A 144,179-nucleotide genomic window follows, 5' to 3' on the forward strand; every position below is an offset into this window, starting at 1 on the left:
TCTTCACACTGAGAGATTGTGGTAGTTGGAAGTTGGTGCAACAGCTGAGGAATGATGCATCTCACACATTATACAGCAGAGCTGCTCCCACGGAAGTTGATGTCCCCACCATGCGATGATGACACTCAGTGCGGCGTGACATATGATGTGTGTACAAACAGTAAGCACAAGGGCTGGGCCGTCGTTCCTTCTGACTGTTTTATGTGGGTCACACGCGGAGCACTGGGGCGCAGCGGGGGAGAAAGGACGTTTTTCATACAACCCATAAAGGAAGGAAAAACAATGCCCTTGAGATGTGACTTCTCCTCTCACAGGAAATCACCACGCAGAGTTATGTGGTACACGTCCGTGACATTGAACCTATGAGAGGAGTTGTGCTCTTATGTATTTTCTACCCATGCATTTAGTTACATTTTCCCCTCTTACTGCTCATTGAATCTAATTTCACTAACCAGGAATGTTACGAGAGTCATTTAACAAGGAGGAAAATGGTGTGTAAAGCAAAAGCTTTAGATTTTCCTGTCATATGGTTTGTATTTCTCCCCAGGGAATGAAACAGGGCTAGGAGAAACTGATATGTGATACGCTGTGATCACAACTTCACTTTCATCACTTGGACTGTGACTATCAAAAAATGGTCAGGAAAATGTGGTCATGTAAGGGATTTTGAAAAGAAGTAGTTCCTGAAAAATGGAGAAGAGAAGAGAATCTGAAAATAATCAAAAACAAAAAAGGGAAGAGAAAAGAAAATAAAAGACACGTGAGAGAATAGAGACATAAGCAGAAAAAAAGACTTTGAAAAAATAATTTAAGAAAAAGGTCTGGTCACACCAGCATTTCCAACGGTGAGATTTTTCAGCAAAATCAATTTCATAGGAATCGCCTTGATTAGTGGATTCGCACACCCAAGTTATTCATGATGAGTTCAAATTAAGTGAACTTCACTAACTTTTGAGGGGATAGAGAGCCAGAGAGTCCTCAGTTATATTTAACCCTCCTCTGTTGGAGTAGAAACTGCTCCATAAAAGCAGAATGGTTTGCAGACAATTGAAACTGGAGTGGATGATAAAAATTGTTTTAATGGACTGTGTGAACTTTGTGTCCTAGTTAGTGACCAAGCTAGCTATCTTGCTAACTGACTGATTTTTTGTCTATATTTTACTTATTGTCAAAAAACCCCATTAAAAGATCAAAGGCCAAAGTCTACTACAGCTATTGCATTGGGTGACATGTTTCTTCATGAACGCAGACACTTATTTAAAAAGATCCCACAAACACCTTCCTGTTGCTGTAAATACTCACCAGCGCACACAATCCTTGGCTGAAAATAGTCCCTAATAAATGCACGATTTACTCCTGTTTGTGTACAGTTTGCTAAAAACTACAGCGCCCGGCTGTTTTAGGAAATTATTAAGTCTTTTTTTGAAACTGAAAGTAAATATTTGTGTCCTGTTTTTAAAGATATTTTATTCAAGAGGAAAAAATTGGCTTTGGGTGCCACAGCAGAAAGGGGTAAACCATAAAATGCTCACTTTTTCTAAGTAATATGACTAATATGATGAGAGAAGAGAAAAGAAGAGAAGAGAAGCTGAAACATAAGATGAGAGTCGGTTGTTTTGGACAAAAAAAAAACCCCAGCTTGACTGAAGGGGAAGAGAATTTCACAGTACGGAGGAGATGACAGTAGATATCAAGGGAAGGAGGAGATAAAGTTAAAAAAAGAAAGCGAGAAGATGGAGAACCAATGAATGCTCAAATTCATTCGTTCTCTGCCTCTCTCTACCTGGTTGCGCGCACCTTCTCTCCACTCCACCAGTCAGTGTTCACAGCTATAAATCTTGGAGTGACATTTTGGCCGGCGAGTCTCACGTAAACACGGCCGGTGAAATGTCAGTGCGGAAGGCAGACAAGCCTGACTTAAGAAGAGGGAGAGTAGAGGCAGTAATGTCACCACACTTTAACACACCCGCCATCAGTCTTCATGACATTTAAGAGATCTATCGCTCGATCCTTCTGGCCGCAGCACGCGAAGGAAAAAAGTTTGGAGAGCATGCTGCGAGGACCTGAGTCAGGGGATTTAAATAGTTTGATCTGATCACAAACAACACACATTCCTCTCACTTATGTGTAAATGTTCTTGTCACACCAGTCAGCAGCTTTCCTAAAGATACGCGCTCTGGATGGTAAACCCATGATGCATTTTTACAACCGTTTTTTTTTAACAACCCTCTCCCTAATCCAAGCAGGTCATTCGAGAACACATTCCTCACACACGCTCATGTTGTTTTGTCTTTCAATCGTCAGCCTCCCAACAGCACCGAGGACATTCTGACCTCTCAGTCCAAAACATCCACATCCTTTTCTCTAATGACTTGTCAGAAAGTACGGGCTGTTTGGAAATCACACGCATCGAAAGCTAAATAATTGATTGCAAATTTAAAAAACGAAATCACTTGAAATTCTACCGCTCTTCTCCGCTGACGTTGTTTCTTTAACCTCCCTCGCTGCTGCTGCTGCTGCTGCTGCTGCTGCTGCTGCTGCTGCATGGGGGTTGTATTGATTTCTAAATGAATAATTGAGAAAGTCGGCTTAACTGCCCTTTTCAAATCTCCCCGGCCTCCTCTCTGACTTACTTCGCCTCCTTTCTTCTTGTCTTTCTTCTCTGATCTTTCCCATATCATGTCATCTCCTCCCCTCCTACCTACTCCTCCTGTAACCATTTCTCTCCTCCTCTGTCCTTCCTTTTCCCTACTTTTCCCTTTCTCATCTCATCTCATCTCTCTCTCCTCTCCTCATCTCTTCTCTCCTCTCCTCTCCTCTCGTGTGCTGCTGATGTGGATCCTATTCTGTGACGGGTTGTTCAGGAGGGAATGGGTTGCTCGCATGGCTGGCCAGCCGGCCTCTGTGTATCATCTGTCAGCAAGACACGCTGTTGTTTTAGAGTTCTGCTGGGAGCTGTCTCCTTGTCTCTGTCTCTTTCTCAGTTGCTTTACTCCTCCTCTTTCTCTCTCTCTGTCTCTCTCTCTCTCTCTCTCTCACACACACACACACCTTCCCTGTCTCCCTGCGCTGACTTATTTCCACTGTACATCTTAACTCAAACACACAGCTGATCAGCATTTTAAAATCGACCTCGGGGCTCTTTGCTCTGAGTGAATCAATGGCTGTGTTAGACTGGGGCTGAATAATCCTAATATGTTAATTCAGCAGAGTGGGCTCGGGGAAAATACCTGCTTTGTTTCAGGATAAAAGCTGCTGAAAAACAACATTCTCTGCTCTATCTTCTGCACAGGTGTTTCAGTTTAATAAGCAGCAGCATTTTTATTGATTTTTGTCAGTCTATTATTGTGTTTCAGTGTCGTCTATAGAAGGCTTTGTCTTCTGCTTCTCCCTCACACCAGGCATCAGGCAGACATGGCCACACTTCACAATAGCATGTATAACTCATTATAAACTCATTATCCATTAATTAATAAGCGTCTTATATGTAGCTCCTGAATGACTGAATCAAGGACTGAATAATTGAGCTAAAATAGTAGATAATGACAGGTTACGTAAGAACAGAATTATTACTGTATGCATTCATGAACAATTCCTCTAACCCAAACACCTGAATCACCTCATTAGGACGATATTGTTCGACGGTGCCTTATAAAACCTTTGTAAATGACTGTTATACCAATTCATTTGAGCATTTTCCAATCTGTCACCTCTGGTTAGGTTCAGGCAACTGCAACAACTCGGTTAAAGTGAGCCTATGTAACTTTTGCTGAACACTGTAGCTACAATGGCAATTTTGGGATAATAAGGTGAATGCTGAGACATGCTGTAACAGTTGCAAAATTAGAGAGGAGTCATGAAGTCAGCGAACTGACTAAGTATGGCAATAGTCATCTTAAGTTTACCAGCATTAGCTGCCAAAAGATACTGGTCATACCAGACAAATGAGTGTTATTAATTTAGCATGGGTGTGTTTTTTCTTTCTTAAAAAATTTTTAAAAAATCATATTTTCATTTGTAAGAATAGGAATGTGTTATTTCTTCTTTTAAAATGTACATAGTTTTGCTTTAAGTTCAGGGAAAGATTGTGGTTAATTGACAAAATGAGCTGTTGATAGTCCACTGTTGATTAGTTCCTTAAAACTCTTAAAGATTATACAGTACGTGCTTTGTTAATTGTTCCTGATAAACTCTAAATCAGGCACTAAATGCACAAACCAATTCCAAACCATTACTTCATTACGTTAGTTACCTTTAATGCAACCACTCAAGCAAAGTAGTGTATCATCCTACCAAACTGAAGAAGCTACTGAATTACTGATAGTCCAAGAATGACACCAGCCAGCTTGAATTCTCAAAAAAAATTCAAGCTGGCATCATATTCAGCACTAAGCCATGTCTCAAGGGAAGGATAGAGCTTTACATTGTTTTTATTGTATGTCTCTCCATCTTGAAAGAGAGCTTTTCCATTACAAGGTTCTAAGAATAGCGTAGCCACTGGTGCTTAGCTGCCATGTAGTCAGTAAACTAGCCAGTGTCCCTTGTAAATTCTATGCAATTGTCGAAAACTGCAAAATCACTTATGTGTTAATGAAGTGTCACTTTAATATGGAAATCTCTCAAACCCTAACTGTGATGTCTTTTTTTCCCCCAGCCTGGAAATAACCCAAATATAACAGATCATAGTGCAACATAATACATAACACTTTACTTTATATCTGTCACCACTGTCCACAGGCAGACTTATTATAGGAATATGTCAGGCACAAATATAAATGTGTATTTTTCCTTCATCACAGAGGTGCAGTTCAGCAGACTTCTCACCCTGTTGGAAAGAAAGATCATCCCAAGATTAAGGTGGCACAAGCTGGCCTCCCTGGACTATGTGATGATGATCCAGGTAGCATGTGTGATCTCTGCATGTGTGAATGTGTGTGTGTGTGTGCAGGCCAACTTTGAACTTTCTGGGCTTTCATGGGGCACACAGGGCCAACTCTGAGTGAAGGATTGGGGCGGTAGGGGGAATGAAATTACCAGAGATGTGTGTTTGTGCTGGCTTTCCTCACTTGTTTTCATGATTTGGGTTCAGAGTTAGAAATGTATGACTAGCACTAACCCAGCCAGCATGAAAATAAACGTCAGTTGCTTGTATTCCTTCAAAGAAAATAGGATCTTTGTCCAATATTCATAAACCTTCTCCACTGTTTTTTTTTAGATTTCATGTCTGCTTGATGTACAGCAGATATCGGCGGACACTTCCCATTCTTCTTTTCCATACATACATTTATGAATCCCGTGTATGAACTCACATTATTCTCAGCTGGGCTTCCTCGCTTGTGGTCATGTTGTCTGTGAGAATAAGAGCTTGTTTCTTCCTACCTCTCTCTCTACCACTCGCACACACCTTGTACCAGCAGGTGTGTAAGTGGAGACTCGATGCTTTCTTCCCCCAGCCTCTCTGATCAATGTACCATGTGACCTTGGCTCACTCCTCGCTCTTAATGTTCCTGGTGTTGTTATCCGTCCGATTGCTGATGTTTTCGGACAGTTCCTCATGTAACACCGGCACCAACCTGTCACCTCTCCCTGTTGCTCCCACAGCGTCTAGCACCAAGCAATGCTGCATCTCATGCTCGCGCTCTCGTTCTCACTGTCTGTGAGCTGTTATTGAAATATTTAGTACCCACTCCAGCTCACAAGCATGTACTGCCATTCTTCTGCCTGGCTGGAAATATATTGGCTCGGCAGTATAAGTTGGATCTGTGAAGCATGGAGGTGCTTGAAATCGGATTTGACTGTTAAGGATCTTTTTCTCGCATTCGGCTTCTCCACAGAGAAGCAGGAGCATGCTGGCCCTGAAAGATTATGTCATTATTCTGTCCACTGGGAAGAAGATAGGAGAGATAAGTGTCATTACCAGCCAGCTGGTGATCAAAGTCTAACCATTTCCATTTCGTTTTTTAGTGGCTGATGATAGCTGCTTCAAATAGTAGTTTCCCCAACCCGCAGTTTCAGATCGATTCTCATCTCAGCTTGAGTGTTTCACTGGCCTCAGTTTAGATTTTTAAAAGTCACGAGGAAACAACATTTTCAGCATTGCTGAATGTTGCAAGGAGCGATTGTTCAAGAAGGCATAACAATGGGGTTGGACCATAACCAAGACGCAAGGAGAAAAGTCAGTGAAGCTCATCGCATATTCGGTGTAGCTGATGAAAGAATACATGCATACCCTTGAGCTGTCACAAATTCTCCAAACTGCATACATTTCAGCCACTGGGATGCATCAGTGGTGTCCTTGGAAAAAGAGCACAGGTTTTTTGGGGGGGGTTCAGTGAAAAATGCAGTGTCACTTTAAACCTGCAATAACTGAGTTTTTGGCCAATTTGGGCAAAAAAACAACAACAACAAAAAAAGCTGTAAACACAATCTTGACATACAGTATGATCACCTTTTAAGTTGATATGGCAGACGTGTTTTTCACACACACACACACACACACACACACATACAAAAGCTGATGCAGGCTGGGAAACCATTAAGTAGAGCTGAGAGTCAGGTGATGAGTTTCTGTGAATTTATCACATTACACTTAGTCTTTTTATGGGATGAGAGGAACAAAGAAGGGACTGTTAGTGGGAATGACGTTTACATTTACATTTACAGGAAGTTAATATAAAGGTATTTTGATGAAATACAAGAAAATAAACATTTTTATATGTGTTATCATTGTTAAACAGGCATACTTTCATAGTTGGGTGAATAGCTGGGTTAACTTTATAAGTTAAACTCATTTAAATAGTGTCAGATGTTCTACATTTTGTAGACCATAAAACATTTTTTATTTTAATGTGAACCTGTAATCATTTTTTTTAAAAATGTATTATTACCTTGTTTTAAACTTTGAACTTTAAACATCTTTTCTCCATAAGTTATAGATGTTGGCTATTTGATGAGGAAATAAACTGAAAGCGCTGTGAGTGTAGTTTTCCACCTTCACTCCATCCACTCTCTGTAAATGAGTTCTATATTCAATAAGTTTCATTTCATTTTCAGAGTGTGTTGGTTATAATATGAGGCAGCATTAAAGGTGCACGATAGAAGAGTTGACCACCTGCACCAAACAAATAGGGGGCAGCATAGCACCAGAAAGCACAGTACCCCCACCCTTCTACCCTTCCCCTTCCCCCCACATACATCACCCCACCACCAGTCTGATAGAATTATCACTCACTGAATATAGCCTAAAGCTTACTGTTTTCAGTGAATCTGTGCTATGGTGTTGTCAAAATATCAAAATTCTATGGAGACATTAGAGTCAGCAGTAAATTACCAAAGAGCAGCACAAATCAGTTCATCAGATCATGCAGCTGAGCTGACCAGCTGTCTCACCCAGCCAGCAGCTGCCCAAATTTCCAAATAAGCATTATTTGGATAAACTGACCACATATTGGGAATTGAAATGGTTATTTTCAAGCCTGAAAAAATATCAAAACTTAAAAAAGTGACATATTAACAGTCCTACAGTGAAACACCTCTCAGTCCACCACTGCTGCTGTGGTGACTTAGCGCTACTTCTTTTTCCTCTCATGTTAGGCTGAGGGCAGACTGGATGCTAGTGACTCACTATCACCTCTTAAGGTACAAAGTGGTATTACGAGACAGGATGGGCCAAGGCTAGCTGGCTAGCATGCTAACTTCAGTAGATATCTCTGCAACACAATAAATAGCCATCTTTGATATAACGTCAAAACTATGACTTCTTACCAATCTGTCGATAACCCTAGCATTCTGTAGTTAATCTTTGAATGTTTTACAGTAAAATTCTAGTCGAATTTTACATAGTACACCTTTAATATGCAGCTTTGTGCGCACCGAGGTACAAAGTAGGACACAACCCAAACAGAGTCTATGATTGGTATGCATGTGTGTGCGCTTTGAGATTCTGTCAGTTATTGTCATGCAGTGTAGTGAAGAAAAAGGAATCTGTAATTTGTGTAATGTAAATCTGTAGTTTGGTAAAAAAAAACCAGTAAGGTCAAAACGCAAATTATCAGTTGTTATTAGTAAAAAGAAAAAAAAAAAGAGGAGAGAATCTAGGATATTTGTTGGGTTTGGCATAAGGGGTGAAGGACTCTTCAAACATGGAAAAGCTTCAAAAATCGACCATCTGTGTGTTGGCAAGCTGACTGCAATTAATGGCCAGATGGACACTTGATGCTTTCTTGGATTGACACTTGACTTGGCTGTGAGCTTCAAGGTTAGATGGCGGCAAGCTTTTCTGATAAAGTCTTCATTGTTTCCAAACACGAAATGGCTTTTTCAAGTCTGGACATCAAGCAGACCTTAATGTCTGTGCTAGAGGCAAAATAATATTGGAACACTGCAAACTAACTTACCTGTTCGCCTGTTAGTTATTAAATTACAAACACTTGTTGCACCACTTAGCTTTGTTTCCATTGAAACTGTGGGCTACTGTACAGTTGTTTACAATAAATATTACAATAAACATTGTGCTACTTTTTTGCCATGAAAATCCAATTTGTAATTGTTGTAAGCTTGTGATATTTTGCATTCAGCATACCCTGATGATCCTGGTGTGGTTTAAAGATAACTTTCACTGCAAAATAGATTTGCCAGCTGGGATGTGAAATCTTGATGCTCAGTATCTCAGAACTGCAGGCTACACAGAAAGGAGGGAGGGATGAGAGGTGAAATCAATCATCAAGTATCTTACAATTAGAAGGAAATGAGTGAGTGAAGAGACATGCAACACATAAGACTTCATCGCTGTAGTCCCATGCAGACTGCAGTTTAAACTGGTTTACAAGTTCAACATAACAGTATGTATGTATTTCTATGTTAAAGTCAACTTCTATACTGAAAACTGTTTTGATAAGAGGATGTGCTGCACTCTGAATACAGTATCCCAGTGCCTTCACTTTTCCTAAAATATTCAAACACACACTAATAATAATAAAGACCAAACAAAATACTCATAAAAAAATAATTTGGGGAATTTACACCGTCCACTTCAAAGAGTAAGGCTGGTGATCTCCTATATTTTTGTTATTGTCAACAAATCCCATGAATAGACCAAAACTGTCTCTCAATACTCTACAATTTCCCCAGCATGTCTGTGGCTCTATGCCCATTGAGTCCCACTGAAGACTAATATCTTTAAAATGGCTCAAAAATATATAATTTCTTTCTTTAAAAAAAAAAAAAAAAAAAAAAAAAAAGGCTAAATAATTTCCTAAAACAACTGGGCACTGTGGTTTTTACATCACTCAAACAGCAATAAACTGTGCGGAGTAATACACACTTGGTGTAGTAAGTATTTATGGAATCAGGACATTGACTCAAATAATCTACAGTGTCCATGTTCATCACAATGAAGGAACAGGTCACCCAGTGCAACCGTGTTACTCACTGATGTGTTTTCAATAGCTCATAGTTGGACGATGGCCTCAGGAACAGGGGCGTGAGCTGTGTCTGGCTCTAACATTTGACAACATCTGGCAATTTTTATAGGATTTGTTGACAAAAAGAAAAATATACAATATCAGACTTATGCTTTAACCAACTGTGAGAGAAACATATTTTTTCTTTGTTATGAATAAAAAAAATCAGAATTTCTTAATTCTAAATACAAATTTTAACACTGAAATCCTTAAGAGTAATAATATTGGGTGTAATACAGATGTAAAATGTACAGCTGATTCATCAGTATGGCATTTTTTTTATAATGTATTGTGACTTAAATGTATTCAGTGGTGATTCTCCTGCTCTCCGTGTGCAGATGGCCGTGTTACAATAGTGAGAGAGATGCCTACTATCACTGTTATTACAGTCTCTCTTCGTTTCAGGGGTGCTAATTAATCAAGCAGCATGTGTGTCAGTGAGCTAGAGTTAAAAGCTGAAAATGATCATCAGTGTGTTTATCTGCCATTAATCCGAGTCATTTCCTTCCAACATCAGCAGGATAGCTTTTAGTGTTTCACATCACACTCCAACAAACACCATGCCGCTCATCCTGCAGTGGGTGAATTCAGCAGCAAAAGGCCACACATTTCTCTTCACATCTGCCTTCACCCACACACGTAAACCTGCACGATATTTTTTCTTTTTTCTTTCTCACTTAGTGACTCTCGCTTACTCAGGAAACACACGCACACACAGCTAACATGACTAATTAGGCTGCTTGTCCCAAGTCTTATGGGACAGTAGATGGGATCTGTTGGCACTGTAGTGTTCCTTTGATCAGGACCTGTCAAACACTCAACAGTGCTGCCTTGTGTGAGGGAGCCTCTGGGGAACACACACATAAAGAGTGAAAAAAAGAGACTTATTTCTCTATCTAGGTCTCGTTTTTGTTGTCAGATACTATAGTACTTAAGTAAAATATCAGCTACATAGACTTACAATATTTCTCAGTACATGTGTCACTGTCCATAGATGTGTTTATGAGAGCATCATACGATTTGGATCATCTCGTTTATTTATCATCATTTATTTGAAATGCTTTAATTTTCCCTGTAGCCGCACATTAAAGAACTCTGTTACGAAGTGGGTGTTGGTTAAGAATCTCTGTGAGAGGACAATTGTTGAAACTAATTTGGTGGAAAACATGTGGGAGCAACTAGGTGTACCCGCAGTTAACGAGTCAAGTACTTCAGTTTGACTGAGGAAAATACTTAGAGCATGAAGTGATGGTTAAAGACCAACATAATTTCCAACTGTGACGCATATAGGGATTAGAACATCTTTCAAGTGTTCAGTTTACTAGAAAATCCTTTTGAAAGAGGTTTTTTGTTGTTGTATAATTATTGTCATTACTATTGTTTCTGCACTAATGTTTCTTATCCTCATCCTTTCTTGCATTAATAGATTTTTTGGCAGAATGCTAAGCTAAAAACACAACACTGACATATTATCACCTTATAAAGTTGTATGGCAAACGTGTCAGCAAAAAGTTGATATACAGCAGATATGGAACAACATTAGCATCAATTTGGAGTCGCGTTTCAATCTTAATCTATATTATATAGATGATATATTATATTAATCTATATTTTTTTTATAATAAAAATGTGTAAGGTCAGAGGTGTTGCTATCACCAGACTCTGCTCCCCCACTTGGCTTTACAGAGCTTTATAGCGAGTTTCAGAAACACCACTCCAAAGAAATGCTAATGTTGCTCCATAACTAATGGATGTGTGAATAAGCAAGTATTTGTTAACAACATATCAACTTAAAAGGTGATGAAATGACAGCCTTGTGTTCACAACAAGCTGGTAGTTCCGGGTCTGAAAAGTGACGGCAATGGGGAAGTGCCTTAAAGCTGCATTCTCTCTAATGGCCAGCAGGGGGCGACTCTACTGGCTCCAAAAACAAGTCAGATTGTATGGAAGTCTATGAAGTCATTTGGTTGTACTAAAAGACCCTTGAAGGAATCTGATGTTCAGTTTTCCTGGTAAATACATTTTCTTTTAATGGTTTTAAGTGTTCTTGCTGGTGAAAATTGACATTAGCACTAGTATTATCACAGTTAACTATGGACTGTAAATGCACCGTGCTAACCAAGCTAGCAGCTAGCGTTAGGGTCAGCTCCACCCTCTCGTCCAAGTATGGTCACTTCTCATCACTTCTGGCTTCAGAAATCCAAGATGGCGATGGTCACGGTGGCTTTGTCCACTATTTTTATACAGTCTATGGTTCACAACTTGTTTCTGCTGCCCCCATGTGGCCAAAAAAATCAGTTAATGCAGGTTTAAATTATTTCAGCTTATAGCAATTTATATACATTTTCTTGAAATTAATATGATAAAATAACATTAACATTTAATGATCAATGAAAGTGAATAAAAATATGCTGTATTAAATTACCCAGTTAAATAGACTTTGGCTATATTTACTAAGCTAAATGTGTTTAATGCATAACAGGAGAGTAATAGTGGAAAAAATCTTCAGTAGTAACAATTTTTATCAACAATAACATGATCACTAGTATGTCACTGCTGTAGCACAGAGTCAGTATGTTGCTGTTTTTCCATAGAATTTTATTTCCAAAAAGCAGTCAGAGAAAAGTAAAACAAGCCAGTCAAGTACAACAAAACAAATCTCCCAAAGGGAAGAAAAAAATAAAAGCTGATAAAGACAGAAGGCCTGATGATATATACAACAGCAGACATCTTTTTGGTGTTGCAGTACCAGTGAATCACTTGACAGACTCATGGTATTCTTCACATAAGGTCAAAACAAATAACAAAATAAGGATTTTTTTTCCTTAAATGGACAGAGAAGGTTCTAAAAGTCAGCTAAGGCACACAGAGCCTCCCCGGGAAAAAAAAAAAACAAGAACGGGGGAAACGTCAGTTCAGAGAAATTTGTGCAACAGTTGCTCGACAATACATTCCAGCAAGAACAACAACAATCTGGCATGAGATTTTCTCTGAGAGGCAAATATGACAAGGTTGTTGTCACAGCTGTCCAAAACACTGAAACAGGTTATGTACTTTAATCAAGAAACACCATCAAGTCACTCTTTGTGCCCAGTTATTGACACTTCAAAAACTCTGAATAATTCAATATCATTTAACCACATTTGTATTTACATGTACAATACCTTTTAAACAATATTTCAATACAAAATACCTATGTACATTTTCTTCATTGTTAATCATTTTGTTACAAAATAGGACTTTCACATTGAGTTACATTTATTTAATTCACCTTTTTCCAAAACTGTCATTGAACTTACATAATAGCATGTATTTTGTGAAGTAATTGTTCTGAGCACGGTGGCACTATAAGTTAAAAGATGGCAACAGAAGCCGTCCACTGGGGAAACAAATTGTCCTTTACAACCCGACCCCAGAAACAGTGTATGTTTGAGAGGGAGGGAGTGGTAGCAATCATAATAGACACATCCGACAGAGAGGCAAGGTGAACTTGACATTAACGAACAGTAATGTCTCTTAATTAGCCTTTGCAAAAACACTCACTTTGCTCGTGTGGTGGCTAAACAATGTTGACAATCGAATTAAAACAACTGAAACCCTAATTGGCTTCAGACAAAACTTATTTCAAAAGTAAAACAAATATCTGACCATACCTCTTGTTCAGGATGTGCTGTGGTGCAGTTCAGTGCTACCCTCAGTGTAATTAACTTGTTTGAAACGTCCAGAGATTGTCTTGATGGCAGAAAAGATACTTCAAATGTAGATAGAGTTGAAAAGGTGCCATAGATCCGATCTAATAAATTATGCATTTTGCAATCAAGACACAATATAATATTCACTTGAAATTGTACATTATTGTCACAGCATGAAGAGCACTACCACTCACTATCACTCTGAAACTGACAGGAACCATAAAACACCGAAAAGCACAGTTTCTCCTCCGATCCCAGACGCTGTCCGGTGTGTTCGATGTGAAGAGTGTTTTTGTTCACCTTCTCTGTTTGGTGAGGTTGTTAGGTAGCTGACCTCTGACCCCACAGGTCAAGGTGGCTTTCTCTTGTGATGCACTTGGCAAACAGCCATGTAGGAAACCAAGACAAGAAGATCTATTCAGACAGGACAACACTGACTAACACACACAGGTGCGGGCCATAAAAAGGTACAGTATAAGTTTGGGGTGTTGGCCTTTGTAAATAAAGGCGGCTTTCTTTACAAAAAAATATTTATCATGCTGCCAAGGCAGCGTTGCAGTTATTTAGTCACTGACTAAAAATATCAGTATTAATATAAACGTATAAATAAATAGCGACTCATGGACTCACCTCCTCTCATTCACACAATTTTGAGACTTTTTGTATAATTATGTACAACATAAAGTGTCATTGAAATGACTGGAAGAAAGTAAAAAAGATGACACTGAAAGCAAGGGTGAGAATTTTAAGGTCAGCTTGAAATAATGTGTTTCAAGTTTGAGGCAGGTTGGTAAGAAAACCGAGACGGACAAAACAACTCTTTCTTTGTCCGCTGCCTGTCACAACATCTGGGTTTTTATTAAAGAAAACTACACTATGTGAATGTTAAATCTCAAAATACTATTGTACAACAACCACAGATGAAGAATTTATAAATTTAGAACACTTAAGTGTCTATGTTAAATTTCTATTATAATCCAAATAGTTGTAATTATGCTGAGAAGGCCTCTGTATTTGCATTTCTCTTTTTCCATATTTACGAGATGTGACTGCAGCAGATGGTTAGCCCAGCCACCAACAGTTCCACATCCTGATCAGGCACTGAACTGAAAGAAGTTGTGCTGCTGTTACTGATTTAATCTACTGATTTACAAACTGAGTCACAGAACTACCAGAAACTCAGAGTTTTGAAGTAATTGGCTTTAAAATGATAAAATATTTGTTCAAAATTCTTTCACAAACACTGGAATAATTTGCTTTTATTTTTTCGCTGCTTTTGAGTCGTATCAAAATAATCTTTTCCGTTGTTTGGGTGTATCTGAACACACAGATATCATGTCAGTTTGTTTATGCTGACATAAACCTAAGGAGGCACATCAGTTAAATCAGTACCAGGTTGCCTCCTCATATATATCTTACAGCTAAGGCCTTTTTGCAGCAGAGGTTCGTCTGCTACCAGTGTCGACAACACACGCTCACATGACCGCCGTGCCCCATGCAGGGCTTTAAAAGCTGACTTCATAATTCATTCAGCAGCAAAATAAATGCTCGAAATTGCAACGTTTGATCACAGTAAAACTCAGCCATGAGAAGAAAAATAAATACACTGAGAAACTGAAATAGCAAAGCCAGCATAATCCCCTAAAAGGTGGAACCCTGTGGGAGGACCTGAAAATCATACACTTTGCTTTCTGTCCAGACTCCCTCACCAACCTCCGAAAAAATCCAATTTTTCTTTTGTTTCCTCCTTCCTCTTAGGAAGAATGCTATCCCCTCCCCCACCTTTAACCTTAAATAAATAAAAATCAACAGTGAATCTCTCTCTGTGCCGTAGCCTCCTGTCCAGCTGGAGGCCTCGCTGCTACCTGATGCGCCCGTCTGCACGTGGTGCTCCCAGCTGCGATTTGGGGTCTGGGCTCAGGGAGCTCCAAGGGTTCTTGGGGCAGGCCTGCATGACAGGGCAGGCAGTAGGGCCCACGGCGCACACGTCAGCCGCCTCCCACAGCTCGCCCACCAGGCTGTCTAGCCAACGCTCGAGCTCCAGGCCAGTTAGGGCTGCGTTTCTCTTGGCTTGCTCCACGTAGCCCAGGCTGACGGGGATGTTGAGCACCGGGTTGAGGCCGTGGAAACTCTGCTCCATGTAGCTGTTCTTCACCGGCCCGTTGTGGAGCCTTAGGGTATCCTCTGGAGAAACGTGAGAAGGAAGAGAGAGAGAACAGAGAGGAAGGAGATGATGAGGAGGGGTCAGAAAGAGAAAGAGGATTGAAGGGGGAAAAGATAGAGGAGGAGGGAAAGGGATAAAAGGAAAAAAGAAGGAAACATGAATCAAAGCAGGGAATGTGATTTGCTTTATCATTATCTGAAAACCTGCTTGCTAATTTGCTTGGGTTGATTTTCATGATTGGGCTCCTTAAATCCATTTTCATGATTGGGCTCCTTAAATCCCATTCATTGTAGTGATTTGACATAGCACATGTCAAATCACTAACTTTTTAGTCAGAACATACTCAGACACACCCTCATTCTTTCTTCCCATGATGGTCAAGACCCGCAGAAAGACAGAAAATGTAGACACAACTTCTCCTTAAAACACCCTCTCCACCCTGAGCTCCAGTGAAGCTGTAAATTCCTCACTGGTCCTCTAACTGGGGCGCTAGCCATCCCTTCTAAGCGTGGCTGTGGAACACAAACTCTCTCGCACCCAGATGTGAGCAGACATAAGCGCTTTTCATGCGCTGGTGACAAAAAGATGCAGTCAGACACGAGGTGCTCCACCAGGCGAAGAGATGTCCAACCCATGCCAGCTAGCCTGTGGTAGCAGTGCACACACTATGAAGTAATGCGTCTGTGTAGATTTTTGTGTTTGTGTATAAATTTGTGTAGTTGTGGATGTGAGTGTGTGTATGTGTGTGTGTGTGTGTGTGTGTTTATGCATGCGTCTGCTGCTGCCAATGCGGGAGGAAGGGAAGGCCACGTCATTAAGTTTTACTGGCACTGCATGTAGGAGGGAAACCTGGTGCCAGACATGGCGGTAAATTATAGTCGGTGGACGGAACAGCTTAGATGAAAGCATGCATTACAGCACGCACACACACACACACACACACACACACACACATACACACACACAAGCACACACACACACACACACACAAGCACACACACACACACACACACATACACACTAATATTTATGTATCCATACAATGGATATAAATATATATTTTGTTTATTATTTGTGAGTTAAAGGCACAAGTTTTCAATGTCTTTGATGCACTCATGTGTGAAAAGACAGCAGTAAAATGAGCCTGTTTTTGGACTATGATCAGTTAAGAAAAAAATGCCATTTTGAGTTACTCGTACTTAGTTCAGTATTCAGTATTTCTCTGCTGCTTTATAGTTATACTTGACTACAACTCAGTGGGAAATATTTTGCTTCACTACATTGATCTGGCAGCTGGAGTTAGTGGTTACCTTTCAGATCAAGATATTAAAAACAAAACATATAATCATCTAATAAAACACGATCCACCGCTCTAGAGAAGACAAACTGTTTGTACAAAGTAGTCAAAATTAGCTCCACTTTGACCAGATAATTGCTGTTAATGCATTAGTAACAATGATTCAGTAGCATTTATATTATTACAACATTCTGAAATGAGAAATTCTGCATAATGGCTTATTTTACTTTTGATACTTTGAATGGATTTAGGTGATAATACTAAGATAGATGTATTTTGAAGAAAGAGCTTTCAGTTGTATTTTTTTTTTTTAAACTTAATTAAGGGATATGAGTGCTCTGCCAGCAATAAATCCTACTTTCATGAAGGTTATAATGTTCAGGTTTTGTTGAAACAGTTTTAATATGTGGGCAGTAGTTTGTGGTGGTGTTGAATTTTATTGCTTTATGAGAGGTTTTTCTAATAATTTGTCCATCCCATTTATATCAGTGAATCACCAATAAATTAGCACCTCTCTGAAACAGTTTCAACAAAAACAAGTGGGATTTATTACAATGCTGTTGTATCAGAATGCATTAATTTGAGCTAAGTTGACTTAATAAACTGGCAACTGAGGTTATCTGATACATCAATAAAGAGCCAGAACATTGTGCACTTGAAACGAACCTAAAAATCCATAAACCAGTGATGAATACTTTACCCACCAGAGTCCTGATGAGACTCGGGTTAAAGACAAAAGCTGTACCTTTATTTGTTGTTTCTCCTCATCATCTACGGCTCAGTGAGATTATTAAAACGCAGAAAGACGTGAATGTGCTCGAGCTAGTGTCTCAACTCTCATGTGACTTTCAGAGCAAACTGGCTGCTTATGGATGAGAACAATGCAGTCTCGCCTCTTATCCATGCTGGCTGATTGATTTAATTGTGTCATTGTTTTTGGAGGGCTAAGTGCGCTGTTGTTTAACATATTGTTTAGTATGTATGAGCAGCTCGCTGGGTTATTAGGGTTGACTTGATGACAAACAACCGAGGTCTGTGGAGGCCCAGAGGCTTGATTAGAAAGGGCATCACTGCAAATACAAATTCTCAGTGTGTGTAAGTGTGTGTGTGTGTGTGTGTGTGTGTGTGTGTGTGTGTGTGGGCGCAGACATTTTAGAACACTTAAACAGGCAATTGTTGCTTTACAGTGAGGAACAAATTCACAAAGAATGGATAGCACCATGAATTGCGCATCATTTGCAACTGCTTTCTGCCTCATCTCAAGGTCTGATTCATAAAAGATTTTGCGCTAAACACTCATAAAGTTTTGCAGCTGAATGCACTTTGCCCTTGTTTTGCATCTGATTGAGTGAGTGAAGCGGTTTCCAGTGTGTCAGGCTTTTCTCAACATTTCAGCACACAGATTGGTCCATAATGAAAACTGCACAGAGCACAAAAGCTTCAAATTGCATGTCTTTAATTAGCACACAGTCCTCCACACTCACAAACCAACTTTGATGTATTTTTGCTTCTTTCACTTCTCTAGTATTTCACATCTATAACATAATCTACTGAAATGTCCATCAAAACAGGCTACAGGTATTAATGTGACTCAGGAAGGTCTGAAATGTGTTAGATTAAAGTCTGAATCTTACAATAATGTTATTCAGGTGTCACTGAATGTATCCGAGATTTCATAGAAACATCAGTACTGATGTTCTCTTTGTTGCCCACAGCTGGCTGTGTGTCACAGCTGGCTGCAGCATCACACAGCAGCTGAAACGATAAGTGTGTCTCCGAACTGAGAGAGAGGCTGTGTGCATTTATGCTCGCGGCACAGCAGCGGTAACTTCATTAACTCCGGATCGGTCAGGATCTGGTGATAATTAATGTTCTGTGTTCTGCTACACATCTACACAGATCAGCTGTTACACACAGATTCCAGCTTTATATGGTGGAACTGTGTGTAATAATGCAGCTCTTATGGATGAATCCTGAGCTCCACCAGAGCTGTCAGGACATTTTTATTTTTAAGTAGCTGAAAGTCCAAGTTAAGCCTATGTCTGATTGAAGATTTCACCCTTGATATCATTTAATATCAATTCAATATCATTTAAGCCTCACAAACTTGAAGATTTGAAAAGACAGAGAGAGAGAGAGAGAGTGAAAGAGTGAGTAGGTGAGTGAGTGAGTTGCCACCAACTCTGCAGAAGCTAATAATTTCACTCTAACTGCGTGTGGCTATTATCGCAGGTCATTGTGAATTGGACTGTTTTTGCAATGAGGCTCATTTGCATAGAAAGGGGCCAATATTGTGCAAAATGTCTGCATATTATCCAATTTACATATGTGCAAATAACAAAGGTTTAGTGGCTGCAAAAGCCACACAATCCTCAATCTAATCTATAATTGATAAAGTTGGACAGTTGGTGTTTCAAAGCTAAAAATGAGCCAGCCTGTCCATCATGGATTTATCAGAAGTACTAGTAAGAGGGTTTCTTCCAATGTATTTCAAGCCCAGCGGCCAACCAGGCCTGCGTTGACCCCCCCGTCGGGCCTAAGCATTGGGGAATAAAATTTCTTTTTTTATACAAGTAGTGTAGCTCCCTTAAGGAAAAACAAATCCCATATGTGGTCATGAGAGAGAGCGAGAGAGAGAGAGAGAATGTGTGTGTGACGGTGAGGCTGCAGCGACCCGAGCAGAGAGTATGAAGTTAGTATCGCTGTGAACAGTGCAGTGTGTGCAGAGTCTAGGCTATTTGTTTGTGACTACATCCTACAACTCTTCAAGACCCAAGCCAAGTTCCCGTGTCCTGCTTGTTTCTGCTGAAAACAAGCACCGAGACATGAGAGCAGCTGCTCACTAACAGCTACGTGTGTTTACAGCGGAGAGCAGGAGGGAGGACAGACGTCTTTACTCTGTGCTACGACTCTGCTGCTGCTGCCGACAGTCACGCAGCAAACACTTTCAGTTTATAATTGTAGCATCAGATGTCTGACTAAGTATTGATAACATGCTTAATGTTTTACAGATTAGAGTTTTTTTTATTTGATGAACATGGGCACTGATATGCAAAAATGAACTAAATGGGTTTTATTTCTATTTAAAGAAAAGCAAAATGACAGTGGGGGCGGTGGGCAAGTAACCAAGTAATGTAATCGGTGTACAACACACACTAAGACATTACTCTCACCCCCCCCGCATGTAGTGGCCTCTGCTCTACAATAACCCACAACAAATACTTCCTCTGTGAGGCTTATAATGCTCAATTTGCGCTCAGACTGTTGTGGATTCATCTCTTAAGAATTTGTGAAGTCTTAGTTTGTGGTGTTACAAGAACCACAAATTACAGCCTCAAAAATGACCACAGTGTTGGAGCAACTCCTCTGTGACACAGCGTCAACAGATAGTCAACAATTATAAGCTTCCCAAATATAGGATTTATTGCAGAGCTGCTGTATTAAATTGCACTGTGCACTGTGCAGATTTTATTTTACATGCCATGCAGGAAACCCATCAAATCTAGCAATGATGAATGATTATCTACTGAGGAATGGCACAGCAGTGCAATAACTTTCGCAAGGCTATTTGTACAAATAACACCATCAATAGTAATTTTCTGTTATGCTAAGCTAAAACGAAAGGCAAATGCTAGTTACAAATATGCCTCATGAAAATCACAGAGGCAATTTGAACCTCTTCCTCACCTTGTCGTATGGGCTGGTGCTTATTAAAGGCCAAGGGGGCAATAAGGAAGCGCATCTCAGCCACAGGAGTCCAGTGGTGCAGGATGCGGACACTCCACACGCCGGGCCGCAGAGGCTGGTTGAGCGGCGGCCGGTAGTGGGTGAACTCAGCGCTGGCGTCTATTAGAATGTCGTAGGTGGCTGCGATGACGTTGGTGGGGTCGATCCACACGACTGTGACGGTGACGTTAGGCCCCTTAGCCCACTTCTGCATGCCCACTGTCTCGTCCATGGGGCCCATCAGGCCGCCGAAGTTTCGGAACATGCGTTCTTTTGCATCCCACTCTGTGCCAATCTGTCAGTGGAGAAGAGAAGGAAAAAAGATAAGAAAAGAGTGAGTGACAGAATGGGGTAAGAAGAGAGACAAGCACATGAGATGATGATATATAAATTCACTCCAGCTGTTGTATATAGTGCACAGAGAACATAAATAAGTAACACACTCTGTGCACGCATCACCATTTGACCATACTATGAAGATAACCAATATCTGCACTGAATTATCATGGGAAATAATCTTCGGCATGCATTTTTCATCAAACAGCACCACACTCTAGCCCAGCCCTCCACACAGCCGTTATATAATATTGTATGCAGAAGCTGACAAGCCTGATTGTTTCGTCCTGCACATTTGAGTCTCTTTGTCCACGGTCGCTGGTATGTCTGAGTTTATCTTTAACAAGGAATATGAGAGGCAGGCTGGGGAAGGCGTATAACTAGACCCCAACCATTATCCCCTTGGGGTGAAGATCAAATGCATCCCGTTTGCTCTCTGAACACATATCATAGAGAGAGAGAAAGAGACGGATGGCAACCAGTATCCAGTGTGAACAGTATTTGTTCAGAATAGAAACTACAGTGGAGGAGAATACAACCTGACATCACAGGAAAAAATCCCAAACAGAGGAACACACTGATTATATGCAGACGCAGTGACCACAACCGTTTGGCAGAAAAAAGGGAGTCTAGGGAGGAAACCTCCAGGAAAATGAGGTTTCAATGCTTCCACAAAGACAGAGCTGCATTCTCTGAGAAAATGTTGAGCTAAATAAATATAAATATAAAGATGTAACAGATAATATATAAAATAAGTAAAACATGCAGTATCTTTGGTGAATTATGAGACATATAGTGCCTCTGGCTACAGAGCATGAACTAGCTGCTAGCCTGCAATAACGAGCCAATTTAAGATCATTATGGCCTGTAAGGTTACATAATAAACATTTAGTATACACGTTTATTTGTTTGACTGAACCCACATGTACTGGTTATGTCTTTTGAAGTCAGAATTGATTCAATCACTCTGCAAAGCTTCTTGAATTGGTATGATATGAAGCAAAAAAAAAAAAGAACAGGAAGAAAGAATAAATCACAAGAACACACAAGGGCACACAACAGCTAATTGACTTTAATGTCTTCATTGTGGTCAACACTGTAACTGAAGAGGTGTGATGTGTGTTGGGTTGCAGAGATTGCAAAACTGTGCTGTATGCAAAATGAGAGGCGCAGAGTGATCGAGATTGATTGGGGAGACAGAGTGATAGAGGAGGAGGCAACACACACACACACACACACGCACACATGCATACATTGACAGTGAAAGATGTCTGGGGTGTTGGCAGAAATGTGAGAGGGATGGCGGCTTTAGGAAGCGCTCATCCTTACAATGGTAGCTGATTAACACAGCCTCACCCTGCTGGACGATCAATGGCTGACTGGAACTGACTCTGTATTACATCCTTTGAGAATTGAGATTGCGACGTACAGTATAAATAGACGCAACTTGCATAAATGAGACAGAGAGAGAGTGTGTGTGTGTGTCTTGGCCATCCGTAAAAGACACCTCACTTTTATCTCCATTATTGGACTGACCTCTGCCATTTCTGCCCCTTGGACCTTGGTTCTTTTCTCTTTATATTACTAATCAACTCTCTTGTCTGGCACCGCTGTAGCTCATTACTTTATTCAAGGCTGACTCGCTGGCACACACTACATCCCTGATTGATTGGCAGCACTCTCGCTCTAAAGCCTGTGAAAGAAATGAAGGGAGTATTGACAGAGGAATCTCACTGTAATCCACTGGGAAAGAGCCTACAGACGTCCGACTTAAGTTGTGCGAGGGAGATTCTGACATTGTTCACATGCTCTGAGACTTGCCTCTGGTTCTTGCCTATGGTTTATTCAGCAACAAACATCGACTAAGCGCAACATAAATTATGTACCACTGGTGCTGCCGTCCAAGGTTCACTTTTTCGAGGTTCAGTCTGAACAGTCAGCGTAGGAGCAGCAGTTCCAGACCAGACGAGTGGGCAGCTTCCCTACTTCATTCCACCAACACACATATATGGTACACACGCACAGGGGTTAATAAGGTGCACATGCACTTGTTGACTGGCTGACCTCTCCTAGCTGGTGCTACATGTCCAATCTTGTTAACTACAGGGATGCTGGGCAGAAGAAGGCAATTCGTACCAAAAAAGTATAAAATACATACCACTGTATATTGACCTGCTTATATTTATGCAGTGAGCTTGGGGTGGTCTGGATCCAGCTGTCCTTGTGCCCACACAAATACATAGTATAGTTTCATTATGAGCTAACAAAAAACACATTGTTTCAAAGTTTGCTGGAACATTTTAAACACATTCACAAAGTTTATTACTTTAAATATTGCAATATTCTGTGATTAAGCTTCTTGGTGTAGAAACTCCAGGTATCTCTGCAGGTAATGAAGGAAGCCACCAGTAGCAAGAAACTCTTTCTTCCAGTATGAAAGTGGGCCAAACACGGATTAACTTCTGGCCTATTTCAGCTTCAGCCTATGGCTTACGATGACCTCCACAGTGAACCTGTCCCTCGGTGCTCCTACCCAATAAGCTTTGGCTTAAGACCAATACCCAATCAAGCCTTACGACTGCTCACCAAGTCGGAGGCTTATGACCTTCTTTCACTTAGAAGAACATGCTTCTGTGGAACTAATGCTGATCTGGCAACCTCATCGTGACCTCTACCCCCTTTTTTTTCAATTGCTCCCTTTTTTTTCTGCAGGCTTGGCACAGTGTTTACTCACGCTTTCCACTCACTTGAAACAATTATTCAGATTTTCCATTCATAACCGCCAATTATTAACAGACACCATTTATTTCAGCAGGTTTAACCCTCAATTATCCTCTGCTGTAGACGGAAGAAGCTCCTACTGTCTGACCTACAGTGAGAGCATCTGCTAATGACTCGTACATTATACGTTTTACTTTTATTACTTTTCCTCACATATGCCTCATCACTCATTTCTATAACCCATATTACTTATTAAATCCTGCTCAATTCCCTATCTGACTTAATAGAAAACATAAAATGCTCCCATCTCGTAATCCAGCTCTGTTCTATTTCTTCCTTGTGACCCCGCGACCCTGCAAACCTTTTCTCCATGTCCCCAGCTTGCCGGCGCCTGCAGGCTGACACCTCCTTTAAATACAGCAGGTCAGTTTGATCAGGCAGCAGCATGGTCAGTCCCAGTCTACATCTGGGCCGACTTAAAACCATAGGGCATGAGTGCCTCTCAGGGCTCCATTCGGCAGCTTATTAGTGGTACTTTTTGTGGGTGTAAGCAAACACAGGTGTTCACCGCAGCGCCACTGCAGTTAACCTTGTTAACATGTCCATGTGGTGTTTTTCATATGCTACAAGACATATCAGGAGCGAAATAAGCAGTCAACGCTATGGCTGAGTGTTTCCGCTTTAAAACTGCAGTGTACCAAGGACAGTCTCAGAAACACGTATTCAATCAGGCAGGATTTCATACATAAATCTAAGGAACTAACCCCTCTTCTGCTTCCTTACACACCGCTTCCTCTTGCCTCTGAACCATTGTAGTCTGCTACACCAGTCCTGTGTCCAGGACCTGCAGTCTGCTGAGCGGAGCTCTGAGCTTCGGTGGAAGTGAGGCGGGCGAGTTGTTGATAATGTTCAGAAGTTCAGTTGGGCTGTACCTTCTTGGCCTAGTTGCACTGGCTGTGTTATCTGCACACTTACTCACGTTAAGAGGAGAATCCCTAACACTCTTTACACCACAACCGGGAGCCAGAGAAGCTGTTGCACTGATTCTCGCCGCCATGAATATGTTTGTATACTCATAGATTCTGGAATTTTTAATGAGGGAGAAGGAGTAAATGTCATTTTAAGGATTTTAAAGTGGTAATTATACTTTTTTATGGAAAAACATGATATGATGACACACATTATTGTTCCATGCAGAGTATCTTTATACATCTTAATACATGTCTGGAGAGGATCTTTAAACATATTGAATATATACAGATATCAGAAAAAATATTTGTATTGATATTGTAATATTACATTTTAGTTATATCTCAAACCCTTAAAGATATAGTCTGACCTTTCAAGTAATACCTCATTCACTTTCTTGCCCCCTGCTCCTTGTCTTTATGCTAAGCTTAGCTAACCAGCTGTATGCGGTAGCTTCATGTTTACCAGACAGACATGAGAGTGGTATCGGTCTTCTCCTTTTAGCTTTTGGTGAGAAAAGAAAGCGAAAAAGTGTATTTCTCACAATATAAGTAAGTAAGTTTTGAGGTTTCTGTTGTTCTGGAGGTGTTTCTGTTATTTTGTTACCCCCTGTACATCTTCTTCCGCAATATGCATGTGTATATACAGCACACTGTGGTGGAGTGAGGACTAAACCATCGGGCAAAGTCAGTCGTTCTACTGTATAAAATGTATCCAACATACGGTAATATACCTCTCAATGTCAAGTCTGACTTGAGGTGAAATACTAATTTTAACTGTGTGAGCTGCAAGTAGTCCTACACTAAATCATGCTGTAAAAGGGCCTATAAAGGCAGCAAGGAGGCGGCAGTAGAGGAGTGAAAGGAAAGACATGTCTGTCTTTCTTAGGACAGGAAACACATTGTTAAACCAACCTTATGGTTTATCTTGCAAACTCCTGCGTATAGCTTTTGTATAATGGGTCATATCTGCTAAGATGACAAAAAGCACAGAGCTACTGCTGCTACAGCCGCGCTGTCTTATTTAAGCTCTTTCTGCTCTCGTTTTGAATGACATATGGACAGACTGACTGACTGACAGCCACTGCACAGTGCCAGACAGCGAATGCTTTCTCAGGCTGCACATCCAGATAAAAGCCACAGCTCACATCACTTCTCTGTCACTCACAGTTTCATAGGCTAGGGCTTAGTGAGAGGGAGCTGCTGCATGGCGACTGGGTGTCTGGGTCCCACTGAGACCTCTGGAAAAGGTTAAACGTAAACGGGGGTCAAAGTGTGTCCAGGTATGTGTGGTCTACAGACACAAACAAATTTATTCACAAACTTGATGACATTTCCGACATTTAGAAAAAGCCACGTGGAGAAAAAGGTCAATTTACATTCACTCAGTTAATTTTGTAAAAAGTCTGTGTGGCTGTCGCATCACAGCCGAGCTGCTGTATCCTAAACAGGCATTGTGGTAAACAGAAACACAGATTAACATAACAAGACAATCAAGAGAAGCATTCCAGTGTGAAGGTGAGAAGACGTTCTATTAGGAAACAACAAATAAGCAGCACATGAAGCACTCATCCCTATAAACTTGGATGAATTCAATCAATTTACATTTTACAAGGCCATTACAGACACCGGTTTAATTGTGTGGAGATCCGCTGCTATGAGTCTTGGCAAGGTCGCCATAGCGATGAGTATAAGGTCACCATGGCAATGAGCTGTATATCTCACCTCTAATTATATGCTGAAGAGCTGTGTTTTTCCTATGTGGTTCTTAGGCTTTTAATAGAACTCATTTCCTGACACTGGCTATGGCTGACTGATTTGTGTTTTCATGCCAAATAAGTGACTTCAATATAAGTGAAATGAAAAATAAATGCCAATATATTGACTCACCTCCGCAAACTGCAACCTGCTGAATGTACCGGCGGAAGGATTGGTTAGCTTGAAGTGCTTCTTGGGTGCCACCCAGGTTTCCATGGTCTCCAGCTTGCTTGTGGCCAGATTAGTGGCATGATGCTTGACCAGGTAGCCCTGGAACTGGTCTGCCTGGAAGTAGAGATGCACTGACACCGGGTGGCCCATGGGGAAATACCTGGCAGAGCATTGAGGGAGAGAGAGAGAGTATTCATTAACAAACCTGATACCTGAACTGACCTACCAAAGCTGTGCCGCTTTTAAGGGCCAACAATGTAAGAGGAGAGGAATATCTAGATTCATCTGGATAATGTGTGGAAGGGCTCCTGCTTTGGACATGCTAATGTAGCTGGATGTTAATGTATGCTCGCAGTTAAGGTCACTGGGGAGTCAATGTGCTCTGCAATCGTGTGACACGATGGGCATTAATTCAATGACCTTTAACAGGAAAATAATTGTTCAAAGACATGTGTTGACCATGCTGATGATTCCCTTTCCTAGCTTGTTGGTTGCTATGTCAGTGCTTAGGTAACTGGAGTTTTTAACTATTTTTATTCTTGTACATGTGTATTACAGTAGATCAAAGAAAAGTAATGGACATGTGAGCAGCTCATTAAAGCCCAAGTACCTTTGACAGCCTCTAAGTAAGTAAATAACACTCTTCTTGTATCTTAATTATTGTTTTCACATGTGCTGCTTGCTTCAACATGTGCTCTGGTTCTGAAGGGGGATGGTTAACGACGACATGTGACAGTTGAGACCACAGCAGTCAGCGAGCTACAGAAAATTACAGAATAGTCATGGGCTGTATTGGCAGCGGATTCAGATTAGTCAGAGCTCTGAACACGCACGTACACAATCTAACTAAACACATTACAAGTCTGCGGAACAAAGTTGAACTGGGTCACTCAGTCAGCCTGAGCCGAATGAAGGTCTTGCCCCTCTGATTAGTCTGTTGTTTGTTTGTGTGTCTCTTCATACGTGGCAGAGGGCTGGCCCTCGGGGCAGTCAGTCCGAGTGACTTCTGGAAAAACAAAAAAGGGGCCAGGGTGGGCACTGCTGGGAAACACTTTGCAGCTGCTCTCTGCACTCCTTCTCGCCCAGATTTCTCATCCTTCATCTCTTCTGCTTCCTTAAACTTCTCTTTATTCCTCCTCTTTTACATGTGCAAGATTAACACACACACACACATACACACACACACTGTCTCTCTCCCTGCTCCCCTGTGCCCATGGCCTCATCAGTATTCCACTAGAGGACCAGGAGTCAACCCGTCCCGGTAAATGCTACCCTGACAAGCAGAACAGCAAATATTTACACCCACAAGGATAGCAGTGTGCACTCTTTTCCACTGTCTCTCTTCCTTTCTTTCCCCTCTCAACTATTTTCCCATCTGCCCTTTCCTCTTTGCTCCTCTTCTCTCCTCTCTGCTCCTTCTATCATCCCCCTTTCTGTCTTCGTCCCTCGGTTCTCATTCCTCCCTGCCCCATCTTTCCCAAAAGAGACGTGGCTGCCAGTGTGAGACACAGTGAGAAGGGGCTGGGGCGTAGCCTGCACAGAAGCTCCATTCAAGGGCTGCTAAAAGAGCCAAATCCCCCTCCCCGGCCTTTGCCTCTCTCTTGCTCCAGTCTCACACCGAGGCTGCCACATCCATCTGTTGGTAGCACATCTGAATTCTACATGCATGCAAGATATGTGGCCATTCACACACCATATGTGGCTGTACTTGAGACTTCAGGCCAGGACTTGAATTTAACTGAAGTTACTAACTGCTGTGACTTAGTTTAGACTAAAAATCATAAACTTGATTGGTTTTAATTCCTTGGCTTGATCGGTGAAATTCCAGATCAATAAAACATAAATACAATGGCGCCAGGCCCGCCTGTGTTCAGCCATGCTGCACACATTATGTATTTCATCATTAGGCCTATAAACCAGTGTGGCAGAATTAAGAAAATCACAAGGCACATTTTAGTTTTTATTTCTCCTTTTTGTTCAGCATGATGTGAGAAACGCCTCACTGCAGCTGTGTGACTCATTGTAGCTCACATTATTTATCTGTGAGTTTCTGATATGGTGTCTGTATATTACACCAAGAATTATGAGAAATAGTGTATTATTCATGGCTTCCAGCCCATAATGCTGCAGTGATCAATTTATGATGGAACAGATCATACTCCAGGCAGGACTAGTGCATCTGTCTGACACTGTCTGAGTTTTATTATTATATCCTACTAGGCCTTGGAAAATGTAGATTACCACATTATGTCATGCATATGTTGGGTAAGCTAACGGTCTATTTTCCCTAATTCTGGCATTCACTGTGGAAATACAGTATATACTGCAAGTTATTGTAACATTTTTTGAGCTGTATCATTTACTGAATATAGTCCTAAAATTATATACCAATACGTAATATCTGCTAGCCACTAGAGGTTGGCCCCATATTGTCAAATATTGGCTTATTGCAGAAATATTGATATACAGAAATGCGTAAGATACCGTACGAGTCAAAAGTTCAGACAAACCTTCCCATTCCCTTTAAGTGTGTCCAAACGTTTGACCTGTTTTGACTTAAGATGCTGACCATGAATTGTAATGTAATCTTTATTGCACCTCTCTCTCTCCCTTGTTTCCTGTCATCTCTCTACTTCTGTCTACAACACAGGCTTAAAATGCCCAAGAAATACTGAAAAATGTTTGTTTTTGGTTAGCATTTATGTGAAAAAAATACGTAATATCATTAATATTTTTTTAAACATCTATATCAGTCTCAGAAGACCAGTATCAGTCAGGTTATATTATCCACATATTCTGCTGTGCTATTGGTCATTGCAGAAACCTGTGCACACACCATCTCTTGTTTATTGTGAACTCTTCTTCTCATCTGTGTTCAAGTGCAAATAAAATGTGTTCAACACAGTCAGCTTTGAACAGCGTTGAAATAAAAAGTTGCAATCCACTAGAGGTGCAAGTATTCAGACACCTTATGAATTCATCTTGACTTTCAGTTTGCATTTGAGGGCTTGAGACTTGCCCCAAAAGGCTTAATACAACTCACAAACATTAAGCTACACTTATCTGTGTGCAATAACTGCATATCATAGACTGTAAAAAATAACAGACGTAGCCACTGTGACATCACCCAGTGGTTTGTGGACTCCTGTTTCGAAGCCTCGAGTTTGCATTTTGACCATCGCCATCGTGGATTTTTGGAGCCAGAAGTGACCATATTTGGACGAGAGGGTGGACCCTAACGCTAGCTGCTGGCTGCTAGCTGCTAACTTGGTTAACCTGGTGCATTTACAGTCTATGGTTAACTGTGATGATGCTAATGCTAATTTTCTCTGGCCAAAAACAGGCTTAAAACCATTGAAACAAAATGTACCTACCGGGAAAAAACTGAACATCTGACTCCTCAGAGGGTCTTTTAGTACAACCAAACACTGAACAAGACTTTTTTAGGCGATCGAAATGTTACAATTAACCTTCATGAACTGAAAACACACTGAAATAGTGACGGCTACGCCTATACTCTATAAATCTAGGGTTACGCCATGGTTATGTTACCTAACCAACATTGTCGCCATGGTAGTGACTTGCCTGTGTACACACCTGTCACTCAAAGCGGCCACAGCCTTAATTTTGCACAACTTTAAGCTTTAATAAAATTTAAACAGGTGAGTTATATAAAAATTCAACCCCTGTACAGTTGTCATGAATGGGGAAATTAGCTATAGAGACCAAAACCGTTTTTTGTACAACGCTGTAAACATGTTTATTTCTGCTGTAAAGTTGGGCATTTTAACATGGGGGCTATAGCGATTGACTCTTTTGGCACCAGCCTCAAGTGGCCATTCGAGGAACTGCAGTTTTTGGCACTTCTGTGTTGGCTTCATTTTTCAGCCCAGGAGGTTGCCGCTTGGCGTATATAGATCTGAACAATTGCAAAAACACTCATCACATAACACAATATGAGCAAACATACTTAATAAGAAACAATAAATCCATATGTATACAGAGACACAATAACGGGATCACTCCTACACACTTTAAGTAGTTCTCTCTGTTTTACTGCTTTGTGACCTTTGGCCTCTGAGCCATCTAAAACTTTTACTTGTACAGTACCAGTCAAAAGTTTTCTCATTCAAATGAAAGGGAAAGTGTGTCCAAACTTTTGACTGGTACTGTACATGTTAAATGTTGAGGTTTGCTTGTTTGCCCTGAGGAAATGCTTTTTCTCACAAGCTCATTTCCTGGCAATGACAGAGATGTGGACACCCCCTCTCTACTACACGCACACACATTTACACACACACACACACACACACACACACATACGTGCATGTCTCCACCTTCTCCTTGGTGTGCTGTTGCTCTCACTTTAAACAGATGCAGGGCATGAGCAGAAACAGCTGTAGGCCATAGATGGTTCTGAGGTTTGACAGATGGAAACATGCTTCCTTTCTGTACTCTGCTTTACCCGCAGGACTTTACAGAACACCCACAATGCAGCAGGGGAAGGAGCACTGGCACCGGACGCCCTGCCAGACTGGAGCCCTGCTTATGAGGAGTAAACCATCTCAGCTGGCGGACTGCGTTCCAGCTGAGACGCTCAGTTTTATGTTGCCTCTAGATTTACTTTATAACAGCAAGCGAGACTGCTCTCAAAGATGTCATCAGTCGGTTTACTTGATGATTTTTGAAACTTCCCTGAGTCGAAAAAGATAGATGGATGTCAGCTTGGATGACAACCAACGGAAACTACAGCAGATTAGATCACAGTGTGTATCCAGACACAGGTGAAACTGTTTTCCTCCACTCTGTGTTCCATTTAATTTCTTTTAACCCGTCTCATTGTCGGGGGTCATATTAACTTTTGCTGCAGTCATTGAGATTAACACAAAGATGTCATCTTGATATTTGTTACTATTGTAGGTGTTTTGTTTGTTTATCAGCATGGCATCAGCCTTTCTGTCACACTGTACTCAAATTAGCAATTTACACCTCTGCTTTCTGTTTTGCATCCAGTCAATTTATTTATTTATTAAGCAGCATATTTAATTGTCACTGTTTTTTAATAACCTTCCTTTCTGAGTTTCCGTGCAAATAAACTAAAGGAAAACTAATCTAAAATGCTCCTGCACCAGATGCTGCTGAGAACATATGCTGTTGAAACCTGTAATGAAGCACACAAAGCTGAAATGTTCCACTTGGCTATTAAATATGAAAGCATAATGTGGTTTTCCCCTTTTCATTTTAACCACATACTATGTTAACAGCACTGTGGAATTCATACATTTCCACCAATAATACACTGGCTTGAAGGGAAGGCTTTCAATGCTATGACCTATATAGCCTCATTATCTCAGGGCTAAATTGACAGAGTGTCATATCATGTTACAAAATGAATAGCATTACCCAGAGTTCCCAGCTGCTGATTGGAACTATCCATTGTGTTTCCATGTCGTGTGACCCCAGACGCAGACGTTGCATGATCAGAGATACAAAAGCTTTTTATATTTTATAACACGGGCGTGGCTAGAGTAAAAACAGCCTGAACTGCACCTGTGGATGTAGCTGCAGGTGTGTGATGATGCTGTGATGTTAATGATGTGTATCTGTGTTTGGAGATAAAGAGTGGAATAGATATATAAAAAGTATTTGCATATGCGTTCGAGTACATGCGTTTGTTTTTAAAACTAACCTGCAGCTGTGATCTTTTGGGTTTCCTTGCAGCGAGGCAGCAGCCCTGGCCAAGCCCAGTCGTGAGAAGGAGTGGTAGTACGTGAGCTTTGTGTCCGACAGACTGGCCACACCATCTGGCTCATCATACACGTTCTCCCAGTATGAGTTTAGGCCTGGCGTTCCCTGGGGGAACGGTCCAAACAGGTAGGAGTCCAGCTGGTTCACTATCTCCTGGTTCACGCTGGCTTCAAACTTCCTGGCAAAGAAGGTGGGCCGCACCGTTTGCTGCAGAGGCATAGTGAGGAGGGAGGGAGGGAGGAGGGAAAAGGGGTGCGTGCACGGGGGGTCGCAGATCGGCAAAGCAGGGACGGATAAAGAAGAGAAGAAAAAAAAGGCAAAGATTAAGAAATGGTGGTGTGTCAGGTTGGCAGCGGAACAAATATGACGAGTGAGATGTGTGTGGAGGTGATGTGTGGGATGAGGAATTAAAGACGCAGAGGCTAGGGGAGGTAACAACAAATAAATATTTAAGTCTTTGGTTGAATTGGTCAAACTGGTAATGAGAAGTCACAAGCAGACATTGCTTCATTTTAAGGTGTCAGCTTAAAAGGTTGGAAAACACCACTCTGTTCGGTTCCTATGTGTCAATTACCCATATATTACCCAGTCCAATGTTTGAATTAACTACCCATCTTATATTCTCTGTCTTACTCTGGCAGACAGGATGGAGGAAAAACAAACTGTACATTTTCTGAACTTTGAGAAAAAAAAAACAAAACAACAACAACAACTGGGGATTTAGTCAGATTTTGTGATTACAATCTCATATGCAGGGCAGGGTGTCAAATGAACAGGGGAGGAGGTTGAGGAGAACTTGGGGATATAATAAATGAGAGGCCTTTAAAAAGTTAATCACATCACAATGCAACTTTTGATGAAAGGATTTTAGGGGCATCGCTGGAGTTGCAAGTCACTTCAGGCATCTGTGTCAAACAGCCTTATTACAGGAATTACAGTCAATGTTAGTGCCCAAAGGTACTTGACTAAGAAAGGTGATAATATGGCTTAAGATATCTTTGGAGGCATAAAATGATACCTCACAAGCACCTACATGTAAGTGGATACAGTAGCTGTATGATCTCTCAGTCCTTTTCTGTATTCTTCCATCATCTCTCCTCTCAACAGTTCTTTGTATTTGTCGCTCTGTCTAGCCTCCTACTTTCCGCCCATGTCTTTCTCACCCTCTCTGTCCCTGCCATACTGGTGATGCTTGTGTGGTTGAAGGTGCATCATGAAATCTGCCGCCTCCACAGCTTGGCGTACACACAAAGACATCTTTTCAGCCCCAGACACAAAACTATTTACCGATAGTTACCCAGCACTGGGCACCTTGGTGCTACCTCCTAAAAAAAAAAAAAAGGAGACTTAATCAATCTGCGGCACATTTTTGTGAGTTCAGCTTTTTTCGACTGTGTGATATTAAATGAAAGGAGGGAAATTCTAGTGTTTACACATGCCCAGATGTTGTGCGTTCTGACAAGCCCTTTGGTGTAGTTATCTGAAAGCGCCAACCTGTGACAGCCTGTCTTTACAAAAGCCTTTCTCATTCTGAAACACATTACTAAACAATGATGCACTAAGACAAAAGATGCATCGCTATTCTTTGTCTCCAGAGTAACTTCTACTCTGTTGAGGACACTTCAAAATCACCATGTGGGAAAATCAAAAGTTGTACCTTGAATTATTCGTCTCATCTGCAAACCAAATTGACGCATACTTTCCTTGTCTCTATCTTACCCTCTGCTAAGGTTCAAAGGGAAATTCGGATTGTATGCTCAATGGGATATTAAGTCCTATTAATACTGGGGCCTAGCTGGATTCTGGAAAGGCTGCTTTGTTCCCAGGGTTGGACTTCACTGATACCAGGGTGCCAACCAGACCCAGCAACTGTGCCAAGGATCTGTGGTAATGTGCTGGCACTGAACTGCAAGAGACTGAGGCGAGACAGACGGCAGTCGGGTCTGGCAAAGGGGGAAGTGAGGTCGGTGTGACGGCTTTTACTGGTATGTGAAGGACAGGAGAGATGAAGTGAGTCACAGCACTAAAAGGATATGACTTAAATAGATGTTTAACTTTGGCAGAGCCTTTTCACTTGGTGCTGAGACTTTCACTTTTTAGGAGCACATTAAAAATCAAACTGCCATACCGACTTTCTCTGGAGTGCTGGAGTCACTGCCACTCATTCACTTTCATTTCACAAAGCTAACTAAGCCTCTTCTCCCCCTCATACCCACGGAAAAGGATCTAATTACTATTAATATTTTTTCCCCCCTGTAAGGGTCATATGAACAGAGACATAATTTTGCACGTATTGATTGTGAAAGCTGTGGGAACAGACTGGATGCTGAGGTCGAGAGGACAGACCTTGAGGGCAGTGAATTAAGAGATTGACTGCTGCTAATTTCCCACAAAACTCTGATGTGTGTGAGTGTGCCGCAAACATCTGCCAAAAATGACTTTTCATTTTCATTTTGTATGTTTATAGATATACTGGCCTTTCTTGTATCTTCTTGAAGAGACAGCCTTTCATCTAAACATTTCAAGGTTATGCCCGGGGCTCAAACTTATCAAAATGATAAAAGTGAAATGTTGGTTTTTAGCGAAAGATACAAGAAAAAATCAGAGACTGAAGAATAAAACCTGTTCTACATATTTCATTGGCTTTAAAAATCATCATAAATTGAAGCAAGCTTCAGGGTTCAAGTTGCTTAAGTTGCCTTTTAGGGCTCCAGTTAGCTGTGATACAGAGATAAAGGAGAGCACACACCAATAATAATATATTATCTGAAACAATATGTGTGTACTTGTGTGTTTGCCCTAAAATTGGGACATTATATTAATCATTTCCTATCTTGGATTCTTATTCTTTATATTTATTTTTCCTAATTCATATTTATCATGCTAGTGTTTTAATACAGTCTGAAGGCCACATTGTGTTTCACTACACATATTGTTTGTGTACGTAACAAATAAACCTTTCCTTGAATCCGGGGGTGTTTCATGCAAATAACATGAATAAAGCAGACATTGATTTTCTTTTCTATCTCTTTCTGTGCATCTTGTTTGTTTGCATTTGCCTATGGATTTTCCTCATTATATGTTTTCTCTGATGTACCTTGTTGACCAGCAGCAGACTTTACTCAATGCTCAAGTTAAGCTTTCTTTTTGTTTCCATTTTGTTTCCTTTAATTTCATTTCTTCCTTTATGGTTGAAAGGACACCAGTTGTTAATGTCATGTGCTAATAGGTGCTGGTGATATTAAAAAAATCACACAAATAAAATTGACTTTCAAAAACATAAAAATCATAAGCTTTTGCAGCATAACATTTGACTGAGAAACTGTAAGGAATTTTTTATAAGTATGAAAAATGGGATAAAGGAATGTAAAATCCACGTGACCTCTGATTGGTTGTTCCTCTCTGAACATACTTGTGATTAATCATGTGATCACTTGCTCTTAAATTTTACTCCAACACTTAACTGCCAGTAGAAGTAAGCAGCTTGCTAAATGTGCCTTATTCTTTGCTTTTAGCAAACAACTTTTTTACTCCTAACTTTGCTCTTGAGAGCATTAATATGTGTAAATATGAGCCTGACCTACTAGCGCCACTATTTAGCCGTCTGTGGCTAGTTGGTTAATCATAGAGCAAAAAGAGTATTTCGCCATGTTAATGTTGTGTGTCATTATTACCTGGAAACGGTGGAAGTCTGCGGGCTTGAAGTCATTTGGTGAGCATCCACACCAGTCGACGATGTGCTTGTACTGGCACTTACAGCCCAGTTTACGGTTCCAATTGGTGATGCGCAGGTTGTTATCCACCATGCTCTCACAGTGGGCACTGTTTTCCAGCACTGTGTGGAAGAACGACTGGGGATTGAGAAACAGGAATGGATAGGGAGAGAGAGAGAGAGAAAGAGGGAGGGTGGGGGAGCAGAGACGGAGAGATGAAATTAGAAAATTGTATACCTTTTATTTTTTACACCATCCAATTCACGAGAGGAAATAGAGTAGCAGCGCAGAATGGAGATTCACAGTAGCTTATGATAAACATTCAATTTCCCCTCAGAGATCATTCAATTCTCATCCAATCCTTGTATACGGGTGGAAAGTCAGGCTTTACATCTTGCCTTCACTTCATGATTTTTCTTTTTTTTCCCTTATACAGTGATGAAAAGAGAACAGTGTATACTGTTTCTATAAGCGATGCAGTGTGAGTACAAAGCAGTGCTTACTGTCAGTCAAAGGTTAAGCAACGCTTGAATGTGTGAAAACGATGTCTCTTTGTGTGTGTGTGTGTGTGTTACCTCGGCAGGCAGCAGAGTGTAGGCGTAGAAGCGCTTCATGTTGGTGACCAGATTGTCCTTGGAGTTGATGACATATTCTACGAACATGCGGTTGAGAAGGAACCAGTCGGACCCGCCGTCCACAGAGATGCCTTCTGGGATTTTACGGTCACCCAGCCTCCACATGTGGGTGTCGCACTCATAAAACAGACGATCCAGGCCTTGCTTACGGATAAACCTAATAAACACACACAAAAGGTATGGTTATATCACTGTCTATTGAATACATTTAGATATACACAACAGTCAGGGCTCATTTTTTCAGTGAATTTATCAGTATTTATTGAGAAGTCTTTAAAAAAACAAACACAATCATACAAAAATCCAGGTGGAAATCCGACTTCGCAAAATACCATTTACATAAAAACAAGCACTCTGTGTTTCTTGTTTTCATACTTAGAGGGACTCTTCTGCATAATGAGCAGCTCATTTTAATTTTTTTTCTTTACTTTCTCTAAACAAGATTTTCCAAGCTGTGCTTGTCACAAGAGGACCTTGTTTACTGTAAATTTCAGTGAACATTGTCTTCTTGCAGTAGGAAACACATTGTGAATCCGTGTAATACAATCTGGGTAAAAATCTGCTCAACAAAATCCATTTGGTAAAAAAAAATTGCTAAAAATTGAAAAGATGAGCTAATAAAAGACAAAAAAAGCCAGAGTACACATTGAAAATATGCTCTGCTAGATGTAGAGACAACAGCTTCAACAGCTGACTAAATCAGATGAAAACAGATGAATCTCTTTAAATAATATTCATCATTAGTTTAGCATTTAAAAAAGTTATAATTCCTAACACTGCTTTCCTCTGCATTACAGCAGAATAGTCTTCTACCTTTTCCTTAAACGACTCGACAAATGTGTCGTTCGCACTTTTCACTACACACTTCTATCAGCAGCAACAAGAGTGACACCCCGCATACATAATGGATGGTGTTACTCTTGTGAACGTATCGAGTGTTAGATGGAGGGAGTCAAGTTCAGGTCAACCAGGTCAGACTGTTCCCTCTGTTCTCGGAGCGATTGTTGGTGTTTTGACCTTGTGGCTCATACACACGCGTGTACATGGATGACATTTTAGAAATATACTTGTGCGATTTTTATGACTCGTGTAAATAAAAGAGCCCAAATATTTCAGTACATTTCAGCCGTTCTAAACATATGTATATATAATAGTGTATTTACAAGATTATTATAGTTAAAACTGAATTAAATAAGAACAAAACAGCTTCACTCTCATAAAACAGCACTGAATAAAATACTGTGGCTGCAAATACACAAAGGTACTGCTGAGTCATGCTGAGTCATGCACCCATGCAGGGAGTTTTTTTTTTTTTTTGTGTGTGTGTGTTATTTTTCATGTGTTTTTGGATATTTTCGCTCAGTGTTGAGTGATGACTGGTTCGCCACCGGGGCGTGATGGGGCAGAAAACACAGGGCGGCAGGGTGGCGGCGGCAGCAGCAAAGACGGGTGTTCTGGCAGCGACCTCGCTAGCTCACCCCACCAAGAAGGTTAATTAATGAAGCCACAGATGGGAGCTAATTGTATTATGATTCAGTGACCACGCCGAGCTGGCAGGAGTGTGCCGTGTGTGTGTGCATAGGTGCTGCTGTGTGTGTGTGTGTTTGTGAGTTAGAGAGAGAAACAGAGAGAGCTAGCCAGAGAGCGAGAGCCCGGGGTGAGGTGTTGAGTGGGAGATTAAAATGAAGATTAAACATTTGCATCTTACCTGGCGTTGTCTCTGCCATGGGACTTGATGAAGTTCATGTCTCTGTATTTAGACAGGAAGGCCACCAGCTGGTTATTGGTCCTGAAACGGGGGGAAAAATTATTTACTTTTAACAGGAAATTGGCACATTATTATAGGTACAATATGATTTTTGCAGGAGAACTATCACCTGTTAACAGATGCTGTTTTGGTTATTTCACATGAGAGGTTTTCTGTACTTTGGCTCAGGTGGAAAAAGGTTTCAGGCGTCACGATTTAGCGAAATTTAAATAAAAATGAAATGACATCTGTAGAGATCACTGTCAATCAAATATAATCAAAGCACACCAACAGAGTCCTGATGGAGCAGCTTAGCTGAGCTTTTTTCAGTGTTACATTTTTAATAAACAATAACTAATGATCTTTCCAAACTTTCAACTGATTGTTTCTTATTTAGTCATGAATATTTAAAGATCCCCTCCAGGCATGTTTTAAGTGAAATATGAATTTGTGCCTGATAGGGTTTTCTCACAACAAAGTTTAATTAACTGATTAAAAATTCTTAAAATGTAATCAATTCCTTCTTCCTCACTGGAACATCCAGGATCTATGAATATGCATATACTTGGACAACTATTGGCTTCATGCTGGTAAGTATAGTATATGTTTTAAAGTCAGATTTAAGCAGGAATGTGAAAAAGAGCCAAACGGAGAAATACTTCCAATGTGAAAGTTCTCGGGGGCTTTAAGATCAATTAGAGACCTCAGCTGCTCTCAGTGTCAGTCCCTCAGTCCTTACAATCCATTAAAACTATTTAGGATTATACAAAAGATCGTGCCATCCATGAATTTGATGAATGACTTCATGCTGGTCTTACATTGTAGAGGAGTCTTCTCCCTCATACACAGGCCAGACAGGCTAAAAGCTTTGCTCTGCAGGCTACGCCCCAGTCAATGGCTCTAACATTTCATCTGTGGTGGAGCCTTTCATGATGGCTTGGCTTGCCTTTCTAAAAGAGCAGTGAGGCCCTGGTAAAAAGCTCAAGGATCAGTTGGGGGTGGGGAGGAGGGACAAGCGCATATTAATGTCATTTTCTCTTGAAGGAGCAATTTCACAGCCTGGGGGGCTTATCTTAGGAGGTCCTGAGCCATAAAGCCTAACTGATGATGTGCTGTACAGACACATGCAGGCGTCTCTGTCTCTACTTCCAGCACCCCCCAACACACACACACACACACACACACACACACACATGCATGCTGCTAGTATGCACACTGATAATACAATATACATGCAGAAAGATGCACAAATGCTCACACAGACATGCACACACACACACACACACAGAACAAGGGGAATTCATGTCAAGCTCCAGCTTTGCCACCTGAGTGGTCACCCTGTCCACTGGGTCTAGTTTGCTTACTGTCAGCCCTGTGGCTGCTCTGTCTCGCCGTGGTATTCACACGCACACATCAACACACACACACACAGGCTTCTCTGCTTTCAAACCCCACCTGAAACCCCAAAATGTGCACCTTTTCAGTATCAATTACACTTCATCGTTTTGCCGCAGCTTCACTTCTATGGTCTTACTGTTAAATTCATAACGTGCCCTTTTTATAACAAGGACTTAAATATATTATTCCAGCGGGGAATAGTTGAATGCTGTGGCTATAACACTCAATCAGATGAGAAATGGATCATGCATTCATTATCTCTGTCCTAGAAAAAAAAACCCCCAAAAAACAAAAAGTTTTGTAGCTTCAGTATAAAAATGCTGGTGAAGTTTAATGTGAAGTTTTTAGAATGACTTTTCTTTTTTAAATAATTTGATGGAGGCCTTTTTCACAGCAGGAAATGACAGCTATCACTTACAGAACAAAGGGTGACAAAGTGAAAGAGATTAGAAAATATGAAGTATACAACTATTACTATCATTGTCTCACAAAGCTCCAACTTCTTAAAAGCTGCAGTAAAGTCTATGAAAGGGGCTTTAAAGAAAAAAAAAAGAGGTGAAAGCAAGGAGACCGTGTAGATAAAAGCTGGGAAAGAGGGTTGTACTCTCTTGACAAAGCAAGCGTGTAACTCATCCTCTGGCCTTTTTGGACACACACACACACACACACACACACACACACACACAAACACACACACATAGTATATCTCCCCCTGGACACACAGCCCCTCTGCTGGTGTGAGGGGCTCTGGGTTTGCCTTTGAGAGCCATCCATGCGGCAGGACAGACATTATCAGGGAATTAGAGGGGAAATAATGCTTGTCTCCAGTCCCACTGATAACAACAGCAGTAGTCAGGGCAGTGCGGGGCAGGGGAGCCCCCTGCATTCCTGCCTGCACCAATGCGGTACGGTCACAACGGAGAGACTAGTGACCAAATATATTCTAACTTAAAGCTAAATCAAGGGAAGCCTTGTGCGGGTTATTTTTGTTGGCGGTATTATCTGAATAAATTGAATAGGATCAATATAAATAATGAGTTTTAGCTTGTAATCAACTAACAAAGGAATTGGAAGAATAACACATGTGCTTGCAGGGGTTTGCAGCCTGGCAAAAGCTAGCCATCTGCTTACTCCAGGATGTTTTTCTGTGCTGCTGCACTACACCACAGTGTGCTGTAGTAAGTCCATACTGATAATGTAATGCTGATGTGTTTATTTCTGAGGGAGAATGTCTCTTTTCGCCTGATCCCCTTCCAAAGAGATCAGAAAGGATTGTCAGCTACAAAACAGCTGAATGATTTTCAGTTTCCTGCTCGAGGAAACTCAAGTAGCATGCATGCTCCCTCTAGCAGGGGCTCCAACCAAGGCCAAGCACATAAAAGGACCATACTTGCAAGTTCAACTTGGTCAAGCCGTGGTTACAAATGCACTTGCTGAGCAAAGATACAAGAGTGCAATTTACATATTTCCACATTGCATGGATCCAAAACATCAAGTTCCCTCTCGTTCCTCTTTCCTAACTGCTTATTCTCGCTCGCTTCTTTCTCCCTGTCATTTCTGCTTCTCGGCTCCCACTTTCGCTCCATCAGTCGTTTCGTTTCCCAACAGATGGGGCTTAAAACCTCCACTGTCAGCCCTTTTCTCAACAGCATCACCCTCATGCAAATGAGGATGCAAAAAGAGGGGAAGAAAACAGCGTCTCGGGCACATGCACACGCAAATACCTTTAATCATGCGCTGACGGACAGTCAGACAGCACAACAGGCGTACAGGCAGGATAAATATGCACACACATGTACAAAGACAGGTGCTTTGAAACACTGAGCTATGCAGACGGCAAGACATAAATTCAGACATGCACACACACTGGCGCAGAAACACAGACACACACCTGCACAGACGGCATGTCAGCAGCGTTCATCGATATGCTGAAGACAACTAAATACAACAAGACTGAACAGACTGAACCTGTCTATGAACAAAATCCACATTTGCCCCCGCATCTTGGCTCCAGCTGTGGACACATCAGATCCAGCTTCCTTTTACCCAGTGGCCATTACAGCTTGTCTAAATTCAACTGGTGGACATCTGGCTGCGCAGAAGAGATAACTCTCTCCTTAATAGGAGGATTTTAATTGGCTGCTGCAGAGCTACATCAAAAACCCAGCAGACCCTGAACTCCCAGAAGGATCATAAACTCACATAAAAAAAAAAAAAGAGTTGAGAAATTTCTCCGCCAATAGCCCAGTTCCATGACTTCATGTCCATTTCACGTAGACTTTGTGGCTTTTAATTACCTTTTACAGCCTCTTAAAAGGGATGTTTTTCGAGTGGAGAGATGACTTTCGGACATACAGTACACAACAGGCCTGGAAAGTCAATAGGTATTGACCCTGGGCAATTAAATTGTAATCAGTTCACCATGTAACCCATTCAATGGAGTGCAATCAAGGAAACAAGGACTTGGAAGAGAAGGTGTGAAGGAATAGTGTTGTGGAGGTTCTACTTCATTGATCTGTTTGGTTTGGAGTGACTCTTTATTTAAAGCTCACAGTTAACCACAGGCGCCCAGACCAGTGTGTATTGAATTTCCTCCATGTTGGCTGAGAGCCGTCTGTTATTGTTGTGCATGTCTGGTTCCTTCCTTCTTAAGGAGAAAACATTATCCTATGTCACCTAAATTGGATGCTTTCCCCTAAATCTTACTTCATTTCCTTATAGGTCAATTCTTTTTTTTTTAAAGATATGTTTTTGGCCAATTTTTGCCTGAATTCAACAGTGGAGATCAGATAGGAAACAAGGGGGAGAGAGAGGGGTATGACACACGACAAGGGTCCCCAGGCGGACTCGAGCCAGGGATGTTGCAGTTATGTAGCATGCACTGTAACCATTTGGCCACCATGGCGCTTCCTTACATGTCAATTCTTCCTCCACATACTCTTGCGATGAAAGAAGTCACCTGACTGCCCTCCCTGCAGGCCTGCCCCCCTCCCCTTTACTGAACTCCTCTATTACCTGATGGGGTAGTCGGCGGCACTGAGGTTAATGAAGAAATCCCAGTTCCAGTCCCTCATGGCCAGCAGGTCAGCCATACTGCGAAGATACATGGTCAGCAGACTGGCACCACCCCAGATGGTGGCCATGCGCCACGGTGTCACCCTCACATTGGGATACTGTGCAGCCAAGGCATGCACCTGCCTGTGCAGGTAGTTGGAGCGCTGAAACGAAAGAATTGATCAAACACTGATTAATGTCTCCATCGTGTTAATTGGTGGATCGACTGTGAAAATATCAGAGACAACAATGGAAGTAAGTCCAGCATCTTATTGTCAATCCCTGACAAAGTCTGATATTTTGTATTTTATAATATATCAGAGTGTTGTCAAGAAACCTAAACCTAACTATTATGTTTGACATCAAGTGATTTGCAAGTTAATGAAATCAGAAAAAAACCCAAAATGGGAATATTTTAACACAGCTTCCATTGATAAAACACTGGATTTAAAGGGCTTGCCACGTTTTGCAGTAAAGGTACCCAATGTTTTTATGAGTTGGTTCCAGTTTTGTTTGTTCTTGTGCATGCACAATATATGTGTAGGTGACACAATGATTTCACACTATTCCACTGAACCACAGGTGGCAGTAATGCACCAAAAAACTCAGCAATGCACCTACAAAGGCAGGAAAAAAGAAGACTGCAAGCAAGCAAACATGGTTGACAATGCAAAATGTTTAAAAATGGCTTTGAAAATGTTTTCTGATGAAGGAAAAGCATTCAACACCTTTGTTATGCCTCAAGGATACACACAATGTGTTATGGTGAGTAACACTGAATGTAGAGAGAAACTCCACAGGGCGCCTTTAATTACATCTTGTTTGTCAGCTCTCTGTGGCTCACCTGATCAACATGTATGTAGTAGTAGTGGGTGGTGTGGTAGATGGCTTTGAAGAGGCGTTGAAACTGGCGCGAGGCTCGTCCATGGACCACCAGGACAAACGCTATTCTCACTGGTTTTGATGGAAAGCTCTCAGCAGAGTCCTCATCCCACTGGACATTAGCATTGGCTTTACCTGTGCAGGTATAAAGACAACATCTATATTCATGTACTCATTCCAGTGAATATAAATCTTATATTAACTGCATTTAATTAATTTAATTAAATTCACACAATATTGCATGGATTCTTCATCGGTAATATATTCAGTGCTTATTTGCATGTTTGATTAAAAAATCAAATCTGTTATTCATTTGATAAGCTATGAGAGGCTGCACAAACAGCGCTATTAGTCACTATACACTATATGATAGGGAGCTCCTATAATGCCTTCGAGGCAGAAAGAAAGCAAATGCAAAAGCATAATGAGCATACTTATTAATGATAATTAAATGATATTCTTTTATTAAACAATGAACTGAAATAGCTAAACAACAATGTTGCTAAGCAACACAGCAAGTAGCCATTTGAGGGGTGATTAGCATATTCATAATAACCGACTGCTAAGAATCAAATGAGAATTCACTGGGTATTTTACATTGTCTGAGTGTGACTCTGAACTGAGGAAGTACCTGTTTTATAATTACCAATCAAGATGCTTTCTTGGTGACAATATTTGACTTTAATACAACCATTATGCCTTAAACAACACTGATTGCAACAGGCAGAAACAGCTTGCTTTCCACTGTGTCATGAAAATACATCCGAATCAGGCATTCTCGGGAGGCCAAATTGGTCAGGATTATGCACAGAGACAAAAAGCCACGCTATGGCTGACATATTAATAAATAACTGAATAAATAAGAACAAAAAAGTCACACAGCTACTTAAGCCCTGCTGTGGAGCAAAAAACAGAACCACAAAACCATGACTCACTCATCCATTTTCTCATGTGATTGAATTGGAACTATGACAATTTCAACCAGACGCTACACACAGTGCAAACACTATCCTCATTGAGACAGGAATCCTATAAGTGATTCCTCTGGGGCTTTCAGGGTGGAGCACAACTTGACAATGTACTATCATTCTTCTTAGGCACAGGCCCCAGAAGATGCCTTAGATTTCACACAAATGACGCGTGCCCGCAAACACCTCCCTGATCATGGCCTGCAAAGCCAATATCAAATTAAACAATTCCAATCATCTCTGGAGAGCCATTGGTAACCACACATAACTCCATTGTGTGATTTTGTACCACCCTTAACCGCTCAGAAGCAAACACTTGCACAGCAAACCAGTTCTGCACCGTGAGGTCCCCTAACGTTATCACATACATTGTTTGTTTTTAAATCTTCAGTTATTACAGGAAATGTGCACACGCAGCTTATGAGACATGTTTGTTCACACAACGTGCCTTAAGGAGATTAATGACTATAATTTGGTACTTCCTTTCCCAAGAGCCTGTCTCTGCTGAAGAGGTAGGGGAAGCTGAGGGAATACTGAAGTGGGGGCTGTTCATTCCCCTGAGGTTAGGTTTCTTAAAAAATGTCCCTCCCGGCTCCAGTCTACGTCTGGCCCTGAGGTCCTATAATTACTCAGATTTAAGGGTAAGTGACCAACTTGTCTTCTCTTTATGAATTGTTAGGGATGGGCTAAGAAGCCTTCATCCCTCCCATTTAACTAATCTCATTCATTCAAATTTAAGGGCAGGTGTCCAACATGGCTTTATTTAAAGGTTGACCACAAAGGTGAGGTTAATGACACGCTCCCTTGACTCCAATTGGCTGTGCCTCCTGTCAGTCACTCATACTTATTTCTGTGTGTGTGTGTGTGTGTGCGTGAGACAGCTCAGGGGGGAAATCTGCTGCGGGCTGTATCAGATTGAACGGTAATTGGTAGCCAGCTAAGAAGGTTCACTGGTTTGCTTTGCACACGGATAATTGGCCAGTCGCTTCACAAAGCACTTTGAGAGTGTGCGCTATACTAGCTAGCTGAACTAATGAGCACTGCTGTGTGTGTGTGTGCGAGCGAACTTAAATTTTACTGTCAGTTTTGTTGAGCATGTGTGTTTATCCGCAGAAGAGCTTCATGTGTAGTATTTTTTTGAGCAGACTGTGCACCTGTAGAGACCGCAGGCCCTGTCGCAAAGAAAAAACAGAAGCCCTCCTTTTGAACTCATCACTCTTCATCATCCCTCCCATCGCCATCAGTCTTTTAAACTGCCTCTCCCTCATCTGCTATCACCCCTCTCTCTTCCTCTATCATCTTGTGTAACTTCGGGCTCTTACCCACCCTCCATCTCAACTGCTCATATGAGAGGTTAGAACAAGAGCTGAGCCATATCCCAAAGGGCTTGTACCAAATCGCATTAGAAAATGTCTCAGAGATGGTGTCTGTTCCTTGAAACCATCCACAAAGCCAGGTTTGCAGACATATAAATCACTGTTTGATTTGTATGAATGCGATACCAAATCTCATTTCCTCATAGTAGGAGATGTGTGTGACCTTTTTTTAAACCTGCAATAACAGATTTTTTGGCCACTTGGGGGCAGCAGAAACAAGCTGTGATACAACGCTGACATGTTGTCATTTTTCAAGTTGATATGGCGAGCAACGGAGCAACATTAGCATTCGTTTAGAGTCGTGTGTCTGGTGAATATTCACTCTCCTTTACCGCTGGTTTAGCCTCCACCAACTCCTAAATATCTGGCTCTTTAGCTGTTACATGCTTTACTATGTTCTAGTTGCTAACTTTTGTGTTTGTTGTTTAGTGCTGGGCATGTAGTGTACAGTCAGTTTTTTAGAGCTTTTTCTGTGGCTGAAACCGATGCTATGAGACTGGTGAGAGTGAACCAAAACACTAGATGTGGGCCAGAAAACCCAAACAATGAGCTAAAAGATGCTAGCTCTATAAAGCTGGGGAAACTTTAGAGTTGTTCAAAAATTTTGATTATTGCTACTTTAAATATGATTTATATACAAGAATTTTTCAGTACAAGGCCATTAGGTTAATGCCATGTGGTGTTCAAGGTCACTCAGTGCCAGCTAGAACCCCTGCTGGAGCTTCACAAGCTGGCCAAATCATACTTAGCCAAGTTAGCATATGGGAGGCAAAGAAATTGAACATGTTCCTCCTGTATTCAATGATGCTAATGCCAGAGCTAACACAATTGCTAATCTAGCCAAGGCCTCAAGGACAGAATACCGATCAAATCAAATTGGACAACTTTCAGCTAACAAGGTTAGGACTTGAATTAGGATGGGGAGCAGAGGAGGGAAGAGAGAGAGAGAGTGATAGAGAGAGAGAGAGGGAGCGAGACAGAGAGAGAGAACACATTGGCAGGCAGCAGGCAGGCAGACGGAGAGTAAGAAAGAAAAGTGATTTAATTTAGCTGTCGTGTTGTTACAGCCCAGCCACCAGGGGAAAGCCCTTTTCAATTTCTTTGTCTCTTTTGATCAAACTGTCAGTTTGAGTGGGATGTTGAGTTGCTGTTGAGATGACAGGAGCTTAGGCACAGACAAACGATACTGCTTCTCTTGGGAAGGGGAATGTACAAAAGTTGCTAAGTCACTGTGCCTCCTTGAGTTCTAATAACATGAGCGAGGGCCGGGAAGGTATCTGACTAGAACAGGCAGGATGTATAATAGCTTTCTCCTCCTCCCCTGCTGTCCATGCTGCATTCAGTCCACTCCCATGTGTTTTAAATGCATGTGTGTGTGTGTGTATATGCGCTGTTCACTTAAACACGGTTGCTGATGCGTGCTGCTCACCGATGGCGGCAGCCACAACAGATTTTGTTTACAAAATCCACAACCAGACTGCAGATGCCCATAAATTCTTAGAAGAGGAAAAAAGAAGTGCACACGTGTGTGTTTGTTTGCGTCTGTTTGAGGAGGAAAAAGGAGAACCGGTGTTCTGTGGCCAGTTTGACAAAACAAATGAAAATTGGAAACCAATTGGAGAGAATACAAGCAGCATCCCCATTTTCTCCAACAATTTACTTCACCAATTACACATCAGCAAAAAAAGGCATTTCTTGGCTTTGACAATAACTGAAATTACAAGAACAGGAAATATTTTACCATCTGCTAAAGCCTGACTGGTCAGACTTGGTCTGACTGGCCTTTGTACTTAACTTTGCGGATATTACTTTTCTTTTCCTGTAAAAAAAAAAGAAAAAAAAAGCTTGAACAGCGGAGAGCAGAAGGAAATAATGTGGAGAAAATAAATGTCACTAAACTAAAGTAAGGACACTGACAACCTGTCAGCATTATTTATAGGTTGTTTTGTACTAATAGAAGAGTAATCTCAAGCAAAAATCATGATTATAAACCACATGATTTTGAAGTTATTTGTGAAGATGAACAAATGTTTAAAGAACACTGCACTCCTCACCAGTGCTTTCACATACAGTACCATACTGCATACTGTACCACATGGGCATACATACAGCGTTTGGTAAGGGAGGACTCAGGACTCAGTGTGACACAACCTCTATCCCAGGGTTCCTTCATCCACTGAGCAAAGACCAAACAGTCCAAATCTGCTTTTCTACCATACATAAGTGTGATAAAACTAAAAAACTAAACTAAACTAAAAAAACTAAAAACAGCGAGATACGAAAGCATCTATGTGGCACCAAGCATCGTATAAAAACATTAACAACAACACAACCATTTGGAGCCTACTCAACAATCTTAATTCATGCTGGGAAGCTTGATAGATATCGACCCATTCAGTGAGACCGTGTTTGCGTAGAATACAAAGTGACTGCACTGACTCCACAGATAACAATTTGTATTAACCAAAATCAAATAATCAATCAAATTAATTATAGTCACGGACTCACCCTCAAGGGGGCAGTAGCGAGTGACCTTCTCAGGCATTAATTGGCCCTCCTTGTGCCTGCAGTACACCTCTGCGATCTGTTGCCGGCACTCCTTGCTCTTGGCTCTGGACAGAGCAGAAATGGCTTCCTTCCCACTGATCTCGCACTTAGGTGGCTGGTCGTAGGTCACCTCCAGCGGCGCTGCAGTGGCCTGCTTCCGGTGGGGGTGCTGATGTCTGTGCTGTGACTGGGCCTGCTGGACCTGCTGTGAGGCACGATAGTGCTGCTGCGGCCCTCCTGCCACGCCCTGACCACCTACGTAGGAGGCGTTGTTGCTGACCGCCAGCGGCTGGTGCCCTACAGGCAGCACTTCGTTCGAGCTGCGGCCCAGACTCGGGGAGCTGTCCCGCCATGTTTGCTGCTGGGCGTGGGCCTTCTCCTGCAGGTGCTCCCGCTGCTGCTTGCTGCTGGTGGCCCCTACAGACTGCCGGTGTGGCTGCGAGCGTGCACCAAAGTTACTATTGTCTATGTTCTCAAAGTCTTTTGGTACGGAGTTCTCGTTGTTGCTGTCCACTCTGTTTTTCTCCTTCGGACGATGGGAGTAATAACCATCCTGCAGGAAAGAGTAGAAATAGGAGGAGAAAGACAAGGGAAGTGTTGGGTAAATGGGGGGGATGAGGAAAGAGGAGGAGGAGGGGCACAAACAAGAAAAACAAGATCAGAATTGAGTGAGCGCGGTGCATATCAAATGTCGGATTAACAATCAATGTGGCATGTATGAGTGGGCAGCGCTGCATTGAACCATGAGGCATGAAATGAAGTAGCAAGGTATTGAGTGTGAGGACTACAAGGTGCAACCTAACTGTAGGTGATGCAGGGCTGAAGACTCTGCCGCTCCGTGCCATCATCAGATTAGCCCCGGTTTCAATTAAATTCTCCCTCAAATGGGCCCAGCTCTCCGTAAACAGATTACCAAAAGGGGATAAAGGGCCAGAATATGACTGTGAGTCTGTGTGGGTGTTTGTGTTTATGCGTGTGTGTGCATGCATGTGCACAATTCCTTTTTCACTGGAGCCACATGAGAATGTGAAGAAATTGTAGTAGTGTGGCGTGTGACTGGAGAGGCTGCACTTGACAGGCCTGTGTGTCTGCGTATGTGAGATAATGCGTGCGTGTGTGTGTTAGAATGTACAATTTCCCTATCTTTCCGGCAGAATAGGCCGAAAGCGAAGGAGGGGCACAGGGGAGCGTAGAAAGAGGAAAAAGGGTAATGAGTGAAAGTGGGGAGCGTGAGGCGAAGGAGCGCTGACACAAGGCATGAGTTCTGCTCCCAGAAAGCGCCGGCTTGTTCCAGAGAGATGTGCCGCGATGCATCACACGGAAAACTAAGAAAGCTGCCTGGCTACCACACCGCTGTTGCACACCTTGCTAGACACTACACAAGAGAGAGACAGAAGGGAATCGGTGGTGGGTGGGAGGGGTTCAGTACGACAAACACCAGTGAAGGAAAGATAGAGCTCATAACAACAGGGATCCCTGATGTATTTCTCCATTTACAAGACACAGGAAAAAAAAAGGACAGAAAAGGGGCGGGGTGGGAGAGGACTAAGTGCAATATAAGGTGTTGTGAGACAGAATGGAAGCAGGAGAGGTGAGAGATGCAAGGGAAGATGCTATTGTGAGCCAGCCGCTCAGCATGGAAATGTCTTTCCACCCCTAAAGCCAGACCTGTTATCAGCCCATCAACCTTCTCTCTCTGCAAACACCTTGTACTGGCACAATTACAAAGGTGGCTGGATGACACACTTTCACACTCAGCGAGACAGGAGCGGGGTGATATTATGGAAGTGAGACAACAAGAAACAAAAAAACTGGATGAAAAACAGAAGGAGAACAATATTCTCATTGTCAGCTCCTTTTTAAACTGCTTCCTTGGCAGGGTCTGATTCTCACAACAATGGATACCTTTAAGCTTTCTGCCTCTCCTCTCCTCCTCTCCTCACCCATCCTCTCCTTTCTTTCCTTCTTCACTCATTTCTCTTTCCCCTCCATTTTCTTCCCTTCACACATCCCTCTGCTCAGCTGCTTTCACCTCTCCTCCCTTCTGCTCCACATCTCACTCCCGTTCTCCCATCACCTGTTCCCCATTTCACGTCTCTCTCGCACCTCCTTTTCTCCCTGCCCTCTTTTTCTTAGCTTCACCTCCCCTCCAACCTGTCGTAACCTCTCCCTTCCCCTCACTTCCTTGTCCGTATCTACGTTCCTCATCCTGCCATCCTGCCAGTTTAAACAGACCATGTTGTCTGAATGGCATAACCTGCTAATCCTGCGTGTAACAGCTGCTTAGGCCAGTGATCACCTAAAAAGAAATCCCCTACTTGCGGAGTTTCAAAGGGAATGCTTTAGGAGGCTAATCCATGCAGTGCTAGTCACTGGATGTTTGCAGAGGTAAAATGAGTCTGTGTGCATTCACGATTAAGTGTGTACAGTGTATGCTTCCTGTAGATTTTTTTTCACAAAAGTGTGCACTTGTGTATGTGTGTGTGTGTGTGTGTGTGTGTGTGTGTGTGTGTGTGTGTGTGTGTGTGTGTTTTTAAGGGAGGGAGAGAGCAAATAAAGTGGAGACAGCATGTGTTTGCCCTGGAGAAACGGATACTCCCGCTTTGAGTCCCACTGCGAGAGACATGAGGAGATGGGGGACATGGTTAAATTGGAAAAAAGCCCAAGTGAGCAAACGATAAAAACAACAGTCCCTCAACTCATCTTGATGGAACAAATCGACTTTGCTTACAGCAGGTAGATACCGGATGTTAGCTGAAAAAAAGCTAACATATCACTGAATTCATGCTATCCTATAAATACAAAATCTTAAAAGTATTCTAAGCTCTGCTTTACTTAAATAGCCCCATTTCCACAGCAATTGAGGCTCAGCAGAGGCATGTCTGTCTGTACTGCGTATAGCAGAGAACAGATTGCTGCAGGGCTGCAACGAATGACTATTTCCATTATCGATTCATCTGTTTAGTCTATAAAAGATCAGAAAACTGTAAAAAAAAAAAAAAAAATGTTGATCACAAGCCTGATCCGATACTTATATTTATATAGCAGCAGATTTCTCTCTAAATTTAGCACACTTTATTTTTTCATGAGCTACTTGATCCAAATAATAAACTATAACATTGATCTTATTATTGATATAGTGTGTTTTGACATTTAACTGGGAGCTACATGGTTTTACTAGAGAAGAGCTTTCACTCTATTGGAGTTGTTGGAACCACAAAATCCAGTTCACTCACTCAGGTAGTCAATTCACAATAGTACAGCAGTGTTACAGAGTGGACTTTTTCCCCTCGTAAATGTTTTGTGCACTGTTACTCATTGCCAAAAAGAAAAAGGGAGGAAATACGACAGATTTGCTAAGCCATTATTTAGCATTTAACCAATAGAATTTAGTATTTTGTCAATCTGTGTCCAGAATTTAAAGTCACTCACACCTATTCACACAAAATTTAATTCTGCCTATTTTACTTAGATATGTCCAACCAGATAGAAGACTGACAGAAGCAGCCAATCCTCACACAAGGAGCTGCAACCAGCAAATACATGACAATTTTACTTCATAAATGACAATTTTACGACTTCTAAGTTGTCCTGGTTTTAATTTTATGTTGATCGACTGACAGATTAAGCAACTAATTGTTTCATCATGAGATTACTGTGACACTGCTTCTTTGAAAGCAGCCTAGCCAGCTAGCTGTAATTATTTTGTTTGGGGGAGGAAAAAAGCAAAAAGCATCACAAAGATGTTGACTCGTTGCAAATTAATTGACATGGATAAGAGTCAGACGAGGTTAGCCTCATGTGGCCCTGAAGTGGAAATGAGTAGTGAGCACTGAGGAGATTCCTCTGGATAAACAATCTTCACACTGTGCTCCCTTCTCTCTCCTTCTCTCCCTCCTCCTGTGAGCAAAGGACTTCAGTGGCTGTGTTGCTCTTTAATCTCAGTGACTGGGCTCTAAGCAGGAAGCGGTGGGGCACAGAATTAATAGTGGTGGCGGCCATTGGAGATAGGGCTGCGTTGGACTGCAGATGGGGCTGGGAGCTAGGGGCAGCTATCGATTGTTACCGGGGATATGTTTTCTACTCCCTGGGAGTGTCGAGGAGGCCAAGCCAGGATTGCCTGGCATGTGGTGTGCCTGCTTGCATGCACACACACACACACACAAACACACAAACTGCCCTCCCTGAGCTCTGCTGAGGAGTGAGGAAAAAGCAGAGGGGGTAAACGTTAATATCATCCATCACTGGTAGGTACACTTAGAGAGCGGCCTGTGGGGCTGGGAGTTTCAGCACCCCCTCCGGGAATGGTTTAGTCCATTTCTCAATACAGAGCTGGCCCTTTCCACTTTCCCTCATTTCCTCTGCCACAGGGGGAAATATTTCACCTGTCCCTTTTCTCTCTCTCTCCCTTTCTCTCCATTTCCCCCCAATCTCCTGTGCGGCAAAGAGAAAAGCACATATCTCTCTCTCAGCACCTGTCCGGCTTCGACCCCCCCCCCCCCCCCTTTCCCGGCCCACGTATCATCCCTCTCGCTCTAGGAAGGAAAGCAGTTCATCTGCTCCGCCCCCTCCCCACCTCCCTAATGCCATCATTTACTGTTGCAGTCCCATGGTAGATGTGAGGGAGAGCAAGGTAGCAGCACATATCAGTTTCACCCCACCCTCCCAGCCCGCTTCCTTTAAAAGACATCATTCCTATGGGGCTGAACTGAGATAAGCTACTGCGTGTGCCAGCAGTATGTGCTCTGTCAACACAAGCCGGTGTATGTAAAGCTATGCAGACATTATCGCCGCGTACATAAACATATAGTGAAGTTTACTAAGAAATACACTGCACCATCTACAGCCTATTAGTGAGTAGGTGGGTGTTGAGTCACCTCAGCAGCATACAGGCCAGCTTCTGCTCCGACCTGCCTGCCATGTGGCTAACAAGCTCAGATTAATTACCTGGACTGAATCCCTGTGATTCTCCGAGCAAGATGTGGCGTCTGGCATGACACAGGAGAATGATACACTGACAGACTTAGTTCACAGCTGCTCCAGCACCTCAGGACACCTCGTGGAGAAATGGGCCCGGGTGGAGAGGGAGATGACCTAAATGCTTAGTGACTTCGTAGAAGTCTTACTTATCGTAGCTTATCATCTGTAGAGTTGGGGGTGAGGGCAGCTGCTCTTTTCTGCTTTCTTAGATTCACAGTTTAGGTGTCAAAGTCTTATCGAGAAAGTATGGTAAAGTGGGCTGAGGTAACTGTAGTTGCAATCATGCTGGAAAGAACGTAAAGAAGTACAAAGATGAGTCACGGAGAGACATTTTATGATGCTTCAGTCAAATGTATTTCATAGGAGATACTGTGGGTGGGTGCAGTATCTAGTATTTTGTTGTATCCTGGCTTCTAGTTATGAATATTCCACATGTTTCTGCTACCTTTCCTTTTCTTTTGCTCCCTTTGGTCAATCCCTTCAATCCCTCTCTCTCTCTTCTAGAAGCTAAAACTGGAGGAATGCTGGTCACATGTAATGTAAGTGTGTGTGTGTGTGTGTGTGTGTGTGTGTGTGTGTGTGTGTGTGTGTGTGTGTGTGTGTGTGCGCGTAAATGTACGATTAGCGGCAGCTCTGAATGAACAGTCTGGGTTTGGTATGCACAGAAGCCTCTTGTTGTGTGCCCTGCGACAAGCCCCGGAGCGAAAGTAGAGAAAAGGGAGTGTGTCTGTGTGTGTCTGTGTGTGTCTGTGTGCAACTGTGTTACAAATACCTATAAGAGACAGAAAGTGAGAACCTCTGAAAAACTACTGAACAGCTTTCAGTTTGGGAAATTAAATTTGGAGAAAGGATGCACTATGTGAAAAGAAAGCGAAAATATGAAGTTTTTAAAAACCTCGCTTCGCCTCCGGGAATCCTATTAAACAGACAAATGATTGCAATCTGTTACTTCTGGTTGAAACAGCTAAGAAAAGATCAAAGTCTTCCAGAGACAGTGAGCCAGGGGTTGAGAGCTGTGGGCATTCACTTCGAACAGAGGGCAGAGGTGAATTCGCAAACTGCTGTAGAATTTACTCTTCTTTCTCCTGGATATTCTTGTATTATAATTATATTGCTTCACTGCCTATATTTACATGCATAGCTTTCTACTGGGCAAGAAGACAAAAAAACGCAGACCGTAGCTAGAGACACAAGGAAGAGAGGAGTTCCTCAATTAAAAAATACTTTTAAACACATCCAGGCTCTACATAAAAACTAAAGAGAAAATAACTGTGGGGGATTCTCTGAGGAGTTAAATGGACTGCATTTATACAGCGCTTTTCTAGTCTACCGACCATTCAGAGCACATTCACCTATTCACGCACATTCACACACTGATGGCAGAAGCAGAACCATCTTATCAGGAGTGATATAGCGTTTTTTTATCCAAAGCGCTTTTACAATGTTTCTAATGCTCACCCATTCACACACACACTGATGCCATCAGGAGCAGTTTGGGGTTCAGTATCTTGCCCAAAGACACTTCATCATGCGGACTAGAAGAGCCGGGGATTGAACCACCAACCTTCTTCTTGACGGACAACCCGCCCTTCCTCCTGAGCCACAGCCGCCTCTAAGAGTTCTCGCAAAGCCACAGTGGAATTAAATAAATACTTTTGCTGCCCTCACAATGTGCTTGCATTCCACTGCAATACTTTTGTGATCTCTCACAATAGTTCTTCCCAGAGCACTGCTTGTGTGTACATACAGTACTGTAATGCTCAGCCCCCTCAAAGCATCGATGTTCTTTGATGGCCCGTTGATATATGAAGCCCACACCGGTGCAGTCTTGCTGAAATTTCAGAAGGATATTACAGATATGATATTAAAGGCTCTGCACACTCGTGCTAAGCCCACATGGCTGATTTGAATCATTTTGGCTGATTAGACCTCTTCTCAGGACTGTATGGGTGTGTACAGATTATGCTTGATTGATATTTCCCTCAATTTCTTGTTAGCATTGTTGCAACTGTTTGGGCAGGACTAATAATCTTTATTTAGAGAGAACATTTGAAAGTTAAATTTTGAAAGTTAAATGCCAGGGTTCTTCAAAAGGGAAACTTTTAGTAACAGAAGACATTACCAGGATCATAATAAAATAGTTAAAAACAATCCCGGTTATTAATTAATTCAAGTAAAAAAAAAAAAAAACTCAATTGATCACTTGATAAAAGTATCTTTTAAGAATAGATTTAAAAAATGATACTTACTCAGCCAGCCTTCATTCCTTATCATTAAATGTCATATTTACAGGCCAATGTCAAAGTGCCTATTTCACACTTGAACATGTTAACACGAAGCTAACTTTAAACCCAGATTAACATAACCCTGGATTATCTATGTATGTTTAATAGTCTGTTGATGGTAAACACCAGTAAACATAAGTGAAGCTGTCCAGCTTGCTATGTTGCTAACAAGACATTTTGACATGTGACAGGAAGAAAAACACAGATGTAGATAATAAATTTAATGATGGCTGAATTCCATTTAGCTGCTTGAGTTTCAGAGTCCTGGTATTGCACATGCTGTCTCGCTGTCACTGTCATGGCTTACTGAGACACTTAAATATAACAGAGCTGTAATTAATGTCATTATTAACACCTGTGCTTTTCATACTATAACAAGTCTGCTGTGAAAAAGGTCTGTTACAATTCATGTTCATCAGCTAATTTTCCTTCTTTTCCATGTCTACATTAATTAAACTGAAATATACATCTTGTTTGATTGAAAGCCATTAACTGAATGTGCATTTCATGGTGTGAAGTTTGTACATTTTAAAATGAGGCCGAAGTCTGACTTCATTTTTGGCTAAAGCTAATGTTAGTGATACACTTAACTCTGTTCTCACACACACTTTGGACTGTGACTTTGGACAATGTAAATGCCCTGTCGTTAGGAGGGTGATAGCATCTGTCAGCATGTTAAACATGATGATTTGCTGTAGCTGTTGCTGAATTGTATCTTAGGTTTTCTGTGAGGAAACCAAAATCTATTACCAGAGAATGCAAAAGCGTTGTGAGGGAACTGAAAACTATTGCAAGAGGATGTGAAAGTATCACTAAAACACAATAAAAGTTTGGTTTAGGGATAATAAAATAAGGTTTTTGGGAAATTCCTTTCCTCTCCATGCAGTTTGAGGAATGTTACAGCTGTTCATGGCATCCAGTGTGCTAATGCTAATACTTCATGTACTACGATCATACATTAGTATTCTCTGCTGAGTCTTGACCATTAAATTCATTACTCCTGGTTGTTTTGAGGATAGTAAATCTTGGAATTTAAGCTAATTCATCTATTGCAATTATTATAAGCCACTTTGGATAAGAGCATCAGATAAATGCTTGAAATGTAAATGTTTCACTTATTGGTCATAATTTAATAGATTCTGCTCACTTGTGGAAATTAAATGATATAAATGCCAGAGTGGAAAAATAAGAAAATACTATAAATGTGTTATATCAAAATTATTCTCTTCTGGAACTTTCCCCTAAATTGGATTATGGAGAAATAGATTTAAGAGATGACCTCAAATAACCTCAAAGATTTATTCCGAGTGTGTACCAACAACAAGGAAACTCACACTGAGAACAATATTAGAGCTAAAACCCCTAAAGCATGTGGCAAAAGTGAAGCCGGCCTGCCTGAGTCTCACGAGGTTTGGTTTGCCTTCTCCCCTTAAAAATCTTTACTTAGCATCCCAGCAGCTTACATAGATGGATTACTTACCACACACACACACACACACACACACACACACACACACACGCACACACACACACCTGCGTCTACAGACTCACTTGCCCTCTGTTTGTAATACACAAAAGCATACTGTGCACACACAAAAGTCTGCACGCTCGCACACACAGTCACTTGTGAGACTTTAGGTTTAGTGAAAGTCACATTTATCCTGGGGCCTGTGTGTGGTGTTTCGTGTGTGTCTGTGTAAGAGTGTATGTGTGTGATTGTGGAGTAATATACACTCACCAGCCAATTCATTAGGTACACTTGTGCAATCTAATGCAATCCAATACAACAGCTCTGCCATATATTCCCCACTTACGAAGCTTATACATTTTCAGTTTTTGTTGACAGCGTCAGTAAGGTGATAATTCTACTTTATGTTTATTACTGAGGCGATAGTGGGTGGTGGTGTACTAGAGTGCATTATATTGAATGGTGTTCCTACTATTTTGTCCACTCCATCAACATATATAAGGGGGGGAAAATATTGGGAACACTTTAAAAGTGCAAAATGGTGTTTGAAATCTGAATTTACTGCTCACTATTGAGTGTCTATTATATTGGGAGTAGAGAATGAGTGAATGGGGGAGTGATTTCCAACACAACTATAGAGTTGCCTTACAGTGGAAACATTCCTGCTTCAGTGATCAATCGCTAACATTCACTCTATGGAATTTAATTAAAAAACCCTCTCACACTGGGAGCCATGAATAAATAATTAAATGTAAAATCTATAGGTCAATATTTTTGATCTAAGTTGTGTAAAAGGTGGGCTAACAATGTTTCCTAAGTAATGAGTGCTACACACTTGTGATAATTTGCGATGACAGGACTAGCTGGGGTAGCAGTTTTAAATTAGTGACATTAGTGACAGATGACATTTCTGACCTAGCGCTTGGGATTTTACATCTTCTGATTAGCAGCTAGTCATGCTAACATTTGCTAATTATACTCCAACTCCACCTGCAGTACACTCTATTTTAGTACTATTTTACAGTGAAATCTAGGCTATATGTAATCATTGAAAAAACATTAAAGATTTAAGAGGGGCTGCGGTGGAGACAGTGAACCAGGTGAAGTTAAAGATAATGTTTTACTTGAGTTGATGACAGCTACGCCTGTTACTTTAAGTGCGATAAAACCTTTGCGAGTAAAAAGCCAAAAAGTACTTTATCAAACTACCTGTTCAACAAGCATAAACATGTAGAAAAGTGGTATTTTCAACTGTGTCAACTTTGTCCACAGTTTCCCATCCACCGTTGGGATGTTTTACACAACCACAGCGCGCTGGTTAGGCTAATAGTGAATTCTAATGAACAAGCTAAAACGAAAGCTATCCGTATGTAGCTGCTGTAAATGTTTAGCTTAGTTTGCCATGTATACGTATATTGTCAAATTCTTGACTAGTTTTAATATCAACATTAGGACTCTAGAACAGAGAGTACAGGTCACCTGAATCTTTTGTAACACTGCTTGTAGCCAGGGCTATACACGATTCAGATTTCTGAATAAAACTATTTCAACCGAGAAACCTCACTGGTTATGATCTGAGGTTTGCAACTCAGTACAGTTCCCACAACACAATGCTTTCTCACTAACCTCACTACCACTGTAGTCATTGTCCTTTTTTAGGATACGGTGATATATGCCTTTTCACTCTTTCAAAACCATCCTCTTTCATTCTTTTTTATTCTTAAAACCACTTTCTGTCCTCTTTCCTCCTCACTGGGTGGACCCTGTGTGTTTCCAGCTGACAACAGAAATCTAAATCATACGCCTTACATACAGTATATTAGGTCTATATCTCCCAAGGGCATGAAAGCCCTTCAACAAGCAATGAGAAGATACTGGCAATTGTCCTACTGTGTCCCTTTACCCCCTCCTCTCTTATAGCGGCCTCTTATTTTCCACCGTGAATAAAACCCAGAACTTCACATCTCCAGCTTTGAATGGGGCCCATCAGGCGATTTCTGAGCCATATCTCACAAGGGCATGAAAAAGCCTTACCCCCCCTGCTCTCTATCTTCGCACACCTCCCTGTTCAGCCATGAAATGACACCCCTATTTAATCAATTGTGAATCATGAAATTTTGCACAAGAGACCCCTTTTCTTTGCAGTTGACAGTGATTGAACTGCACAGCCATGCAATTCCATTCACCACGGCGATGAGAAGAAAAGAGAGCGGGGGAGGGGCTGCGTCTCTGTGCAGTGTGTGAGATGAAGGCGATTTCCCTGTGACATCATGGGCCCCTGCTAAATGGCACCAATACAGAGGGTCTCTTCTGTGCATTGATGCCACGTGGTTGGATTGCACAGTAGGATCCTACAGCTGATCTATAGGGGAGGGTAGGGTGTGTGTGTGTGCATATGCATGCGTGCATTTGTGTATGTGCCAAAGGCGACGAGCTGTTCACACAAACTTTTCACAGAGGCCCCCAAAAGACCATGGGTTAAAAATAACAGAGAAACAGGAGAAAGGGGGTCTACAAGAGAGAGATAACAAGTGGAGGAAGGTGGAGGGAAGGAGTAAAATAAAGAGAGAAAAAGTAGTAACGTACAGAAGAAGAATAGAGGAGGACATGATAGAAGTGGCACGGTGGACTGATGGGAAAGGCCCCAATCCCCTGTCTTTCCTCTGCATGAATAGGCTTGTGGGAATGTATGTGAATGTATGATGTAAGATCTGTAGTGAGTGTGTCAGGGAACATAGCTGAGATTCCTGTCATCCGTGTGACATAGCCGTGCCACGGCAGGACCTCAGTGTGACCCTGACGCAGAGGTCAGAGTGGGTCAGCTCCTCTGTCTGCAATGGCAACACATTGATGAAAATGACAGGCTCTGTGTTTATGCAAGATCCTTTCAGTCACTTCATCACAAGGAAAAAATAAATGTGTTTGTGTGTGTGTGTGTTAAGTCACTCATGCGCCTGTGTGTGAGTGAAGCATACTAATGCTGTGCAAATATAACACAGCAGTAAGAGCTTTGGTTTCACTTCCACAATGCAGCCACAAATTCTGTCAGCAGGACAAGCCTCCAGAAACTCATTATTGTGTAACATGCATACATAATATGGAGAAGTGAAAAAAATATTCCCTGTTGACCATACTGACCGAAAACAAAACTAGTTATTAAGGTGCCAAGATCACAAAACAAATTGGGACAAAAGAGCACCCACAGAGCAACATGTAGAAAATATTTTAAAAATTTTTTAACGTGCATTGGGATCCACATCTTCAAAAATACACATAATAATAGTCACAGGGAATAAGAACAAAATTTACTTTTCAAGTGTGTGCAGGGCACGCTTCTATTTTAATCAATACAGCTGTCTACACAGGCCGCATAATGGCTTGTGCTATACGTATGTAACTGCGACCGGAAGCCCACTTTCATACTCCAAGTCTATTTTCTTCTGTTTCAGACAGAAGACTGAAGCTGCTGCTCTTTTACTTGCAGCTTGTGCACCAAGGTTCATTGAAACCAGTCAAGAGATTTCTAATTTACTGGCTTTTGTCTGGAGACTGCCAACAATAATGGGAAGTTTGAACATCTACGGTTCTGAGCAAACTCAATTTGCTGATGAGGACTGTGCAATACGACCAAAAACTCTGAAAGAAGTAAATAAGTGGACCTTGAGCTTCAAATTCTGGATTTCAAATTCAATTCATCCCTGGGGCACTCTAAAATCTAAGTTTTTTATTGAAAGATAACACAAATAACATAAGACAGCTCAGATAACTACACAACGCAAAGACAATGATTCAAACAACATGCAGCTACGTTGTTGCCAGCAGCATCCGTAGCAACCACTACAGCAATGATAGAAAGCCTGCAAGAATCTTCATAATAACTGACAAACTAAACATCATATACATTCACTGAATGAAGAATATGAAAATAAAATGCACATTTTTCGCTAGAAATGCTATCAAAACTAATTTGAATTCCAAAACAACTTTAAAATATCCACCGAGAATAAAAGGAATGGCAGCCTTTTTTTGTTTTTGCAGACAGAAACCTGACAGTCATGTGACGTGGACGCTAGCCAATAGAAAAGAATTGGCCAAAAAAAATGTAACCATCTCACAATTTTAGAGCTGTTATTATGAAACTAATACGTTTTGCACTGTGGACCAACGTAGCTATTACACATTTTGATGTGAGACTGGGTTGTCCAGGGGATTGCAATAATCTGTTTTGATGTATTTCCTATTACGTCTCTGCTTTCATGGGAATGTAAGTCACCAGTTAATTACATTATCAATTATGTTTTGGTGTCCAGTTATGTCTGGTGACTCAGATGTATATCATACATCTCAACTTGGGTTCAAATGAGGCTCACGCCTTGTCACACATCATCCTTCTCTCTCTCTCTCTCATCTGTATGCAGCGTCAAAAGAAATTCAGCTCGGGAACAGAACACCACCTGACTACATTACGACCAGGCAATAACAAGGAGCATTTTTCTGGGAACACAATTTCGCAAATGACATAAATTGTCAGTGACCTGTGTCACTCTGACAACAAAAAGAACACATGTGCTGTGCACGTAGGTTAGGACCCTATCTGCTCTGTTTATACTTGCAGAGGAAATGAATTTCTGTGCACTGACGGTGGAGTGAAAAATAAGATAAAAGGATTGGGAAGTAGTACGATGTTAATCACCTGAGGCTTATTTGTGTAAGTCTGAGCTTGTCCTATGCGCTGAAATGCACAGACAGCTCCAGATTACTTATGGCGTTTTCAACCTATAGTACGTTTGTTCTGGTCTGAATGAATGAATGAGTTTAATGAGTTGGTGCTTGGTGCGTTTTCTCCTTGATTCGGTTTCTTTTCACACAGAGAAATATCCAGGTGACTCAAAATGTATCACTATAAACCACGTGAGAATGTTCACTCCACTTATTGGTCAGATGTGTCTGGGGCAGGAGCCACAACATAAACACAGGAAGAGGGTCCTGAAGAAGGTCCACTGGCCAAATACAACGTACTATGTTGCGCTAGTTCAGGACCTCAATTCATTCTCTGACTAGTTGTTAGAAACTGTTGTTAGAACTGTTAAAAAGCAGAGGTATAAAAACACCCTTATACCCCCTTTCCACCAACTGGAACCCAGTACTGGTGCCAGTTCACAGTTGGTTAAACTAGTAAACCTTCTAAGAACCAGCTTGCTTTTCCACGGGCTAGAGAGCCAAGTCATTATGTAACTGTACATGCCTCTAGTTTCCTAGCAACACTAAGGCCAACTTCAAGCGCTCCAACATAGTAGTTGGCGGAAATGTACCGCATCGCTGGTTGCCACCCGCCATAAAATGGAAAAAAGAAGAACTTCAAGCACAACAACAATGGTGGACTACATCACGGCTTTTTATCTTGTATCTACTGTATACTGCCTACTAAATGAACGATTAAGTATGCCATTACCAGCGGACTGATCACACTGAAGTATACTCAAGCAAGACATGACTGTATCACATGACTGAAGGCCGTCTTACCTGGTGTTACACTGTTTTTGGTGACCCATCAGATTCTGTGACCTGCAGTGTTGGAAGAAGTACTCAGTTCCTTTACATAAGTAGAAGTAGCTTATCATACCACAAAACTTAATAAGGTGACATATTAACAGCTTTTAGCCTTGCTGGAGAATGTATTTTGGTTAATCCCGACCCCAACCTCTGACGTAAGTGGTTCCTTTTTCTAGACCAGGAAAGTGTTGGTGCTGCTCTGGAACCAGTTTTCCTGGCTGAGAGCCGGTTCTTTAGCTGTTGAAACGTGAAAATTGGTTTAAGATTAGTTACTGATTCTGAACTGGGTTAGTACCCTACCCTGGTTAAAAAAGGGGTATCAAGCTACAGAAAGAGTTTGAACTAAGAGTGCACCAACAAGACAGACATTTAGCTAAGATTAGATGAGATACTGAGCTAAGAAGGAGGAAAAGGAGGAAAAGACTATGTGAGTTTCTATGATGAGTGTCTCTGATGAAACAGAGCTCAGGATAGTTCAGTGAATCATCAAAACAGTTAACTTCTTGATGCATAAGTGTAAGTATACACCAGTGTTCCCAATGTAAGCATTGGGGGGCTGTGTCCAACCTTTTCTGTAACTGTAACAGCTGTGCAAAGGTTTACAAGCCAGGGGTTGAAATTCTCTCTCTAGCTCTTTTTTTTTTCCCGAGACTGTCTAAAAATGTGCACCGTTATCCTCATATTTAATGATTATTGAATCTCCTGTTTCCCTATGATGATTGGCATTTCACACTGCCTTTGAATGTGGCCTTTCAGAACAGCTATAAAGACTTTCCGATGAAGTTGAATGTCGTGTGACCTACTTCTTTTCTAGCATTACCCAACCCTTGGTCTTAGTGCTGAGGAAACATGGGTAGTAATTTGGCTTGCTTTAGATGTCAACCATGAATATCTTCGATCAAATTTCTAGAAACATTATAAAGAACACAAACATGACAAACAATTACAAAATACCTGCATTTGTATTTTCTGTTTGAGCCAACCGCAAGGCTTGTGGGTCTTTAATCCGGCCTCAAGGTAAGGGCATGCTTGAAGTGTTGAGCACCTACAGTTCTGAGCAAACTCAATCTGCGCATTTGTAAGATCCAACCACGTCTATAAGCAAAAGTGTTTGTAGCTGCGCTGAATGCCCCCACTTGAAGGTGCAGCAAAAAGCCTGCAGTCATTAAGGGACGGGATGTGATAATCTTACAAATGGGGATAACTGCGCACAAAACTTGTTGCCTGCAGCTCTCTGAATTCTGACGTTGAAAAGGTGTGGTGGGAGTGGGTTTCAGACACTGTTTAACAATCTAACAAACACTTCTTTTGAAGCAACACTTCTCCAGAGTTAGTCAAGGATGTGAGGCGGAGGGACCACGTAAACAATTCTGGTCCTGATGTACTTGATAGCACTTTGGGGCCATAAGATCAAAGGTAAGGCTTCCTCAATGCTATAAAACAGTGAAATAGAGGTCTATTCTGTGTGCTCACCTCCATTGACTGCATATTTCACCACAATAGTAACTCTCTTTTCTGTAGTGGGTCACACAGGCAGAGGTGAGGGTCACAGTAAACCAGGTATTTAGCTAAATGCCTGGTTTACTGAATGGTTTACTACATGTATAGTGTTTGGCCATCATTTAAATAAGGGTAATACTGTGGTAGCATTTTTATGCTAACATGGGATTCATATTGGCACAGGAGCCAGGACAAGACACATACAGAGGTGTCATGTATGCATAAATGGATGATGCATTACAGTGTAACGGAGGACTCCTCTAAGGGTCCAATTATTTCCAGAGGGGATATTTTGAGTCTGGTCACAGTCTTATAATCACTTCTTGTCTTTCAGACAAAACGGTTCAGGCTGTGTTGCACGACTCAGAAGTAGCCTGTGGAGACAGTCGTTGGTTTGGTATCCGTAGAGAGAATTGGGGGTGAAAATCTGTCAGGAAGTAGCACAACTGTTTACTGAAGGAGGAATACTCTAAAAATGACTTTTTCAGAAGTGTGAATGTTCCAGTTGTTACATTTACATTTGCTTAATGCATTTTGCATGCTGAGAAGTTAAACATTTGTCTTGAATATGATTTTCCAAATTATTTTAGTCAATTCATTTGGAAGTCATATCATGTGGTCAGATTTGCATTTAAACACCAAATACAAGCAACTAATGGCTTTTCTCCAAATAACTGTGATACTCTCAATACTGCCAGTCATGCTTGGCCACCACAAAACGAAAAAAAAGGTAAACTCCTATAACAATCTACAATTTCAGAGGAATGTGGTTGATAACTTTCCAAAGTCTCAAAAATCTACAGAGTTATCTGTGTGATGCAATGACAGAGAGATAAAGATCAGAGAAAAAACAGGGAAGGCAGGGGGAGGAGGAGAAGTGAAGGTGAGGAGTTAAGCACCTTAGCTAGCAATAACGAGTGGAGAGACGGCTGATACAATCTTTTGGTCTGACACCCAGATCATTAAAACCTCTAAATGATTGAAGGGCCCACTGTCCAGCACAGTGGATCCCGAGGCAGAATGGAGATTTCAGACTTTAAGCAGTTTTTTTTAGTTTTAAGGACCTTGAATGGATCCAAAGAAAAATATAAAAATATGATAACATCTGCCCAGTGAAAATGCTACAAATTCACTTTGCTATAAAACAAAATGAATCATAAGGCCTTCTATGACAGAACTAGTTTCTCTGTTGAAACAATTACAATAACTGTATTCATCAAAGCAGCTATTGATTCATTCTAATCCTGTTTGCAACCAGACTGTAAGAGATTTCCCTGCTTGACCCCAGTATTAATTTTGGCACTGTTCACCTACAGTTCTCACAACACTGCTACTGATCAAAGTTGTCCTTTCAAAGGAATAGACCTCAGAGGCTCATGTTACTTGCACATGATTTGGGCATCATGTCCTTTATTGACAGAGTACTGCTAGATTACCAAACAGAGCACTGTTTTGTCTGAATAAGAAGACAGGCCAACCAACAAATACTGCTTTTAGGATTTTCTGAATTTGACTAGCTCTTCATTTTTTTCTTCTTTTTATGGCTGTATATAATGCAGGTGAGAAACTGGATATCAGTGAGAAAGAGGAAGGAGAACTATTGAGGACTATAACAAAATCTGCAAAGCTCTTATTCAAACATAAATGTCTTTCTAAAACATTACCTAGCTGTGCAAAATTAATGTTGACGTCACTAGGAGATTATTAATGATTTCTTATACACTCTTGTGAGTCTGTATAGGCTGCTAGCGTGACTAAGAATTTCATTTTTTGGGGTCATTTTCTTTGTTAGACATGGGTGAAATCGGGAGCGAAGGACTGGCCAGCTGGAGACATTCTTGCTACCTCCACCCTGTTCAGGAACAAAGTAGCATCAGAGCAGCTTTTCCCTTCTCTCTCACTCTATCACCACTCTTAATCTCCTGGCAGCTGACAAGTGGCTTCTTGCTAATGCCAAGCCCTGACTGGACAAAGTGGATCGTCGTCATTAACCAGTAGGTCACATGTTAATTTTTTAACTCTTGTTTAACCAGGTAAGTGGACTATGAGCACAATCCTTCTGTATTTACAGTTTAGGGGATGACTTGAGGCCATGTTGACGACGGGAATGTACTGTTGTGTAGATGAAGGACAAGACAGCAAACAAGATGTACAAAAAGTTTTTCACCATACCATGTGGTCTTGTTTGTTATTAGCAAAAAAATCAAGGTTCCTACATTTACACTGAAGGATGACACATGTACTGCTTCACCATAACTTCAAATCATATTTTGCAAGAAAAAGCTGCCAGGTTGGAGGCATTAATAGCTGATCAGCTCAACTCCTAAGGTGTTGGTGGAGAACAACAAGTACTATGGTTCACTTCCCATTGTTAACTTTCCAACACTAATCCCACCTCAGAACAGCATGGAGTCTCTCCAAACATCCCACCAAACCTTTTAACCCTGACATCAAAAGCCATTTGTTGCCAGCAGGGCTGCCGGACCCAGCCACGCCCCAAAACAAGTTGCAACACAATCTGGTCAAATTACAACGTTCACCTCCCCCATTTCTACCCTTAAAGGGCACCTTAATATCCCCTCAACCACCTGGCTGGCATCAAAGCCTAGAAACCCAGTGCTTAGCAGGGAGACACATCAGCAACATTTTTGGCTTTCATTTCCTTTGCCGCAGCGGGGGTGCACAGGGACATGCCAGGGCCCCAGCTCAGTCTGAAAGAGAAAGAGACGGAGGTAAACAGGGAGTCTCTTTTGCAGCCAATAATGTCTGTAATTTGTCCACAGATTGAGTAGAGAAGAGACAAAGAAAAGCCCTTAGACACCACTCATTCAGCTGAAAGCACATTTATGCGCTTGCGTGTATGTGTGTGTGTGTGTGTGTGTTTGTATTCATGTGTGTGTGTAATTAGAAGCAGTGTGTTACAGCTCCTTTTCTTGGCTGTAGGGTTACTGGACCCCAGGACTCTTCCTCCCCCTCCTTCATTGCCACCCAACTTCCATCCATCAGCTGCAGATGTTGGATTTGGCACGACAATGGACCAACACAGAACTAGACAGATGTTTCCACGCAGAAAGACACAGAAACACACAGATGGATACATGATGTGATTCCCTGCATACAAAACCGCACACAGCAGAAACACACACACGTTATCTCTTCGTAGTCTCTCTCCCAGTCTTGCCTGCTGGCCTTACATGGCCTCTATACACCCAACATAGGCTAACTGCTGGAGGAGAGCTGTAATTTGTAAATGATTTAACCTTTTAATGGAGAAAAGATGAGGTTGGCTACAGCTGAGTCCCTCTGTATGTGAAGCCAGAGAAGAAAAATAAGAATTGGAGCTGTGATTTAGACATCATTTAATTATACTGTCCAATTATCTGTGTATTTCATGTACTGAAGTGATTTGTCTGTTGTGTGTACGCCTGAGTGTGCACTTGTTGGTGAATTCTTACTTGTGGATAAACGTGTGTGCATGCGAGTGTGTGTTTGTGTGTGTGTGTGTGTGTGTGTGTGTGTGTGTGGCTTTCAAAACAAGCTGGTGCCAAGGCTTAGCTGATAGGCTAATTAAGCTCACCACAGGGAATAAATGTTTCCTCTCTGCCTGCCATTTGTCACACCTGGCACAGAAATGTCACTAGCAAAAGAAATACACACATGCACACACACCAACGCTAGGAGCAGCAGATGCACACAGTGGAAGAAGTGCTGAGGCAAACAGAGCTACTGTGTGAAGAGGGAAACAAAAAACAAAAAAACGAAAAGAAAAGAAAATGAGACACAGACATACAGCACAAGAGAAAACAATGCAGAGAATTGCGCAAATGAGGAAAAATGACTAAAAAAAAAAAAAGGCTGGTGAGAAAAGGAAGGGAAACTGGATAAAGAAGCATGCAGAGGGAGAGTGAACAGGAAAAAAACCCCTCAGAGCTCCGCCAGACAACAACATCCTTGATCAAACACTGTTGAGCCTCACTTGTTGTGTTTTCATTCAAATGAAATGTGAATTATGTGATGTTTCCTTCAACTGTCTTTACGTTTATACATTTAATACGGACATGAATGGAAATAATAGCAGAAACATCGAATTTTATGTTGATATTGACAAAGCAACTGTATACGATGTGTGTTGGTCACATCACAGCAGATACTGGATCCCCTTAGGTCAGTATCAGTTGCGAAACCAATCCGGCGTGTCATATCGGTGCATCCCTCATCAATCGCTATGGTGACAAGAGAGGGGAGGTGACATGCAACAAGAACCACCATCAGGACTTGAAGCAGGGATGCTGCCATTAACATTCAAGTTGCTTTTACTCTTCATTTTCTTGCCTGAGGCAGGTTCCACAACTTCATTGTCTATTCAGAAAAATGTCTTTCTGTCAGAACTTTCTTCATTTCTTCACATTATCTTAGCAGAATACTCACATGCCATATATACATAAATATCTACATTACTGCTGATTGTATTCTAAACTTCAGCCAAAGCTCATTATAAATTACAGCAGTGTAAGTTAGCTAATTAGCTAAGCAGCTAAGTTAGCTGGGCCCTGGCAGAGGGACATGTCTTGGGTGTTGCATTTCATTTGTTGCCATCACACAACACCAGCAATAAATCTATACACCACTGCCAGAACGGAGATAACCTTTTGATTTGTCTAAATCAAACCACTGAAGCCTTAAATTAGCTTCGGATCAACTTTGGAATGCATTTTTTGCACAGAACGAGCACCGTGGTTTACACTGTCGTCACTCTACAAAAGGGTCACTTATCACAGCCAGTATAGACAGGAAGAAAGAATACGGAGACCAATTACTCTTGTAATGTAGTTATGGCATGAAAGTATTGTTTTAAGTTAGAAAAGAACAAGACTAAAGAGTCCACAGCCAGGCTAACAGCTCTGTGAGGCTGTACCTAGGTGATCAAAAGGCTAATGTCAGTATTCGAGTTTAGCATGTTATGTTAGCATTTTCTAATTAGCACTAAACACGAAGTACAGCTGAGGCTAATGGGAATGTCATTAGTCTGCAAGTATTTCCTAAAAAAAACGAAGTATTAACACATTCTGACAACATTTTATGACAATGCATCCAATGCAAGATATTTCACTCAAACCGACAACCTCATGGTGGCTCTACGGGGAAAGTCAAGAGATCATCTAAGTCATTAGGATTCATTGTTTAGAAACCATGAATGTCTGTACGAACTTTTGTGGCGACAGTTAGCACAAACCAGGTGGATGGAAACATACCGACTGAAGCCACAGCCGTCGGTTAGACCCTCTCCCTACCAGGTACCGAGTTTGCTGTGACATAATTCAGCCTCCCCTTTCTTTTTCTCTCTTTCAGACTAACACACGAACAGATGAGCTGCTTCACACTGAAATCTGCTGTTCATTACAGCCGTGACAGCTTAAGTAGAGTGTAGCCCCACAGCCATTGTTACACTATCACCAATAACCACCAACACAGACCCGCTGCTGCACAGTAAAGCACAGGAGAGCAGAGCACCACACACCTAACAGTCCACAGGAGATTTAAGGTTGAGATAAGGAATGATGGCAGAAATTATGTAAAGCCTCCCCTGGCTGATTCAAGGTTTGGAGAGGAATTGAGAGTGAGAAAACATTCTCTTGTTGCAACCATCTCTTGTTAGATTGAAACAAATGACCTGCTGTTGTTGTTGTTGTTGTGAAGTGCAGCTCTGAAATGGACGCCTTCTGAACAAACACTGCAGGCCTGGATTACACAGTGTGTGTGTGTTTGAGTGCTGGAGTGTGGCACGCAAGCATTGAGGGGGTGGGGGGTGGGGGGGGTGACTTTCATTTCTGCTCGCTTGAAAATGTAAACTAAAACTGCTGTTCATTTGCGAGTGATCATTGTCCAAAGGATTAGATATAACATCCATTTCAGTGCAGAAGTTTTTCATTGTTAAAACTTTGATGAAACCCAACTTACTGAATTGATTGCAGTTGAAAGTAAAGAAAAGGCTTATTGCACCATCAGTGTGAGGGTGCAAACTAGTGTGATGTTGTCAAAGTATGTGTGAAAAACCATGGCTGCGCAAGTCAATGACGACTGTGAGACCTCAGCATTAGAGATGCTGCACCAGACTGGATTTTTTTTTTTTTTTTTTCCATCCAATGCTGAAATTCATGCATGCCACATGGTGTTATTTCCATGGATGACTTCAAAGGGAAGTAGAATCAAAGATCTTGTACTTTACTGAAGCATAGTGGCTTCAGAGGCTGCCTTTTTCATCTTTGTTCCACTGCGTCCCTCTTATCTGTCTCTTGTCAACATGTCACTTAGTCATCCTTAACTAACACCGATCTTGGTACCAGCTGTCCTTCCTTCCTTCTCCTCCCTTCCTCCTCCTCTCCTCGTTCTCCAGCTCGGCTCCCCTCTCATTGTTCATCTCGTCTCTTTCCTTCCTTGTGTTGACAATCGACACATTGCCATCGCTGTCATTTGCTCTAATACACGCTACATGCGGTCCGACAGCGTCCGTATGGTCCCATCTTGCCCGGCATGGCACAAACATGTTGGCCCCATATGGAGCTTCCCCACAGGGGGAATGGATCTGGGATGGCTGGTGGAAGTCAGCAAGGATGCTAGCGAGATGATGCTAACAGACTGGCGGCTTTCTTAGTGCTACTGTACGGTGATGATGTGGAAACTTTAAGCTGCTTAGACTGCAAGGTGGGACTATGTTGAAGCTCTGTAGCTTTCTGTCTCTGCTTCTCCATCTTTCTTTTTCATTCACATATTTTCATTTCAGTTTCATTGGGAAGTCTGAAGAATAGAACATCAGCTGTGCCGGACTAGTTACAGTCAAGTAAAACTTTCTGATTAACTACATTCACATATGTCATTGCAAACACCCAACATCTACTCAAATGGTTAAGGGCAACATCGACTCACTATGTTGTTGTTAAAGACCAATGTTCCATGTAGCAGTGATAAAAGAGAAGAAGAGCAGAAATCAGACAGTATTCGAGCTTGCGCCTCTTAATCTCCCCTCCTCCGGCTCAGCCTAACTGACATTTTCCTAATTTATTCCTCTCAGGATTCCAACATTTTAATTAGGTCACTCCAAATCTCCTCCCACGCAGCGTTATTCCGAAAAACTTTTTATTTCATCATGTTTGTCATTTGCCTCCTTCGTCTCTCATTCTCTTTCTTTCTTTTTCGGTCTTGTCAGTTTTGCTCAGCGGGTTATCTTACTAATGATGTACAGTGGTTTTCCGACCAAATCCTGCCGCTGCCAAAAGTAAATACTGCAGAGGTAAATATATAATTGAATCGTGGAATTAAATAAATGAGTGGGTTTAAATAAAGAAATCTCTTTTCTGTTTCTCTGTGGTGGAAGAAAATGACGAGAATTGTGAACAAACAGAAGCGCTACTGTCAACTTGAAGATGTCTTGATTACGTGTGTGCCTGATGTCAGCTGACAAAGTGTCTGTGCTGTGTATGTGAATGTGTACAGCATGTGGGTGTTTCAGTTAATATTTTGCATGAGTGTTTCCTTGAGACTAAGTTCCTTGTCTGAGTGTGTTGGTCTGTTCTTTACAATAAGAGAAAGTGTGTATAATCTGTAAATTGTCCCTCAGTGTGCCAGGAGTCCTGGCTTATCTCCAGACTCAATGGAAGCAAGAGGAAATTACTTTTCTACAAAGCGTCTGACAAGGCAAAATCTTTTACACGTTTTCCATTGGCACCGCAGGACATTTACTATGACTTAAATGCTTTGCTGAAGGGGTCTAACATACAACCGTGGTGGTACCTTTGCGGTTGCAATTCTTTTGTTTTACGACCAGTCAGTAGGTGTAAGCGCCTTGACACACCCAGCCGACTGTCGGCTGCCACTGGATCACGGTTGTACGTCTCTGGCCGAACATTGCCTGTAGGTTTCTTTCTGGATTAAGAACACCGTCTTCTGTTATGCTCTTATGCATAACCAATACATGTATTTTGTGTAGGCTACAAAAAACAAACAGTAGTAGCAAGATTTCACCTCTTCTTCTTATTCATTACTTGAAATGGAAACCTCTCAAATACATCCGTATGTGTTCGAACCCGAATCTGATCCGAAATAAGAGAGTGGACGACGTGAACAACCCCTGGAACAACCTTAGCAACAAAGACTACCAACGGACAGCCATTTGTGGACATTTTTACATACGTTCACCTCAAGTTTTGAACCTTTGACCATGTTTAACGTAGAAATCTGACATCATAACAGTATTAAAAATGACATGGATGTCAGAAATGCCAATCAAACTAATTGAAAGCTGATAGGAAAAGAGATAAAGACTGTTACCAACACAGACATCAATTTCACATCCTTGAGGCGCCATAATGATCACACAATGCACAAATTGTAAGTTTGTAGTTCTATCCAACTGCTAAACCACAGAATAACATCAGAGCAGAGTTGTCCATTGTATCAGTTCATTAAAAATAATTGCTGCAATGTTTAAACTGAGGGACAAAATGATGTTTGGGGACAAGTATTGTAACTTTATAGGATTTCTTATCTTTGTTTGGTCTACCTATTAAAGGCTACATATTATATTCCATTATCTCTGAGACTGAGAATCAAATGAATGCTTGACAGCATTAGATGTCGCAAGCAGTATCAACTATGGGGATATAATTATAGTAATGTCATAGTTGCTATAGAAACCCTTGGTCATCTTTATCTCAAATCCAAGCAGTATCAGCTCCATCTCAACCCCAGTCAAGATGGGTTTGGTCTGACCCTTTCAGACGGACAGCAGATGCAGATTTACATCACGTTGTGAGATGTGTGGGTTTGTGTTTCTGCAGCAAGCGGATGGTGAGACACTGAGATCAAGCACAGAGATGCAGATAAAACAAGGCGATTAAATTACAGGGAAATAACATCTCATTTATTTAGCTGACACACTAATCCAGTTCTTTTAGATCTTACATTCTTGGCGGTTCCGCTCTTATGCTCTGATTTATGCAGCAGGAAATAACATAAGGCTTAGGAAGTCCCTATGTTTCATGAGTGAGTACACAGAGAGACCCTCGATTTAAGTCTTTCCTGGCTGAGTTTTGTCTACATCTTCTTTTCCTGTTATGGGGACGGGATGTAGGCAGGGGAAATTCGTGTCATCCCATGTCCACTTACGCATATCTACGTACTCTATACACAAATTGGGGATGAAAAGGCACAGGAATACACACCCAGGCACACACATGCAAATACAGACACACCTGACATTCCCAAACACCCAAAAGTCGTTCATTAGCTTCCTCAGTCTGTCTGGTTTAGAGACAGAGTGACTCTCCAGTCCTCCTGAGGAATGCCAACAAGATCCTGTTCCACCACCGTCCAGCCACCACCAATCCGACTTTCCTACCACAACTCCGAGCAGTTCATAATGCGATACTGGTTTGTGGACTGTGCGCCATGCTTATACATACAAATGAATGAGAGCTAGGCTACTTTGCTACAAGGCCCAAGGATTGCTAATCCATGACCTTCTGAGAAAGATAAGCGGGGAAAGTCAGCTCTATCTTCCCAACACTGCAGTGAGGGTTATGACGGCTGAGCTCTAGCTTTGTAGTCTCATGTGTTTGAGGGTTCGGCTAAAGCGGCTCTCTGCAACTGCAGGATCATGCTTCTGCGCTGCATTGAGAAGAAATTCGGCCAGATGTGTGTAGTAATTATGTGGTTACCCTTGGCAAGTGGTGGAGGCTAGTTGATTACTGGTACAGCTGATACTTTTGGTACTAGCAGGCTATAGTGGTGCACTGTGTGGCAAACCCGAAAACCAGGCTGGAGCTAAACTCCCTCTGTCTGAGAGGGAACTGTTAAAAAGCCAGACAGAGCCCCTTCTGTGTGTGTATGTGAGTGTGTGTGTGATGCAACGAGGAGGAGTACCTTTACTGAGGAGTGTAGGGATGGCTGAGGTTCACTGGGTTCAGTCACACTGTGAATGTAAAGACTGCTTTGTGTGCATGTGTTGTGTGGGGGAGTGTGTGAGATTAAACTCAAGAGTGCCGCACTGTAATGCAGCCAGAAATCAAACACACATTTACCAAAACACTAGCCAGTATCCCTCCAAATACACATGCGTCCACACCACAGCCATTTTTGACACCCAGAACAATACAGACTCCAGATTTAAGACTTAAATCACCCCGAACAATCATTTGCAAGCGTATGTATGACAATGAAACATATAAACATTCCCTGTTCCCTCTGTATTGTGGGAGAGATTTAATGATTATATAATGATGTAGAACAAATTCCAATACAAAATGACACATCAACCCCAATGCTTATTTGCACATACAGAAACCATATGGCATTGTCACCCTAGTAAAGACAGCTCCTGCTGCGCTAATCACTCCGACATAGCAGATGCACAGACTGAGGCGTTATTGGCAAAATTAAGGCTACTTTCCCCCCTTTTCACAGTGTGAAACAGCTGTCCCCAATTGGAAAGAGTCGTCTAGAGAAAGAGGAAAAGAGAGGGAGAGAGGGCAATGAGGAATGGAGCGATGGCCAATAGCCAGACCCCCGAGCGACTCAGATCAGATCCCCCAGAGTTGGGGATTAGGTTTTTGATCCAGATTTTAGGCTGGATTTTGGGCTTTTTTTTCCTCAAGCTGGGCCAATCTGAAATTCGGAGTTTGCTCGGTGATGTCATATTGTTGTGTGTGTTTGTGGGAAACAAAGAGACAGAGAAAAGTGCTCACGGCCATCGCTTGGTATTCAGAGTACGTCGCAACCAGTGCCAGCCACAGTTAGCCAGTCCGAAAGCCCAATTTGTCAGCATATCCCAGCAAAAAAAATCCTCTGGGACCCCTGGGAGCCAAAGCAGGGCACTGGCAAGAGCGCAGAGGGCCTGGGGTGACCCAGGAGGCGCTAAAGTACACACAGCTGTACACTGATATGAAAAGCACATAAAGACGCACATATCGTTCAAAGTGAGTGCATAGTAATAGTGACAAATGTATGATAAACGTAACGTATTTCGTTTACATGGCCCTCTCCCCTCCCGCAAAACACCATAAACAAACACACAGCTGCAGCGTTATATTAACAGCTGCTGTAGAGAAGGGTCAAAGACAGTGCACGTCATGCAGCCTGTGTCCTCTGAATCATTGGGCCCACTGCAGGCTGGGACGCCATGTGGAGCACAACACACACTCACACGCACACACTCACATACACACAAAGAATCAGAGAACTCTGTCACCTTCCCTGACCTTTGATGTTCAATGTAGCATGCACATATCTCCTCCACCCCACTTCTATACACACACACACACACACACACATACAGACACAAACACACACGCTCACAACCCTTCATCCATTAAACATAAGTAACATAACACACAGGATTTCTGTACGATACAAATATACAGCATGCGGTGCACACGTCTGACGGTGTGGTGCCTGCTGGAAACGGTTTGATCTCAGGCATCTCTGACACCCAACACATACACTGCATTTATAATTCAGCACATACAGTAAAGCAGCTTCCCACAGGGAAAATGTTCTTACTCGATTTCTTAAGCCAAATTAATGTAAAGGAATTTGCCTTGGTGTCACTGGTGTATACGAACACGCATGCTGTAGGAAAAACAAAATCAATTTGGCGGTGTGTGTACGGAGAGCGCTGCATGCAATAAGAGTTGAAGACATATGACTAAGAAATGCAGTGAAGAAAATTCCGCAAATAAATCAAGCTTCATACTGTTGCTGTTCCTTCACCAATGTATTGTGGCTTTACTGCATGGGAGGAACATGTGGAAAATCAAATACGATGATATGATATGAAACCACTAGGTCTACTTCAATATTTATCTTTATATAAATATTACAAATCTGAGTTCAGGTGGTGAAAACAAGTGTCATGGCAACTTCAACAGATGTGTCATACTCATACCAGTGTTTACTGATATATACTGTATACTGGTATTATCATGTTTCTGGTTTTTCTTGTTTACTCGTTGACACATGTAAATATCGCATCCTGTTTACAAAATTATCTCAGCTCATGGTCCACTTAGTCGCTTATTCCGGAGCTTTCGACCGTATCGCACAGTCCTCATTAGCAGATGGTGCTCAGTCTGATGGAAAGTTTGGACATCTGCAATATCCATGGCTGAAATTAACTCCTTCTGCCGATGAGGACCGTGTGATATGGTTGAAGGGTCTGGAATAAGAGAGTAAGTGGACCTTGAGCTGAGATCGTTTTGTCAAGAATTAACCCTCAAGCTCAAATCAGGTTAGAAACCTGATAATCCCTTAATCCTGGTTTTGAAAACCCCACCATGTCGCTCTGTTAGAAACTGAGACACTGTGAGATCTGAGCACTTTTTTTTTTCCATGTTTCTGATCTGATGTTATGTGTGCAGATGCATCCTCAACTTGAATCATGTAGCAGTCAGCCAGTAATACAAATAATATGATGATGAACAATGTAATGACTCTGAAATGAAAGCCTGACACTGGTAATGTTGGAGGTTCAATTATCAATTGTTATTCTTATCTCAAATTGCCAGTGATGGAAAAAAAAAAGACAAACCCACCAGAGTGGTAAAAAAACACAGAGTCCAAACAGCCAGAAACCAGCTGAAGAAATGAAGAAATACCCCATTTACACCTGGCATTAAAATGCGATCTGTATCTGGATACATTATCTGGATAAGGAAAAACACAAATTAATGCAAGGTGTAAATAGACTCCGAAGTATTGTGATCGGAATGCGACCGGATCAGCCAGACCATGTTTGGAGGTGTAAATGCAAAGATCGGATGTCATTATCCAGATAACGTATCCAGATACAGATCACATGGTAATACCGGGTGAAAATGGGGCCAAAGACACAGATGAAACTCGGATAATGACAGAATAATGCATCCAGCAGGGTCTCTGTGTTCCATATAAACATCATCAAAATTAACATAAGTCTAGTGTGCATGTAAACATACTAAATATCTGTATCTTTGTGGCATCATATTTCCTGCTACTGTCGCGTACACCAGGCACCAGGGTATCTTTAAAACCACCAGACTCCCCATCAGGTGTCAAATGAAATAATTTCAGCAGAAGAAACATATAAGCCTTATTCCGAGTCTATTAAGGAAAAAAAAGAAAGAAAAATAATAATGAAAAAAAGGTAGCAGAATTATTTTGAGGAGCTAATAAACCTCACGCTCATTAATCTCCATTGCTGCCACTGGACATAATGCCAGTGAAAATATAGTCCTACTCCTTTGATTATTCTTCCCACCTTAGAGCAACACGCTCACATCAGGCAAATAGTTACCAACTCATTACAGTCCCCCTCTATTGCTGTTAAATTGCAGTCATTTGTGTCTTTTAGGCAAATAGACTGAGCGCTAAGCAAGCAGACGTGCCCTGGCTGAATTATAATTGCCTTGACCAAATCTCTCTCTCAGCAGTTAAGACAATTATGTCTGCATACTCTATATGCCTCTGGAACACATGCATACGAGCAGGAGGTCAATATTAAACAAACAACACGGTTTGCTTGCTGAAGTACATCCAAACAATTAATACTGCTACTTGCTACTATTTAGCATGTACAGGTATATCATGTATGTTTGGTGTACTCGCTTTTCAGCCCCATAGAGGCAACTAAGCCTCCACAGAAAGACCTCACAGAAACACATATGAAACGTTAAGCTACTGGCAGAATGCGGTGAGACCTACTTGGCCCTCAATAACAAAGACATATTCATCTATCCACTGGATAAACTGAGAGCTGCATAAAAAAAGATTTTTCTAGAGTCTATTTGCCAAAGTAAAACAGACTTCACTCGCGGCAGTTAAGGGGAAACTCGAGGACAAAGAGAGAGCTAAAAAAAAAAAGCCCTAACCCCCCTCTGAAAACTAGAAAAAAGAACAGTTTTGTTCTTTATTAGAGCTCTCTCTCTCTCTCTCTCTCACGCACACACACACACACACACACACACACGCAAACACAAATAGAGTGCTGAAACCAATAAGCAGTCAATGATTTTCCTAATGGTTCTCCTCCATGGAAAGGCAATTCTCATGAGGATGGTTAAAGCACTGGAAGCCATGTGTAAACTCCCCTCCGACTAGCAGCTCTCTCTCACACGCACACACACACACACACACACACCCCCATCTTGGCAAGCCCTTGCTTTCCTTTAACCTCTTTCTCTCTCTTAACATCTGAGCCTGTGTGTCTCTGAGTCGATTAACACTGTCTCAGTTTTTTCCCCTTCGTGCCACAAAAGTCTTTTTTACTTTCCTCTGTCTCATAACTTAACCAACTTTCCAATATTGCTCGGCCACAATTTAAGCGTTTCTCACATTCGTACACATAAATGAACGTGCACACACACTCCCTCACCTTTAACATACTGCCTTCAACTGCTGTCGAGGGAAACACGGAGGCCTTTACAGCCTATTAAAGTTTAATGTGTATGTGGGAATACATGAACATGAGAGTATTTTGATTTATAAGTGTTCAAAGTGTAGGAAATCCAAAAAGGATAAAAGTGAATAATCTCAAACTGTTGCACAAAAAATGATCAAGCTTCTCTAGTTCCAACCACAGAAGCATGAATGCCCTAAGTATGTCGCAGAAAGGCATTTGACGTTATGCTCACACGATCACCCATCCTAATTATCTTCTCTTCCTATGCCCACCCTCCTCTCCCCGCTCTCTCTCTCTCTCTCACACACACACACACACACACACACACACACACACACACACACAAATACACATTTTTTTTTTAGTACATTGTAATTTCTGTATACCTTTGAGGCATGCCGTCCAATGAAATGAAACAGAAATAGGAAGGATGGTTGGAGACAGATGAGAGGAGCGAGTGGTGGTGAGACGGGAGCCACAGAAAAGTGAGAGAGAGGAAACGGGAATAAAATAAGTGGAACGAGAGCAATTGACAAGAGAGGGAGAGAGAGAGAGAGACAGACAGAATCGAGTGAAAGAGCAGGTCAACTCCGGTAGCGGCGTGGGGAAGCGTCTGCCGAGCGTTGCTGATGTGATGGCACGATGATGATGGTGTTGATGATTCACCGCTGGTAGGAAATCAGAGAGACGAACGTATTATTATCACGCAGCTCAATTACAGCGCAATTTCTCCCCGGCAGCGACAGCCTCTGCAGGGCTCCTCGTTGAAGCTGATTCGGGAGGCCTGCGGCGTCTGGAGGACCAGTGAACGACTCAGCGGTGCGGTGAGACATCCCCACTCGAGATGGGAGAAGAAGTGGAGGCAGGAGAGGACGACCCGGGGAGAGGAGGAGTGGGAGCACGCGGGGATGAAGAGGGTGAGGAAGTAGACAAAGAAAAAATAGGATGCAAACACGGAGGCGTATGTGTGCGTCTGCATTAAGACCTCGTGAGCACTTGAGGGTGTGCGAGGCGTTCGGCGGAGTGGAGACAGGCAGGAAGGACAGACAGGATCTAAATGCGCTGCTGATGGAGAAAACACCTGTTCAGTAATGAGTATGAGCTCTCTGGCTGGTCCTGGTGGTTTAACATGAATACTGAAGAGAAGCTATTCATGTGGTGCAGAGAGTGTTTTATAATTGTGTGTGTGTGTGTGTGTGTGTGTGTATAAGAGTGATTGTGTGGGTGGAGTGTTTTTGTGATGCAGGAAGGAGAGTATTTTATGGTTTTTATGCATTCTGTAGGTGTGTGTCTTCAGCGCCGGAGGGACGCTTCAGTCTGTACAGTATGCGTGTGTATGCAGGTATGTGTGTGTGTGTGCGTGTGTGCATCTTACAAGTACATCACGGCTGTCTCCAACATCCCGTGCAGTGGCAGCCCTGAGGCAAAGGCAGCCTCAGCTGAACTGCTTCACTGACCTCACGGCGAGGGATTACTCAATATGACCTTGACTGTACACCCAAACCATGATTCTCTCGCATACAATGTACCGGTAGCTGTGTTATGAGTATGTAATGGTTGAAATATGAGGTAATTCTGTAGCTATGACCTGCCAGGTCAAACTACTGCTACCACATTTAAGATATTCTTGCAGTAGACATTAACCACTTAAGTTCTGATATAACCATTGTTCCCTTTAAGTATCTTTAAAGCTGCACTGTCTTTCAGCTCTTTCAGCCTGAAACTCTGCTGTCTTTGTTCACTTTCGCTGCTCTCATCAACCAGGGAGTAATTTTCAGTGTAGAAGTTCTGTTACACACACTGCATGCTACCTGTCTAGCACCAAACAGCAGACAACCAAAGTTACCAACCAGTTGGTGAACACAGTGTTAAAAGCTAAAGTGCCAGATATTTCCCTCAGGAGTTGGTGGAAACCAAAACAGAGCTAAAAGGAAAGTGAATATTAATTCATCAGGTGGTCTGAAACATATCCAAATGAATATCAATATTTCTCCATTTCTGTTGGATGTGTTTGCTAACATGTTCGCCATAGCAGTTGTCTTTAAAGCTTATTGTGGTGCCCCTAAGGGGCTAAAAAGTCTATAATGCAATGATATCATGTATATATACTTTCCATCTGTTCATTCCACATTATGAGTGAAATATTAAAATCCAGAATTTTTTTCTTGCTATGTTGTATCACTTGACATTTCTATTTGAGTGCGGGTACCAATAATACCCAAATTATTCCTTTTTTTCAAGATATGAACAAGTTTTTCTACAAATTCCCCTTCATCTAACAAAAGAAACCAAAGTTCTCAAATGTTAAATGGAACTATTGGATTAAATATCTGACTAGATTGAATGGCAATTCACGGTACAGTTTACTAATGCTGGTAACATTTTTCAATGACACAAATCTTGGGAGTTTGAATTTAAAATAATAATCATAGGCCAGTCAAAGAGTCTGTTGAAGAGCATTATGAAACTTAAGAAAGGTCCTCCTTATTATAAGGCAACAACCACTCTGTTATGTCATCCAGATGTGGAAAATATAAAGAGATATATGTAACAGAAGCAATAATAAAAAATGAAAAAAGGGTGAAAAATGAAACTGGTGAAATCTCAACCTGTTTTAAGGTGCAACAAAGAATTGGGATTATTGGACAGATTCCTTCGACCATCCTTTTCAGCGTAATCCTAAATCAGAAACCCCATTTAGAGATGCTTGATAAAACCAGTTTGATCAGTGTCTTGGCATCAGCTTACCTCTAAACCCTAAACTTCACCAACAGAGGGGAAAATTACAGACCTGATCCCTGTATGTGTGGAGCCCATTTGGACTCAGGTTAGTTTCCAGAAATGTTCTCAAACCACGTAGTCTTTTGCCAACCGGGCCCAAACTACACTAACAAGCCTTCAAACCAAACCGGGTTCTCTCGAGGATTACTCCAGGATTTGAGTTGACGTCGGATTTATAGAAGGGATGAGACGTTTATCTTTTCTTCCCCCCCAACGTTTCTTCTTCCAGCTTTCTTCTGTCTTGCATATCTGTCTCTCTTTCTCTGCCTGTCTCGATCTCTCTTTCATTCTTTCTCCTCTCACTTTCTCTCTTAATCACAGATAGAGACAAGTCTTCTGGGCTGTTGGCATTCAGCTCCAGTAGTGAGAAGAGGGGAAAAAAAGAGGAGGAGGAGGAGGAGGAAGAAGAAAAGCGCCGCTGTCAGTTCCTCTCCTCTTGCTCCACAGGACTGGAAGGACAAAAGCTTTCCCTGACAGGCTGGATCGCCCCTATCGCTACCCAGCCGATGTGTCATCACCCTGTGTCTTCATCATACTGCCACGTACTCTTTTCTCCTTCTGTCACAAACCCCCCTGTCTTATTAGACTAACACAATACAAGGGGATTAGTGTATGGTGTGTTGAGGAGGAGATAGCAAGGCAGTGGCTCATGCTCAGTGTCATTAGTCTGTGTGGGTGTGATTACATGTTCTTGTGCATTTGCGTGTTACATGTGGATCAGCGTGTTGCATGTCAATGTGTAGCAGCACTGCAGCTATTTCAGAGAAGTGGGCAATCTGCCGTATGCTTCCCCTACAACGAGGCTGTCAAGTGTTTTTCAATGTGATGTGGCCATTACGGTTGAGAGACAAACACACAGCATACTGTCTAATGATCCCCTACAGAAGTCTATTCATGGTGAATGCCGCAGGGTTGACAATATAGACGCTATAAGTAAAAACCGACTCACGCTGTGATGAAAGCTGAAAAATCAACACCGAAAAGGATATATGACTGCCAGGCGTTCTGACCTAATGGGAACGTGCTAGTGCAGCTTCCCATCATGTCACACCTCTCCCAGCCTGGAAGCCTACACCAGAAGGAGAAAATTCACTTATGTTCCATTATAGAAAAAGCAAAATGATCCTCCCTTAAAAATCCAAGCCGCCACAGAACTTGTGCATCAAAGACAATAAATAAAATATTGTACGTTTTTACTGTTGCTCCTCTGCTGGCTATGGGAAAAGATTAGTGTCAGCAGAGGTCGTATTTTGGCTTTCACGGAATCGCTGAACTCTAAAAACATTACTCGTTATTTTAAAGTATAGATTCACAATTATTCAAGTCTGTCTTAGAATAATAGTCACGTGCCCAAATGAACATTGAAACATGTTTTTCTTGCTGTAATCATTCCTCCTCTTCATACTGGCCATTAAAAGATCCCTTCCTAACTTGATTATAATGTAAGTTAGTCAAATCAAGTGGATATCTTTCATAGTTACAGTCTTTTTAATAACAAATTCCCTTTCGTTACAATCGTTCCACTGCACGTCGGAAGGGAAAAACCGTCCTAGGAAACACAAAGACGGAGTTTTATACTAAAAATCCTGTAAATTTGGAAGATATCCCCTTGGTTTGACTAACCTGGACATCTGAAGCTTCATATTTCACGTTTGCTCAAAACAAGGACTATGGATTGTTGTTCCCTATTACCTACAAGCACATTAGGAAGGGATCTTTTAATGGCCAGTGTGAACTGAACAAATTTGAAAAGTTGTGAACCTACACTGTAAAAAGAGAGTATATAACTGCAGGCCTAGCTATGGTATCAAACTGTAAACCCCACATTCTACAGCAAAGTACGTCATCATTCTTACAGTAATTAGCTGTTAAACAGATTACAGTAGTGACAGTAAAACAACAGTAAGATACTAGTGACCACAGCTGCCAGTAGTTTAATGTAATTTTTCAGGGAAATTTCTTACAATCTGAAAGTTGGTTGCTAATCTCTTTTAGAAAATACAGTAGATCCATTTAAAGGGATAACCCTGGCAACAGCAAGGGAGCACGGCAATTGGCCTAATAACCCCTCCATATGGCAATGGTCTAGCCCCAACCTGTGTGTGTGTGTGTGTGTATGTGTGTGTGCAGACTTTTAAGGTCTGTGCTAAATATCAACATGGATACCAGACTTAAGATAAAACTAATTCAGCTCCCCCCCACAGCTCCGTCTCGCTATCTCTCTCTCTCTCTCTATGTCTCTCTCTCTGTCTCTCTCTCAGGGCTGTCTGCTAAGCCTCTTACCTATGGGATTATTGGCAACGCTAGGTATTATATAGCTTCATTCATCTGGATGATGCGTTATTAATGTGTTGGGGAATGAAACCATCTGTAACGGCGGTAGAGGATGATGGGAGGATGAGGGGAAGACTTGGGTAGGGTGGGGGGGGGGGGGGGGGGTCCAGCTGTCTTACAGAAGCAGGAGAGATGTCTGGGCTGGAGTTGTCATGATGTGTGTGTGTGTATGTGTGTGTGTGTGTGTGTGGTCGGGTTGACACAGAGCGATGCAACTCTAATTGGTGGTAATGGTGAGGTTTGTTTGAACAGACTTGACAGGAAAGAGATGAACAGTAGTTATGATCTTTGATTTTGCAGTTTTCCAGATGAGGCATACAAAGGCATCAAGCTGAGCACAAAGCGCACGCAGACATGGAGGCATATACACAGTCTAACAGACGAGGAAGGATACTTATATGTGTTTGTTAAGCCCCTTTCAGACATGCACATCACCCTGTACATTTACTGCCAAAAAAATACCCAGAGTTAATTCTCCATGAAGGTCTTTCTGGTAATATGTCTACTTTTCCCCTTTCAGACATCCGAAACATTGCTGGGTTCATCTATCTGTTAAAGTAATACCTTTTTTATATAACTTTATTTTTCAAGATGTGAGGCAACATAGTGATATATAGTGACATATAACCAAAGTAAACAACAAAGGAAAAAAGGATAAAAGAGGGACAAACAACAGCATCAAAAAAAGGCTACAAATAACAGCAAAACTAGTAAAAGATAAGATAACGTACAAAATACACACATTTATACACCCGCCAACTCCCCGCATCCTCCCACACTCACCTCAAAGTAATAGCTTTTGAGCTTTCAAACATACAGAAAGGCAACAAACAAAAGAAGGAATCTTCAATAAATGCACGAATAAATGGAGAAACATAATCATATGTTGTGGCCTTCAGAGTCACCAGATCTAAATCTAACTGAACACCTCATAGGACATTTTGGACCAACAGTCATCCACCACTATCATCAAAACACTAAATATCTTTTTTAATAATCTCAAATTGCTTGTTTTGTCCAACAAAACCTGTAAAACCCAAGACATTCAATTTACAATGATATAAAGCAGCAAATCCTCACATTTGAGAAGCTGGAACCAGTGAATCTTTGGCTTTCTTCCTCATTATTATGACATAAACCATTCACCAATCATCAAAATTGATTGACAGATAATTAACTATTTTGATAATCGAGTAATTGTTTCTTATTCATTATTTAAGCAAAAATTCCCCAAATTTGCTGGTTTCAGCTTCTCAAATGTGAAGGTTTGCTGCTTTTCTTTGTCATACACGACAGCAATCTGAATATAGTTGGGTTTTGCACTGTTGAAAGGGACCAAACAAAACATCTGAAGGCGTCGTCATCTTTGACTTTTGCAAATTATAACGGTCATTTTGATCGACTATGACGGCAACCCCTTCCCCGCTGGACAATGAGTTGAAAAAAACTGACATTGACAAGGAGAACTATCGACATATAAACATTTCGATGTTGATTAAGCAACCTAAATACCTTTTTAAGGCTGATTAAGTTGCATCTGTAACAATGAAAGTTGACGGTGAAGGGTCGGCCTTATCCTTATTCTTCAATCAGACAGGCTAAAGAGATACAGAGAAATTTCTTGAGCAGCTGTTCCATTCGCAAATTTCAAACAACAGCGGCCCTACTTTTCATGACTGCGTAAATAGAGAACATATTGTGCTGATGTTAAACCCTCAACACACTGTTTGCTATTAACTTGATGATGCAGTTACCCATTTGCCCTATTAAAGATAATATGATAATGTAACTTGTTCTACTCTCATCTCCTAAGCAAGAGTCAACATAATTGACAGGACTGTGTGAGTCATGCCAGGATCTTCTCTGCTCCCAAGAGAGAGAGTGTGTGTGTGTGTGTGTGTGTGTGTGTGTGTGTAGTATTTCTAACATCCCGACACCTGTTGAATCATTGAATGGCTATTCCTCCTTTACACAAAGTCAGCAAAAGAAACAGAGGAGGACACAGAGAGCGAGACTGCTGCCTCTGCTCTAAAGAGATTACATGGATACCGCGCTGAAAAGACCTGCACTACATTCAGCACCTGTGCTAGAAGGAGAGTTTAGCGGGGACGTGTCTGTGTTGTGGTGTTTGAGCTGCTATGGATACCCAAACCTTCAGTCTACAAACTACACATAGTCTAAAGTTTTAAGATTCCATACTGACACTGATATTTTACATATGAGTGGGATCAGTTTGGTGAAATAACATGACAGGCTTTTGTACGGTAAGCTGCATTATGATAATAATGAAATGTTTTTTTCCCTGTTGCGGGTTTTGAAGAGAGATGGTGTCATGTATACAAATTACACTTCAACATCAAAGTGTCTTGGGTTTTTTCGATGTGTCTCTTTCAAGTCTGAGGTGCGTAGTTCTTCCCTCAGATCTGAATATGTTTCCACCTCTCTCCGAGACTAACGGCACTTGAAAAAGAAGCTCTCCGTGTGCACGAGCACAATGACAGATGGACGGACTGATGGGCAGGCTGTGCTTTACTTTTCCCTCATTACAGGTTTTTTTTACAAAATAACACTTTATTGATATAGTGATTGGGACGTTTGAAATTTCTAAATCACACAGTGCATCTTCTGGGTGTCTCTGGACTGTAATTACGTATGTTCAAAGGCTTGTTTAAGAGAGAATAGTTCACACTCCAAGACGATTTACTTTTGGGAAGTGCCAATTTTACCGTCAATTACAACTGCTAAATAGGCTTTGCTATGATACAAAAACCAGCACTGACAGTGACTGGCACATGAAATGGCGCTGGAACAAACTACACTGCCAAGGACGCAACGTGAGAAACCGGATCTGAAATGTGTGGGAAAGCTTCTGTTACAAAGTGAATAAGAAGATGTTACATCATTAAAAATGTTACAGCATAATAGCGTATTTTTGTATTACTCCTCTATATCTATATTACGTGTTATGCCTGTTACATCAAAACTCAAGTTTGAACAAATGAGAGCTAACAGATTGTTCAAATTAATTTGAATGCAACACATGTAGCTTAATCCAAAACTAACACTGTAGAGTTGTTTCTCCGCTACACCGTTTGGGGGAGGTTAAGCTAACGTTTTACATACCTTCCCATCTAGATAGATAGATTGACAGATTAGATTTCATTAATCCTGAAGGAATTTTAGCATGGTGTTAAATCCTAAATGTCACCTCACATTACTTCCCAGATGTTGTGATGATTATCCATTCAGTGCAGCTTGCTAGTTTAACCCATTTTACATTAACAGTGAGCAACAATAGCCAAATTTGCAAAAAGCAACAGGGCATGCCATAGAGAGCCAAAGCGAAACTGGAACTTCTTGGTTCTGTTTCAGAAAACCCCACTGACAGAAATAACTACAAATCCAGCCTCAAAACCTTTTCTTACTCAGCAGTATGTTGTGTAATGTAATATCACTATTCTTTTATTGACCTTTAACGAACTCTGTTTCCCATAAGTCCAAGACCATCGCAGGTTTTGACAAAAGAGGCGAGTCCATGAAGGGTTGTGGGTTGTTCAGACATCTATGTAATAACAGCAAAACAGAAAAGACTGAATGGTGAAGATGTTTAACAGCAGAGTGTTGGTGAATTTATGGATATGGTATCCACACTGCTGCACTGTTTTTTTTATATGTAATCATTGTTGAACTTTAATAGTAAATGCTGTAATAGAGCAGTAGTTCTTAAACTTTTTCACATCAAGGATCCCTAAACTGACACAAATTAGACCACAGACCCAATTTGATATCATTTTGTCCCAGGGTCCCCCATCTCATAAGATTTTAACTTTTAGATATTTGAATAACTGAAAGTGTATAAAACCCAAGACCAAAATAGTCAAACATTCTGTCATTGTGTTACTTATGAATGGAATTATAGTGAAAATAAATGATTCCCCTTTTTGCTGGGAACCCCCTGGAACTCCCTCAAGGTCCCCTGGGAGTCCCCGGGCCAAACTTTGAGAGCCTCTGTTTTCATATACTGAATGTAAAGCCTGGAAACACGCTTCATTTTTTCAGAAATGCTGGATGAGAGATTGTATTGTACGTAACCATGAGTACTCCATCTGCTATGACTGCACACCCCCTCTTGTCAAAGCCTTTGTCGTAGGACTATGTGTTGGTTCAACCGGGCACAAAAAGAACTTTGTCTACATGAGTCTGTGTGTGTGTGTGTCACTATAAATATGTACATTTATGTGGGTGTGTTTGTGTGGAGCTGCTTTCCCTGCATCTACGTACATGATTCGGGGTATTTGTGCAAGTGTTGATGTGCGTGTGTGTGTGTTTGTGACTCAGCGCTGTAATCATGGACACAGCAGAATGAATCATAATGTGGTTGTTGTGGTGTTGGCTGGAGAATAGACTGGTAGCAACAATGGATTTCTTGAAGTTGTCTCAAAATGTAAAACGTGCACGCTGCATTTGTTTAGTACTGTGCATGATTACAATTCAAATGCTAATCCAGCTTAATCAGAGTGTGGTTTGTGTTAATAATAATTATGACAGTGTTTTTATCAGTTTTACTAAATATCAGAGGCTCATTTATTCCTATTCAATGCCAAAAAAATAACCTCAGGGATTTTTTTATAATAGTTACTAAAACTTACGTAAGAACATTAAAATTAGGCTATTTATGGTCACATATGGGAACCCCCCACACAGCTGATCAGACAGGAATTCAGGATTTCCTTCCACTTTTTGTTTCTCTAATTTTCCACGCCGTCACAGAAAGTACACTATCTTCTGTCACTCAAACTATTCAAGTGAAATATCTGCTGGCAAGATACGTCTGCAGCAAAGCCAAGTGTGAAAGAAAACGTCTTTATAATAAAACATAATTTATAATAATCCGTGGTTTATGTTGTCATAAAATACATAATCACCCTACTATGCAACAATGTAGAAAACGCAGAGGAAAAACGTGTATTTTCAGATGGCTTGTAATTCCATCTTTGCCACCGGAAACAGTTAGGAAAACTCAGTGCAATGGAAAACGTGTACATCAGAGGTAATGTTACGTGTATTACTATGACTAACGGGGAAACTCTTTACAACATGTGTGAGCTGGACACTCGCTGTGCACATGGGGATCATGACAGTATATGACTACCGCGGCAGATGGAAAGAAAAGTGCTGAAAAACCAGATGTGAAGCTCGGAGCCAGACGCCTTTTCAGAAGCTTTACTCAGTCTCCTGCCGAAGGTAGACTGGTCTAATTCTGGCACATTAACAGTTTTTCACATCCATCACCAGGACCGCCTTAATAAGCACCTATTAGTAATAATTGTGATGCTATCTCCTGTAATAAATTGATGTCAGGGACAACAAGACAGACTAATAAGTGTAGAAATTTCCGATGGGGAATCTGCAACAGGCAGCCATAGTCTGTGTGAAAGCACTGAACACATTTTTATCACTCATGTGATTATATCCAGATATATAAAGCAGTGGAGATGTAACCGACAAGCTGTGGTGTCTGTTGGACGAGAGAAGAAAACGTCTTCGCTCTCAAGCAGCATTTCCCTCAAGAGACACAACAGGAGACAACCACTAATGGCAACTGTAGCTCCTGCCTGTTGGGATGACACATCCAAAGCTATGCATAATGTTTCCATCCGACACAAGTTATCACAGAAATTCTGCTATTGTCACACTGCAGCTTCTGGCTAATTCTATTCTGGATCAAAGTGCTGCTCTCCCCTCTCTGAGGCGTGGTGCCTCATATAGCATCACTTGGCGCTTATGCGTCACGCTTTAGGCTGGACAACTCTGCCTTGCCAAGCCACACACTCACACACACACACACACACACACACACACACACACACACACACACACACACACACCACCCACAAGCGGAAAAGAATAAAAATGCAGTGATTAACCAGTTGAGGGAATGCATGTGGCCGAGGGTGACCAGTTGAATGTTAAGAGTCCAGGGGCCACAGAACTGCACAGAGCGAGTCGACAATCTGACAGGCGGGCAGCGGGCGAGCTGACTGGCTGGTGGACTGGCATCAGGCTGAGTGAAGCGCCTCGAGGTGATGGGGATGAAAGCCCTCCTTAAAAGGTCATGGGTGCAGATCCATGGGGTGTTTTGATAATAATAATAATACACATTTGGACGAATCGGTGTTGACGCAGCGTGAACAGGTTCTGACACGACTGATCCTTTAAGAGGTCCCTGTTAGTCACTGTGTAATTAATTTATCTACAGTCCTTCTAGGAATATTATAATAATTCCATCCAACAAATAACATCAATACCCGAAAGAGTTATAATGTAGTCACTGACGAGTCCATACAGGACTATTACTGGGACATTACAGTGATATTTCATTAGAGGGGTCTTCAATTGTAAAAAAAAAAAAAAAAAAAATAGATAAATGACTCAAATATAACCCTGTCCTTGGCATGACTTTGTATTGTGAGGATGCCGGCAGGTGGGACAAACAGTCCTACCAGATGAAGTGAGTGAGTCACTGTAAAATCTGCGGAGGAGACAGATGATACAGTGCTCGGCTCAGAGTGACTGACTGTGAGCGGAGGCCACAGTTTATCATACTACATCACAGTCAGTTATCTGTTGATTGCACGGTGGCTGAAGAGTAGGCTATCATTGAATGGGTGGCAGCTTTATGAAGGGAAAATGCTTCCCTGCCTGCCAGAAACAACTGCGTCCAATTTCTTTAGGGCACCCTAACTGCTTGAGAGACCATGCGAGCGAGAAGCTCAATTTTCGAGAATTTAATTCCAGACATCAGGTTGTGAAAATTAATCACATGCTGCGCAGAAGCCCTGTTCAAATACAAAAACCTGCTCAGTGTGAAGCCTCCGGGGGCACAGGGCACAGTCAGTGGAGTCTACAAATAAACATTTGGATTCTTTGGCAGCCAATTTTTAAATTTTCAGCAAGCAAGGCACGGCATTAGCTCCTCTGCCTCTGAAAGGGCACAGTTCCACAGGCTATCTTTAACTTAATTTATTCATTTTGTGTGCAAGATGTTCATTATGCAGGTCTGCATGTTTGCTTTGGCTCCACACTCGCATCTATCTTGACCTTTTGTGTTTCACGTTGCCACTACCAATAAAATTGTTAGTGTTTTTGCATACAACAGATGACTCTAATCTTTGTACACTCATCAAAACCAACTCTGCAAATTAGGTTATGTTTCCATTTGGCCTTGCACAGACAGTGCTGCTGAGCCATGCAGCTACTGTATTTCACTTAAAATACCAATAGACCATGACAGGTATAGGCTAAGATCCAGAGTCAGTGACTCTGCTATTTAGGCACCTCCTCAGCTGCTATCTTAAAGGATTTGCCCTGCCATGCTATCATTCTGCCCTACAGTGAACTACACGCTGAGTTCAGATTTCATACTCAGCTTTGGCATTTTAATCTGGAGTCTGAACTGGAGTGCGTTCATTCAAACGGCGCAATGAGGCTCCTGTCCTCAGCGAGCATTCCTCCCCAGCATCGGAGGAGTGAAAAGAGCTCGCTTGCATCTGTCTGGCTTCAGACATCCTATCATTTCCCTCAGAGGCAGCCTCCGTTCAAGTGACAACAATCAAACACTCATTCATTTTGAGGCCCGGCCGTGTGCTTGTCTCTAAAAAAGCGCACACTGGAGATGTTTTGACCTGCCTGCCAACCCCTCCGGGTTTCATCCCCGGAGAGACAGTCTCTTTTTTAGCGGGGATATGAATACATTACCGGCTGCTGTATGTGGCGAGACGCCCCCCTCCCAGGCGGGGGAAGATGCTGCCGCTGCTGCCGCTGGACCCCGTGCTGGAAATAGTCGCTGCCAGCGGCTTTGTTGCCCGCGACCCGGTCCCTCTTCTCCCGCACGTTGGAGCCTCCGTTTTCCCTGTCTTCGCCGGAGTCGAGGCTGCTGAAGTTCCACACAATCAGCGTCTGCACCAGCAGCACCGTGAGGGCTGCTATCAGGGCGGACCGCGACCGGCGGGCCAACCTGCGAGCACACAAGCCGCCAACCATCTTCGCACCGGGCTGCACGGAGCTGGAGGAGCGTCTGTGGCTCTGCGCAGCGCGACGGGAGCAAGGAGTGGAAGTAGAGGGTGGACGAGGAGGAGGAGGTGGTAGTGGTGGTGGAGGAGGAGGAGGAGGAGGAGGAGGAGGGAGGGAGGGAGGGAGGGAGGGAGGCTGAGCTTTACGGTAGCGGAGGCGAGGAGGAGCATCGAGAAGGAGAGGCACAGGGCCACCGTGTGGTGAAACTTGGTGAGAGGATGATCAGCGACAGACATGCTCCAGGCTACTGCACGACTCCTTTGTCTCAGACAGCCTGTCTGTTCTCTCTGTGTGAGAATTTTTAATCTAATATTTTATCTTTTCAGGAGGGATTTTGATAATCACCACATGGCCAATCATTATTACAAGAACAGTAGGAATGAAGGGCTTCCAGAGGTCCTTGACAGATACACTGGCCCCAACAGGGGCGTAGCTGTCCCCTGACATAATACTGCCTTGGGCACCTTAATTCTTACATACTAATGTAAGTTTCACTAATTTTGCAAAGATCTTCATTTTACACCCTACTTGGATCCTGGCAGGAATCCAACAGTAAAATTAACATTTTCTTCCGTTTTGTGGAGGTCAGTAGCTGCACTGAGGAGCTGATATGAGATTTTCCCTCTCATATCATTCCCTCTCCTGGTCTGCTTGGTTGTACCTGGTCAGACATTCTGACTTGTCATAGCAGTAAAAGCACAGGTGTTACTAATTACATTAATGATGCCTCTGTTATATTCAAGTGCCCAAGTAAGTCATGACAGTGTGACAGTGCATGCACAATACCAGGAATATTAGGAAACTGAAGCAGCTAAATGGGATTCAGCCATGCAACCATTATTATTCACACCTGTGCTTTTCCTACTGTGACATGTCAAAACGTCCTCCATGACAGATCTATATTTGGAGAGCTGGTGGCAAACATACAGATGGTCTCTTTGAGATCAAGATCTCATTTTGTGGGAGACTCAGCAGAGACAACAAACACACATTGAAGAGAATAGACAATCAAAATAATACAATAAACATCATAATCTTTGAAATCTTCAAAAGGATTGAGAGATTTTAATTTCAGTGTCTTTTTCGCTACTTATTGGATTTGTAATAATCATCGTTTTTAAACAAGATTTTTAATAAGTTTAGTTTGCACGTGTATTTCAGCTAAATTTATAAATATGTTTCATGACCTGACATTAGTATTGAGACATGATCAGAAAACATAATTAATGGAACTGATACTGTATTTTGTGTGGAAATACAAAATATAGAACAAGAACCTTTTTTTTATATCAAATAACAAACTTCTTCAAAGATATTAATTGGCGTAAAAGTTCTTTTGACTGATATTATAATCACTTCCACAATTACTCCACAGAAAACATTAGACAAAAACAAAAATTAGACTTAATTTGCCAAAAGAAAATACAACGACAATTGCTGTGATTTGGCTCCTTCACAACTGTAATTGGGTTTATTGCACCTGAAAGCTCTAATGCCACAGATATTCAATCATTTCCCTGCAACTCTACATGATTAAAAAGATGCAACTCAAACTAGTGGTCTCCTCGGGTTTGTCACTGAATAGCTCACATAAAATAATTTGTCCAAGCATACCCGAGGACACCTTCTAAATGAATCTATGCAAAAAGCCAAAGCACTATCGCATTTAATACTGACTTCTTAGAAACCAAGGGGAAAAAAATCCTGCATCAAATTACCCGTATATACAGAACTGTATGTCTTTGAAATGTGTTGACTGCATACAACTACAAGACGTGTTAAAACTATGATGTCAGCATCTACCGTCTTGCCAAGAGTTTGTGTGGGAAGCATCATAAATAACTCTAAAGTGTACACTGAGGTGGAATATTTTTAGTCCAATTAAACTTGATTTGGAGATGCTCGTTTAACACACTTCCTGATGCAAACACCATGAGGAAGAAAGACTGAAATGTAGATCTACGGCACATTATTTCCCCAGCACCAAGAAGGTACTTTTGGTTTGGCTTGCTTTGTACTGTAGCAGGATGATGTTGATGTAACCATAAAACTTGGGCCAGAATTTATATAACACATAAGAAATAACGGCCTTAAAATTTGGCAATGAGTTAAGAAGTTAATTGCAAAAGTAGATCTTATGCCCTTTGTAAAAAGACTTTAAAATGAACTCATGGCTAAGTCTAAATGTGGTTCAAGTACTGACGGCAGTGACTACTGAGTGTTGTAAAATAAGGACTACTGTGATGTCTACTAAATGTTCTCCCTCGAGCATTGAATCAGCCAATCATGGGCCTCAAAAGGTTATGTGTCAGGGCTGCATCACACCATTCATCATGGTTTAGTGCACATCATATCAAGTGTTGCATATGCTTTGTTGCATTGTAGCACGAGAAAGTATATATGATGTCAAGATATTTAACCTTGTTAATAACTATTATAATATTTTTTATTCAGTGTGGGTTAAGTGTACTTGGCTTGCCAACTTAGCAAGTGGCTCATGAAGACGAAGAATATTTCTAATCTTTTAACAACGTAATGTCATAATGCATTTTCAAAATGTCTTTTTCTTTACACTGGAAAGTGTGGGCGTGCTTCCTAACTGGGTTAGGACACATTTTGTGATCCCTTAGGTCATTTAGAGACTGATACCAAATCTTAACGCTTAGAAATGCTTATGCTTATGCGTATTCATTCTCAATTCAAATGAGACTAAATGATGTAATTTTTGTATGCAGTAGAGACCATAATTTTAGTTAGGTGGCTGTATACAGTACATACTGGCCCAGGGAATTAAATCCACCCTGAGAGGAGGCTGCAGTCTTTGCCAGCCTGAGTGACAACACTGGTGGTGTGACTCAGAAGACAGAGAGCTCTGCAGCTTGGCTTACTGTTGCTACACTTCAATGCAGTGGGTGCTGGAGAATTGGAAAATTCAACTAAGGCAACTCATTTTCATCAGTCCACTTTATATTTGTGTCTTCAATATGCCTCTCAAGTATCAACAAGCACCTGACTATATATTTGCAACAACTATAATTATATTATATAGTATGTCATACTGTGCCTCCGTAATACAACTCCCTGCTTCCTCATCTTGTGTCTTTCCTCCAGTAATTAGTTGGCACCGGCTGTTACCAGTAACTATGTTAGTAACTGCTGTATATTTCCAAAGTCATTCTCCTCCTTAAAGTAGCATTCATTCATTTTTGGTCACTTGGGGGCCACGAAACAAGCTTTACCACCACTTTGACATATTATTACCTTATAATTTTGTTACAGTGAATGTGTTAGCAACAAGCGTCGACTATCACGGCTTCAGGGGAAAGTACCTTAAAGTGCAGTGCCACCGATGGCCGGCCCTGGCTCCAATCGACTCATTCAAAGAGCGTCAACTTCTCCCCAGAAATACTAAGTCATTAATTTTTTTCAACGAGTCACTATGGTCTCAATCACTGAATTCGGGCCCTCAAATAAGTGTGCCGGTGGTCATTTTGGAAATTACTTCTCCATTAACAAGATTTGAAGACTTCTAGTAAGCTTTGATGTCTGCCATGTGGGCGTTGATTGACAGCTGTGATTGACTGTTTGCTTAACAAGACCCTCACAGGATGCTGCCACACAATATATTGGTAAGTTTAATGTTATTTGATTATGATACCTGTCCTGTCAGCAGAAAATAGCTAACGTGGGCCTGAATATGCACCACTTGGTGTTCCCAGTCACACCTTGCTACGTCCATCTATATATACAATGTATGATAGCAAATATTGTTAAATCCAGCAGATACAGAGCAACAATAGAATTTACTCTGAGTCTGCATCTGTATCTTGAATGTAACGTTCAGGCCCCTTTTAACTCTGTTTTGGTCTCCACCAACTCCTGAGGGAAATCTTAGTTGCTGCTAAATACTTAAGTATGTTCAGTAGCTAGTTGCTAACTTTTTCCACCTACTCTTTGGTGCTCTGCAGGTGGCATAAAGTGAGTTTATCTTAATTTTTTCGCTGAAAACAATTGACTGTTGTGGCTGAAGACAGCACTGATGGGAATGGAATGTAAGACAATATATTGCAGAGCACCGTAGAGCTGAAGGGATCTTCAGAGTCTAAATCACCCCATAAGGAAGCTATTGAGTGACAACTGTGACACTGTGGTAAATAAGACCCATATCCAAAGGTTTTGAGCTTGCTAACGTCAAAGCTCCACCAACTGTAACATTGGTTCACCTAATCACTCAAAATACTGTTTGATGTTGAGGTTACAATTTGATCTGCCTCTTATACTGAAGCTTTTAATGAAAGCTGCTGTATGTGCAGGGAGTGTTTTTCATTTCAAGATCTGACACACAAGGGATAGTTCCATCAGACTCTGTGTATTGGTAAATGAGAGAAGAGGCTGCCTACTCCAAACACTTATCATGTTTACTCAGTGGTGTTGAATAAGTGATGGGGCTTTAGGCAACTAAAGGCTGCAGATGGGATAGATGACTATTAGCCAACAAAAAGTTTCTGCCTAAAGCGGAATTTAAAGATGTCTGACTGCAGAATAAAAAGTTTTCTTTTATTTAATTCCCATTGCATGTAAAGCTGCAACAACTAGTTGCCAACTATTAAATTAATCAGCAACTATTTTGATAATCGATTAACTGCTTTGAGTAATTTTTTTTTAATAGAACAATGGCAAAATTCTCTGGTTCCAGCTTCTTAAAATGTGAATATTTTCTGGTTTCTTTAGTCTTCTATTGCAGTAAACTGAACATCTTTGGCTTGTTGACAAAAAAAGACGTGAAGACGTCACCTCTGGGAAAACAGTGATTGATATTTTTCACCATTTTCTGACATTTTATGTACCTAACAACTAGGACTAAGGATAACACTCAACACTACAGAGAGAGAATAAACCCATACACACATTTTGATAAAGCTGAAGAAGCACATTGACACTCCTATGAAGGCTATTCATGGTTGAAGCCATTTTGGTCTTTTTTTTCATTATTTCAGCGCAGCAAACCATTGAGGTGAATAAATAAGATTGTAGACCTGGCACAGACAGTAGATATAACTTTCTGACAAATTTATAGTTGGTTAGATGTTGAATAAAGGGCAAAACAAGATGAATGGGGTAGGAAAACAAGACAATTGCTAGAATGTGAATTTCAACACCACAAGGTTTTGCATACTGTATATCAAGCCTTGGATTGTGGGAATGAATTACATACTGTAGAAGCTGTTGACACAGGAAAAGAAGTTATCATTTTGACCACCGCGCTGTGGTTTTCATCTTCAGGAATGCCTTGACTGACACGTAGACAAAGCATATTATGCAAAGCCCAAAACAGCTCTATAGGAGACAAAGGCAGATATTTTTCTGTGTGTGTGAACCGCTGACCTTGTTGTTCTAACTCAACAAGGCAGTCAGACATTCCTGCCATTTTCATTACATTACATCTGGGCTTTTTTTTTTTTTTTTTTTTAAATTGCTGCTTATTTTCAGCTTAACTGTTTGTTAAGCTTATCCCTGCACATTTCTCACCCAGCACAGAGTTAGAACAAGGAGCAATTGAGCTTGTCTATCCAAACTTAAGCAAAATGAGGGGGAATAATTTGTATATGTCAGGGCATCATCTAGCAAGGTAGGCAGGAATATAATGCTGTGTGAGCTTGAGTGCAGCACTTGTCACAAAGGAGAGTTTATAGTATTCTGTCGTCCATGCTCGAGTGTTTCATCTGTATGCTCATCACAGGGCTTTCTTGATGTGTTTTAGCATTTGAATTGTGGCACAAATTATTAACTTGGTGGTATTTCTGCCGGCAAACAGAGCCAACGCTACAGAGATAAGGCTGCAGACCACAGACAGATAAATGTTGCACTGAATTTCAAAATGTCTTTATGCTCGCAGACACTCCAAAGATATTTGAGCATCTTATAAATGTTAAGTCTTACTTCATCAAGGAAAGTGAGGGACAGGAGGAGGAGGAAGAGGAGAGAGGCTGCAAATGAAAGAAATGTAAAGTTGTTAATTACGGCAGAGATGAGAATGAAGAGGAGAGGAGGGAAGGCAGTGAGGGAGGAGAGGGCGGAGATGCACACACTGCCATAAATGAGAGCAAAATGAAAGAAGAGCGAGATAAAGAACACTTAAAAGACAAAAATAGATGTAACTGGAAAGTAGGGGTGTGAAGTCAGAAAATGGGAGAGAGAGTAGAAAACATAATCAAAGCATGGCAAGTGCGCCCATAGGTCTACTAAATTAGTAAAGAGCGAAAGAGAGATGGATGAGGATGGAGTCAGAGGAGGACAGAGAGCAGAAAAACAAAACCATTTATGAGCTCAATGTAAAGAGATTAAAAACAGAAAAAGGAAAGCAGAGGGAGAGTGTAGAGAGCAGCTCATGCTCCTCTGGCAGCAGAGTCACTCTTCCCCTCTCATTAGCTGTGACTCTGTTGCTTAGGGGACCGAGTGGGCCGCCTGTCGCCACAACGATGGTTACCATTCCCTGTGGCAACAAATGCTGATTTTAATTAGAGCCGACCTCTTTGTCACTCAGACAGACACACACACATAGACTGACCAGAGTAACTTGCTAGGATTCAAGCCAGCATGCAACCCATCCTCACAAACACCCTGCTCATGTTTTCTGAGGTAGAAATAACAGACACAGAGACAGAGACAGAGACAGAGACAGAGAGGAAAAGAGAGAGACAGATGAGCAGCCAGCTGGTGGAGAGAGTCTGGGACAGAAGAACTTGGGCGGGCGCAGCAAAACATGACTGTTGAGGCCTTAGGCGTCCTGCTGTAGGACACTCATGCATTCAGTGTTTTATGTAATCAGGCAGCGTGCTGACTGGAGTGCAGTAGAACACAGCGAAACACAGCGGCAGACAGGTGTCCTTGACAGCGATGCCCCAGGGGACCGGTGGGAGCCTTTTTTCTCCCACTGTGATACGACAAGAGACTAAAGTAGCAGACGTGGTTCGTACATGGCTGATGCCGCTGCACATGCAGGAGTGAGGGAGATGTGCTGACTTTTTATGCAGCTGTAGAAGCTGCTCAACAGTTTATGTAATGTTGAAATTGTTCTATAAGAAGTCTGGGGCACTGGTTGCCTAGGCCACCATTGTCAGATGAGCTTAAGTATCCCTTTATCAACACCACCCGTCATGTTACAGATGTGTTTCTTTGAATGGATTTTAACACCATTCATTATATAAATGTCCATATTACAGCATTATCTGTGTTTAAGCTTTGTCTCTTTTTTCATATTAGTAGCACTTGTGCCGGCAGAGGCTGGATGTTTTCAACCATTTACAGATTACTTGTACTTACCTATTTAGACAATTTGTAAGGTGTTATGTTTATTCATATATATATATATATACACACACACACACACACACACACACACACACATATATATATATATATATATATATATATACATATATACGCTGTAAAAACACACCTTCCCATTCACTTGGATGAGAAAGTGTGTATGAACTTTTGACTGGTACTGTATGTGTGTGTGTGTGTGTGTGTGTGTGTGTGTGTGTGTGTGTGTGTGTGTTGTAATTTATTATTATTATTATTTAACAAAATCCTATTTGCTTTATTTTTTCCCCACATTTTTTCTATATCCCCCTGGCAACTGCAGAGGTTCTCCTGTGGTAGAAGTATCCCTGGGTGGGAATCACTGGCCTTCGGCACAAGTAATCTGTACTGCCTGTGTCAAAGATTGAAAATACCACATCCCTTAAGAGTTGAAGGCCTGCTGGCTCTGGTGCAAAACTATTTTAACCAACTAAATGACACTCAGACACCAACACAAACTGAGATTAGCACTTACCAGAGTCAAGGGTCACAAAGGTCACTGCAAAGTTATTAAAAGGTCAGGACATGGAATATAAATATTCCTCAGTATGTGACACATGCTTGATGTGACTGACATTAGCACATTAGTGACAGCTTGCTGTTGTGACTAGCTCGTGTGGTTGCTGGGCTGCTCTGTGATCTCAAGTCGGCTACCGTATGGCTGTATGTCAGTTTCTACCGCGCGGCACGTGTGCACATGTGCATGAATGTGAGCGTGTTTCCTGGGGAAATAGATGTATTCCAGGATACTAAGCTTTTCTCACATCAGACAGCTTATCCCAGAGGAACACAGCACTTCTTATCAGGTACAAAGCTGAAGTCACCACCAGGGAAAACAGACCATCCAGTACAATGTGATGCCACAGCTTCAAAAGGGCAAACGGATAAGGAAAAATGAAGTCAACTGAAAGAACATTTCTACAAAACAGTGCATTAACACCATATGGTTTGTAAAGTGGAGGACCGTCAAAAGCTGTAGAAACATACAGTATTTGCACATCACAGTGGTAATGTGACATGTTGTTTGGAAAGGGGCAGATTTTCATGTTTGTGGTATTAAGAAATTTTATGCGTCTGTGCAGTTCTGCTCCCTGTTCTCTGTCCACTCTGACCGCTGTCAAGTCAGTAGAAGGTCAGCACATCATTGTTACAGATCCATAATGTGTTTTTGTTACTAAGCAACAAAAGCAGCAGATGTTGTGTACACTAACAAACATTCTCCTATTTGCTTTCATTAAAGTTGAGTGAAATTTCTTCTTGACTGACTTGGATAACAAAATTTATATTTAGAATGCTATACATAGATGAAGAACGGCACTGTTTAATTTAAAGGACCAGTATGTAGGATTTAGTGGCATCTGGCACTGGCAACCAACTGAATATCCCCCCCCCCACCCATTCTGGACGTAGTCATTCTGGACTACTGTCGAAACATGGCGGTGCAACATGGTGGGCTCTGTGGAAGAGAACCTGCTCCCTATGTAGCTCATTCTAAGGTAATGAAAACACAATGATTCTTAGTTTCAGGTGATTACACACTAATTAAAACATACTTATGAATATCATATTCCATTTCTGCCCAGTCTGTTCTACTAGATGCCAGTAAATTCTACACACTGCACGTTTAAGTGTTTTCCTATTGCTACTATCAGTTTACCAGTGTGTTTGCTATATTCAGAAGCTCCACTGCAGGTTTATCTTATCTCCTTAAAGTCATTCACTCTTTTTAAAAAACACCCACCTGCAAAAATGTGAAATTATACATGTGTTGCTGTTTTGCGTGCTTTCTCAGCTTTCAGTGTTACAGTATTTCTGGTAACCATATACACATGACTTATGTTACAGGTGCGCTCAAAGCATAATAACATGTTACCTGTATATGGAGTTAATAAATATAACACAGTGGAAGCAGGATAAACACTTGCAAACTCTATCTATTTCATTTTCAGTTATGTTTCTGTCCACCTGTGAGGATGTGGGATGTGTATTATTCATCTTTCTTTCAGTTTCACCTTTTGGCTTGGCTTCACACAGTTAGAGAGTTTCCAGTGGCGATGAGTGAGAGAACAAATAGGCACAGAAATCTTCCCACATTCAGTCCCTGCAGACTGGATCTCCTTTTGAAATGATTTCCACTGAAAAAATAGGAGCTTTATTAAAATAACTAGATGTGTTATTTAAAATGACAGTTGCTCAAAGCAGCATCATACCTATGATTTTGAGTGCAGAGCGCACTGTAGCGGTTTTTGAGAGAGAAAATAAAGAAAAATTAGGAGCATGGCCTTCAAGAGAAGAGGGTGTTTCTAGTTCGTGTTCTATTCACATAATTTAATTTGTGGTGGAGGAACATCATCATATGTAATCTGTACTCATTTAAAAAAATTATAAGGGGCTGGACTGCAAATACATCAGTGGGTTTAGTCTTGTCATGCGTTAAGAGTGATAGGAAGCAAGTAAAATTACACTGGTATTGTCCTTTGGAAATACTCACCGCATAGGAAATGAACTGTTTCATTCTAATTTAATATCCGTACATATTATACAGTATACTGAAGATGGATTTAGGGTGTGAAATAAAAGCTCACATTTGTTCTTAAGAAAGGTTAATAAGTGAGTGTCATTTTAAAAATAAGCAGATATCTAAATCTGGAACGAAACTTAACGATCTGAACTGACCTGGATTCCTGACTGTGATGTCTTTCAGCGTGATAGAAGTAATCCATGGTTGTCTTTTGTTCTGATAATTGATTTGTTCTTTCTCCGTGAATAATTTTTGTCCATGAAGCAGTGACATGCAATACTTTTTCCCTGCCTTAGAGAAACAGAAAGCACAAAAGCTGCTCATGGTGTTTCTAGTGTTGACAGCAGCAACTTGGACTAGACAGTTTCACTGAAATTTTGTGGTGGTCTCCCAACATGCCAACCATCAAACATTGTTATCTGTTATATTGCTGTATTAGTGATCTGTTTGAGAGAGACAATACTAAGATTCTACAGCCATGCTAGCTGCTCTGTGAGGCTGCACAATTGTACTTTGAGCTAAAGGCTTACTCCAGCATGCTAATATGCTCACAGTGACAATTACAACATTTAGCAAGTATATGTTTATTATGTTCACTATCTTCCTGTTAACATGCTCCCATTTGCTAATTAGCTCTAAACACAAAATATAGTTGAGGCTGATTGGAATGTCATTCATTTTGCAGATATTTGGTCATAAATCAAAGTATCGTACAGATTTTTACCTGATGATGGCACTAAATAAAAAGTCAGGGGATCACCAAATTTGTTATAATTCATCATATTGAATCATGAATGTCCATACAAAGTTTTGTGCCAATCCATTGAATGGATGTTGAGATATTTCACAGGATAAGGGAAAATTTTGACCCGCTGGTGGTGCTAGAGGAAAAGTCAGGTGATCACCAAAATTAGTAGGATTCATCCTCTGGGGACCATTTTTGAACAAAACTGGCAATCATGGCAATCCATCTAATAGTTGTTGAGATATTTAAGTCTGAACTGAAGTAATGGACTGACCAATGCTAAAAACATTTGATTGCACTTGATTTGTGAAACCTATGAATATCTGGAATATGTCTATGTCAACAGTTAATGAGATTTAAGCATTTTGTCTGTCATCGCTTGTGTGGTCTCTTTGGGATGTAATTGGTCATGGTCCCTGGTTGTCACCATGATGGAATATAAGCCACATAAAGAGGGCACAATAAATCCAAACTTCCTCTCTCCAAGCACAACTGTATGGATGTCGTGTCATGTAACCTGTCAGTAGCATTAACGTTTGGGGAACAGTACAACTCTCTGTAGCTTTACACATTAATATTGATATTCAGTGAACATACAGCTATTCTGTTTGTCTTGAGTCACTCAGTGAACTTCCTCTCCCAGAGACTCACCATTTTACAGAGCAAATTTACCCCTGTGCACCTTCATTAAAAGCACAGAATTATTCATCCCTCCCAGATCCAGCCCCTCCTATTTTTTTGCTGACTAGACATAATGTGAAGCACAGTTAAATGGGTTTAAATGAGTCTCCATGTCTGACAGACAGAAAAATGACTTTGTACATTGACATCTGCTCCTGTCCTTTGAGTATGAGTTATTCATATGACATGGAAGCCAGTGGATTATATCAAATGGACTGTGTGTGACCTCTATGTAAATAGGAAGATATTGGATTTCAAACGACCTGGCCCCTTCAGAGCCTGGCTGTGCACAGTATTTCTATGAAGAAGGAAATCATCACCCCATACGGTGGGGATACTTTGAACTCAAATAAGGTTTAGGTATTTTTCTCAGAGTCTCCCGTCTGTTAGAATTGCCTTGGACACAGATATTATACTATGACATGATATAGAGGAAGACAGATAAACCTTAAAACATGATGCAATTCAATACAACAAACTACAACCTCAAGAATTGCCCAAAAGCTTAATTTACATTGTATATTGGGCAATGTAGCTCAATGTGTGGCAATTGATTTAGGTATTTTGATTAACTGACAGTTTTTTTGTACATGGTTCCAGCATACTGGAGTGTTGGTTGCACTGGACTTAATGGGAATTAGGAGGTGACAAGGTACATACACACTGCAGCTGCGGCATCAATGGGGGCCTTAGTCAACAAAACCCAAAACTGTAACAATATTTAAATATGTTTCTGTTAGCTTCAAGCTAAAACTTAGATGTACTGTATGACACTAGTTCAAAACAATCATTAGATCAACTGGCGCTTCTGGTTAAAGTTAACATAATGAGAGGGTAGCACTGGTTCAAACTGTTTCTCTGTGGTTCTACTTTGTTCAGCAGTTACATCAAAGTCTTTTCTCTTTTTTGACTTTTCAAAGGTTCAACGTCCCTTCCCCAAACGACACCACACAACCCTGATTTAAACCCTGATTTTCTTCATATTCGCTCAGCTCTAGGCAGATTCTTTTCATCTGTCTTCAAGGTTAAGAGCTTGTCTAACCATCGCCTGGACTGCAGAAGCTTTCGTGCTTGTTCTTCCTCCTTTTCCTCCCATCTCTCTCCATCTCAGGGGGCTCTACTTTCAGCCCCAGGGCCCTTTTCTCTAAGGGCAGGCGAAACAGAAGCACTCTGTCGGCATCTTCGATCTCAGAGAACATTTCTTTCCTCCACCGCTCCCCACAGTCCTCTGTGACCAAGCAACCTTGTTAAATTGGTAAAAATAGTAACACTGGTGATGATTTGAGAGAAGCAAGAGACTGTGTTTATAAAAAAGATGAAAAAAAAGGGAGAGAGAGAGAGGGGAAAGGAGGCAGGTAATGAGGAAGAGAGAGCCTGGGAAATATGTGCCAGCTACAGAAGCCCTCAGAGCGGCCCAACTTTCAGCTGCGTAGGTGGGAGAGATTATATGCCCCTGCTGGTTTGGCTGATTAGCGGTGACCCCTGCTACAGAGGCTGCGACATCAAACGAATCAAACGAATATAACAGAATATACAACAGATGGCCTGAAAGACAAACCTTGATATTTACAGTAAGTACAACCTCGAAGACAACCTGCTTTTGAACACATGAGGGAAATATCACACCAATTTTCAAAGTTCCATCTTAAGTTGGAGGAAACTTCAGATGGAAGGAAGATCAAACTTTAATGCCATATGTGATATTTTTGGCAGAGGTAGTGGTGGAACTGAAAGCCCTGCTGAATTCAGCATTAAAACTAATAGCTTCCACCCAACTTGTCCTCAATCAATAAGATGCCAATGTAAGTGTTTGCTCTCGAATGAATTGGGAATTCATATTGTTTTGTTCCTCCTCCTCCTCCCCCTCACAACTCCCTGCTGCTGTTGTGCTCCCGCTGTTGGTGCTGGTGGTTAACTTTTCCGCCCAATAATGGAACAGAGTGGACTGCCTATCGATTTGTTTGTCTAGATACAAGTCAGCGTACGCTCTCAGCGGAGCGACACTGTTACATTTCTTTGCATTGCGCAGCAGCCTGCAGCATAGATGCTTCAAATTAGGGAGTGACAAGGGGGGCTGGAAAATAGGCCACATGTCAACTAATGACAAACACTGTACATTTTCAGCCAATTTGTTTTCTTTGTGCACTTGATGAGGTCAGTGATGAATCTAATCTATGAAGTGCCCCTCACACTGACAACGAGCAATAAGTCTTTCAGGGAGCACTGCATGCATAAGGTCGGTCTTGGTCGGTGAGCATTGTGATGAATGAGAGCTATTAGAGTTGATGCATGTGATTTCTGCTCCATGTGGACTGCTAATATTGGACTGACCTGACAAATATGTGGATTTTCTTTTAGCCCTCTCTCTCTCTCTCTGTATCTCTCTCTCTCTTTTCCTTCTCTGTTGCACACACCTGAAGAAAACAGAGGAAGACGAAGAAGTTCAGTTCAGCTCATATCCAGGTGGCTCGGCTCCAGCAGTCGGCCAAAGATCTATTATGCGATAATTGGAGTTGCCTTTTAGCCACGGGAGTGCAGGTGCATGTGCTCAGAGGATGGCATATGGAGGTGTGCGTGTGTGTGTGTGTGTGTGTGTGTGTGTGTGTGTGTGTGTGTGTGTGTGTGTGTGTGTGTGTGTGTATGTGTGTGGTGTATAAGGGTTGGGGTTGTGCGAGGCTTTCATCTCAGCAGTGCTTTAAGGCCAATATAGCAAATAGCGTGGACTGACCAGCTGCTTGACATGCTGTTCAACCGCCAGCAATCCCCAACTCCCTCCAGAGCCACCACTGGCTGGTTGCCCGTATCTCTCTTGCTCTCTCTCTCTCTCTCTTTCCTTTTTTTATCTCCACCTCTACTATTCCTGCACTGCTGTTATGCTGCTATCTTGTTCTCCGTCCTGTCACTCAACTAAGCTTGCCTGTCTTTCATTTTATCTCAGCCTTTTTATTCTACTGTAAAAATCTGACTCACCTCTTGTCGCTGCTAAAATGCCCAACTTGTTCCCAAGCCTGCACATTAGATGGTTGTCTAAATTTCAGGCAGTTGTCTCCCTTGAGCCTTATTTATCTAATTCTACACTATGGGCGCGATCATAATTGTCTTGACAGTCACGCGGTGAGAGAGGCTGAGCAGTGTGGGTGGAGGCCTCCTTACACTCACAGGGATTCAACGCTGTCAAGGTCCTTCTGTCCTTAGCCCATAGCCTCTGGACACGGCTGGTCCTGTTGTCTGAGCAGATTAGCATTTAAAGCACAGCCAACTCCACTCAGACTGTAAAAGCATACACACATGCGCTCGTAAATGCATGTACAGATGTACACACGCCAACACAGCATGAGCACATACTGCAAGGAGCACAAGTGCAGGTCTGCGTAGCGCTGCAGGAAGTAAGTCCCTGCAGCTTGGCAGGGGTTGAAATAAAGAGGATAAGATGATTCTTGACTTTTTGACAGGGTGAACCAAAACTGTGTTTTGGGTTGGAATATGGTTATTTGATGAGTCAGTCCAGCTGAGCATCTCTCGCCTTGGCAAATGACTCCCTCATTAATCTGACAAACAGCAGTCTATTTCTGGTCAGCGCCCAGCAGCTTTTTGGAGTAGAAATTGAGAACATAATCTTATTATCTTTTGAATCTGAAGCAGAGGAACAATTAGCACTTGCAAGCCTTTGTAAACATAAACAAACAACAGCTGTGTTTGTGCAACTGTTGGAGTCTGCTCGGCTTACAAATGGAGCCTAGCATAGATGAAGCCATTAAAATGGCATGCATCACATCATGCCAAAAGGAAATCACATTTTAACATCAGAGGCATCTATAATATGAGGCATAGCAGAATAAGCCCGGATTTATACATCACCATTGGAACAACAAGCCAAATGACAACAAGTGCAAAGGACAAAACAACTGCAGCATTCAAGTAGAAGCGATGGAAAGTATTCTGCTGCCACTTGTAATATACAAGTATAATCAACTTACAATGTAGCATATAAAGGACTGTAACAAGTGAGCAGAGACTTGTTTCCTGTTCTCTGTGAACTCACTCTCACATATCCAGAAAAATACATTTATGTTGGCAAGCAGAAGAAGAAGAAATGGGGCCAGAACGCTGACAGTTAAATTTTGGCATCGAAAATAAAATTTGGCATTGAAAACAAATCCTGGACTGAAAAAAGGAAACACTGGCATTGAAACACTTGAACTGGAAAAAGTTGTATTGGCGCTGAAAAAAGTTCCGCTGAAAAGTAAAACACGGGCATTGAAAAAATTACAATCTTATTATCTTATTTTATTTGGATATTGTTCGCATCAATGAAAGTGTGTTCTGCAGCTCACACATGTAGCTATTTGTAGCGTTGTGTATGAGATGTTCAAAGTTAGTGAAGTCCATTGAGAAGTTTACAGCAAGGCTGACGCTGAAGCTATTAAAGTGAAGTTGACAGTTCAGAGATAATAGAGCTGATGCAAGCTGAGCTAACACCACAATGATATGAATAACGTGTTGACTACTGTTTTAAATTTGTTTTGCACAACTAACCCCTGTGAATTAATAGGTTGCACCTAAACACACTCATGCTAACTGGTTGAGACTTAGTGTTAGCTAATCCCTGTTGCTTTATTTAGCAATCAGCTATCAGTTTGCTGTTAGTAACTGCTTGTTAGTAACGCATACACATCTACCTTTTTATCTCACAGTAAAGTTATAATGTTTATTATGTCTAGCAGTTTACTCTCAGTTCACATCCATCAATGTTATACAATTCACCAGATTACTATAGCTTCCTAAAAATATATAGTTTTTATATGTTATGACTGTTATTTGACACTTACTGTTGATAAGCAGTGATATAACTGAACAATAAGACCTACTCTAGCTTAATGAAGGATATTTAGAATATATTTACTGATGTATGAGTTACTAACAAGCAGTAACAGCAAACCGATAGCTGATTGCTAAATAAAGCAACAGGGATTAGCTAACGTTAAATCTCAGCCAGTTAGCATGAGTTTGTTTAGGTGCAACCTATTAATTCTCAGGGGTTAGTTGTGCAAAACATATTCAAAACAGTAGTCAACACGTTATTCATATCATTGTGGCGTTAGCTCAGCTTGCATCAGCTCTATTATCTTTGAACTGTCAACTTCACTGTAATAGCTTCAGCGTCAGCCTTGCTGTAAACTTCTCAATGGACTTCACTTACTTTGAACATCTCATACACAACACTACAAATAGCTACATGTGTGAGCTGTAGAACACACTTTCATTGATGCAGGAACCAACTCATAGCTCCAACTCGTTAACAGAAAGGCAGCAGGATCCTCTAAATGTGGTGCATAAACAAAATTCAACAGGGTGTGATGTGTTATATATAAGTCACTCGTTCTTTGCCCCTCCCCTCAAACTAAAAAAAAAGGTCACTGAAAAAAGACAAACATGAAGAAAAAATCTGCAGATTGACATTGAAAAACACATCACAATGCATAAAAAATATCCAAATAAAATAAGATAATAAAACTGTAATTTTTTTAATGTCCATGTTTTACTTTTCAGTGGAACTTGTTTCAGCGCCAACACAACTTTTTTCCATACAAGTGTTTCAGTGCCAATGTTTCCTCTTTCAGTCCAGGATTTGTTTTCAATGCCAAATTTTATTTTCGATGCCAAAATTTAACTGTCAGTGTTCTGGCCCTATAACATTTGACAACTTGACAGCAGAAACACCATCTTCAAAACATAAAAATGCCTTTGCATTTCGCTTGCAGTGAAGCCCTGAGTTATTATTTAATATTTTCTCATTTGCTGTGAAACTGGAGAGGATGTGTAATCAGTAATAAACGCTGCTGCAAGTGACTCGTGAAGTCCTTATTTTTCATTTTAAACCATCTCTGCTTCAAATTGTCAGCTACGACTTTTAAGGCCGGCTGAGTGTGTGTGTGTGTGTGTGTGCGTGTTGCTAAATTGTTGTTGTTGTCGCTGACTTTGAAGCAAGGTAATGACACAAACATCACTCAAAATGCAATTACACCCCACCCCTTTCTTTTTGAGGCCCAATGGAGTGTTAAAGTGAATGAAGGGAAATGTAGTGTGAAACCAGTGAGGCAGCATGGGCCGGGCTAATGGAAGCCACAAATGGTTGGACAGGAACCAGTCTGTCCATGAGGCCCCCCCACCTGCTCTCCTCCTCCTCCTCCTCCTCCTTTTTTTTAAGTCACATCACGCTGATGGAGTGGGAGAATGATGGAGTGAGGACTCAGTCAAAGTCAGACAGGAAACAGAGAGGAACTGAGGATATTTTACAAGATGACAAGCACTGTTTATCCGAGCTGGGAGTTAGGGTGAAGTGGTTTGAGAGTAGGGACATCCATCCCAGGATGTGTTGTTACAAGAGGGGCATGACTTGAATGTGGATGCTCTAAATGAGTTGTAGAAGACGTGTGTGTGTCTGTGTGTGTGTGTGTGTGTGTTCAGCTTGTCAATGTTTGTGTGTTGTGGGGTATGTCACTATTAATTTCTTTCACTTTAGGCACCGTTTTAAGTTACAGACACAAGCAGCATTCTCTTACATGCTGCAAACCCCTGAGTAAGCGGAGACAGCTTTAGTCGTTTTCTCCAGAGAGACTGAGACTGAGGGCGAGAGAGAAAAATGCACAGCCAGAAAGGAGGAAACAGTGGAAACACGGTACATACAACACCCAGAAAAACAAGAATGTATAGAGAAAAAGGGGGGTGGGAGGGGGGATAAGCGAGAAAATATTAAGAGAGGGTGCTGCATCTCTGCAGAGAAGATTGTCTATGAGAACCACCGAGGGAGAGAATGGAGAGAATAGCCTGTATTGTTTTCTCTTCCCTTTGATTTTCTGCCCTCAGCAGTAACACCCCCCTTCATACACACACACACACACACACACACATACACACACACAAAAACACACATATACAGTGGCAGAAATACTCAGGGTTTGTTCTTCCTGTAACCAAAGATATTTCCATCTGGTTCTGTCTGTCTGTGACCAGAAAAAAGACATTTGTCCTTCCTTCTTTGCCTCTTCAGTCTTGTAATGTCTTTCAGGGATTAAATAAATACCTCTCAAAGCACCTTTTAACAGCTAATATTCAGGACACAAAGGTTTTAATACGTGGACACTGAAGTCAAAGCTGATTATATGAAGAAAAAGGTTACTTTACAGACACGGATGAATGAAAAGACACAAAATTGTCTACCAGCAGTTGATCAGAATGAAATTCAGCCACATTTTGCATTTTTTGTGGATCTGTATTCAACATCCTCATATGTCAACTAGCTACATCACTGCTGCTCTCTCCATCTACACCTACACAGCATTGAGAAGCCACTCTGCAGTTTTGCAGTTCTTGGAAAATGTCAAGGCAGGTTGAGGAAGTGAAGGAGGAGTCGTGAGTGTTTACACCAAAGTAATACATGAGGTAAACAATCACTAAAAAACCTGGGTACAGGTAAATAAGTGATGATATCTTTAAGTGTAAGAAACTGCACATTTTCACCCCAACCAAACTGTACTTAACTCAAGTGAACTCAATGCAACACAAAGCCTGACACAATGCCGCAAAAAACCAAACAATTTCATAATGCTGCTCACTAAAAACAAGTCAGCAGGGATTCATGTGTCAGAGTGAAACTGAGGATATCTGTAAGGTACATCTAAGGACTTCTAGTCCATTTCTTAACACCTTGTGAAGGCCGGTGGAGCTCTAAGGGATGCTGGGCACGAGGACTGGAAGCTGTGCTTCTGAGTGCCAATCAGAGTCTCTGGAGACACCTGATCCCCCAATCCTTCTCTTCCTCTCTTCTCATCTCTCCTTTTTCTCTTGTCAGACGGAAGTGAATGCTCAGGGCTACATGTGTTAAGCAGATGTGTGGGAATTGGAGAGAACATCAAGGTTAAGAGGAAAGGTGTACAGAAAACCCCAGGCAACTCCGCTACCTGTGTAAGTATTTATGTGTGAGAGTCTCAAGGGAGGAGGGATTTATTTGCATATATACAGGTGTGTGTGTGTGTGTGCATCAGAGAAAAAGGTGGGTATTTTTTTTCACAGTCTGTGAATGTTTGTATGTCTGTTTTGAAGGTGTGGTTTTATGTTTGTGGGCAGGTATGTTAAAAGAACCAGTGAATATGGTATATACTATTTACTGTCTGTGCATGTATCATTGTATGTGTAGCTACAGTATATTGTGAATATTATGTGCTTATCTGTGCTCATGCATAGTAAATATGATGTTTACCATCCACACATGCTTACATTAAATGTGTGTTTTATGTATGGGTATGTAAATCAATGTACACATATATAATAAAGTGAATATGTAAATACTTAAAGTGTATACTGTATCCATGTATGTGTGGAAATGTATAACATACTACAGTATATCCCACTGCAAGTTTCTATTGTGCAGATGCACAATAACCTCCATTAGAAGAATGTTTAATATTACAGGATGTGGAGTTGGAGCGCTGTACCATTCAAACATTATCTGTCAGGAGGATCCAAGAAAGCAGTGTGAAGCCTGCTTGCCAGCCAGCATTGCTCTGTGTATGTTTCATGAGGATGATGTTATGATGATACAACAACTGCGTTCAGCTGTATAATTTCAACCAGCTTCAAAACTTTCCCCGCTGTGATGAAAATTCCTTTGATGTCTCCATGGGTACGGGCGGTGGTTGAGATGGCGTGAGGCTTCTGTAAGTTCAGTTGTTCTGCGTCGGCCTGATACATTTTTTATTGTCTTTTATTTTCTTTAAACAGATGCATTTTCCAAGATAATTTGAAGGTGCAAAACTTTTATGCAAAATCCTATTCTCAGTGCTGTTAATAATTCAGTGTAAACACAGCTTTGTTGACTGAGGCAGTGCATCAGGTTAATCCTACTGTAGCATCATGCATTAGATTTGGTCCTGGTTGCAGGTAAACAATGATAACTTAAATTAACCCAATGTACATTTGACATTGTATGACATTTGTATATATGCACCAGCCATGCTAATGAAGTGTGCCTGTTTGTTTGACTTTGAAACTTTCAAAACTACAGTGCTGTCTTTTGTTTTCCTCCATACCCTCAAACAGCTACTGGATTAGCAGGAATTTTTTGCTGAAACTGAAAACTTGCTGTTCGACTCAGGACTCAACAAATTACAGTGAATCCATGTCTGTTCATCCAGCTGACTCTCTTCAATTGTCAGTTTTCACACACTACAAGCAGGTTTAACAAAAGGAATATGAGACTGAAGGTGGTATCAATCATGTTCACACAGTTTAGGTGTCTAATCAGCCTAAAGTGGAAACACCTGTTTGCGTGTGGCATTGAAGTGCAGAGGTTTAATGTTATCAGGGTTTATTTTAAGTGTTGGGAAATGATAAAAATCTGATGGATAAAATAATAATACAAAAAATAATGACAAAACAGCACTATAATGAGCTGTCAGTGTTGCTAAAGGAGCTCTTTTACAGTAAATTGTGGTGATCAGCGCCAGAAAATACAACTTCTGTACACATCAAATCCAGGTGAAAAAAATCTAGGTATTTTCCAGTAAGAAATTGAAATAACTGAAAAAGATGAGCCCTTGCTTGCCATTATAACCCTGTAAGGTAAAATACAGCATGTCAGAGCAGCGTGTCTGTCAGTTCCTTTCGGATTTCTTTTAATGCAGCTTTAAGAAAGAGTTGTGTAGCTCAGTTTTGCTCCTTTCATCACAGGATTTGCACATTGAACCTTGGTTTGAAAAACTGAATCAAAGCAAGAATGAAACAAAACCTGTCATAAGAGTTGGTATAATTGGTGTCATAATTTTCAAAGGATGCTGCTGTGACAAAACACCACCTGAGCGTAAAAATGTGTGAACGTTTCTCTGAGTACGACAACTCAAACAGCAACTTGTAAAACTGCAGCTATCATCCCGTTATTCTTGAGAATGAAATGTCGATAAGTATCAAAATAGACTTCTGGTGTCACGAGTGAGGTATAAAAGTCCTTTTTGATCATTTTGCCTCACAAATCAGGCAGACAAAATGCCTCTGGAACTAGATTACACAGGAAATGTTATTGTGAGATTAGTTGTGGTACAGTGTTTTTGTAGTATGTGGTTTTATCAGTGTAGTTCTGGTTAATTTCCAGTGTACCAATGGTAATTAGTGAATCAATGAATCATCTTCAGTCATGATCAGGAAATGCTTAGGATTTCATTTTTGAGCTATAAAACTGGAATTTACTATCAGATGAACTTAGATAAGACTCCTCTCATTTCCTGAGTTAGACTTCCAGATCGAAAACACATCTCCTTGCAGTGTGTGTGTGTGTGTGTTTGTTTTGCTGATTACTCACTTTTTATGCGTTGGCAGCACATGCACGTACAGAACATGAATTAGCATGTATGTATGCACAGGGGATTATAAAATACACAGAGATGAGCAATAATGCCATGCGTTCATATCCTTACACACACACACACACACACACACACACACACACACACACACACACACACACACACACGCTATACACACATCTCATGCTCTCCTTTCTTTCCTTTTCCTTCCTTTGACTCCATTTGATGGCAAACATCCTAAATACACACACACACACTTGCAATGCTAACATTGCACTGATTTCCTTTGCTGCATAATCAAGCTTGGATGACAGAAACCCACCAGCAGCATGTAATATTCAGAATTCCTCAAGTGCCCAGAGTGAATATGGTTTACCAAGGGGTATTCATATCTGAGCCACACGACACTCTGAAACTCTCTTCTCTTTCCTTCTTTGGAACAAAGAGAAAACCAAAGGAGCCCAACTTTTCTTGCCAGACAGACTCAAAAGCATGCACTGGTCCCAGCTGTCATTCTGCAGCCATGCGTAACAGAGACAAACAAACAGTGGGGGCTGCTCCGTCTCTGAACGCAACCCATCGATCATAACGCGGCACCGCACATTTCCTGGAAGAGAGAGACAAGATGATGCAGAGAGGGAGAACAGTGGAGCTGGTGTGTGTGTGTGTGTGTGTGTGTGTGTGTATGTATGCGTGTGTGTGATACAAAAGAGGACTGGAAGACATTCTGGAGACTACAACATCCTCTGAGGTGCCACCCAGACATCTGCCACCTCCCAAGCCCGGTCTCTCCTCCGGCCTGTGGTCAGAGTTCTTGTCCCTGCGCCCACCACATCCGGGAGGATGGTGCAGCAGTGGTGGAGATGGAAAATAATAGATTAGGAGGTTCAAATGAGATAGTGGATGAAACAAATGAAAAATGAAGCCTATGGGGAATAAAGACAGGAGGAGATTAAAGGGGGGTAAACAATGCACGGAGGTGGGGAAAAGGAGAGGAACAGTGGGACTAGAATCCCAGGGATAAACCCTTTTTTCTTCTTCTTCCTTCCTCACATCCAGGAGCTATCTTCACTCCCTGACTCCCCCAGCCCCCAACCTGCCTCTCCCCCCTCACCCACATGCCTCCAGGCTGTCTTTACTCTCATCACCCCACCCTCGATTCTGGAGAAAAGTTCAGTCTTTGCATTTTCATTGTGGTTGCCCACACCCTGCGCCTCATGAAAGTTTCATCTCCTTTTCTCTCTTGCTCTCTTTCTCTCCTGTCCTCTCTCTCTTTTAGCCTCTCGTCATATATGCATCCACGGCTGGATCCAGCTCCCCAGGTGAGGAATGATGATGAGAAAATGCGAGGCAACCAGCAGAGATTTGCCATGCTGGGCTGTACACGGTTCTGCTCGGGGGTGAATGAAAACAGTCTGCATGGAGGAAGACTGGAGTTGCCTTCATATCAATGCCACATAGCCCAAAGCAAAGGATGCAGCTGGTCTGATCTGAGGCCTTTTTGCCTCACTAGTACAAAGATCTTTTGGGGAAATGCCTCTAGTGGACAGTGCTGGATGATTCTGCTGTGTGCTCAAGAGACACGGCTGAAATAGCTAATATGACTTTGCAGACACAAACTCTCTGTGGTACATTCACGCATGCCAAGTGAATGTATGTAAAACCTCAACTGCACAGCCACAAATGTACATGTGCAGAATCGTAACATTTATTCATGCTCACATTATCACAAAACAAACACTGGCATGCCAAGTACACAGGCCCAGACCGTAGTGTGCCAGTTAAGCTATAAAAAGGTCCCTGCAACCATGGTAGATATACAGATTGCAAGAAAAGGTTACAAAGGTGAACACCTCAAGATGCACAACTGACAGGAAGCCTGACAGAAAAAATTATACACAATGGGCCTGTAATTTTGATATTATGATAAAAATGGCATTAACTGTTTTACTTTTACTGCACGGTAAATGGCATTTCCTCTGTAGCATCAAACCAATCCAGTGTTGATGTTACTGTGGTAATTCCTTAACCTCTTACCAGGCACCCCCATATTTGCACATAAACTTGAAAATAATGTGTAATGTAATGTAAAATAAAAAAGTTACTATTCTTCAACCCTTTTGATTACAGAAAGGTAGCTTGCCAAATTTGTGACAAATGGCACAACTGATATTGTGGGTCTCACAGGTCTCACAGGTGGGACAGTGTTTAACAGGTTAACCTGCTGGTTACCAAACTGTTCCCACCCCAGGGTATGTCGAACCACTGCAAGGGGGGTGCACACACATATGTGCTCTGATGCTAGCAGGCTATGAAGATTCAGATTAGCACTTATTCAGACTGCAAAATAACATGTTAAGCATACGATTGGCAGGTATTTGGCAGGGAGGAAAAGAAAAATAGCAGTGTTTCCCCTATAATTGTACAATATTAAATATCCAATATTTGTTTTTAATGCCAAAAATAACACCAAATATCCATTCATTTGGAAATCAATAGCGTTTAGGAGCCTCTGTGCAGTGTTGTTCCAAAACATGAGTTAACCACTGTGTTGTTGCCTTGGAAACTCTAGGTAGTGTAGCTCCTTCAAGGATTAGGGCAGTGAGTAATGTTTGTGTATAGCACATGTGTGGTTGAGCAAGAGAGCAAGCGGCAGAAAAGTGACGTGGATTTGAGTGGAGCAGAGGAAAAGGTTAACAGTAAGTTGTCGTCTGGCAGTAAATGGCTACAGTGTGCCAGTTAATAAGTGCTGCAGCTTCTCAAGACAAAGAAAAGTCTCATCTGATGTTTCCCAAACTGCTAGAAGGGGGTTAACCCCAAAGTTAGCAACAATGGGTTAGCCTAACCTGACCAGCTCACTTAAGGTGGATTGACCTTTAAGGTGGAATAGGTGAGTAGGTGATGAGAATATCAAGCAAACACATAAAAAACAAGTCCCAACCAAAGTCAAGAAAATATGAAAGCTTATCTTGCTCTTGGGTTCACGATGTAGCAGTTCAGCTTTTTGTCTTTTATGTTTAAAAAAATTTCTTTTCTTTTTCACTTGCAAAACAATCAAGTGTAGGCAAGAAGAAACATGCAGCTCACATCCTTTATTAATCCAAAGAAGAATAAGGCTTGTTTTGTTACTGTTATCTCCAATTCTGTTAATGGCTCATAACAACAGTCTGGTGCTTGAGCTAAATGGTAACATCAGAATGCTAACATGCCCACAGTGACAATACTAGCATGCTAATGTTCAGCAAGTATTAAGTATTATAAGTAACTTTTTTAAAAAACAACCTAATATCTTTGTTTATTTAATATTTCAGTTTTTTATTTTGTGGCTTTTAGCGAACATTTTTGTGGGTTAAAGGTCACAGCTCGACAGATGCGCCAAGACCACAGGTGAGTCAAAGGGTCACAGTTAGTTCAGACATGTCTGTAGTAACAGTGGGACACAAAGGATTGAATGGTGTAGATGTTTTTAGGCAGCAGAGATTACAGCTAAAAAGTTGAAAAAATGACATCAGAAGATTGTGCTGGTCAGTTTTGTGGATATGGATGAACCCAAGTTACAATGATGAGTACCCATGCTGCTGTACTTGTAAGTTTTCATGGGAGCTGTAGTTTTTTGTATGTTCACAAAATAATCGCTGTTTCACTTTGTTAAAGGTTTAATGTACCAAAAATGTCTACCTCACGGTCGTGCTAAATAAAAAGTCAGGGGATAACAAAGTCAGTAGGATTCTTCCTCTGGAGAGAATAAATGCCTGTACACAATTTTGTGTATTGCAATCCATCCTGTAGTTGTATATTTTAGTCTGGATCAAAGTGGTGGATATTGCTGTCCCTAAAGCCATGCCACTAGCATGCTGGCTAACAATTAAACTGGTTTATGGGGTGCTTTTCTTCGGTTCTAAAAGCTTACAGATGTCTGAAATAGAGACTTAATACCCTCTGTGAGAATTTCACTGACTCAGACCCTCTGCAACCAGAGCAGCTCCAGCTTCATAGATTGTTCAAATCATGCCACCTGTCCGAACAAGCTCTGAAACCAGATGAACAATTGTTCAGTCTGTTGTAGATGTTCTCTTGAATCCCTGGAAGCCAGTGTCTAATGTACCTGACAATGGGACCTGGTGTCGCTTTAGATCAAATAACAGAGAGACTGCAGCACGCTATCTCTCTAGAATACAAATGCATCCAGAGTTTGTCATGTTTATTTACAGTAGCTCCTTAAAGCCAACCAGAATGTCGGTGTGCAGCTATTTACAGCGGGTGGGAGGGAGAAACAGAGGGAGGGCAGATAAACATCACTTACTAAATACCAAATTACCGTGAGCCGTCAGAATTTAGGAGGAAACGCTGCTATCATATATCAGGGTGACGGCTGAGTTTCTCCCTGTTGAAACAGGCGTGGTTGCCCATAATGAATCTTAAATGCCAATGCCTACTGGCGATACGGCCTTCACTCATTCACTCTCATTTCCTGCCTCTCCATTTCTTTGTTCGCTCTTGTTCACATCCTTGTTCCATTTTCTCCTCGCTCTCAATGTCTATCTCTCTCGCTTTAATTCTTGTTCAATTCACCGTGTCATAGCCCTATCGTGAGACATCCTGTATGATAGCAAGCTGAAAAGCTCTGGATACACTTACAACTCAGTCCTTTTTCCTCTCACCCAGATCTTTTCACACTGCCTCTTGTTAGTTTCAGCTAAATATTTTTTTCCCTGGTCCATTATGTGAAGTATTAAAGATTCTGCTACTTCTTTCTACATCGCTCTTCTCAAATATTTGTTTCCATCTACATTTTAGGGATGGATATGTGTGCTTTGAATTCCCCCACAGAAGGCTGAGGAGGTGAGGCAGAAGGAGAATGGTGAGAGTACTAGTGATGATTTCACTTTCTGGCAAAGCATATATAATAAAATACAAATTTAAAACTATACATACATATATAAGCATGAATTAAACAGCTTCATTTAAATGAACATAAAGTTTTTTTTAATTGATTTTTGTTTCAGCTGTTGGAGATGTTCATCTTCTATGTGTCAACTGTGAGTCACTATTGGAACATTTACTGAACTAAATCTGAAAAGACTTGATGTAGACAAAGAAACACATTTTAAGAAACATTTTCATGTCAAAATGTGTAACATTTATTTTTTTTTAAAAAACAACACAGTTTCCATTTGAAAATGTTTTTGACAGAACGAAAGATGGAAGGTGTGTAGAAGTAAAGCAAACAAGCTTTTTTGGAGTGATAAAATAATGCCTGACTGAATGAATGAATGAAAGGCTGAAACAAATAAACTAAAGCTTCCTTGACCTGTTCTAAACTTCTGAGCAAAAACAAAACTTTACATGATCATTTGTGGAGCAGCTTCATGAAACAATGTTAGACAACTTGTTGTGATGTTTTTAATACAGATATGATTCATCCATTCCTGCAAATCTTAACATCATGTTTATCACAATAGATTACTTTAGTTCTGTTTTCATGAAAAAATAAATGTGTCTGCCATGTGTTCATGGTGTTGTGATAATCTTAATATAATCAGAAATGAAATTCTGAAGAACTGAATGTCCTCACCAGAAAAATTACAGCTGTGGTAATTTGGTCCTTTCTTCTCTGTTCACTACACTGACTCACTGTTGCAGCTAACATCCACTTCTTGACACTGGTGTTGTTGACCATATGTGTTTTTTTTTTAGAAACAATGACCCATAACTTTATCTTTTAACTACCTGTCTACATCGGTATTGTGGGTGTGTTGCATTGTGTACATTGACATCTTCTGTTTGTGATCACCTTACACCTACATTCTAGCAAATATCTAACCAGTTTTATAATATAAAGTGTAGAGTGTGAAGGAAGGAACACGGGGGACTCCTACAGAGGTTCTACAGCAGTCTGACAAACTATTTTCATAGAGACACTAAATTAGATCATTTCTCCCACACAGCAGCAGAATCAGCTGCTCATGACTGTTATAATAGTCATGGTTGACTGATCAGCATGTGTTTGTATTGTATTGTGTTTTATTATGTATATATAACAATATAATATCATAAAAAAAAGTTGTCTGAGTAGCTGTTCAAAATGTGCTTACACAATATATCTTCATCTAAAACAGAGTGCACAGTGGAGACTCAGTGGGTTAGATACACCATTACACACAATCCAGTTTTCCATGAGGTGGGCTTGCTGTGTAACAAGCTGACTGATAATATAATTTTAAATAATCAGCTTGTTACACAACCCAACTTTTTCACTTTTCACTTAACATGATAATATGCATCAGTGGACTGATCAGTTAGCATCAGAGCTCTAAAAACAGCCACAGCAACACAAAGTTAGCTAGTTGACCTAGTTATAAGCTAGCTAATAGCAAAGATCGTCTTTTTAATCTGATATATGATGTCATGTCAGGTCACATGACCTCCTCAAACATGTGGACGTGTGTTCCCAACTCTGAGAAATGTATAGTGGGCTGTGTGAACCGATCAGGAGTGCGACCTTTTACATGTATATAATTAGCAACAGCAGCCAGACGTTAGAGAGACATCTTGTACCAACAGTGAACGCTGATTTGTTTTTACCATGACAATGTTTTTCTAACCTTCAATATGACCACAATCTTCCCCTTTCCTCAACCAGGTACTTTAAGTTGCCTAAACTTAACCAGGCCTCAACCATAGAGGTGGCAGATCAGGAAATCATTTTTGGAACAGCTCTCAGGGCTGTTAAGGCATATTTTTTTGTTTAGGTATGAGGTATGCAGCTACAAGATCAGCTTTCCAGACGTGTGCAAATATCTTTTTCATGATTACAGAGCTCAGTTATCAGGGTTTTTCTCACGCTGGAGAAGTGTTTATGGTCACAACTACTACATGAGGCATCCAGTGGGCTGCGTTTTTTCACATACTCCCGATGGAGACACTGTTTAGTTAAGATGGTGTTAAGTCTTTTGCTCTGACAACATCAGCTACTTGTTTCCACAGCGGTAACACAATAAGTGATGGATATATCCAACATTCACTGCTCGCCTCCATGATAAAATTGCATCTGCAGTCTCAGTCTGCTACTGACACTTGTTCCTCTGCAATAATCTGAGAGGTGTGTTGCATCAAATGACTTCTCTTCCACATGGCTATTATGGATGCTGAGATATTTTCAGACATTCTTTTGCAGCTTGACTGGAGCTCTTTGTAATCAAACGCTGGAGCCCGAGGCGGAAGGAGGGGGAGGCGAATCAAAACAGCTCCAATTCCCAATCATTTCAGCCCTCATTGAGAGCAGATATTGATAGGCAATGATGTGTGTGTCAATTTGTTCAGAGCTTCATCTCCCGTGGCCAGACCGAGAGGCACCCACAGCGAGAGCAGGGAAGGAAGGGAGAGAGCTTAGGACAAGGCGTGGAAGACAGGAGGGGGGTTAGAGATGGATCAGGATACAGAGAGAAATGCAGCAGCAGGGAAATTGATGAGTACACAGATACAGGGAAAATGAAACTGCACAAGACATGAAGAGAGAGAGTGAAGGAGAGAGGAAAAGGTGTTTGAATGGCTGAGGCTGGTAGAGAGAGAGAGAGACAGAGGGGGAGCTAACTGGGATGAAATGAGATGAGTCTGTCTGGGCAAGGAGAGATGGATTAGTGTGTCTCCTGCTACCTGTGCGGGGGTCAGTGTTAAACTGCTGGGGCCAGATAAGGGCTTGGCAATAGCTTGAGTGTAGGCAACCATTGACTGGTTACCCCATTGATTTAGCTGGGAGTGAGCAGAGCGATGAGCAGAGTTCAGACCCGTACAGCTGTTCATCAATGTGTCAGGGCCTACAGTGCCCACCGAGGCCCGTCTCTATATATGACCGTATCACCACAGCTAAAGCCGCTCACTTCATCGGACACCGCAGAGACACCATGGACTGGAACATTGAGCACCACCTCTACTTTTTTTAAGCCTGATATGCACATGAAAAATGTAATCTGTCATCCCAAGATCCATTCACCCAATGTTTTTATTTACTAATGCTTACACCTTCATGTTTTATACATCTTTAGAAATGCACTCAAGTGGATATTCAAGGATGAAATGTCCAAACCAAAGTTAATCAAAAGAAGTGTTGAATTATCAATCAGTAAAAGACAAACTAAAATCAAACATTCCTTAGTTTTTACACCAACTGCTTCACATAAAGATTGTGAATAATTAAAAATTTAAGAATTGGCTCTACCCAAATTAAACTTCTGACTTTGTAATTCACAAGTATAAGATAGTAAGTAAAAAGTGAAAAGATAAATCAGAATGAGTTAACAAGTCAGATTATATGATGATGTTTGATGTTCTTGCATGTTTACTTACAGGTTGTTTGCAAAATCTAAAATTGGTGAAAAACATCCCAAGCACTGGTGAGCTAGCTTAGCACAGTGAACGGATCATATTAGTGTATTTGCTAGTTTTAGCTACTTAAAGCCGCTATAATGAATATTTATAGTAACAATGGAGCACATACTTATTTGCATGCGAAATGTTTCACTCACAGTGATGAACTCCCAGAGAATTATCACGCAAGTCTGCACATCGATAGTGTCTTTCCAACACATCCTCATAATTAAACAACCACATAGGTCGATTGTACCTGCACTCCAGAACGACTCACAGGACTGTAATATGCCACTTTCCAGAACTGTTTTTGTTCACTCTCACCGCTCTTATTGAGGTGTTTTTGGCTGCAGCAGGCAGTTTTTTTTTCAGCAAAAAGCTCTATTAACCCACAGTGCACTACTTGCTCAGCACCAAACAGCAGACAGACAATGTTAGAAACTTGCTGTTGAACATCCTGCAGCATTTAGCAGCTCCAGGAGTTAGCAGAGACCAAAATCAAATGAATGAAAGTGAATATCAGACTTATATTCATCAGGTGGAAAGACACACATCTCCAAATTAATGCTATTGGTGCTCCGTGTCTGCTGGATGTGTAAATAAGCAAATGTTTGCTTATTCTTTTCGTCACATCTCTGTATGTTAACAAATTGGATTCAAAAAGCTACCAGTTGACCACAACTGTTTCGCTAAAGGTGGAAACTTCTTGACATGATCACCTAGATTCGCACCACCCAATGCATCACCTCTAAAATTTGGTCTGAGTTCAGTCTGAACACACCTGTTGGATGTTGAAGTCTTTTGCCAAACCTGCTAGAATTAAGTTACGTAATGCAATTTTGACACGGTATCTAATAATGTAGACTTATATTAACCATTTATTTCAATCATTCTTAACTTTTAATCATTTTTTAAAACAAATTCCACTCACATAAAGTGCAAAATGGCTCTGTCTAAGAACTGTTGTACACACATGTACACACAGCAAACACACCAAAACACAAGGCTGTGCTCACCAAGGAGAAGTCTTTTATTTCTTGTTCTTCTGCACGGGCGCAGTGCTGTTCTGACATTTGTTTTGAGGGTGGTGGTGTTGGTGCAGGGCAGGTGGTGGGAGGTGGATGCTGGGAGAGGAACGGCCCAGGGTAGGATGTCTATAATTACATATTGATTTCTTGGGGGCTGCTGTTCAGCCAGCGCAGTGAAAGTGTAGAATAAATCACTCGGCCTCTATGATAGCTAAGTATTTATTCTTTTTAATTCTGTTTATTGTGATCTTGATTCATGCCCTCCAACCCTGGTCACGCCTCAGCGCGACTGACCCCTTCATGTCTCAGAGAGACTTTGTGTGTGTGTGTTTTTACGTGGACAAGTGTGAGAACATTTTTTCAGTTGGTAGCTGGTTTGTGCATTCACCAGAGAGTGTGCTGACGTCCCAGTACAATAAAGGACACTTCAGAGTCACTGATTCTTATCCCAATCTGGGAGTTTATGCGTAGAGGCTTTTCTCTCTGAAATGTGTTCAGCCAGAGTCACCTGCAGGGTGGCAGTGACAATAATTGTTCACAAAAAAAAAAAAAGCCCACACAAACTGTGTGCCTGACCTGTCAGAGCTGAATTAGTGCTCCACATAACACACACATATATAGCAACATATTACATGAAAGAAAAATCAAATACGGGCTGCATTATTGGGTGTGGAAGACATTTTTACTGCTGCCTTGTTGTGAAAAGAGGAAAGGGAAAAAGATGAGATGAACTCTATTGATCCCTGAGGTGGTATTTAGTTATTACTGCAGCAAAAATACGATATAGATATAAAATACAGTATACACAACATATTTAGCGATCATATTAGAGATTAACGATACATTGCCTTTAAAGGATTTCCAGCTAAAGTAATCATTTACAGATCCAGCGAGTGATATTTTACAGTGCGCTGCAGCAGCACACAGGATGTGTTGTGTGCAGATGTGTATCTTAAGAAGCTTTGCTGCTGTCTCTGTGAGGACAGCTGTGTGGGAATGTGAGAGATGAGGTGGAGGTGCACAAATGCTCTTTTTGTCTGACTTCAAATTGACAATTTCATTTTAGCCCACTCCCTTTAAACTCAAAGGCCGCCTGCCACTACAGGAGCAGTAGTGGCGAGTAAATGACTTCCTTGCTAGGGAAGAGATATGTATTTTAAATGTGTAGATATGTTTTTAAAGCTGCACTAATCCATATTTTGTATTAACAATAGCAGTTATATGGAGATGTTTTTCTAATAGTGATGTTCAAAACAAACTATTTTGTTCCATTCCCCTCCAGGCTCAGAACAACATGTCACATACACTGATTCAGCAATTATCCACAACGAGAGCACCTGTGAATGTGTGCTCATTCACTCTGTATCTTACTGTCCACCTCTTAATACCTCTACAGTGATGGGCAGTGTCTAGAGTGAGAGATATTGCGGTATTGACAGAAAACGCACATGGAACTACTAACTTGTCACTGTGACTTGCCCTCATTATTCCCTTTTCGCTGACAGCTCAGGCTGCACTCTGGGCAGGGCCCCGTCATCTTTTTTTTTGCACCTGAATTTGATCAAGATGGAGGCACAATGAGAGGCACCATTAACGTGATTTATAGTTGCCATCACGGTTGCTGTAGCAACCCAACTTTCAATACTTTCACCTATGTGAAAGCAGTTTGGATCCCTATTGCTTGCCCACTGATGCACATCAGTGTCAGCACACATACAGTACACATGTAGAAACACACAAGGTCCGTATTTACTTGTGCATGCACACACACACACACACACACACACACACACAAACACACACACAGACGCAAAGGATTGCTTAGTAAAATAAACACAGTTCTCTCAAGGCCATGAGCTTGTGTAACACACTTCATTTGACACATTCATCGTGCAGCTTGAGCTAAAACCATTGCGTTCAAATATGAACTGAATTCATTTGCACTAAAATAAGAGAACAAAAACAATTCAATAACCCACTGAAACGACACTCGTTATCTCCGTCTACTGCGGCTCAGTGGCTGCACAGGCAGAATGAGTTATAGCTGGAGAAAAAAAAAAAAAAAAAAAAAAAAGAGAGACATATCCAATCCACAAGAGCTGTCAGTGTGCCTGATGAGTATAATGCCACCTCAACTCATCCCTCAAACTCTCACTTGCTGTTTCTCTCGCAGCAGCTCATTGCAGTTTTGCTCCTGTAGTGACCCATCAAAGTCAAGGTGAGGTTTCAGTCATGTCTGGCTGTTTTCAGCTATTATATTTTCGCAAAGGCGAGGTTTAGCAGTCACTGCTGTTGGCATTTATCAACTGCATCACCACAACACAGTGCAGTCAACAGCACAACAATTCACACATGACGAATAGAGAGATCCAAAGTGGATCGAATGTGTAATCTGTGAGGGGGGGGGGGGGGGGGGGGTAGCTGACTTTGAGTGTCTCAGTGAGGAATGAGAGACTATCACGTTTTATGACGGATATCCTGTCAGAAAGAAGGCAGAGCTGCCAGCTGCTTAGAGGCATTACATGTTCCATCTAAACTGATGCTTGATCGACATCACAGTAAACAAAAGGACTTTCCCCGAGCAAAGTTGCTCCCACTGCTTCCATTTTTATTGTTTCTTTGACTACAGTTTAATAAAGAACTGTCAGCGAGAAAATTCAAAACTGATGTTGTTTTATGTTCAGCAGACGTTTATCCCAGCATCAGCAAAGTGAATATGCACCTTTGTGGTTGCAGAAACTGCAAGAAACCCAATTAAAAGCTGTGTATCCAAAACACTGTTATAGTTTATTGTTACTTTAAAGCAGCTTGAACATGAACCCATCCATGACCTCACCCTTCAATACCAGCTGCACCGGTCAGCTTCATGCTCAAAAGACCATATAGGTTTTTCTCATTTTCTGCAGTGGTGCAGTTATGTGTAATTGCATTGCAGTAGCCTGAGTAATGTGGTTGAATGTAATGAAACATGATAGAAAAGAAATGTTGTATTGATTTAGTGATTTTCATGTCAAATAATAGGGCAAGTAATTTGAACATCATACTAATCAGAGTAGCCTGATAATCAGACTGAACTGCCATTTTGTTTCATTCATTCAGACTGACATCGTGCTCATTTTAGCCAATTTCTTGTATGGAGGGGAGATTCATTTGCTTTGTATTGTCCTAATCAATCAGTAGTGAATGGGCAACATCTTTAGCCAACATGGAAGCTGTGGTAGCTGCAACTACAGTAGCAAATAGGAGCAGTGAATGTAAACTTTTTTCATAATTAGCAAAGAAATATGTCAATTTGCGTTGATTTATTTGCACTTTTGTGGCCATTTGTCAGTCACTATTTTCCATGGCTGATATATGACAAAATATGTAAACTACACACAGTATATAGTGTTTATGTCCATGTATGTCTCACACATACAGTATTTGTATGTAGATGTGATGTACAGATAAGTCACCATATGTACACACATATACAGAAGGGTGACAAATTAAAGGAAACACCGACATAAAATTTCTTAGTAAGGTGTTGAGCCACCATGTTCCGCCAGAACAGCTTCAGTGCAGTTTGGCGTTGATTCTACAGTCTCTGAACTCTACTGGAGGGATGAACACCATTCTTCCAAAAGATTTTCCCTCATTTGGTGTTTTGATGATGGTGGTAGGGAGCGCTGTCTAATACGTCAGTCCAAAATCTCCCGTAGGTGTTCAATGGGGTTGAGATCTGGTGACTGTGAAGGCCATAGCATATGATTCACATCATTTTCATACTCATCAAACCATTCAGTGACCCCTCATGCCCTCTGGATGGGGGCATTGTCATCCTGGAAGAGACCACTCCCATCAGGATAGAAATGTTTCATCATAGGATAAAGGTGATCACTCATAACAACTTTGTATTGATTTGCAGTGACCCTTCCCTCTGAGGAGACAAGTGGACACAAACCACGCCAGCAAAATGCCCCCCACAGCATAACAGAGCCACCAGACCCCCTAACTGTAGGCAAGCATTCAGGCTTGTACCAGTTTTTCCTTTAATTTGTCACATGGCTGTATATGTCACCCTATATGAGAGACTTCAAATATTTTTGCTGCATGTTTGGACATATAACTTTAAATATGTGAGTGAAACAAATATCTGAATCTCAAATATGTCCATATATGTAAAGTTATATATCCCAGTATTTGATATATATGTTCATATATGGTCATATATCTTATTTTTGTATGGGACTACAAAGCCAACTCAGCATTTTCAGATTTACACACTCGAGGCCATTTGGGAAAAGCTCCATTTTTGAGGGTTAAAAATACCAAAACAGAAGGAAAATGATGCATTTACGAATTTAGCCAGTTGAGTGTGGACATGGTTTTAATCCTGCCTACAAATCAATGATTGGTCAACTGTTTGTCCAGCTGAGGGAAACAGCCGTGATGTGCACAACACCATGAACTGCTGAACAAATCGGAGATGTGGGTGGTGGTGATTCAGAGGTTTGGAACCAGGCTAATCAGAGGTGGATGCATTCTGAGAAATTTTCATGGTGATTTATGTGTGACAGCAGTCAGATTCCAGTTGTGTTTTTTGAGTCTTTTTATATTTATATCCAAGATACCATGTTTTTTTTGTTTGTTTTTTTAGGATTTTATCATTGCAGTATAAAAGTTGGTGAAATTCTAGATGTCTTGAGCACAGTGTCCCAGTTACCATAATTTCGGTGACTGTCTAGACATCTAGGTTGAAACTTCAATTAGGTTAAACATTTTAATGACTATATTTCAAAATGACATAGATCCTAACTACATGCTGAAATATAGTGTTTGCAGTTGGAAGAATGGTCATATGTAACCTAGACATCTAAAAGAAAAATTAAACATGTAAAAATTCCTTCGGGTTTCTGTGAACGTCGCTGCAGCTCCGTTCTCCTGCTCAGCCATTAAAGTCGGCTGGAACATGAAAGATCTTTGAAGCCGCACCCCCCCCACGCACGCTCTTCCCAGTGATGTTCCTAAATTGAGCCCAGTTTTAACCCAGATGTCTAGACACTTTTTTGACCTGCAAATTACCAAATCAGTGCTCACAAGGTTTCTCTGCCTTTACTTCAACATGAAACATTATTTTTTTTCATATTTGGAAACTTAATGCTCTGAACTAAAATTTTACTCTCAGAAATGAAATATAGTTTTTAGGGGAGATGTACATGTCATTTTTCTTCTGACAATGTAATGTCTTTCTTTTGTAACTGCATATATCACAGTGACACATCAGTTTGCACAACCATGCTTCCTGCATACAAATCTTAAAAATGTCTTGAGTTATATGGAGATGTTTTTCTAATTTTTTTGACCATTCCATTCACAGTATACTGTCATATAAGATGTTCATCGAGTCCATCGCACATCTGGTTTAGCATATCATGCTATATACAGCATGATATGGTAATCCAAGTGTGGATTTATTTACAAAGATAACTTTGTTTAAAGGCAGGTGAGGGTTTAACATTCTTGTAGCAACATTGTAGCTGCTGAGTGATCCATATTATTTAAATGAGTGAACGCTAATGTGAATATTATTCACTGACACAAGCCCCATGGGCATACTTGACCTGTCATCACTCTCCCTCTACTCTCTGAAGTACACTCCATCCATCTCAGCTCACCTCTCTCTGTTTCATCCTCCCACTCCATCTTCCTTCATACCTTGACCAAATGTTCAGCTCTGGCCTGCACCTCTGGTACCTTTTGTACTTTTAGCGTTTGAATTAAAGACAATGGTTAAGTGGTACAAAAATAAATGGAAATACATTTATGTTTCACATGAGACAGAATGTGTTTTCTTATGTGTATGTGTGAGGTGTTTGACAGTTGTGGTTGTTGATTGGTCCCTGTTGTGTATCACATCTGGCTTTGCTCTTTCTTTTGCTTCTCTCTGTATTGGCTTTCTTGCCTTTTGTTTTTGTCAGGAAAGTAATTTCACCTCGGCCTACAACTTTATTTACATCTCCCTCCCAATTCCCTCAGCAATAAAGGCCACAGCTCAAGGCAACTGCAAGGACATGTGTTTGTGCGAGGGCCTCGCTTTTATGTGCACGTGTTTATGCATACCTTTGTGCGGTATGCGTGTGTTGTGAATTCCAAACAGCCTGCACACATACTGTAGGTCATGTTAAAGGGGTAGAAATTGAAATGATTGAGCAAAAATTTAGCAAAAATCTGAAACCATGCAAAACAAACTCTGTCCTGTGCAGACCTTTAGTCACTCAGTTTGTCTCGTGTCTCTCAACCTCAGCTCTAGGTCAACGCCTCCCTAAAGCCCTATTAGAACTTTACAATTAGTTGATTGAACCAGCCTCCAGTGAGCCATCTGCCTGGGCACACGGTGGAACTGATGTCCTCACCTGCCAGAGGCAATTAACTCTAAATACGACTCTCTCCGCTCATGCACTGCAATCCTCCTCCCAGCTGAGTGTAATAAGGTTGAACTACGTTGAAGTTGAAGAGGGGGCGGGAAGCCTGCTCACGGCCCCCAGAGGGTGATGGGTAATTACTTCCGTCAGATTTATACTGGCGGCCATGCGGAATGGTGGACGACTGTCTTCGACCCTCATAGCAGGGGAAGCGGCGGAGGTTTTCGGCCGCCTTGGGTCGCCTCGGATGGGAGGGATGGGATTGAGGGAGGGAGGGGGAGAAGGGTGGCTGGTGGCGTGTAGGGAAGGTTAGGTGATTAATTGGAGGAGCAGCTCAGGGTCAGCCTCCATTGTTGGGGTGATGGGTCAAATGAGTGCGGCATTGAGTGCGTCACCTGATGCATGGCTCACCCCTGTCCTCGGCTATGGCTGAAAGATGAAGTTGTAACTCAGAGCAGTGCAGAGAGGAAAAGAGACAGAGGCAGACACGAAGAGAAGAGAAGGAGAAAAAGGACACCAATGAGACAAAAACAGATTCTATGGATTTGGAGTCCCTGTCTCGAGTGACATTTCAATTAAATTGCTATCACAAGTGCCACGAGTATTGTTGACTTCATATCTTGCACAGATACTTTTTTTTTCACTCTGAAGGATTTGAATTACTTGGAAAAGGGTAGGAAATGTCCCCAACTAAAGCAGGAGAAGATAGAAGTGCCAGAAACAGTCTCAAGTTTCACTGACAGCAAAAATATGTCGACTATTAGAATGGAATATATTAAACTGCAAATAATCACTCAAGGAAAGATAGGAACTGCTGGGGTGATTGTCCATTCACAAAAGCATGTAAAATAAAAATGACGGTAATTCCCCTTGACCATTCTATATATAGATGTTGACTTCCTCAGTTTTTTTATCTTTCTGTAAAAATTCCTTCGGGTTTCTGTGAATGTCACTACAGCTCCATTTTCCCGCTCAGCCATTATAGTTGTCCTGGAACATGAAAGATCTTTGAAGCCACCCCCTGCTCTTCCCAGCGATGTTCCTCCTCTTGCAGCCTAAAATGATCTGCTCTAAGAGCTTTGCGATGTTAAAACACTGTATTTCAAACTTATTGTGGTAAGATTGTTGACAGTGGTGTATTTGTTTAACTATCTCTTGATTTCTCCCACTCTCTCTCAGTCTTACTGTCATCTTTTCCTTCTCTTTTTCTATTATTCAGAAACGTCATTTTATATGGTGTTGTATACCCCTGATGTCCTTGAAGGAAAACAATGAAGATCTACAGAATGCTAAGAGGCACATGGGCGTATCATTGATAGCAGTAGCGAGCTATCAATCTTTGAAACAGATGGCTTATCAGTTGCATGGCTTTGTCCTTGACATGTCTACACTGCATAGAGGTGACCTTTCAAAGATAATGTGCACTAAAGATGATGGTATATACTTAATTTACTTTAAAACAAATTGACTTATCATATATGTTCAAATGAAACCTCTTTCTTCAAAAAATGGAAATGCAGCATATTTGTCATACTTTGATAATTTCAATAATCATTATTACTGTAGATAATTAACATTATTTCATATATTTCCATGCCCTATTTTCCTGGCAACTAATGAAAGCTTGGATGAAATGTAAAATAAACGATTAGCCTATAAGCAGCTGCCCATTGTTCCACTGCCACGTCTCGCTTATCAACAGCTCCATGTTGGCTTTCACAGCACAAGAAAGAGTGGCCATGTCAATCCTCATTAATTCTCCCATTGAATTAGAGGCAAAGTAGATGATAGGAAATTAATGTCTGCAAGGAGATACTTAAATTATTCAACAGTAACAGGATTATGATGAAAGATCACTACACTGGCTTCTTTCTCTCCATCGCCATCCATTCTTCCTCCCTTGCTCCTCCATCTCCCCCTCTTCCCTTTTGTGCTTCCTCCCTCTTTCCTTTCATTTTGGTCACACAGCAGCCATTCCCGGGGATATATATTTTTTAAACCCTGCCTGATACTAGTGTTATCCCCTATTGTTGGCATTGGTGTTACGCCTGCATTATCTTACCATGCATTAAGTCATAATACTTTTGTATTATTCATTCGTCTTCATCTTTTAATCCTTAAAAAAATCAAGTACATTTTATTTAGTGTGTTCCTCTGTCAGGAGATTATATTTTCAGCCCCCTTTGTCTTGTTAGCAGGATATTTAAGACACTGAAAAGAACTCCAACGAGTCCTCCAAATTAAATGACAAGATGTGTCGTTGGTCCGTGCACTTTTCTGATCTGTTGCCCCCATCAGCAGGATGACATCATCTGGCTGTGCCTTCAAAAACTGTTACAAAATCCACTTGGTTAAGTTTAAGGAAACATTGTGGTTTGGGGTTAAAATTCCTTCTTTGTTATGATGAGGGGACCTTTGTTGTCATGGTTACAATAATAACCACATGGATAAGATAAAAAAGTCTCCTGTGTTAAAGTCCAATGTTTTGTTGAACCATCCACCGAAACCTCCTCTCTATGTAGACTCTCTAATAATGTTATCTTCCTATTTTCCATGAAATATAAACAAATGTTGTTGTTGAAACAACTGATGCTGACTGTGTTGGGAGAACAGTTTCCAAAAATCAGTAAAATTTGGTGGAATATGCGATATGCCAAGTGGCGCAATGATCAACCATTGCAAATTTAGCAAATTACTACTCTATTTAATTATGGCTGTAGAATGTGATGCCACCTCTGAAACCTTCATGAATGTCAGTATTTTGTCACCGCAAACAAAAACCAATAACACCAAAGTAAATTTTGCAAAGGAGACTAGAACATACTGCAACCCAGGAACAGAGACAGACGGAGAGGATGTGAAGGCATCTGAGGATGTTACACAACCATGGCAACAGAGATTGAGAATAGTGCATATGCTGCTGTGAACACACTGCTTTTGCTTAAATCTGTGAAGATACAAGATCAATGAGCTTCGTGTCAAACACAAAGATTACCATTCCAACTTTTCTTGAAACAACCAACATGATAAACAACACTGAACTGAGAATGAAATGAATATCACGTTAGTCCCTCTAAAAAAAACATCTAATGCATGAAAAGGTAAGCAGTTATGTAGCCCATGAGCCATGCATGTCTATATTGTTGCAGCAAGAAATAAGGCCTATTTGCCAAGTAACTAAGTCTAAAACCAGCTTCCAGAGCAAATAATGGGAGCAGGGGATTCCCTATAAAATCTTTTTATTATGACTTCAGTATTGTTTTTGTGTGTATATTTTTTTTGGATGATACATTTGCCCCTTGGATTGAATTGGCTTTTTAAAAGTTTGTTGTTGCTCTTTTCTTTTGAGCTGAGTTTCTTTAAATTGTCAATGGTGCGTTCCATGAAAAGAATTTCTTTATTCTCACAACATCTCACCCAGGGGGTGAGTCTGTTGCACATTTCCTATTTACTGCATGTTCCTGCACTAAATATTCAAACTTAAAAGCACTTCTTATTATGCAGCAGTCGTTTTGTTATTGTTGTATGCATATCACCATGAATTAGCCACCGTTTTAGTAGAAAATACAAACAAAGTTACAGCACTGAGGCGTTTCCGTACATTTTACAACTAATTAGGACAACGTGTTTGATGATACTTTGAACTTGAGCAGAGCCCCAGTACTTGGCATCCCATCTTGTGAGCAGAGAACAAGCCAACCTTGGAAACAAAATGATGCCGTTTAATTGGGCCTGATAGGCTATATTGGCAGACTTGCATGGTACCTGGTGGTGGATGAAAAAATACCTTTTATGAATATTTAGGAGGCATTTCACAAGCACACAGGATTCCCAGTCCAATAATAATACAGTATCAATATTTAGAAGTCGTTCACGTTGCTCACTATCAGCCTCAAGTATACTTTGGTGGATTATAAATGTAGAAATCACAGGCAAATGAATTCTTTACAATTGAAAGGTTTTGAGTCACAGTAGAAATCTCAAGCATGCTTTCTTTTTCTTGTAATGTGTTAATTATAAAGGCAAATTACACTGTACTAAAGATGCACTTCACTATCACACAGCCTGGAAGGAAGGGGTCCTTAAATGTTGCTTCAGTTGCTTCTGCAGACTTAAGCATGAATTTGTAAAATGTAGCCACAGAAGAGTTTGTCCTATTCACCAACCGTTGCTTTGTCCTTAGCTGGCACTGCAGGATGTGTTGAGAGGAGAAACCTGAGGCGAGGGATGTAATGCCTGTGCACTAATTATCCGCTGCTTCAGTTAAATGTCAATTCATTATTTATCTACAATGGGTTATGGATACATGACACCAATATGGTACCTGAATGTAGCCTCATTCTTGATTGGATAATCATGGCGCTGAGTGATATGGGCAGTGCTGTCAATTTGTAATTTTAATATTAACACCATTATGTGCTTAGATAGATGTTTATTAATTAGGTTCATGACTTTAAGTACCAAATCACATATTTGTTTTTCCTTAAAGACAAAATATTCTCTAAAAATTAAACATTACAAAAAGGCAAACAGAGCAAACGGATATTTTCAATGTTTTTCCCGAGGTCAGAGAAAGAAGACAGAGGGGGGAAAGAGGCAGCAGGTGCACAATAGGGTGAGTAATTAGAAACTAAGAGCAAGGAATCCTTTACAGCACAGTGAACATGCAACAAACCACCACCTTGCCTCAAAGATATCCTGTTTTATTCAACAGTTCCCCTGTTCGTAGACTGAACACAGATTGAACTTTAAATGTAAGAAGTTGTGAAGAGTTGGTAGAGGGTGAGACTTTCTCATCCAGCCAGTAATGTTTCGTGTACCCAGAAAGTCTTAAAAGCAGCAAAGTATGTGAAGGGGTCTCCTACAAAAGAACAAGTAGCTATTTTGGATGGTAAATTGTGAGCAGAAAATCATTGTTAGATGAAAATACAGAACGCAATCTGTAGTTACAAACTGGTGGGTTATAGATCCTTGATTAAAGTTCAACAATGTGTAGATCTGGCAGAGGCTATGTTACACTGTAATAAAATGCTGTAAAAATACAGCTAAATTCTAACAGTAAGGGGCCATTATTAATATGGTAAAGTACTGTAAATTTTGATGCTTTTTAGAGCCAAAATCAATAATGGACATTAACAGTAGGCTACTGTAAGATTTGAGGGTATTATACAGTATTTTCATTTTCACTGCTGCAGTAATGGAGAGACAGGAGCCACATGCAACCATCAACATCATATAATCACTGTTCATACTCCTTTGTGGAATCAAAACAAAAGGTCAGTAACATCTTACTGAGAAAATAGAACTACATTTGTGCATCTGGTTACCCAATTAGTGACAACATTCAATTTTTCCCAACATTAAATTGGTATAATCCTAGCAAGCACCTGGCAGCCACAAGAGAACATTTTCAGGTAGTGTTATTCAGTTGGAAGTTTGAATGACTGGTATTTAAACATTATTTTCACTGCAAGTCGAGTTTAAGGATTATTTTTGGATAACTGTCTTCTCTTAAACTACACATCAGTGTATGCTGACTATGCTAACATTAGTCTGGCCTGGTCTATACCTACACCTTGTTTATCCCACTTGCATTTCATAATTAATAATCGCCTACTCTATAAAGCATATAACTGAAGTTTATTCAAATATGTTGCCAAATTGATTAAGACATGTTTACTGCTGAGCCCCGAAAGACAGAGTGGTCATACTGGTTGTCTTAGCTCAATCCAAGTGTGCTACTAAGCTGTAGCTAGGTTGCTGCAAAGATACTGTAGTTTGTTGCCAACCTGTACTAAAACCTGGGACATGATTTGTTACATGTGGTTTTAGGTACTTCATTTAATGCAAATATAACAGAGGACATTTGAAGGCATTACAAATTGTGTATCTTGCAATCTGTTTATTTGTGCTTTTATGTTTTTTAAACAGTGGTTTTCAAAGCAGTTGCTGTTGAGACTCATGACTAAGTTTTACTAGCAGCACAGGATATTATAATTAACAGATTTACATTGACCCCCTGTGAAAGGGCATGCACCTTGAGAATTATTTTTTCAAACATGCATACTTGAATATACTTGGCATATTTGAAAGCTTCTGAATAAATGTTCAGTCCCATAAAGCTGTCACATGTCTCATCTTCTGTTGTGCCAGATGTTAAAGGTGCAATAAATGACAGTGAGCCTCACTGGATGTCAGCAAACAACTATTTGCTATGTAAAGATATAGTGAAGTAATGGCGACCTGAGCAGTGAATGAAGTCACACTCCCTCTGTGTGTGTTGTTATCCAAGCTTCTCTGTTCTTTGTTTTGGCAGCCACACTGGCTATGCGTTAGTGCATGCGAGTCCCTCCGTGTCCTCCATGTCTGTTTCCAAGATGGCGGCCGTGTCACAAACTTTCTCAAATTATGTTAAACAAACCACAATATGTTTCATTTTTTAGGTTCCTCAAAGTAGCCATTGTTTGCCTTGATGTCAGCTTTGCACACTATTGGCGATATCTTATCCAACTTCATGAGGTCGTCACCTGGAACGGTTTTCAATTAACAGGTGTGCTTTGTCAAAAGATAATTGGTGGAAATTCTGGCCTTCTTAATTTGTTTAAGACCATCAGTTGTGTTGAGTGTGCAAAGCTTTCATCAAAGCAAAATGTGGGTACTTTGAGGAATCTAAAATATGAAACATATTTTGGTTTGTTTAACACTTTTTTGTTCACTACATAATTCCATATGTGCTATTTTATAGTTTTGATGTTTTCAGTGTTGTTCTACAATAAAAAATAAAAAGAAAACCCTTTTATGAGTAGGTGTATCCAAACTGTTGGCTTTGGTTTCAGAAGTGTGGAAGACATGAAGTCTTGAGTTTTTCGACCTAAATACTATTTATTTACATAATTTTTAAATGATTAACAAAGGATTAAAGGATAATGATGAATGAATAAAACAAAAGCATTATAACTTAATGTAAGGAATGTGCCCTATTTTTTGTATTATTAATTCACTAAATCTGAAAATTATATTTGGTTTTATTGAGCTGAGACTGAAATAACACTGTATTTACATATTTATTTATGGTTCATTTGATAGGGACAGATACAGTGTACATCAACAAACTGAAAACAGCTATCTGATGCAAGTATCATAGTGTTTATGGCGGATGCTAATTTGCAACACCTGTCCCTAGAAGTGTAGGAAATAAGAGATTAAAACAGTTAGATAAAAAAGAGGTAAACTGAGTATAGAAAGATACAACAAAGCACTCATTTAGTGGTAGCATAACTACAGAGAACTAGACATGAGTACAGGTTTGTTGCTGAATTAACCATAATTTGGTAACTCTCTTGAAAGTGGTGAAGTTTGCAGCAAATTCCAAGTGACCAGGTAGCGAGGTCCAGGACTTTGCTCCTTGAACATAAAAAGCTGTCTGAGTCAAAGATATTTCACAGAATGAGACTTTACAGTTGCCACTTGAAGCTGCTTAGGTGGATCTGCTGCAGCTCTGTAGTCTCTTGATGTATTCGCAGAAAGGCTGAGGAGCAAATCTATTTAAACATTTAAACACAAGCTTTACATAATAGAAATCAATACAGTTTGTAAAATTTAAAATCTCATATTTACTTAAAATGAGGCCATGATGGTACCTTATTTGCTTTTTGTCCAAGATTTTCAGGGCCAAATTGTAAAGACACTAAGTATTTGATTACTGACTGGTTGGCCTGGGACCAGGTAGGACAGATGTGAGAATATCATTGAATTTAGAAACAGCAAGTCACAATCATATGTCAAGCGATTTTTTTCATCATCTTAAAACAGCTAATGTTAGCCTTAATTGTTTTACAAATCTTTTTAGCATGGCTTTTAAAATTTAACTTAGAATCTAAAATTACCCCTACATACTTCACCTCTGCTACTTGTTCATTCAGCTCAGCTTTAATTCTAACATTCAAGGATTCTGTTGGGTATCTTTTTAATGGAAAAATAGACAGACTTTGTTTTCTTAGTATCAAACAGGAGGCATCAAGCCAAGCAGTTTTTGTTTAGCTTATCTGCAGTGGCATCACAGGTTTTGCCAGATACATAGATGACTGTATTGTCACATCTGAAGACCTATAGCCTACCAGGGCATATTTCTGGCAAGTCATTAATATACAAACTGAAAAGGATGGGACCCAAGAAAATTCCTTGGTAGATTCCTGTTTCGATTTTGTAAAAAAAAAGCTTGATGTTATTAATCACAACACACTGTTCACAACCCTTTAAATATGAGTTAAACCATGACAATGACCATAACATCTAACCACAAATCCCAAAAAATGAATTCAGTTAATTGAAAAATAAAATTAAGCATGCAGACTTTTCAGACTTTTCTTAACTTTTACTGGTGTTGGAGTTGAAGTGTCTTTTTTATTGGAATAATCATATTACACAAGTTCCAAAACATGAAGTGATGGTATGTAAAAAGCCCAAGCTTCAGCCTTCTCTGAACGCTTAGTCTGCAAAGTTGCCTCTACTTCCCCATTTAGCTGACATCAGATTGTTTGTGCATACCCACAAACAGCTGTCCGTTCTGTAGCCTTTGTTGCTAAGGTTGTTCAGCAGGTTGTTTGTGTTGTCCACTTGCATATTTTGGATCGGATTCAGGTTCAAACATGTAAGGATGTATTTGAGAAGTCCTTATTTCAAGTAAAGAACGAGAAAAATAAGCAAAATACAATTACTATTGTTTGTTTATGTAGCCTCTGGAGCTGGCAGAAGTCTGCCAAGATGCAGCTTCCAGGAGCTAACCAATCAAAACAGAATGGGCTCATCAGGAGAGGGGCCTTAAAGAGACAAGGACCCAAACAGCCTGTTTCAGACAGAGACTGAACTGAGGGGCTGCATAAAGAGTTTTTTGAACTTGAAATCCTGCAAAACTTTTCCAGTAGAGCCCCAGATTAAAAATATAGACCTGGAAATGTGCATATGTCGTCTTAAATGATTTTTCCCCAAAACATGCGGAGGCTTAGTAATTTTTTTCACTTTCAACAATCTCTACCAATCAGAAGATTAGGGCCTTTATGTGTCCTGAGAGGCAAAACCCAGGACAAAAAAAAATCCCACGGACACTCACCACTGCTTACAAAGCTTAACATTGGCATAAGCACACTGAGGTAATGACACAAGTAGACCTTTTTTTAAGGGGTCACAAGCCAAACTGTTGGAAGCCACTAGTGTAGACTGCTGCATGTTTGCTTGGATACACATGAAGTTGCCAGATGGACAGTGAGGAGTTTCACCAGGAGACTATAATACATGTGGAGTTTCACAACAAGGACCAAAATTCTTGGGTATGCAACATTTTTCACATCTGTTTCTATTAATGTGTCCAGGCTTCTATATGCCAAAGCAAAAAATACCCCAGGAAAGTGATATGAAAAATTCGCAAAAGATCCTCCACAGACATGGCTGCTTAAGTATGAACAAGTAAGAAATAGTATCCATATTATCTCCATAGTAACATAAATTTGAAACAGCATCTGTATGTGCTTTTACTTTCAGTGCAGATATCACCATTTCCTTCAGACACTGTTAAGGCAGATGTCACCCCCCTTAAAGAAAAGAGCGAAAGACTCCTTTACCGAGCCAACATCTATTTAAAACCAGCAGATTGAGAAAGCCAGATGTCAGATGTGTTTTCATATTAGTCACAGCTCACTGGCAAATGGGATAAAGTTGGCTACATCAACAGGACATGCTGGCAAACAGCCAGAGTTGTCCAGGCATATACAGGCGACAGCCCTATCAACTGAATGACAAAGCTAGTTGGGATAAGATAATGTGATGTAATTCATTGACACTGCATTTTGCCACTGAGCCATTCAAAATGCTATCTACATAAAACAGAGTTAACAGATGCTAGAAGGGAATATTAAGTAGACCAGGAAAGAAGCTCTTTGACAGTGTCACATTCATATTGATGTTCGGCTTCTTGTATCAGCCTCAACTTTGCCTTTTTTTTCTTCTTTAAACACATTGCTTTCCTGTATGAAGAATAATGAAAAACAGTATCATACCTGTTTTGAGCAGAAACCTCAAGCGGGTTGTCTTGATTTCTGCCAACACTACATCACATGTATTTTTTGTACTCACCTTCTTTGACTTGAAGAGCTTTGAAGAAATCTGACAGAGTATGTTGAGGGAATTACCCGATGCAGACCTGAGGGGTTACATTCTAAACTGTCTTCAGCTCTCTCTTCATGTTATTTTTGATGTGATCGTGTGCCTGGAGCAACTTGGAGGTGCACTATTGAAAAAAAATATAACTATAGTACAGACATGTCTGGGTTTAATGGCAAGCTTTTTATTTGACCTAAGTATGAAAACAATTTGATTGGTTGATACTGGTGACTGATGGTTCTTTATTGTTTCTGTGTAAAGGTCATTATGCTGTGAGCCTCTGGACAGGTGTAGCTGCTTACATTTAAAGGTGCAGTGTGTTGAATTTATTGGCATCTAGCAGAATGGGCTTGGCAGAAATGGAATACAATATTCATAAGTATGTTTTGATTAGTAGATAATCTCATGAAAATAAGAATCATTGTGTTTTAGTTACCTTAGAATGAGCCCTTAATATCTACATAGGGAGCGGGTCCTCTTCCATGGAGCTTGTCATGTTGCACCGCCATGTTTCTATAGTAGCCCAGAACAGACGAACCAAACACTGTCTCTAGAGAGTGCATTTTGCGTTTTTCTGCGAGTTTCGCGGCCGCTGTAGGATCTCCTACATGCTTGGAAGTATACTTGGGGGTATTCAGATTGTTGTAATCTGCAACCTCACTGCTAGATGCCACTGGTCCTTTAAGACTATGATCAGTCAAAGAGGGTCAAATGTAGTCAAACAGCCAAAGAAGGTTGTCATTCAACTTTCATTCTTTTGTGTAGTCACAGAACAGTGTTTTGAATTTGAACTAGCCATGAGACAGCCTTATGTTGCCTAGAGAGACCACAAGCTTTTGTCTCAATCCACAGAACAGGATAATAATTATGCTCTATGCTTCAATGGAGCAACACAGCTCCTATATTTCCATGAGTAGCAGAGAACTCTTCAGTAATTACCTACTTCATGAGATGGTTAATCACATCCTGCTGTTATCAAATGATAGTAAAGGGAGTATTTCACCAATTTAGTATAGCATTCTCATAAAGTTGGGCAATTTGCGGGAGACATATTAAAAACAGGATATCCTGATGTTTAGTCTCTGGTATAAACCAAGCTCCAAAAACACTGGGTCCTACATTTCCCATAATGCAACTCAGTAGTATCTGTCATTAGTATTTTTGTGTCTATTAAATGACCATTTCTTTCAAACTCCACAATCTTAGTTTGTAACACAGACTTTCTGTGAAAAATGTGTTGTTTACCATGCCCAATCTGATAAAATAACCCTGATGACATCACCGGGGTTATTCTTTCAAACTTTAGAAAGCTCCCTAAGTACTACTGGAGGCAAGTAAACTGAACTTCATGTGTAAAATCGATGGAGTGCCTTTTTAGAGCATTATATGTATCTGAAAATATTTCAGTTACAAGCAGAGCTTGATATGAGGAGGCTAGCTTAAATCCCAACATCCATCTCACTATATATCTTGTTGCATAATAAATTACTTTATAATACATTATAAACTGTAATTGGGCTAAAGAGACCACTGGGACTTTTTTTGTAAACAGCAGTGGAAGAGTGCCACTTGTTCTGTGTGAGGTCCTGTCAGTGGCTGCATGGCGTTGCCCAACCTCCAGGAATAAGGCACATAATGGATCCACAAACACTCACCCTCTCTGGGCTTGTTTACCTGGCTGGTGGCTGTTGATGCACCTCAACTGGCACTTTCTATAAAAAAAAAAAATAAAGAAAACGGAAAGTGCAAGGTGCAGAAGTGCAGTGTGCTGTTACATCCTTGTGTCCTTGATCAGTCTGTTATTCCCTGACAAACGTCCTGAAGAACTTGAATACATGTGCTGTAACATTAATACGAATGGATAAAATTATAAGGTGATGGACCTCTGTGTGAGCCAACAAATGTAAGTGATCTGATGAAAACAAGTGTTGCATAATATAATTATTGAGGTCTGACTGTATGGACTGTCAAGTACAAAAGAAAAAGGAAATGTAAGTAGGTGGCCAGTAAATAGGTACAAACTGAAGTGTAAAATACCTTCTGTATTATGTTAACTCTGACAAGGTTTTTTTTTCTTTGTGGGCGTCCAACTCTGACACTGGAAGAAAAAAAGCTTTACGACATGAAAGAACAACATTGGCAACAGTCTTGCTGAAAAAAAGAAACATAAAGTACAAAAGCAGACCGGGTCAAAGGTCTGCATTTCTGCTAGAGGACAAATTTGGCTTAGAGCAGGAAAAAGAGTGAGGTGAGGATGAAGGTCAGCTCTCTGGTTAACAAGGTCACCAGGAGGCAGACCTGACACTGCAGCCAATCCACAACCAGACATGCACTCCACTTTAATAAAAGACGTCAATCTGAAAGGTCAAATCACTGGCTATGAAAATTGTCAAGGTTTCATGAGAGAAAAAAATATTCACATAGCAACAGGCTCATTTTGTACAGACAGGTGGTTTTTAATCATCTCAGTCCAAAATTGCGCTAAATGAGATGGATGTTTTTAAAAAAGACCTTAAGTGGGTCAGACAGGTCAAGCTTATCTGGACAGAGACACTCGAGGAGTTCTCTAAAAGAGAACTTTTCATTTCTACAGTGTAAGTGCTCTCTGAAGACAGCAGGCTTTTTTGGGATGGTCGATTAAACTGTTGTCTAGTGGTGGTACACTTTAAAACCTTCAGAGTACATTTCATAACCCATAGATCAGAGTAAAGTGGTCTTTGCTTCTGGTTTACGCTCTCAACCATCCACGCTTCCACTGCATGCTGACGACAGCAACGTCCTTGAAATGCATCTGTTTCCCATTTTTTAACAAACAAAGAAAAGAGAAACAGAACTGCTTTAGCTCTGATGCAAGCCATGTAAATGTTTACATAAATATTACAAGAACAGGGTTTTAAAAAGCAAGCGGTATTCATCACAATGCCTGCCTCCTGTTGACCTGCAGCCAATAGATATGTTCAGTTTCAGCTCTGAATGGCACTGAAAATAAAGAAGAGATGAGTCACTACAGTGGAGGAAGGGAGAGAGCTTTTAAGTTTTGTTCACAGCAAAGCAAATAAAAATGCAACAGTTGATGAAGAGAAATATCTGCAATTTTGTTTACTACTAAATACAAGTAAAGATTGTATTAGAGTGTAAAAGAGTGGAGTGATAGTGAATCATATAGATGAAGTCTCTCTTGTCCTTGTGGTAGAAGTGTGAGAAAAAATGTGTGACGCTGAAAGCACACTCATCTGTGATGAGTGTTTGGACTCTACACACACACCTCCAAACACACATATATTCTTAATGATTTATTACCTAGGTATCACCTTATCTCCATATCCATGACATAGCCTGCCGTAAATAACCTTGTGTCCCCTCATTAGTAGGACAGCCATGTCTCCTTTAGCCTTGTTGGCACATACCCACACACAAACATGCACCATCCCCCCTGAGACCAGGCCAGCCATCAACGTCATAAATCCATGGGGCGCACAGTCTGGCAGCAAGGGCTGGGCAGCTAATTATCCATACAAGTAGTGCTGGGCATGGAGGTGACCCAGACAGATAGGCAGGGAAACCCAGAGATACACAGAGAGATACAGGCTGACGGCAAAGTATTGTGGGTCTTCCACCTGAGGGGTGGTCTCTCTACTCTCAACACATCACTGTGAATTCATTAATTATTTGGCTTCACCCACTTGTTGCTAATTAGAGACATCAAAGGTCACAACTCAGCTTACACTGAATGGAAGGCAGGGGAACAGTCTGGACAGGTTTCTATTCTATGACAGGATCTCATTGGAGAAAAAAAAAAGGCCACTATAATAAGCCTCCCATTTGCTGACCATTGTATTTTGTTACCTTCCAATCTCCTGATGTTGCCACTCTCAAAGTCTCTTTAACAACTACTTGTGTTTGAGCGAACAAGCTCAGACATGGCAAGACTGATTGCCTCTAGCACAGTTGAAGACTCATACCAGTGTGTTTGCTAGTTTTAGCTCCTTAAAGCTGCTAAAATAAATGTTTTTCCATTACCAATGGATTGAAGGGCTATTTATAATGTGAAAGGGATCGCTCATTGTAAATGAGCCACATATAATTATCATTCAACTCTGCAATGCCTCTCAGATCTACAGTGTGTTTTTTGAATCTTATGATTTGGGTTTTAAGGTCTGCAGCTTTGTGTTTTGTTTCACTCTTGCTGCTCTCATTGACGTTGGTTTTGGATGTAGCAGGCAGTATTTTCAGCGAAAAAGCTCATACATAATGTAGTAGAGAATGTAGAACCTAAAGAGTCCTGTCAGGTTGTAGAGAGCAAAACAAAGCTAAAAGAAGAACGTAATTTGACTTACGTTCATCAGAAACAACAACAACAAATTATTGCTAGCGTTGTTCTGTGTCTGCTGGATGTGTAAATAGGCAACTGTTTGCTAACCATATCTTCATCTTTATAAGGTCAGACTTGATATGTCAATGTCTTAACAGCTACTTGCACTGCTCCCAAAGTGGCCAGAAAATCAATTAATAGAGGTTTATGCTGATGATTTTCAAATGTCTGTTATATTTTAGATTTGTGGTTTCCTACTGTTACAGGCAGTCATTGGTGTTCTTTCATTTTTTTTGATGGTATGTAAATAAATTAGCTCTTAAAACTTGCTTGAGTTGTGTAATCCATCACAGTGAACATCAGGTCTGTATTAATTTTTTTCCAGATATATGATTAGTGGAAGGTAATGCAGATTGATTTGAAATGCCTGCACCGCATAATGATAGTGTAACTGTGACAGAAATGAAGGCAGACTTGTT

General features: G+C 41.0%; 1 protein-coding gene across 2 annotated transcripts; it reads right to left on the minus strand.

The window, feature by feature from the left end:
* Positions 1 to 12,078: 12,078 nt before the first annotated feature.
* Positions 12,079 to 91,848, minus strand: xylt1 (xylosyltransferase I). Of its 2 annotated transcripts, none has more exons than XM_042392075.1 (11): positions 91,450 to 91,848; positions 48,324 to 48,915; positions 43,434 to 43,606; positions 42,551 to 42,753; positions 38,099 to 38,179; positions 36,331 to 36,547; positions 35,717 to 35,893; positions 31,984 to 32,249; positions 26,256 to 26,454; positions 20,302 to 20,635; positions 12,079 to 15,337 (listed from the first exon to the last, which is right to left on the minus strand). In XM_042392075.1, exons 1-11 carry the CDS (start codon positions 91,732 to 91,734, stop codon positions 15,015 to 15,017), a joined length of 2,850 nt encoding a protein of 949 aa, XP_042248009.1. In that variant the 5' UTR covers positions 91,735 to 91,848; the 3' UTR covers positions 12,079 to 15,014. The 2 variants fall into 2 exon arrangements, with proteins under 2 accessions (XP_042248009.1, XP_042248017.1); XM_042392083.1 differs by lacking the exon at positions 91,450 to 91,848 and adding an exon at positions 49,166 to 50,210.
* Between the last annotated feature and the right edge of the window lie 52,331 nt (positions 91,849 to 144,179).

Source organism: Thunnus maccoyii, chromosome 2 (genome assembly GCF_910596095.1).
Source record: "Thunnus maccoyii chromosome 2, fThuMac1.1, whole genome shotgun sequence".
Lineage (NCBI taxonomy): Eukaryota > Metazoa > Chordata > Actinopteri > Scombriformes > Scombridae > Thunnus > Thunnus maccoyii.

Bases quoted from the DNA above. Each gene is read 5' to 3' on its own strand.
- xylt1 (XM_042392075.1), bottom strand. From the start codon at position 91,734: ATGGTTGGCGGCTTGTGTGCTCGCAGGTTGGCCCGCCGGTCGCGGTCC. The intron at 36,548-38,098 runs GTAAGATGCAAA...TGTGTTTATTAG, and splicing joins CATGGCAGAGACAACGCCAG to GTTTATCCGTAAGCAAGGCC. The intron at 35,894-36,330 runs GTAACACACACA...CTCAATCCCCAG, and splicing joins ACACTCTGCTGCCTGCCGAG to TCGTTCTTCCACACAGTGCT.